Source organism: Caloenas nicobarica, chromosome 1 (assembly GCF_036013445.1).
Source record: "Caloenas nicobarica isolate bCalNic1 chromosome 1, bCalNic1.hap1, whole genome shotgun sequence".
Taxonomy (NCBI): domain Eukaryota; kingdom Metazoa; phylum Chordata; class Aves; order Columbiformes; family Columbidae; genus Caloenas; species Caloenas nicobarica.
Genome location: NC_088245.1, coordinates 108,520,187 through 108,650,001, shown reverse-complemented (window position 1 = coordinate 108,650,001; position 129,815 = coordinate 108,520,187). Strand labels below are relative to the sequence as shown.

Sequence of the window (129,815 nt, the reverse complement as noted above, 5' to 3'; positions counted from 1 at the left end):
AAAAAAAAGCTGTAAGAGGGCATGGAGAGAGAGGTTTGGTAATGGGCAGAACAAAGCACAAGGGAAAGCGAGGGCAGCGTTATCTCCTAAATGAAATTCACGCCTTGGATCCGGGATGCACACCGCTGCAGCCCTGTGCCCACGCAAGGCTTTATCCTGTCCAAATAAAAACATATTAAAATGAATTTTCGAGTAAACTGGATAATCCTCAAGCCTTGAGAAGCTCTGGAAAGGAAGAAAAGGGGGGTGGGCGATATAACGTGGGATCCTGACGATACGATCTTGCCTCACTTCAGGCTTTCCGATGCTCGTACCCTCCCGTTTGTGGCCGTTTATCACGGGCGTTTGTAACAACGTTTTTCCTCCCCGCGAGGTGAGAGGTTCACCCCCCACCTCCTCCGGGCGGAGGGGCGGGACCTCCTCCTTTTCCTCAAAATCCACCGCGAAGTCCTCGTAGTGCCCCCGCAGCTGCCGTTCCCGAAGCGGATGCTGGGCCCCACTCCCGGGACGGGGAGCGCGGGTAGAGCTGCGGCTGCAGGCGGGTTGCGGGCCCGGTGGCGACGGGCTGCGAGGGGAGCAAAGAGGCGTCCGCCGGCACGGTCGGCGTTGTAAAAAACCAGAACGACCGGATGCCGAGGCTCCAGCGGCCAGTTCAGATTCGTGCGCGTTTGGGAGAGCCCGGAGCGCCCCCCGGTGGCGCTGCCCGGCCCCTCGCGCACCACGCGCCTGCCGCGCCGGCCCAGCGCCGCCGCTCGCGCCCCACAGCCCTCTCGTGGAGCCCCTGATTGGCCGCCTCTGCCTGCCCGGCGCGGAGTCCTGCCCAATCGGCGCGGCGCCCGCCGATCACGACGCCCTCTGAGGTGTGTCCCCCAGACAACGCTCCGCCGCCGGGAGAGGGGCAGGCTCCCAGGAAGGCGCCAGGCGCATGCGCAGACCCGGCCCTGCCAGGAGGCGGCGAGTCCGCCCAGCCGCCAGGGGGCGCCCTGGCTCGGATCGGCGCCAGCGGCCGGAACGCACGAGTCAGGCGCTGCCCCGGCCCCGCCGTGCGAGGAGCCGCCGCCGATCCCGCCCGGAGCCGCTGCCCGCCTCCGCCTCGCGAGAGCCGCGTGAAGCCCCCACCGCCGCCCCTGCCCGCAGCCCCTCCGCGGCGGAGCGCCCGGCGCCATGCCCAAGAATAAAGGTGAGGCGGCCTCCCTTCCGCGGCGGCCCGTCTCTGCGCCCTGGCGACCAGGCCCGGCCCGGCCGCGCCGGGGAGGCCTGGGGACGCCCCCGCGCCGGCCGCTGCTTCTCACGTGGGAGCCGCCGTGGCCTGGTGCCCGCGGGCGGGGAGGGGAGGGGGCGGAGGAGCCCTTCCGGCAACCCCGCCGTGCCCGCGGGTCCCCGCGGCCGGTTCCCCCTCCCCGCTACCGGCCCTTCTCGGGCGTGGGTCCCAACCTGGCTCCGGTAGTACGCGGCCCAGCGACGTGTCGGAGGCCTCTGGGGCCTGGCCGGCCGGGACAGGGAGGCCCTGGCGGGGTTTGGCAGCGGCCGGTTGTGCGTGCCCCTCCGTGCGCTCGCTGGGCGCTGCTGCTGCTGCTCCCCTTTTTTCCCACCCTGCTGATTAAAGAAAAAGAACAAAACAAAAAAGTGAGAGAAAGGGAACAGCAGCTTTTTATCACGGGGCGGCGGGGGGGGAAGTAGGAGCTGGTCGTCTGCGGCTTCATGAAGAGCATCTAATCCCCACGTGTGTGCCTTTTAAAAAGGGCATTTTCACTTGGAGCGTAAGCTTCCCTCTGAGGATTTCCCCACTACCGTAACCCCTCCGGTTATTATTCTGCTCCTTGGTGGTTACGTGCATCAGGTTATCCTACCATTATTTATGAGGTATTTGGTAGCAGCCATCACAAAAACTGAAAATGGCAATCTTGTGCAAATCCTTGTTGAAGGGCACTGTCGCTCCAGAGCATCCAGGACATCTTAAATAGTGGAGGCTCTGATCTTTTAATTACGATGTTACTACTCAATTTTAAAAATAGAGCTAAAAATGTCCGATCAAAAAATGTAGATTTGGATAAGATATTCAAAACAGCCATTTAGAGAACAAGCACAGAAATCCCCATAAGTCTGATTATTTCATTCACTGTATTCCCAGATAGTAATACATGCTCTTTTTTTTACCCCCTTGTAATTTAGGCAAAGGAGGTAAAAACAGGCGACGAGGTAAGAACGAGAATGAATCAGAAAAAAGAGAACTGGTGTTCAAGGAAGATGGGCAAGGTGAGCTTTTAACTATAGCACAGTAATTACATTGTTTTCAGTCAGATATTGTAAGTGATGTACATTGGAAGTTTATACACAAAGAGAACAGCTGGATGTCTGAGAAATACAAAAGTTATTGTGTGAAAGGTATTCTTATTGGGGTTGTATTTGAATTCTAAATGACACATCGAGTGTAGGAGGAAGACATTAGGCAAAGGGAAATTTTAAATAGATTCACCACTTAAGAGTGAAGCTTGCCTCTCCTTGACGTTATTGTGATGCTGTGTGTAATACAGTATGTACATAAACACTGCCTAGAAATCCCCGGAGTTGCTCTGTGTGAGGGTCTGTAAGCAGCTGCCTTAGCTGATGTAGTTCAGTGTTGCCAGTATTTATTTGTTGTCTCTTGGATGCATGGTTCCGCTTTTTTTTTTATACCAACTATAACTTTTCTTGGGTCCTTTGATGAAGTCACTGGCCTGGCAGAACAGTACATCTCACTTCTACTTTTCCCTGATGGTTTGGTTGAACTGGCTTCTGGGTTGGGATGTCTAACAATTACTAAAACAAGAGCAATAGGTAAGGTCCATACTTGAAAGCTGTCAGGTAAGGTAAGCCACAGGAGTGTTCAGCTGGAGGGTGATGACTAGGATTCCCCTCTCCTCTGCATGTTAGCAACAATGATCTCACCTGCCTTTTGGCTTACCCTGTCTTGTGTGTCACATTCTTGTGATTGCTCACATACATACGAGTACTTGCCTAGTGACCAGTTAATCGGGTGCTTTGTTAGAAATACGGGAAAAGTACTGACTTAAATTACTGTAAAAGAATTGACCACTGAACTAATTTTTTAAGCTTCTTCTGATATTCTGTGGCAGTTATAAGCAAAAAAGTTGATTTTGATGCACCTATAAAACTTAAAATCCTTTTCAACTCCCAAGCAAAATATACTGAATCATAGAATCATTTAGGTTGGAAAGGACCTTTAAGATCATCAAGTCGAACCGTTAACCTCACACTGCCAAGTCCACCTCTAAACCCTGTCCCTGAGATCCTCATCTGTATGTCTTTTAGACATGTCCAGGGATGGCAACCCAACCACTTCCTTGGGCAGCCTGTTCCAATGCCTGACAACCCTTTTCGTGAAGAAATGTTTCCTGATATCCAATCTGAACCTTCCTTGGCACAACTTAAGGCCATTTCTTCTTGTCCTATCACTTGCTACCTGGAAGAAGAGACCAGCACCCTCCATGCTACAACCTCCTTTCAGGTAGTTGTAGAGAGCGATAAGGCCTCCCCTCGGCTTCTTTTTCTCCAGGTGAAACAGCCCCAGTTCCCTCAGCCGCTCCTCATCAGACTTGTGCTCCAGACCCCTCACCCCCTCGCCAGCTTCATTGCCCTTCTCTGAACGCTCTCCAGCACCTCAGTGTCTTTCCTGTAGTGAGGGGCCCAAAACTGAACATAGGATTTGAGGTGAGGCCTCACCAGTGCTGAGTACAGGGGGACGATCACTTCTCTAGTCCTGCTGGCCACACTACTGACACAAGCCAGAACGCTGTTAGCCTTTTTGGCCACATGGGCACACTGCTTGCTCTTGTTCAGCTGGCTGTCAGTCAACATCCCCAGGTCCTTTTCCACCAGGCAGCTTTCCAGCCACTCTTCCCTGAGCCTGTAGCGCTGCCTGGGGTTGTTGTGACCCAGGTGCAGGACCCGGCACTTGGCCTTGTTAAACCTCATACAACTGGCCTCAGACCATCGATCCAGCCTGTCCAGATCCCTCTGTGTGGCCTTCCTACCCTCTAGCAGGTCAACACTCTCACCCAGTTGTTATTGTTTGCAAACTTACTGAGGATGTACTCAATTCCCTTGTCCAGATCATTGATAAAGAGAGTAAACATAACTGACCCCAGTACTGAGCCCCAGGAAACACCACTTGTCACCAGCCACCACCTACTTTTAACTCCATTCACCACAACTCTTTGGGTCCGGCCACCCAGACAGTTTTTTACCCAGTGAAGAGTATGCCTGTGCAAGCCATGAGCAGCGATGGAACATTCTCAGTTAAAATTCTCATGTGGTTTGTTAAACCATCTAGCTTGTGCTAAGGAAAGATTTTAGAATATTGAAATGCAGCTCTGGCTAATTGGGAATGGTTTTTTTCCTGTTGAGTATAAGTGGTCAGATAATGTTATTACTACAAAGCTTGTAAGAACAATAATGTTATAATTCTTACGAACTTTATTTTTGTTAGTTAAATGCAAACTTTTAATTGTTTGTGAAGTACTTCAGTAGTATTTTCTGGAACCTGGTGAGGAAAGGAGATAAAATACAAGGTGAGAGACTTGAGAGTAGGTGTTGAAGAGAAGCTTCATAGTTTTCAGCTGAAGCCTGATACTTGCCTTTCAGACAGTTTCTGGAACACGAAGAGCATGTTGTTTCAGGAACAGCATTTGTTTCCACAGAGCCTCTGCAGAAGGGATTCAGAGTATCAATGAGGTGTACAGGATATTCTGCTTTCTCCTCTTCCCTCAGTGATAGCACAAGATTTTGTCCCTTAGGACAGGCGCCGTCATGCTGTCATAAACTTTCGAACTCTGACTTTCTAGCTCTAAAGATTATCTGTAGTAAGCATTTCGGATGGAACAAAAGCATGGATACAACCAAGGATGAGCAGTGCTTCAAAATGTTAATGTCAACAATAATATGAAAACTGTGATACATTCAGTGGCCTGTGTGGCCAACTTCTGTCAGCTGTTCCTGTTTGATAAAATGTTACAGCAAATTTGGGTTACAGTGGCAAAAGCTATTGGTTGTTTCATGAAGCTATATTTGTTTAGAAGTTTTGCTGTATGTTACCATCTCTTTCAGAATATGCCCAGGTGATCAAGATGTTAGGCAATGGAAGACTGGAGGCCTTATGTTTTGATGGCGTGAAGAGGTTATGTCATATTAGAGGGAAACTAAGAAAAAAGGTAATTCCAAAGCATTACAATAAAGAAGAGTGGCATTATGCGTGATATGTAATTGCAAACATTTATGTGTGTAGCTCATTACAAAACTTAATATTTATGCTGTATTTAGTATCCTAAACTTACTTTTTTGATAGTAAACTAGTTTGTTCTTCTGTTTGTATTGCTGGCACAAATACAGGCAGTCTCTGGCTTTTGAGAGAAGCTGGTGGTTGAAGGGCTGCCTTTGGATGTGTACGTTTCAGAGAAGACTTTTCTGCCTGCTTATGACATAATAATTTTTCATATTCTAGAAATTTATATGTATAGGAAATATTTAAAAACTCCGTAATTGTAGATGAGGAACTTGATGACTATTTGGAAAATCAGCATGTTATATCTGAGACTAGATCAGTACTTAGCTTGGCAGGAGAACTTCAAACAGGAAGATTGACTCCCAGCATTGGAAAACAGAGGTGTGAGAGAGTTGTCCAAAGCCATATTTTCATATGCTACTTCCCGAACTGAAAAGAATCATGGTTTGATACCCCACTTAGTTTGATCTGGGGAGAAACTGAATAATTATCGTCTTCTCGCTGGGTGACTTATCTGTGTGGTTCAGTAAGGGTGGTTTCAGAAGGTTTCTTTATAGCTTCCCGCAAGCACCTCAGATGCCATAATTTCATTGTCCACTTAAAGTTCCCAAAATACTTCCGTGCAAAGCTGACCTACAAAAGTTGTACCTTCAGGGAAGTCAGGTGTATGTGTTTGCCATCTTTGCATGGTGTTCCCTCTTGCCCTTGTCAAATGTTACAGCTTTCTATCCTCTGCTGGTGTATGGTACGGAGGAGATCCTCTCAGTCTGTTCCCAACAAAAACAGGCATTCACTGTGTTCATTCGGGATTGTTCCACCTCTGTTTTTGGAGACCAGTGAATGCTCATATCTTGGTATCAGTGTGAGCCCTGCTCGCTGCCTGCAATGCACTGCAATAAGCTGTTGAGGGTGATGGAAAATGTACATTGATAAATGCTAGGTGCTGCAGAATTAATTTCTTGCTACTGAAAGCATCACTTATCTATTCCTCATGTCTCAAAGAAAGGAAAGCTCAACTGAAATGTATTTTATCTCCAAAAAAATCAAGCTGATGTGGGATAGAACTATCATGTGCATTTAAATTAGCTTGTGCTGTTTTGCAGGCTTCTGGCTTTGGTTTGACTGATTAGTATAGTCAGTTACTAGAAACAACTCTATTCATTTTCTTGTGCTCTTCATTGTGCTTGTCCATCACCCACTTCATCAGATCTTTCTTTTGTTTTTGCCCTTGTGGAGCTCTGTTGACACAGTGGTGGCTTGATGCATTATTTCTGTTTTCTCAGAAGCTGTGAGTTCATAACCACCTTGTTGGCTAGAAGCTCTACAAAGAAGTTTAATTTAACTTAGTAATAGCTCTATAATGTGAAATAATTTATCTATGAGTATTTCTGACACTGGTTTTGCTGTTAAAATATGAAACTTGATATTTCCAGTTAAGTGGTTAGAAAATAAAAATGGGGGCTCTAGTGAAATGTTTTGTGTCCTTCTGCAAACCTAATTGTGCTGTTTGACTCTTGCGTTATACAACAAAAATTGAATTCCTGCAATATAACATGTATTTTCTCTTTCAGGTTTGGATAAATACATCTGATATTATATTGGTTGGCTTAAGAGACTACCAGGTAAAAATGCAGTGTAATTTGCCAATGAAGAATATCTTACAAACAGCTTTATTTAATGTTAAATTGCAGCAGGAATCATGAGGAAATTCCCATCTAACTTTGAATTTGTATTTAGTTATGCTAAATCATGACTTCCAGTTTCCTTGTATTACAGAAAGATTGTTGTAAGTAGATGACAAATCCTGGTTCAACTTGTTTTTCTAAATTGCACGCTGAGAGTTTGTGAGAGAAGGTGCTTATTGGCATAACACCTGACCTTTTTTTTCCAGGTGTAGCTGTTTGATGCTTGGATCCTGTGATATAAGGGAGACTGAGCCAAGCACCAAACATTTTTTGTGATAATGAGAATTTTTGGTAATGAGAATCTTGGAGCCTTGATTTTTAGCCTTTTACCTTAAGAGACCAGTTATCAGTGGCGAGTTTCTACTTGAATTTCCAAAAATGAAGTAGCACAATTTTACCTAATGTAAAGGTTAATGGAAAACAATTGTCAAATTATCATTAGGTAAATGCTTTTTCATGAATGTTAGTGTTGTGTCATCAGTTGTTTGAAGACCGATTCTGCTTCTGAAATGTACATTAGAATTGTAAAACATTTAAGATACTGTAATTTACTGTATATATGAAACTACTTCAAACTAGGAAGTTTCGACACTTTCTGACTAGCCACCAAACACCTCACTATGTATGTTCTCTGGAGAAAGATTCATTTCAAAGGCATGAAACTGAATTTCTGAAATTAATTGTAACAGGAGAGAATAAAGTTATCACCCAGAATAAATCGAGCTATTCTACAAATAAGCATTTTTTTACTTCACATTTAAAGGAACCAAAGGGGAAGGAAGAACATTATATTCTTCTGTAAATAACATAGGTGTTATTCTTCTGTAAATAGTATAGGTGCTGTTCTTCTATAAATAATGTAGGTGTTACTAGTCTGCTGAGGTTAATAGGGAGGTTTTTTTCTCCATAGATGACTAATAAATTCTTATTTAGGATAACAAGGCTGATGTTATTCTAAAGTACAATGCAGATGAAGCCAGAAGTCTGAAAGCATACGGGGAGCTTCCAGAACATGGTAAGAATCTTTTCACTTTGAATTGGAAGTTCATATTGGACAAGAATATTCAATCTATCTTGACTTGGTGTGAGTGCACTCCTTAACTTCTCAAAATTCCATTTTAGCTAAAATCAACGAAACAGACACATTTGGTCCTGGAGATGATGATGAAATCCAGTTTGATGATATTGGAGATGATGATGAAGACATTGATGACGTAAGTAGTAAACACAGATTCTGTCATGTGCTTGAAACTGTCATCTTTGGCAATAAGCTGCTTTTCCTTGGTTTAGAGCAAGTAAAATAATACACTGATGTTCAGAATAGCTCACCTTCTCAGGGACTGCTTCAGAAAGTGGTGTAGATGTATGCATGGCAGCTTCCTGTTCTCTCTTCTGTCCTGCAACCATTTTCTAGCAAATGTATGCTTAGGGTCATACTCTTGAAATACACGTGGAAAGCAGTCTTGTCAAAACCCTTAAGATGCCTAAAAAAAAAAAAATCAAAGTCAGTTGACCCCAAAGACCTGGAGTTATGTAGCAGCATCCGTTCAAACAATTGTGTGTGCACGCGCACGAGGAGTTGCAGTTACGCGAGTCAATGACCACGTATGTGGATGTGGCTGGGTATGTTCATACTGAAGTAGCTGAATGTAGCACTTAGTATTGCTCTCTGAAGTGCAAGCTCCTTACAACAAGCTTGTGATGGAAAGCGAAGTAAGTCATTTAGGAAGGTTTTGCAGACTGGTGGGATTTCCTTGTGTCCCTCGCTCAGTGAGCCAGAAAGACCTCTTGGTCAGCTCCCGTGCTGTGTGAGGCAGCTGTGGCCAGCTCGGTTGAGGCAGAGAGAGCCATAAACTGCTGATGCAAACTCCATCAGACACCAACTGGTGGAACAGGTCACAGGTTATGTAGGTGTCTTGGCAAACTGCGCGAACACGTGTGGGTTTCACCTCTCTGATTCCTCTGTAGTTTTAACAACATCACTATCTAATAATACCTACAGAAATAATTGAGAGATTTTTGGGTTTAAAAAACCAAAGACTTTAAGTCTCCATTTTTGTTTACATGAAAATCATAAAAAGCTGCACCTTAGTAGTTGACAAAGTAATCCTGAATTTACAGATTTTCACAATCAGTTGTGTTAGTACTTATCACTAAGCCATAGTAACTGACCATGCACACTCTTAAATTGTAGGAGTAAAATTGTTATAATTCCGATTATATAGTAAATTGCAGAAGTAGAGTCTGCTGTGAAATGTTTCCTAAGATGATGCACTTTCTTTTTCGGTTGAGAGATGACTGTGTGCAGGGTCAGCCCTCTGAGAGGATAAGTAGTAACTTACTGAGCCAGTGAGTTAACTTAATTGGATAGACTGTTCTAAGTATATTATTATGTTTTAATTCTTCATCTTTTTAGTTCTCTCTCTCTCCGAGTTAGTAATGTGACTAATTATCTTTAAATGCTCACATTATTTTGACTATTTTGAGGTTCTCAATGTATGATGCATTAGATCAAATATTTTTAAAATATCAATCATGATTAATTTTTATTTGGGCTTCTTAAAATTTCACTTTTGACTTGTCAGTGGTTGAGCTTACTGAAGTTTTAGCTTACTGAAGCTAGAAACACTTTCTAGTACTGCGTGCTCTTAATAGTGAAGCTATTGTTAAACGTCAAAGTGATAAGTAGCTGTAGGAATATTGAAATAATAAAATCTGCAAATTAATGGATCTTTGCGTGAGATAATGTATTTAAGTGCGTAGCTATGATTGTTTTTAAGCTTCTGTCAGCTATGCAATATTAATGTTATGCTTTAAGAAAGGAAAAGACATAAAGAGATAGAATGTGAATAACCTTTCTGAGGATCATCCTAGTCTGCCTAGAGTGAAGTTTGGCTTTCAGGGTCATAGTTAACGTGAGAGACTTGATGGAACCTTTCCTTTGTTGCCTGCGTCAAAAAAATGGTTAGAAAACCATTCATTTTTGCCACCAAATCAGCTTGGATAGTCACTGCTTAGGGAAGTTACCTTTAAACTTGGTTTTGTTTTCATTTTTGAGAAGCATGGGCTAATTTATGTCTGTAGTACTTATGCATAATTATATTGACACAGCTGCTCACCTGCATAACTATAGTATCGTAATGGTGGTGAGGACGTAAGAGGAGTCATCGTTCACATGTTAAGAAAACAGAATATGAGCTGAGGCAAAATCAGTACTGTACTGAGTTCAGGAAGTCTCCTGTTGAACCATAAAAGTAGCCTAAAGACAGAATTGCTTGATGAAAAATGCATGTGAATTAAATACATGGTGTGATGTTTGCTTTTCAGATCTAATTTGGAACAGAGGTTTACATTCCGACGTTTTTCCTCCAAGGATTGTTCTACATTGATATTTCGATTATTTTTTGGGTGAAGTCCCTTTCTTTTAAGAAGACTGAAAATTCTCGGTAAAGAGTGTAGTTTGTTACATCAAAAGGATTTATTTTCAATGTTTGTTTTAAAGTATTTATATTTCTTTAGAAATGGATGATGCTGGATTATCACAAAGGTTCAATGAAACGCCACAAGTATTTTGTCTCTTCACCAATTAGAGCTTTTACCTCTGGATGTAAGTGAGATACAGTGACATGGGCTGTAAAAGACTGCATTCCCGCTTCTGCTTTCATCACTACAATTCCAGTTAAACTTGTATTTTGAAATAAAAATTGTTTACCCTGTAATTATCATGGATTTTGATTAAACACAAATACCCAGTTGAGATTCGTATCAAATCATACTATGCAGTGTTTGTCCTTATACCCCTTGCCTTGACGTTAACTTTGAAAAGATTTTGATAATATAAAAGGAAGGCAGAAATCTGCATTTAAATTCATAATGCATGATGAATCTGCTTTTCACGTCTAGTAGCATGCTGCTATTTTTATACTGATTTTGATAATTAAAAACACTCATTATTTCAAAGATGTAAATTTGCCACAGCGGAGGGGTAGGGGAGAAGGAAAGCTAAAAAGTAAGCAGCATCTCAACTTTGCAGTTGTTGAAAACTGTCTTGTATGCAGAGTTCTTCTAAGTACAGTGGTCAAGCTGTAGTTGCAGAAGATGAACACTGGGTGGCACCCAACTTAACAGGGATATGATACTACGAAACGTTAATAGTTGGGTTTGTGCTGAAAAATACGTGAACTAGTTTTTCCCCGAAGCGAATGCTTAACTTTCTTGATATGTTAAACATGTAGAATATTTTTACATTATAGAAAAGGTTATGTTTAGAGTTTTATTTTCATCTTAAATTTTCCATACATTGCAAGGTACAACTTTAAAGGTTATGTGAACTTTGAATAACAATATAAATGAGAAAATTAATTTCTGTCAAATGTAGGAAAAGGATCTTTTCATCCAGAATAAATCACTGAAACAAACTAATGGAAAGATTCTTCTCCACCTTCAGACTGGAGGAGTCAATTAAGAAGCCGAATAAAGACTAACATCATCATGCAAATATTATTTTGTGGTAGCCTTAGTTTCTTTGTCTTCAATTATGTATTTAACAACTCTGAAAGCAGGTTAATGGAAAACTTCCTTTTGTGCCATAAAAATCTGATTCTTGACACTTGTATTCGTTATACAGTCTTTTTGCTATGATGTAAAGTGACTACCCCAATAGATAAAAACAAAATGGCTTTAAATATGGAGTGGCCTCATTGCTTTATATGATTTTTAAGGAGAAGTTTGGGGCTAGATTTGAACTTCCAGAGCTTTTGCAGGAACGTCTTCTCGTTTACTTTTTTCTTTCATTATAGTGTCTATTTTCCTTATGTGGATCTGGTATCTTATTCTAGGGATAAGGTTTTCTTAGTACTAAGTAATTTTGCCAAATGTTTCATGGGTTTTAAATATTTATTGTACAAACTTGCTAAATATTGGGAAAAGATGCTACCAACATAGCATTCTTACTCCACTGATCTTCAAGTATGTGAATTTACTGTCTTTATGTGCCTAAAAGGTTCAATTATATCAAGCAACATAAATGCTGTAATGTTTCAGGCTAAGGTTTATAAACCATTCCCAAGCTCATTGGTTTCCTCAACATATTAAGCAGACTATGAGCAGCTTGGAAAATGGTTAAAAGCTCTCAAAACTGATCTTGAGGTCCAAGTGCAGATGGTGTCTGTTCTTTCAGTTGTGCTAACAGAAAGGTTGGTGATCAAATTACAGTGAATGTTTACTGAGGATACAGGTATTAAAGAAATGATACTTGCCAAAACCAATCTTGTACATGCAGGAAAAATGTAAAGTGTATGGTCAGTGGTAAGGAGAAACACAAATTATTATAGTGCTGTTGTAAGGAACTTACTTCACTCTATCTAAGTTTTCCAGTGTAACAGAGACTTCAGCTGTGGGACAAAAATGAAACTGTTCCCGGCAGAATTGGTCATGGTTTGCCATGAGGTTCCTTCCAATCTTAATTGCTCCTAGGCTCACACCTGGCTCACCCTAAACTCTACAGAGATTTTAAGGAAATTTCCAGTTTAACTATTAATTTCTTTTTAATGCTCCAGCTCAACACCATGTGGTTCCTACTTACGTGCTAGGCTGCGTTGCCTTCCTTGAACACATTTCCTCATCTTGTTTCTCTGACCACAGTTAAAGCTCCTTTCATAGCCCAATCTAGACAGCTTGCACAAGTAACTCTCTTTTCAGTGTCTCCAGCTAAAGAACAGCCGTAGAACAGCAGCTGCCAGGTAGAGGCTTGCAAGATTGCTGACACTAAAGCAATGAAAGGTGTTGTTAATCTGAGAGAGTATTTTCTAGATAATTTTTAATAATTCTTGTTTGACTTTCAGAACTGCTGCTGACTTTTTATCTATAGTGTAAAATTGAAAGTAAAGATTCAAAAATTAATTTCCTGCAGCTAAAGTATAAACTTTGTGTTCTCTAAGATGTTTCTCACTTTGAGAGCTTCTCCGTGATTAAAACTTTGAAACATTATTTTTGTTCATTGTTTCAAATCTTCTTTGTCTCATCACTGTATAGTAGGGGCAGTTGTGCATTTGGTTGGACAGCCCTGATGTTTTTCCACCCTAGTCCTTCCCAGATACCTTCGGGACACAGTAATTGAAAAAAAAAAGTACATGGGGAAATAAAAAGAAAAAAACAACCACCACCTCTCCTTATGCAAGAGGAGGAAGAGCAAGTAAGCCGTCATTGTTGAGCTCCATGCCATTTATTTGTTACTGCTGGTAGGTTATATCATATGACTGTGTACTGTATGTGCTAGTGCCACATGTATGTGATAGATGCCATACATGTATATGGTACCATATATATGTTATATATACACACTTCAATTAGTATAGAGTATACAAGCTGGTAGAGATTAGGCTGACACAATAATTGCTCTGTAATCTGAATGATGTCTGTGAATGAAAATGAGCCGATGACTGAGTGGGGCGGGTCGCTGGGTTTGGTACTCAGCTGTGCTCCTGTCCAGGTTCTTCGTGATGAGCGGATGGGGCTCGTGGTCTTGGTTGTCAACCAATGCTGGGCTGCTGCTCCCCTAGGCCCTCTGGTAACAAGGTAAGTCCTGTTTTCAGGTATGTTGGGGTATTGACTGTTCCTGCTGTTGAGCGAGCTCCCGTCTAAGCCATAATTATTTGCTGTTATTGAACATTAATATCATGGGACTTGAATACCTGTATTATATGTAGAGGACTCAAGCCATGATTTTTGTCTGTGCAATCCTCCAGGCAGTTTGACCACTTCACAGAAGTGAGGACTTGAAAGTTAAAATCAATGCAGCCCTCTGAAAGATGTGTGGGAAGAGGGAGGTATTATTTGAAATCATCTTGGAGTAGTCTGAGTGCAGCTCTATTTGTCCCTGTAAACTTGAGGCCCGTTGCTGGCTTTTGTGAAGGTAGTTGTTGGCAGTGCTTTCTCATTTTGACACAAGACAATGAATTGTCAGCATGTTTTTTTCAGACTGTGTATGCCCTTCCCTTTGGAGAAGGAGGGAAAAGAGGTGAGCAAGGAGATTGCCTTTTTTAATCAGAGCAGGCATGAGTCAGAGTTCCTATTGATTAATTCGGGTTCTTTGTGCGATGTCTTGCCCATCAAATGTAATGCCAAAGATTAACTTTGTGATTATAAAATACAATCTCAACCAAATAGAGAGGTAAGCTGAAAATAATTACTACCTTCATGTAGTAATTCCATCTAGGAAGTAGGTACTAGCAGCAAGGTACCACTAGAAGCATCTAGAGACGTGTTTCTCCTTTCAAGTGCTTGTTTACTCCTGGACCACACTTGGGTTCCAGATGTTTTAATTACATCAATTATGTCTCTAGACTTTACATGCTTAGTGGGACAAAAATACTTTAAAAAAATATATAGATGAGACTCTGTTGTCCGTCCTATGAGTTAGCTTCTCTTCATGTTTTTTTCCAATGTGTTTGTAGGCAGAGAGGACACTTGCACAGCAGTTTTATTTATATCTAGGCTGTCAGCTCAAGAAAGGAAAGCTTAATCAGAAGCTGAGACTTGGTGATGGTTAAGGGGCCTATTACGGCATCACTTGCCAAACAGTAATGTTCTGGTTTGACTGAAAATGGGTTAATTTTCTTCGTGCAGTTAGAAACCTTTATTTTTCATAGCTAGCAAGCTCATTATTTGGACTTAGTTTGAGAACAGGCAGATAACACCCAGCACAGAGTTAATGTTTTTAATTGCTCTGGTCTGAGAGCCAAGGATGTTCTGAACGCTCTGCCCACAGGTGTGAGGCATCGAGGAAGGGGGGCATGGATGGGGCAGAGCTTGACTGACACCCAGACTGATCAATGAGAGTATTCCATCCCATTAGTGTCATGCTAATTATTTAAGGAGAGTTGGGAAGTTGCGGTTGGCTCTTCCAGTCTCTCTGGCTCTCTCTCTCCTCTTTGCTTTTTTTTGTCGGCGCCAGGGCAGTTTTGATCGGGACGTTTAGTCCGGCCTTTTGCCAATTTGCAGAGGCCTTTGGGCTTTTCTGCCTTTTTCCTCCATTTTCTCTCTCTGGAATCGGCTGTGTGACCAGGTGCTGTTTCCTGGAACTGGCTGCTCAGCGTGTTCGTGAGGAATTGCCTTGAATATCTTTTATTTCTATTTTATATATATGTTTACTAGTAGTGTATTAGTATTTTGTTATTTTATTAGGCTGTGTTTGTCTCAATCCAAGTTTCTCCCTTCCCTTTTGATTCTCTCCCCTATTGGAGGAGCAGGGGAGGGGGTGAGTGAGTGGCTATCATGGTTGTATTGCTAGCTGGGGTTAAACCATGACAAGTAAATTCTCTTTTGAAGTATTCATACTGTATTTGCTAGGCACTCATTCTTCCCTCCTGTACAAGTGGGTGGCTGCAGTCCAGTGCCTCCTGTTTGTGTCTCTAGGCTATAAGGGTGTAGGAGTCTCTTCTGTGGTCACTAGCATCTGTGTTAATCAGTCCTACTCTCCTTTATGGTTAAGTTAATGAATTTTATTCCCAGTTGAGGAAGATCATCAGCAAAATGCCCTTGCGTGTTTGGCCTCTGGAGGGAGCAGACAAGCAAAAAAACCGAACGACCTTGGCAGATTAGAGTGAGCAGATTGTCCCAGCTTCTCAGTAGAAGGAGTTTCTATTGCTGTGTTTCAGGGACTCTGAAGTTCCCAGTGTTGGCAATAATTCTTGCCAGGAATAGAAACACTTTAGTTTTGGGGGGTTTTTTAAAATATTTTTTTAAGTAGGTTGCCTTCTTCCTAAAGAACAAGCTGATTCCAGCATGTAAGTATGAGCTGAGGTGCAAGCCTGTCACTGGCAGCAACATGTGATGGACACTGCTGTTCCTATCTGTAGTAGATAGAGCTAAGAGCAGCAGATGTAGTGGGGGATCCCCGTGGGACACTCAGACCTGCATGGGTTATATCCCTTCCACCATCAGTGGTACCTGCTGTCAGGGAGGATTCCGCTTTTTGACAATCCTCAAGACAGTGGCAGGACTCTCTGCAGTTACCGTGTTTAGTCTCCATGCTCAGAGAGACAAGCCAAGTGCTGCGAAGTGCTTGAGGAAACTGCTTCTGACTGACGAGCTTTAAACCTCATTGTAGAAGACAGTGGTGGGGGCAGGGAGACATGCATTAAGAAGGTTTCTGAGAAGTATTTTACTCTTTCGCTGCCTGACCCAGTGGAAGGATCTCCCCTGCTCATGGCTGAAACTGGTCGTGTATATAGAAGCTACAGTGGTTAAGGCTGTAGTCCTGGAGATTCGCCGAGAAGCCCAGGGCCCTGAAAAGGTGTGGAAGACCTTGCCGCCTTCTGAAACTACAGACAGCAGCTAGATCCTAAGTTTTGCTGAGAATGGCAGAAGTAGCCAGTGCTAAGTAACTGTGTAGGGTGTGACGGAATAGATAGCGACGGATCTTCAGATTGGCGATGTAACCTCACAGTTCTCTGCTGCTAATTGACTGCAGCATAGGAGCCTGGATAGAAATGAAGAGGAAGGAGCCACACAGCGGTTGTTAGAGTGTGTAGGGATAGGTTTCCCCTGTGTTTGGGAAACAGCTTCTTAAGATCTGGAGAGGTAGTGTTTAGACTTTTGCAGCTGTCAGCCTAACAAGGAGGACTTGTAGTACCTTATTCTCAATGAACCTGTGGCTTATGAAATTTTTAATGGAACGTTTGGTTCTTCTCGCCTAAATGGCACTAGCCTCTTTGGAAGAGAAAAAGTATGGGTGCATCTCTTGATTTTAGTATTCATAAAGATGTGAGATGGTTCTGCCAGCCCTGTTGGCTGGAAACATCTTAAAAGATGCCCTAAGACCCATTGGTGTGGTTGTCCAGCCTTACTGTATTCCACTCGAGTGACTGGGTCAGAAGTAATGAGCACCCTGTATCCCACTGTGGTTGGCAGCTCGATCCCCTTGATAGCAGCTTATACCACTTGCAACCTAGTAGTGCATCTTTGGACCACTACTATTAACCAGAGTGTTGGCCAGTGAGTAGAAACCTCTTCCCAAAACAAGGCGCCAGTTTCACAAAGGTGTTGGCAACATGCAACAGGGTAAGGATTGTTTCAGTAAAAACGTGGGTATGCCCCCTATGAGTGGAATAAATACTGTCACTGATGTATTGTTACACTGCTACCAACTAAGGAAACAGTTGCTGAAAAGTGGAAAAAGCCGAGATTAGCCAGTATTCCTCTGTATTCAATTATGCTGTAATCGTCAACAGCCTCCTTCTCTTTCCCTCCCCTCCCCAGTTTGAATTGGTGCTATCCTGTTGCTAGCTGTACATTTTGTCTACAAAGGGAGGAAGAGTGATCTCAGGCTTCGTGAAAGGTTTTTAACTAAACTGCTGTGAAGTTACTGTTTAGGACTACAAAAGTCAAGATTAACTGAGGTATTTAGTATAGGATAATACAGAAAACAATGTATGGTAACTAAGAAACAGAAAAGAATATAGCCAGAACCTGAAATGCGGTATTATAGGCAGCCTAGGTTAGCCTAGCAGTAGTTATATAGGCAGATGTTAGAGGATCAGAAAGCATTGAAGATGTGTGTCTGATGTAGGGCATGGGGAAGCATTTAGATGAAACAGCTTGAGTGCCAAGCAGCCAATAACTTTATATTGAGAAGACAGCTTGACTGGGTTTGATTACTTGAATAGATTGGCATCTTCCAAATCAGTTAAAATAATAATGGGGGGAAGGCAGGAGACTATGGCACCTAATAGTTTCCTATGCCTTAATAATAATATTCTTTTTATTTTACCTCAACATACCAAGTGGATGAACTCGGTAGGAGCATCAGCTACTGCTTTTCTTAAGGACATGGTTACAGTAAATGACACCCAATGCTCCTTCCAATGACTAACTAAGCATATTTTACTTTTTCTCTCTTTCCTCAAGGGGAGCACATATATGTGTAATTAGAACTTAGACTTACAGAAATAAAGTTGTTTAGCTGAGCTTGTGGCTTATTCCTAAAACTTCAAAGGATCAGAGAATCTTTGGTAACTGTATACCACAGCTGAGTGTCTATATTTCAAAATAACTTAATGTGGGCATTATAATTAGAAAATGCTTTAGCAAGCCATATATTAATATTTTTCAGAAATATTTTAAAAATTGGTTTGTATGGCAACTACTTCAAAGAGCATACGTAACTCACTAACCATAATTCAGTTAAAGAGACATCTTACCTTGACACTTAATTCACTAAAGCCTACACCTAGTGTTCTGTTAGACTAAATTCTTTCTTCGAGTAACAGTCTGTTGCTTGTGATAAGAGATGGAGTGCCTAAGAGGAGTTGCTAGCACAGTAAGTAGATTCGAGATATACTGGGCATGGATCTTCCACTCCCGCCACTATATATCTTTTTTTCCAGTAAATTCTAACCTGTGGATTAAGAAATCCAGAGGTGGCAGACTAAGTAAATTCTGTTTCTTGTTCCACCTCCTGTCTCCACCACTCTCCTTCACGCTTCTCCGGTTAGTCCCTTTTTAATCTTAAGTAATAGGGTTCTAAGTGCACTTCCCATCTTGCAATATCTTGGAGTATTTCAGGTTGGGTACATCAACTGAGCACTTCATAAACATGTGAAAATATCCAGTCTGTCAGATTGAAAGGACCGTCTGGACCTTCTCTTCCTGCTTTTGAGATGGCCAAAAGCAGATGAAGAAGAATGTAGGAAACAGGTCATATACAACAAAATCTCTCTTATTGTATGATTTCCCACTTTCAGTGTGTACCAGCTTGAGGATTCCCCAGCTGGAGCTCACTGTGTCAGAATAAACTCTCCCTTCTGAGTTAGGGAAGTGGGTAGTGAGGATGACAGTCATTCAGAAAAAGTCAGGAAAGGGATTTTTGATTCTCCAAGTGACCAGGTTGCACAGGTCTGCTCTCGGGCTTTATCAGGAATCTGGATTGGGTGCTCAGCTCCCATCAGAAATACCTATTTTAGTGGCATTGCTTAAAGCAGCACAAGATTTGTTCTTTTTGGTCAAAAAGCAGTTTCCTCTTGGAGTCTGTTCCTCTGTTAGAATGCCCAGCTGTAAATCGCTGAGAGGTCTATATATGCCAGCAGAACATTTGAGTCATTTTACAACAGTAGATTACGAAGAGGAAAATATTTTCATTTCTCAGGAGTGAGAAAACTTCGAGGTCAACTCTTTTCATCACATACTAGGAAAGTGCTAGAACTTCGTCTGCAAGTCGAGTCTCTCTCCAGGCTGCTGTTGGACACTGGCCACCCCATCTGAAAGGACTTCAAACCTTTGTTCTCTCCATAGAGGTGTGATGATGTCTGCCTCGCTTGCTAGCAGCCTGCTGAGATTTGCCACGGAGCAGAACCACCTCCTGTGGTGGCAGGGCTGCGCAGGGCTCCTCTGAACCCTTTGGTGTTCTCAAGAACAGCTTCTGTCATGAGATGTGCAGAAATACTGCCTCAAGCTCTGTTCAAACTTCTGCTCAGTCTGCCATCGCAAAAGCATTTCAACTTGATGGTGCTGTGTGCTCCACTAGCCTCTATTTTTAGAGGTTTGCAAGACCATCCTTCATTCAGCTGCATGAGGCCAGGTAAAGGTGTAGGGGATTATGGCTCAGAGGCATCCACTCCACAACAAGCATTTGGAACAAAAAGTTAACTCATTTACCCCAAACTGGAAGCTATTTAAAATGTACATTATTTCTTTGTATTTGCCTTTGGATCCCTCAGAAAAACTTGGGTATGAGATGCATCCAGAAGATGGGGCACATTCTTCCCCTTTCGTAGGTTGCTTGTGCAGTGTGACAGAGGAAAGCACCACTAGATCTAAAAACGCTTCCAGCTCAAATAACCACATCTATGCGGGCCCGGTGAGAATATGCCTTTGGACAGTAGGTTTTGAACAACTTGGATCTCTGAGCCTTTCCTCAGCATCATGTGCTCCAGTCCCTTCAGCAGGCTTGTTAGACATCTGCTGGACTTGCTCGTGTTCTCACGCTGGGGAGCCCCAAAATGGTATTTCAGATGCAGTCTCAACATAACAGTGTTCTTCACTGCAGTCTGAAGCGTCTGGTGTATGATTTTTTTGGTCCACTACTGAACTGTTGGAGCCCTCAATCTGCATCACAAGGCTTGAATTTGACTCCAAGAATCTGAGAACTCCTGACTGACTTTCCTGTTAGACAAGGTAACTGACTGACTGTCTCAGCAGAGGAGTTGCATGAAGTGAAAAATACAACTGGGAAGCATTGCATAAAAAAATCTAGAGGTTCCCCTTCCCGTCCTCCGCCCCCTTTTTTTTTTTTTGTTCAGACTAGCTTTTATCTTAAGTGCAATCAGATGTGCCTGTATCTTTAGCAAAAGCTGCACCATGGACTACAGTACTGGTGACCGCCATAACCACAGATATATAGATCAGAAAACCTTTGAGGGGAAAAAAATAATTCTCGTATTTTATGGACTCCTTTTGAATTATTCTTGAATTTTTTTTTTCAACTGTGTGGTTTTTGAAGCTAGTTTTGTTAATAGCCATTGAACTTAGTTGGAAGAGTACGTGAGATTCAGACTGTCACTGCAGATTTCTGAACCGGATAAAGAATCTTTCATAAGATGACAGATATTATATGTGCTTATGTCTCAAGCTTAGATTGGAACTTTTGTTAAATTCAAGTTATTTTGTCTTCAGGCTATCGTCCTAATATTTCTTCCACTTTCAGCTGCCGAAGTTAAATCTATTAATTTTTTTTTTGTTTTCTGTCAGAACTATATGGTTGCCAAAAGCAACTGGCTGCATAGGATGGTTGTGGAAAGGTTTTTATCTATTATTTCACTGGTTTCAGTTTGCTAACTTAGAGCTGAGATTCAAAGGTCTCATTTATATTTACAGCATCCCAGCTGAGAAAAGTAAATGCTAGTCCAAAGAGTAGGACATACTTGTCATATCAGAGGGACCTTCAGAGATACACTTGTTTGAGCTGTGAGGTTCTGGCACTATTTTTCTGTTTATGTTTAAACAAAGTATTTTTCTTAAGTCCATAATCAGTTTGAGTGTTCATTCAGTAGGATTATTTCTCCATCTTTTTATTTAATTAGCTTGCAGCCTTTCTTCTAGGGAGGTGCCTCCTGAGGAAATAAACATGTGCAACCACTGGAATAATTTCATTGTTGTTGCTGCTGAGAGCCCGTCTAGTCAAGCCCCATTTTAAACTCCTTACCTGTATCTACTCAAAGGCCATAATTATTGGTCACTGCCTTGGCATCAGCAACCCCTGAAGTAACAGTTTTCCATCTGCAATTTTTAAGACAAAAGTGTCTAAGAGATACCACTATCTTCAGATCAGTCTTCAAAGCGTCAGAAGTTGAAAATCTCTTCCATGGCCAAGCAGCAACTGCCACAGACACACATATGGAAACAACAGTCACTGGTGGTTCAAACGGCACCAGCTTTTACTGTACTGCTGGATCAGGTACTGGATCTGCATGAGACAAGAAAAAAAGGCAGGTAAAGGAAGACTTCTGCTGCTTAGACCTCCACAACAGAAAAAGGGCGTCAGATAGTGTGTTTCAGTACATCCTCGGGTACTTCAGTTTTTCTCCCCAGATGCAGGACTTGGCATTTACCTTCCTTGAATTTCATAAAGATTCTGTTGACCCATTTCTCCAGCCTGTTGAGGTCCCTTTGAATGGCGGCACACCCAGCTGATGTATCATCTACTCCTCCCAGTTTCAGTCATCTGCAAACTTGCTGAGGGTGCACTCTGTCCCATCATCAGGGTCATTACTGAAGATGTTCAGGAGTATTAACTTCTGCGGCTTATCACTAGTGACTGGCCTCCAGCTTGACCTTGTTGCACTGATCACAACCCTCTGAGCCTGGCAGTTCAGTTAGTTTTCAATCTACCCCACTGTCAATTTATTGATTTCAGTGGGATGTTACAGGACATTGTTGAAAGCCTTGCTCAAGTCAAGACAGTGTCCACTGTTCTCCCTTTCTCCACCAAGCCACTCACATCATCTCATCCTAGGGGAGGCATGATGATCACTTTGTAAATCAATGCTGACTACTCTCCAACACCTTCTCATCTTCTCTGGAGACATTCAAAACCCGCCTGGACGCCTTCCTGTGTAACGTCACCTAGGTGTTCCTGCTCCGGCAGGGGGATTGGACTAGATGATCTTTCGAGGTCCCTTCCAATCCCTAACATTCTGTGATTCTGTGATTAATATCTTTGGAAATCACTTGCAATACTGCCTTCCCAGGGACTGAGGTGAGGCTGCCTGCCCCGTAGACCCTTGGATCCTCCTTTTTGCCCTTCTTGAAGAGAGCAGGAACTCTTTCCTTTTTTTCTGTCCCCAGGAATCTCCCCTGATCACCGTCACTTTTCAGGGATAATAGCAAGAGTGGCCTCACAATGACATCAGCTCCACGATCATGATGTTATGACTTGTACATAATTCAAACCCAGAGGAAGCAGCATGTTCCACAAACTGCTGGATTTGCAGGGAGAAAGAAAACTGTTCCTTAATTGCATGTGACGGTGATCTTCAATGTTTGAAATTAAGGTAAGTTAATGTTTGGTTAACATCAGATGTTTACTCAAGTTTTGAAATATACAACAACTACCTATAAATACATCTCTCTGAAACTTCTTTAAAGTTATGTTAATTTGCCTTTTTAGCACATGTATTTCAGATTTATTTGCTGAATTATATACATTATTATACACATATAAACACTATATATATATTGTAAACCAAAATATCTGATTTTTCAGCAGTTGCCTGTTGGGTTTATGCCATCAGGTGTCTTCTGCCTCTAGTTTCTCAAAGTATAGCTGCTCTGCTCCTCTCCTTTAGATACACCATGTCCTATCCTTTTTCCGTTGAAACCTGGATCCAAGGTCAAATCCATCATAAAAGTAAGAATTCAGAAGTGTAGAATATATGGATATATACCACCCTCTGAGGGTTGTTTGGTTTGATTTTTTTATAAGGAGAAAACAACCCAACAAAGGAGACAAGGAGATTAGTGTTCCTCTGAACATGGTAAAGCACATTTGATTAGTGGTGACGCCTGAAAATCATATTGACCATAAATGACCTTATTGTCATTTGCCTAAGATTATAAAAATTGTGTGGACTCTGATTAGCATGGCCACTTGCCTCTCACAAGCATCAAAAAACCCTCCACTCTTTAGATCCCAAGCAGGCAGGTCCATCCAATTCACCCCTTTTGAAAGCGTTCTCCCCTGTACCATCCAGCATTGCTAGAACAAAAGTCTGTGGCCAGCACAGAGGGTCAAAGAGGTAGGACCAGAATTCATTCATAGGTCTAGTTGCTTCAATTGCTTCTGCTTCAGAGGGTGCTCTATAAATCTGTTGTACTGAGGACAGAATCATAATTTTGAAGTTGTCTTTCTATTAAGTGTCAAACAGAATATTACCATTTCATCTGCTCCATCATGTCAAGTTATATTGAAAAACCTGGCAAATTTATATTTTGTTCAGAAGCAATTGTCTTTCTATGTGCAGCTTATTCCTAACTGATAAAGGCGTTGGCAGTCCACTGAGGAACATTATGATCTTCAATATTTCGTGATGGAGGGGAAAAAAAAATAATGCGATTCAGAAAGAGGCACCTTTTTTTCTGTATCAGGCATTGTGAGAAGCTGCTGGGCTGAGATGTTATGGAATTGATACAGTTCGCAGCAGAATATGTCTATTTATACCAAAGTGTTTCCCACAGAGTGAAGAAGTTGGATAATGCTTTGATATAATAACAGGAGGCCAGAGAAAGGCTAATTAGTAATTTAGGATCTCTTTCTTTCAGACATGGCAGAGGGAGCAACTGAGTCCAGATTTAGATTGTAATGTGGTGGAGGACAGAGCCAAGTAAGCCAGAAAGGTGAACGGGTGCCAGGACAAGGGAATGAGGGATGTGGAGTGGAAGTGTGCTTTTAATGCCATTCCTTAGCTAAAGTCTCTTGCTATAGTTCTAACTCCAAAAAGTGGGTTGATGTGAGGTGGTGTCTCAGTTGTGTAACTCACTAAAGTGTTTTCCATCTGTTGAATCTTCTCTCTTCAAACAGGCTAGGTGACAATCTTCTACCACCACTCATGAAACCAAACACGTTAATATATAGTTTATTTTAATAATAGAGCTTTAGTAATAAGCTGTTGTGAAAACCTGCGATCTCCTGCATGACTGTAAAAATGTTGGTTAGAAGGCACCTCTGGAAGCTATCTTTGAGTTGAACCAGTGCAGCACCAGACTACGTCACTCTCGGCTTTGCCTGAGTCTTGAAAAGCTCCAATGACAGGGATTCTTCCACCTCTCTGGATAACCTGTTCTAAGGCCCAGATACCTTCTTGTTGATTTTATTTTCTGATGCTTAATCCAAACCTCCCAAGCTGTAAACTGTGGCAGCTGTTCTTTGTTAGACAAGCTGGCAGTAGCACGAAGAGTTTGGCTCTGTTACTTTTGTAATAATAATTCAAATAGTTGTAGGCTAATGTTATGTCGCTTCTTAGCTTCCTTTTTACCAAACTAAGTCCAGCTCCTTCAGTCTCTCCTCAATAGCCTTCCACTGAACTCTTTCCAATTTCACCGTGTCCCTCTTGATCAGAGGTATCCAAAACTAAACACTATTTCAGGTATGGCCTCACCAGTACCGAGTAGACATTATCAGCAAATTGCCCCTTACATGCTGGCCACAATTCTAGTGTCATCCACTATGTGGCTTCTTTCAGAAGAACATGTTGCAGGTTCACATTCATGCTGTAACCCACAGAACTATGACCTGGCCAGCCACTTTCCAGCCCATACCTGTACATGGGGTTATTCCAGCTGCCCCAGGTGCAGAACGTCATACTTCTTATAAGCATCATGAGCTCTTCTGTCCAATCCTTAAGTTTTTCAGGGTCTTTCTGGGTTTGAACCAACAGCCACTTCTAATTTAGTGTTACCTGCAGATCTACTCAGAATGAGCTCTGTGTTGCAGCCAGGTTGTTAATTAAGGCTTTTGATTATGGGTGCCAGTATTGACCCCAGGGTGCTTTGCTGATTACCAGCCAAATACTGAGTTACTGACTGCTACCCTTACAGCCAGTTTTCAATTCATCCAAACAGTATGTTTTTCCCATCCATGCTTCTGCTGTTACCAGAGGGGAAGGATGGGGAAGCTGGTGTCAAAAGCCACATTCAAATTAAAGTATATTACACCTGCCACTCTGCAGGAGCCCACAGAGCCAGTCATTTTATCATAGCAGGCAATCAGGCAGGTCAAACGCGGTTTGCCTTCTTGGGCTGGCTACTATGGATTATGTGCTCCCTGATCTTCCCATTGACTGAGGTGAAGCTGACTGGCATACAGTTTCCCAAGTCCTCCTCCTTGCCTTTGTTGAAGATGAAGATCGATGGTGGCCTCACGCTCAGGCCCAGCAGCTCTTTCAGTAGCTTGGGATGATTCCTATCTGAATAAATCCAGCTTCTCTAACCTCTTGCTCTTCCATTGCTGGCTGCCCCATTCCTTCCTCAACTGTGCCTTTACAGGCAGGAGGCTGGGAGTTGGCTTTGACTGTGAAGACAGAGGCAGAAAAAAGGCACTGAGTTCACCAGCTTTTTCATTGACAACTGTTGTCATCAGGGGCCTCCACCAGCAGAAGCCCATTTTCCTTGAACTTGCTTTTCCAATTAGCATTCTCACAGAACCTGCCTTGTTCCAACCAGTGCCCATCGGCCATCTCAGCTCCAGCTGGACTTTGACCTTGTGATTTTGACACTAAGTACCTAACACTGCTTTTTTTTCTTTCTTTTTTTTTTCCTTTTCCTTTTTTTTTTTTTTTTTTAATGGTGTCAACAAAGTGGTAATGGTTTACTTAAGTAACTAGAATAATTTTATTTAGTTTGGCTAATCTAAACCACATAGGAGATGGGCTTTCTGACTCTTGCACACTTTTGCTCCAGCAGGTCAAGACTCATGAATGAACATGGATAAATTCCTCACCTGCAGAAACAATTGTCTGCTAGTAGGAAGACATGGAAAAGATGTCTGAAATTACAACCTTAGTTAAATATGGTTAATATAAATGTAAATAAAAATTGAATGGAATTATTCTGGTCCTTAAAGATTTAGACGAAAGATGCAACTAGACAGTGAAGAGCAGTAGATCTTCCTATAGGAAGACTTAGGGTTGGTCTGCCACTGGGAAACATTCCTGGAGGAGGATCATACACCAACTAGTTTAAGTTCTGGACTGAGATCAAGGCTAATTTGATTGATAAGAGCTTAAATTTAAAAGCAGGGAACAAAGCTGGGAAAGGCTCGTTTAATCGGCATGACGATAATGTAGTGAGAAAGAAATATCAGAGGGTCAGAGGAATGAATGTGCCAATACTGATAAGAGCATTTGCTGACTAGTACAGACTGGGAAAACACTGGCTAAAAAATAGCCTCTTGTGGTGGCCAGCATGAAATGATTACACTGGTACAACAAAACAGAGGATCCATAACAAACCAGTCAGGATGCATAGTACAGAGACCTGTGGAGGATTACCAGTTGTGGCTGGAATATCAGGATGGAAGTATAAGCATCATTTAGGAAAAGCAGATGAGAAGAATAAAGATGGTGAAATAGTTTTACATGCTAATGACTTCAGAGAAAGCAAAGGGGTGGTTTCTATAAGATGCATCATGTCTGAGTTAAAATCGTTTAGAGAAAGGTAGAAAAAATACCAAAGTATCAGAGAACCTGCAGTATCAAAGAGAGCCTGGGGGCTGGAGTTAGACAGGGATGTATATCACTCTCATGTCATTTGGAAAAGAAGTAACCCTAGTAACTCAATAAATATGGAAAAGTTTAAGTCCTCAGACTGGAAAAACCCACCTATTCCTAGTGGTGCTAGCAGATCACCACGCTGCAGTAACAAGATATGCAAGGGTGCTATGAAAACTTTCTATCATATGGCTAGCAAGAAATATGCAGTATCCTTAAACATTTTTTAACTACAAGTAAGCAATTTATTTTTAACTGTTTTGGAATGAAAGGAAATTCTGAAATGACATAATTCTCATTAAATAGAAATGCTGGTTTTAGCCATCTTATTTTTTTTCCAGCTAGTTGAGTTAGTTGCATAAGGTTGTATCTTCAAATTGAGCTTGAAGGCAGAGTAAATAACTTCACTCACAGCTATCACAAATTAATTTAAAACCAAACTTTGAACATTCCGATATTCTGTAGAAATAAAACAAAACAAAAAAAAAAAAAAAGAAAGAAAGAAAAGACATTACAACATAGATACTAGATGTAATTAGGCCTGATTTTCAATGAGCAGGGTAGGGAAGACTAAGTGGTCAAAAAGTTAGAATTCAGAAAATACACTAAATGACTGCAAAACCAACATTATGCATTTGGTACCATCCTTTACATTATTTCCACAGAATCTGTCATGTCTATTTTTATTAACGCACTAACAATTATCAGATATTTATATTTTGGTCTCTCTTATGTTGGCTACAAAGGTTTGTAGACATTTACAAATCTTATTCATTATGTTTGCTTAGTTATAACTCCTATGAAATTCAAATCTAGAGGAAGCAGCATGTTCCATGAATTGCTGGATTGGCAAAGAGGCAGAAAATTGATCCTTAATTGTGCATGGGAGCGATCTTTAACCTGTGAAATTAAGGTAAGTTAATGTTTGATTAACATCTGATGTTTGCTCAAGTTTTGAAATGTATGACAACTCAGTACATCTCTGTGAGACTTCTGTATAGTTGTTAATTTATATTTTAGCATATATAGTTAAGATTTCTTTGTGGAATGCTTATACATTATAAACTGAAATAACTGATTTTTCTGTTCAGAGGCAGGTTGTGTAATTTCTTGTAGCTGTGTTGAAGTCAGTGGAGCTCAGCCTGAGGATCTATTTCATTCTTGATGAACAAGTTTTGCCAATAGACCCTCCCCTTTCGTTGTTAGTATGTTCAGTATAATATCATATACCCATTGATTTGAGGCTCAACTCAACCATTTTTCAAACAATGCTTGCTTCAAAATTATTGATCCTATTTTAATAACCAGGAGACCTTTAGACTGTAAGCATCTACAGGCATAGCCTGATTTATCTTGCATTGAAGCAACCACAGAATCACTGCGACTGGCATTGCATTCTCTGTTTGAGTGTGCCAAGTCATGCACATGAATAAATATCACGGTCTGTGGAAGTTAAGGAAGAATGAAAATTGATTATGAAAGTAAATAAAATCCTCATCTTTTACAATGCTCTTTCTCTCTCTTTAGATAAAAGCAATCAGAACTCCACTTCTATTTTCCTATGCTGGGCAGGTATTAAGTATATTCTTGAGTTGCATCTGGCTCTGTTGTAGATTCCTAATAGGTAGGTATGAAAGCAGATCTAAACCATACTGACTTCTCCAATTATTATGTCTCTCCCTTATCTGATGGGTAGTGCTCAGAAAGTCTGAGGCACTGGACTTATCAGTCCTACGTGAAGGGGTGAGCACAGAGCGTGCAAATGGTCTCACTGCAAGTGTGAGGCAGAATCCGCTGTGCACATGCAGTATTACTCATAAATTCATGTAGTCTCAAGACCACCTGGCTTCTTGGACCTATCTAGTCTATATGTTCCAGAGGTTTTGTATCCCCATGGTAGTCATGACTTCCCTTCAAGGTGACTTAATTTCTTACCCATAGAATGCTAGTTTAACCAAAAAAAGTAAAAAACTAATTCTCTACTGACTGTTTGCCATTTGGTGCAGTATAATTATTATTCAATGATAACTAAACTTAATTAGTTTAATGCTATTTTAGGTATTCAATCAGAGTAGAAATATCTTAGGATTTCATATTCCAGGACCTTGAGAACAGCTCATTAGCAACCTGATGTAGATATGTTCCTGTCCATCTTTCTATCATATATGAATATAACATAATCTTCTCCTATGTGAATAGATGTTCTGCTGGGAAAGGAATGTCCCACTTCCTGGCAAAGTACGCTGGTGCAGCTAAACACAAATCCTACAAATAACTGCAAAACCTTCAGCCAAATATCAATCACTTCAGCAGGTGGTGAAGAGAAACGTAGAAACGTTTCTATAGCTGCAGGGCAGACATTCCTTCCTTCCTAAGCAAGACTTATCTTCTCCTGCCTCTCCCAGCAAATGCTAAGACTGTGTCACATCCTGTTAAAGCATGAAAAGCTAACAGTGCTTTTGCCTTTTCATTGCCTAATACTGCAGTAAAGAACCTTTCATTTAATCCCAGAGTCAAAAGCAATTCAAAACTCATCAAAATCTAACTTGTTCATATCCCTCAATGATACCTGTCCACAAATCTGCTAAGCAATTAATAACACAGCTCTTAAGATTCATGGCTCACAAGGTTCGGAATCTGGAGGAGAAGAGCACGCATTTGGTGGTAAGTAGGGAAGGCCTTATTTACGGGAGAACTAGAGAAATAATATATATCATCCTTTCAATGAAACATTAACGAAAAAATATTCAATTTAAATCAGATGTGAAATAGATTTGTGCTGCATTCCACTACTGTTTATCCTATTACCATGCTCAGTACAGCAGGGTGTGTAGGCAGGGCTATGTTTGTACATGACTTAAAATGCCTGTGCCATCAGTAAATAATGAAGGACAAGGTGATGAGAGAGTTCCTCTCTTTCTCTGTTTTCACTTATTTTTGTGAAGATTGACCCCATTAGTGTCAACCTGTTCCAAGTCAAACAGCTCTGGCTGAACTTCAAAAGACAACATAAATGTGATAGGCAAGTGAGAATACGCCCCTAGATCAAGGCATTCTAGGAGTATAAAAAATCACATATGGCATAGGATATTGGGGTGGATGACGTGTAGTTTAACCATGTAGGGGTTTTAAAATGTATTTTTTCATATGGAGGAGAACTAGTATACTTTTTGCATGCCAAATGACAAATACAAAAGCAATCCATTATGATTCATCCTAAAAATTATTTTAATGTTAGGCTGATATTATTCACTGCATGACACTTCTTAGCTATGTAAGTACACAAAAATAAAGCAGACAAATGTAGTTCAAGCTTTGCCAGACTGAGCTGCATATTGGTCCTGCTCTTCAATCAAGGGAACTTAGTTTAATTCCTGCAGCTATTCTGCCCGTGGCTTCTTAGACAGTGAGAGACAAACAGAAATAAACTCCATTTCAACAGGGCAAATTCAGCTATATTTTATAAAAACAGTCATGACTAAAGGTAGAATTCCTTTAGAAATACAACCATTACTTTTGATTCCAAAATTGTGGTTTTGAAACAGAGCACCGTTTTGCTGTTGATATCTAGCTTCAAGACTGACACCACCGACACATTTTATAGAAAGATTTCAAGTGACTGGGGAAAAAAATATTTTCTCAGTTGTCATACTGTGTCTCAGTTTATTGACTCAGCACCCATGAATTTTTTGTGTAAGACTGATCACTCATGAGGAAGATTTCTTATGCATCAATTAGTCCATGAGCATTTCTGTCATTTGCAAACCTCATTTCTCGATAACTCTCTGACTACAATTATGATTTATAATCTATTTTATGGGAATGCTTAAGGTGGTGAGTTAATACTTCAACGATCAGGAATAACTATAATTAGTTATACCCACCATCTATCTTTAATTTCTGACATATGTGCTAAAACACTCTTTTTAACTTCTGAGTTGTGTTCCATTTTTCTTGGAGGACATGAATTCACCTGCTGTAGAGGAGTACTTCAGATGAATTTGTATTGTCTGTAAAAATATCTTGGTGCGAGCACTCAGTTTCATTCAGAAGTTATGAGGCACTGGACTCACAGGAGTTTCAGAAAAGGCAAGATTATTTTGAAGTTAAAGCAGGCAAATGCCACTTGGGAGACCTGGATTTCTCATCTCTGACACGCAGCGTTTGCGTGACGCTGAGCCAGTGACTCTAACTGAAACATCATGGTCTGCCATTCTGTTTGCCTCACTTTGTTGGGTTCTTAAATTGTCAGCTATTGATTCAAAAAGGCAAAACAGAGCAGAAAGTGTGGACCATTGTAGATTTCTTACATTGTGGGTTTGGTCACTTTGCTCAGGGCTCACTCTTCTGTTTTTCCTCAGAAGTATTCCTAGGGATAAATGGCTTTGGTTGCATAGATACAACCACAAGCTATAAAAAAAACACCGATAAAAGAAGCCAAGATTTTGAAAAATAATTTACACTTTTGACAATTTTTATTTTAATATCTGTTAAGATAGCAAAATTAGCGGTCCCTCCAGCTTCTTTCTGCCTGCATCCTGAACTGACTTTAAGACTTCACCTCTCTGCAGATTTATCTCTGAGATTCTCCCAGACCTAGGCTGGCCCACTGTAGCTCCAGTATGAATATTTGCATAGACCTGTTTAAATACGGCACCTGTGAAAATGTGTGAGAGGAAAAAATTTCTTCCACAAAAGAAACATAAAGCGGTGTGGATTTCAACAGTGCACAACACACCATAAAGGAAAGAAAACCACTGTAAAATATAACAATCTGGAACAAATATTACCAGAGTTTCCTTCACAGAAGGACAAACTAGGCATCAGATGAAGAAAGCAGAATAATCAAAGTGTCTGCAACAAAACACCTTCCCAACCAGAGGGCTCAATGCGATGTGCCTTACAGAGATGGGAGAATTCCTGCATTGCCTTATAATTCATGCCAGTGAGCCGGAGATAAGAGGCTGGCCAGAGCCCAGCACACACACAGCATCTCTCTGCCCCTCTCCCTGCCCTCACAGGCAGCACTGTCGTAATTCATGCTTCTGGTCCTCAGAGTGAGGAGAAACTTCCCAGTCCCATTCCTCAGCTGTAGGGCTGTTGGGTTACATACTCCTTCCCCTGTCACTCAAAAGCGGAGCCTCACATTGCTCCTGGTGATGTGCCGTGTCCAGGATGGTTTCCTTTAGTGTGATGCAAAGGGACAGTAGAGCAAGGTGGGGGGGCAGAAAGTTAGAGAGGGACACGGTGACATCTCCAGCTCTGAGCATGCAGACACTGGAAAAGCCCCTTTAGCCGCTACGGTCAAGAAAATCATCCTGTTCTGTGAAGTATGAGCAAAATTAAGCAGTTCATAACTTCCTTTTTTAAAAGTTTAAGATTAAAACATACCCCAGAGTTCCTCTATCTGTCATGAAGAAGGATACACAGATACATCTGAAACTCATTCCTGACTCCTGGGTGTAAGTGCATACCAAAGTTTTGTAGATTGTAAGTAACCCACTATGTCTGGTGCTTAAAGATCCATAAAGTATTCAAAGTAAAACCTGGGCAAGAATGGTTATGGTCTTGGTTTTTAGATGCTGGTAGATTCACACTCATTTAAATCCAGTATTTCTTGCTTTAAAATAACCTGCTAACCTCTAGAACATAAAATAACAACTATGGACAACTCCCGATACCTTGCCTTCTGTTAGTTCTTCCCTGTGTGTGAAATATGATAATAGTACTACTTCAACTTAGAAGGCTGTTATGAAGTTAAATTTATTAATGCTTGAAGGAGTTACGAGAGTACCACAGAAAAGCCATCATGGAAATTAATTAACCTGCCTTCAAGGCAGGGTTTGAGGAATGTACAGTGAATATGACATGAAAGATTCCACTTTACATGATGAAAATTAAGAGAAACATTGAATAACTATATATTAATTAAACACATCCCTTGCATTGAATGAGGCAGGAGTCTTGCAGAAAAAACACTCTGCAAAGACAATTCAAAAACTGACTCATATCACATACTACATACAGTACTATAGGGGAGGCTTTTGTCTTTGGAGCTTTAATGTTTTCCGTATAGTTTCCTTAAGTTTTCTTTAAAATCTTTTTTTTCACTGCATGACTCCTAGTCTGAATATTGGTGAGCTTGTGAGCCAGCTATCAGAGGAAATTACACGTGTAGAAAACTACTTATATGTGACACTCTGCCTCCGGGCTTCACAGCTGCTTGAGAGCCAGCACTAGTAGCCTCATGTTCCCTGGGGCAGGTTCTCTGGTGGTCCCATCCGTCCTTCTCCACCCAACCACCGGCTCCAGCCCGAATGGAGGAAATTCATGACAGAGAGCCTCTTATCATCAGCTCTCCGGCATGAATTAGAGGGCAATTAAATATCTGCCCTTCCTGCAGATACCTTCATACCCCCTTCTCCATCTGCTGGCTATACTCTTACATATTTTCCTGTCCCTCCGTTTCCCCCACACCATTCCCTGCTCTCCTAATTCTCAGTTCTGGACACTCATCCTCTCTCGTTTCCTTTCCCTCAGCACTAAGCCCACGTAACTTGCACTGAGACCAGCTGTTCTTTCCCGTGTGTTCTACAGGAGAGTCTTCCTTTTGTTTTGTTGCCAAAGGAGCCCCTGGAAATCGGGGAACAGCCACAGTAAACAGGCAGGATTTTTCTTCTGTAACATGAGCAAAACTGTACAATTTCATGTTTAGACAAGCAGAATAATTTTGAGTGGAACTCCTTGACAGAAGTTTAGCCTGAGAAACAGCTGGCATGAAAACATCAATTGATGCTTTTAAAATTTGGCAGAATTAGAAACAACAAAAATGAAGTCTTTCACTGATAAGGCAACATTGGGAATGATTGTTACTATACGCATCAACAAAAACTAAATCTGTCTAGTTAAACTTTTATTGAGGTGTGTGAACCCAAACACAAAGACACTGCTTGAATGTATAGATGGAAGACAAATTGTTGACCAGTGCCCCAACAGAATAATTTGCACTTAATAAGAAATAGTGATTTACAGGGAGACACATCAGGAATACCCAAGTAAATGCTTTCCAGAAAAAAACTGAACAGAAAACACTTTCTTCCTCTACCCCCTTATGTTGACTGTGGTCTGTATTTTCAGCTAAAGAAGAATGTAACAGGAATGTAATTCCTAGGCAAGAAGAATAGAAGTACTAAGAATGGAAAGTGGGAGGATTAAATATGTCTTAAATTTCGATGTTGATAAACTGGCATTGAAGATGAGGCAATAAGGTGTTTGGTATTTCGCACCAGTCCTGTGTTGAGGCAGAGGAGCAGGAGCTGCCCGAGGCCACGCGCCCAGAGGCTACCGCGGTGTCCCTGCACGGTCAAGAAGCAGCAAAAATGGGAAAGTGGGAGCGAAACAAGTACGTAAGCTGCGTGTTAAACTCACGGGGGGATTTCAACTGCTAGTATATAAATGTTGGGGGCGGGGGGGGGGGAATGTTTCTTTATTTCTCCTCTTCCAAAACAGAGCACAGAACAGTAGTGCTGCCGCAGGGCCAGCCCAGGCTGAGGGGCCACCCGCAGCAGCTGCATGAGGGGGACACGCCTGTGCCCTTCTCGGTGCCATCAAGGAGGCAGCACATGGCTGCAAATGGCGCGTGCAACCTCCTGGATGGAAAAATCTGGAAAAAAACTGGGAAAAGCAGGCAGAAAGCTGGGGGGCACGCCGTTTGGCTCTCTGGCACAAGCCGATTAAACGTGCCCGCTCGCCGATGGCCTCGCCTAAGGGAGCGCTGACCCACGGCGCACGGTGACAGACGGGCAGTGCGGGGGGACCGGCCTCCCCTGCCGCCAGGCCCGGCCCGGCCCGGCCCGGCCCTCCCCTCCCCGTCCCGCCGGCCGAGTGCCGCGCTCGCCGGCGCCGCTGCTGCGGGGCAGCGGGGCTTCAGCGGGGGCCCGGGTGGAGCGACGCTCTACCGAGCGGCCACCGGCGGGATCCCCCTCCTCCCGCCCTCAGCGCAGCGGCGGCACCTGGCGGCGCGGCCGCCGCCCCCGCCCCGCGCAGGCGGCACCCCGCTGCCGTCGGCCGCCGTGCCCGGCCCCGTTCCCGCTCCTCCCCGCCCGCCGCGCCGTGTCAGGTGCCGCGGGGCAGGCAGTGCGCCTGTGCGGCGGCTGCTGGGCGCCGCGGAGCGGAGCGGAGCCCCGGTGGCGGCAGCAGGACGCGGCGGTGGCCACCGGCCGAGGAAGATGGCGGAGCCGGGGGCTGCGCGCAGCTACCCGCGGGCGACAGGTAGGGGATGAGTCTGCGGCCCCGCAAGGTGCCGGAGGACAGCGGGTCGCTCGCCTCCCTCAGCTGCTCCCGGCGCCGTCCCGTCCTTTCCCGCCCGGACCGGGGCGGCCGAAGCCCTAAGGGGCGGCAGGCGAGGGTCGCTCCCCTGCCTGCCCGGCAGGTGTTGGCCGGCGCGGCGCTGAGGGAGGAGGGTCTGGCCGCCATCTCGGGCCGGGCCCGCCGTGGGGCGCAGATGGGGGGCAGCCCCGACCCCGCGGAGGGGTGAGGCGGGTCATCCCCGGCGGGAGGTGCCGGCGCCGGGGGCAGCCGGCGGCTGGTGGCTCCCGGGGGGACGCGGAGCGGGTCTCGCCCGAGGCCCCCGGTGCCGCCTCTGGTGCGGGAGGTGTTTGCCATGAGGTGGCTTTTGTGTGGCGGGTCGGGCCGGCCCGGCAGCCGCGTGTGCCGCCGCGGTTTCCCCGACTGCCGGCGGTGCTGCCGGGGAGGGCGGCAGCTCGGCTTTGCCCCGAAGTGGAGAGCGATTAATAAACCTCATTTTCAGCGGTGCCCGGGCCTGCCTGTGCCGGTTGGCCAACACGGTCAGCAAACTGGTTGAGCTGGTATCGAGCGTGAACGCCTCACTCTGAGCCCTTATGTAGCCATGGCTCCTGTTAAGGTCCCTCCTGGTCGCTTGGCGAACATAACTTTTAATTTCCGAGGGCGAAGAGGGTGAGCGGCTGCTGCGGTGCATGGAGTTGCATGTGGCATGGGATCGAGTCCCTCAGCACCTGGAGATGTTGGGGCCAAGGCTGGTGGTCGTGACCTTAGCTCTCGGCCTCACGTGTAGGTGTTAGGGTGGGTCTGGCTGCTGTTTCTTCACGTGACCTCTCCTTGGTTCCACGTATGAGATGAGTGGTGATTAAGGAGTTAGGTAGCTGCTCATTATACTTTTACCTTAATTATCTGATATGCGGCTTTTGCTTTGTGGATGGCGAACTATCTAAACGCGGGGCGTAACAAGGGAATTAATTTGCCTCTTATCCTAAGCCACTGTAGTTTCTAAAAGTAGCTTTACAGTTGTTTTGGGAGATAAGGAAGTATTATCCCAAATTTATGGAGTGGGAAGATGAATCCGAGTCTTTGAGCTCTCTGAGGTAATGCTGTGTGGGGAGCCAAGGAAGGAGCTGGGAACACCTGTGCTTGCTGTTCCTCACCCTCCTCCCGTGCTCCGCAGTCACGGCTCCCGTGGTAAGCTCTTAGGGTTGAGCAGTCAAGCGCTTCTAGGTCTTGGGTCTCCATTTTTTCATGTTTCACATGGAAGAGAAGGGAGAAAAACAATTAATGCTCAGAATTTATGAGTTTTTTTCTTCTTCTCTAAAGCACAAGGAAATCTTCCCAATATTTACTTGCACTCTTCCTGGACTGTTTTATTCTTGTGTTTTTTCTACTTTATGCTTTCTAACTTCAGAGGCGAATGTTGCAAAAAAGCTTCAGTCATTAGGTAGACCAGGGCGTCATCTCTTTTTCACCCTGTTTAAGACTGAGAATCCATAGAAAAGGCAGCATGTTGTGTTAATTGAAGATGGTATCAAACGGGTCATGTGTTGTAGAGCACAGACAGATATAATCACTTTTGGTCAATATCAGCATTTGAACACTAATGCCCAAGCATAGCAGCATAGAGTGGTGTTGGCCAAATCTGTTATTTTGTTTGAATTGGCTTCTAAAAGATAATACACAATGTGGTGTAAAAGACTGTCTATGTGTTTGTGGTGTGTTTTGAAGACAGGAGTGTGGATGAGATTTGCATCTGTTGCAGCAGAGAATGAGACTTTGTTTTCCTTCTGGGACCCAACTTACCAATTTTGTAGCAAGCACAACAGCTACAAATCCAGATTGTTCACACAGATCTGGAACCGATGCTCTCTTGATTCACGTGTTCGTATGTGCATCTTGGTCCTGGAGTCCTCATCTTGTTCACAGCCGTAGGAAGATCTTACCTCCCTGTCCCAAAGTAAAATGCTCCTTCCCAGTGTGTTACCCCCAGGAGTGCTGCCTCAGCGATGGATAGTGGCTTCAGCCACTGTCCCGCTTCGTAAACTTTGCCAGAGAACTACAGCATCTGAGTTTTGGTCTCTAGGGTCCTCCAATGCTGAGGATGTTGCTAGGATGGCAGTGGAAGTGAGATGCCAGATTTAGCATGTCCGTCGCTTCAGACCCTCTGCCCAGATCAAGCTGTAACAAACAAGCCTGCAGTAGGGGAAGATACTTGCATCTCTTGACTACTATGAAAGAGAATATTGTTTAGTGGTTTATCATTCTGCAAAAAGGAGCAAAAATCTGTAGCACAAGCAAATAATATTTGCAAAGCTCAAGTTTTTTCTCTTTGCCCAAAATCAAAGGCATGTGGTAAACATTAGAGATGTTACAGCCTGAGAAGACATTGCAGGAGTCTTTTTTTCAGGGAGAACGTTAGGTGATCAAAATGTAGGCGTTATTGCTGCTGCCATCTGTAGTAATGATAATGACTAAGTAGCATTTGAAGAACAAGTTGCTCAGTATTGAATCTCTCATCTTCCCTTTTGCTGCCTGGTGAAATTTGCTTAATATATGTTCTGAGAGACTGAAATACTGAACGCCAAAGTTTTTAGAGCAAAATGTATTTTTTCTTCTTACGGAAAAGTTAGCCCTAAAAGGATTTAAGGAAAAATTATGTGTTGTGCCAACTTAGACTGTATATCACAAAAACAATTTGTGTGAAAGAAATTAATGTGTTTATTTGTTTAAAAAGACTCTGTGGGTTTTTCTTCTTGATAGCAGTGCTCTTCCAAACTGTATACTTTTTTTTGGTACTGTATTATTTTCTCACATATGGACATTCAAGTTTGTTCATTTCCAAGTTAATTCATGTGCTGCTTTTCATGTGATGTTACCATTTGCAAATATTTGATTTCGTTCAGAGCAGTTTAATACACTGCATACTCTCAAGGTTATTGTTTTATTATTTAAAATATTGTAACTTCTGACAGACTTTGCCTCTGTCCTTCCAAAAAAAAAGTCAAATCCCTTTCCAACTAAGTTTCATTAACTGCAGTGAAGAAAAATATCTTACCTTTGAATTTCAAGATTGTAGAAATAAAAAAGGTATATTGCTTGAAATGCACGTTAGGAAAGCGAAGCCTCAATAAACTTGACACTGTATAGTTGTCACCTTCATTTGCTTTGGCGGCTGGTGTATCTGTAGCAGTGGAAAGGCATCAGGGATGCTTTTTTAATATTAGCTAATTCTTTCTAGACATGCTAATTGAAGGAGCATATACATATTTAATGTAATGGAACTATATATCCTGCATGTTGATATTGTATGAAGATTTATGTAGTAAGGCTTTTTTTTGTCTCATGAATAAATAAAATACAATAATAACTTTCTTAGTTATTGGTCTTTTAATGTGTGCAGAGCAAAACCGACAGGGGAAGTGCTTTTAAAATCCTATTCATATCTGTCACTCAGAAATGCATTTTAAAGCTACAGAAATGTAAGAGCGAGGCTTTTAATTCTTCAGGTGATTTAAAACAAACAAACAAAAATCTTATTTCCTTCTTGCATGTTTCATCTCTGCCAGAAGGTCCCAGTATCAGTATTGCAGAGTAGCTTGTTTGGTTTTTCTCTGTTCCAGGCATCTCGACCACTCATCGTGAAATCTGTTTTTCACAACAGCTCTGACAGGGCATTGCAGTTTTCAACCCTTCATTTGCAACTGGCTCAAGCAGTTATTATCAGTTTAAATTATGTATCCACTTGTGTGTTGTGTTTGTTTTGGTGTGTGTGTGGGGTGTTTGTTTTTAAAGTATTTGTATGGAATTTTTATAAAAGAACTGGATCATACGAGGTGGGAAATACAACTGATCAGGAAGCTAATGCAAATTATGGGAATGCAAACTACATTGGGTAACAGCCAATTTGAGTTGTCCCTGTTGCCATCTGACCCCTTTAATTGCTTCTCACAGTTGTTCTCAGCCTTGTGACTTCAGGGTTTGTGAGGTCTGTGTATCTTCTAGGTCATGTTCAATGTAGTTACCTTTCCGGTGATGTGTGTCTGACAGGTTATACTCAGCTCTCAGTGTACAGTGACTCGGGTCAGTAAGTATGTTAAATACACTTGTGTTACACACCCAAATTTAACTTTCCTGTGACTCCTTCCTACTGGCTGAGGGGGAATATCTGGATAATGTGCTTAAGTAACGGAAGGAGTAGTAATGCTGTAACTCAGCCAAGGTTATTGCAGTAATTAAAAGCAAAGCTCTTGTCAGTACTGCAACAGATTATTTTTTTTTTTAACTTGCATGGTTTATGACATTTAGATCATTTCTGAGTTATTTTGTTGTAGTTGACTTGTGGTCGGTATTTCCATCACAGCTCAATACATCACCTGTGTATTTTTTTGTGGCTGGAATTAGTATATGTGTTAGTTTTCCCAATATATTTATGTTCATGCAGCTCACACAGTGAATCAGTGCTACTCAGGTCATTCAGTTGTCTGCCTATCAACTTGATGAAAAAAGTGACTTGAAATCTTGGCTAATCACACAGGTATTTTACAGTATAGTATTACCCTGGACTGACTTTAAATAGGATATTTAGAAATATCTTTCACTGTGTTTTATCTCCACAATGATGAACGATGATGATGTGTGGGGGTGTAAAGATAAGAGGTAAGTGGGATAGTGGAAATCTGTCTAACTAAATGGAAAAAAAAAATAGACTCAAGATTATTGTTAAATTATTTAAAATCTGTAACACATCTACCAGACTTTGTCATCCAAATAATACATGTTTTTTTCCCTTTTCTTCATTTGTATCATGGAACTGTCAAGATCCTAAAACTTTAGCACCTAACACCCTGGATGTGTGAATTTTGTAAGCATCTTGGTAAAGTACTTCTTGTTCCAGTTATAATAAATTGTAAGCAAACCGTTTCATATATTATAGAATTACTTCTGCTTTTGAATTGTCTTGTGTGTTCTGTGCATGTACATACATAATGCATCTACATTTCAGGCTTTCTGCAGATGTAATGAATTAATATATTTAACTTCATTTTCTTCCTGTAACTCTTAAACGAATTATCCACTTTACCTATCTAATGTCTATCTTCTCTGCGATATGAAGCCTTGTGAAGAATGTCCTTGTTTTCATTCATTGTATTACTTGCATATATCATTTTTGCTTACTGAATGCCAGATCAAACCATGTGGAAATGTTTTGCCCTAAATTCTGGGGCATCACTTTCTCTCTTGCATTTGAATATCTGGAGGTTTTTGCTGCTGCTTTCATGTGTTTGCATCTGTTTTCCTTTGATCAAGAGGAAGCTGATTGTTCTTGTGGTACTAAGGTGCTGCAGACAAATGTCTGCTCTGCTGAGATTGATAAAGCATTTCTGTGATCTTTGCATTAATGTCAGTTATGCAGCAGGTAGGCTCCTCTTTACTTTTTTAGCAGCTCTTCAGTGAGAATGCCCAAAGCAGTGATGACTAGTAGAAGTATTCCTGATGTTGGATGGGGTTTGCACAGTTGCCTTGTGGTAGCTGTTTGCTTAAAAGTCATTTTGCTTTAAACTGTTTGTTTCGCAGTGTGCCAAGGTTTGTTCTTTCACTGTGGTTTCATGTTGTTTTTCTTGGCATAAATAAAGGTGCCAGTAGCAAACATCTCTTATTAATGTTTCACTTTTGTTAAATGAATTCCTTTAGAATATGGAAAGTGCAACTTTTTGTGTTCCAGTGTTATGCATATGTGCTTTTATTGATTAGGATAATTCGAAAAACATAGTGTTGAGCTGAATTTCTTGTAGTGATTTAACAGAAGAGGTTGTTTCCTGTGCACTACATAGTATTTAGCTTTTTTTTGAACTTTCTTTTTTCCGTTACAAGAGTAAATACATGTTTGGTGCAGTCTTGAACGTACAAATCATTCTCCTGGTGTGCGAAAAATCTGGTAACTCCCCTTTTTCTGTACTTTGAAGTTTTTGAAGTCAGCCCCTTCATGGATAATTACATCTGTCATTTTGTAAAGTCATTCCTGTGTGCTTGCATTTGCCTTCCAAGAGGTCCAGTCCACTTAATACGTATTAACATGGTTTGATATAATGGATGTTGTAGGCTGGGGTGTATTTTGAGTTGGTCCTTTATGCTAGAGCGGGATGCCTGTTGCCCCCACATGCATATTAATGCATCTACTTGCACAAAAAGATAAATGGATTTTGTGCTCTGTAACCTTAACACCATCATGGATCCAACATTTAAAAAAAAAAACCAAAACATTTTGGAAGAGAGTGTACGAGGCTTCATAAATCTACTTCCCTTTGTTTGTTAAATAACTTCTCTTAGATTTTTTTTTGGTAGTGATTTTAATAAAATGAAGCTCTAGAATTTATCACTTCTACATGAGGTTTTGATAGGTTGAAAAAGGATGTGTTGAATAAAAATAGATGATACCATGTATCAGTTTGTGGATGCCACTGTAAAAGCATCTCAGAAAATCTACAAGAAAACAGTAGTAACGCTAGCATATCTGATGGTTTTGTCTGTTTTAATGCCAGATGCTGGAGGACGTATTGTGGGTTTATTTCAATTGGGTAAGATCCGGAGGTATGCCTTGCTTAGTTCCATCTGTAGGAATTATCGAATTACGTGTCTCGTGCCAAGCAGAAGCTAGCAGAGCTCTTCTTTATTTCAGCAAAACATTCGTGCAAATACTTCTAGTTTGCAATTAATTTTGGTTGTAGGTGTGATGGAATACTGAAATTCTTAATGTGGCTTTCATCAAAAAAAGAAAGGTAGAAATTTTCCTAAGGCAGTGTGGCATGCCTGGGTTTGCTCACTGCAACAGAAGTGCTCACAGGTTCTTCTCCTACCAGGCCAGGGAGAGAGAGCATCACTGCTTTTTCACCTAAGCAGTAAATCAGTGACTGTTTGAAAAACGCTACAGTCTGAACAAACTAGCCTTGATTATTTAGTTAGAATAAACTTAAAATATGTGATGATACTGTAAGTAAAATAAACATGCTTTTGAAAAATCTCCAGTCATATGAAACAAAAATATTTTCTCATGCTGCTAAGCTGGCCATGTGGCAAGTTGCATAAGAAAGGCCTCTCCTTTTGTCTCAGAAGGGAAAATAAGGCAATATGCAGTGTTTGTCCACACATTGTTATTGTGATTTTATGTACTTTAAGTACAGCTTTCTAATTTCCCTTCCTTCAGGAGGGTGGTATCAACTAACAATCTGTTTCAGCTGGACAGACAGACTGACTATGGAGAGGCAGGAGGAGATGCTGGCAATGGGGCGGCCTGATGGAGTGTGCTTGTTGCCTGCTGAAAAGAAACTCTTGCCACTGGCATTGGGTCCGTTTTGGGAAGAGCTTTCCTTCTCCTGTCGCTGGTGACTTGCTCTCCCCAGTCATTTTCATTCCCTCATTTGTGCTGAATGTGGCATGTGTGTGTCTGTGTCTGTACAGACCTACGCTGTGTCAGGGGAAAGAGACCTCAGGGAGAGGGCTGGACACATGCTGCTGGGGCTCTTAAAATGCTGATAAAAAGTAAGCCTATTACGGCTTCCAAAATACATGATGGATGGGCTGGTTCTCCTTTCCCTGTCCTAAAGGGAACAGGGACTAGGGCTTTACTTTTATCCTAAGTTTCTTGATTTTTAGTACTGTGCTTCAGCCACAGGGCATCTTTTCCTTGTATGCTTAATGGTCTATGAATAGATATAAGTATTTGCATTATGTTTCCTGGGTTTAGTAGTGCTAAGTGCTGTGGTTATAAGTAAACATGGCAATTTTCAGCAGTCATGGGAAGTGGTTTAATGGTGCAATGAAATAAGTGGGTGACCTTCCTTTGGCATAAATGGGTTTTTGATGAGGTTCTGGATGAGGATGCTGGATTGCAGGGTTGTGGTCCAGGATGTGTTACATGGCTCCTTGGGGCCAGGTTACGGCACTGAGTAAAAAAGTTAGAGTGATGCATAGGGGAGAGATTGTTTTGAGAAAGTATTCTGCAGACAGGTTGGAGTTTTGTGGCATTATCAAGTTACAGAACTGCAAGAAAATCTGAAACATAAGTAACTGCACAGACTATTTGAGACACAGAAAATGGGAAGAGTTTGTCTTTCATAGTACTTTTTATAATCTAAGGGTAATTTTGCATATTCCTCCCCTGCAGTATGTTTTCCCTGTTTCAAGTGGTTGTTTCCCCACCCCCCCGGTTTTGTAATCTGTGTTCTTATACCATTGTCACTGCCTGTATCCAATCTTCATTTAAGTCTCATACTGCCAAAGAGTGCCTTAAAAAGAATAGGTAGCCTGGTTTTGAATCTTAATATTTTAAGTCTGTGATGAAGTCACCCAAATGATGCATGAATGGAATTGAGAGTCACGTTACACAGTATGAGCGCATCCACTTTCAAGTCTAATTTGTGTCATTGGCTGGTCTGTTTGTAATTCTGGAGACAAACCGAATACTGTAAAGGAAGTCTTCATGCAACCAAGATTCCTTGTGATGAGTGGTCCCTAAAGCATAGTGACAAGCTCACAGGCCATGTAGCAACTCAAAAGGTGTTTAAAATAGCACAGTAACACTCTTGGAAGACCGCTGAATTTTCCGTTGATGTAAAACCCCTGCAATACATACATCATCTGTTGCCTACTTGCTGATAATGGTGCACCTGTGCTATTGATAAACTGACGTACTATTAAATTAACTCTTGAATTTTTATAAGATGGCTTTTTATTTTTCTCTCTAATGGTGTTTACTTCCTTCATTCCCATCTGCTCACCCCTGCCAACAAGGTCAAGGATGGCCACTTCAGTCAGAGCAACAGTATCTCCTTCGCTACTCTGTCTTCTCTGGTGCTCAGAAGAAGGCATTGAAGGCAGGGTGTAAGATCACAGCAAGCGTACAGTATGCTTCCACAAATTATAGTTCCAGAAGTTAGAGATGCATCCAGACGAACTGGATAGATCTTCCGTCAAGTATATATATGGATTCCCATGCTTTAGCCTGTTCCTCACTCTGGCTTCATAATTGCACTCAATGCAGTGATTAATTCTTGTGCTCCAGCAGGGCTCACCCTTCTCCATCCAGCTTTGGGAGCAGAGGGAGAGAAAAGCATGAGGCCAAGGAGGTGGCTGGACCCATCAGATGGCAGGAATTGACCTTTCACTAGCCTACTGCAGTGGGAGCCCCGAGGGCTAAAGCAGTTCTTAAATTTTTCCTGTGGCAGCTGCAAGGGAGGCAAGGAGACCAGTAAGAGGAAAAAGGTGGAAAAGAAAATGAATTCCATGCTATTCAACCTCTGCTTCAGGCGTTACTGTTCAGAAACGAAGAATCACCATATCAAAGAGCTCTTTGAAAATTAAAGGTCTCAAAAAAAACAAACAGGCCAAGGACATGTTTTCCTAGTCTTCACAGCAGCTATTGGTTAACACGTGTTGCAGTATGATATACTTCCTTAAGTTATAGACTCAGAGAAGTAAAGGGGCAAAAGTCCTCAGATGGTTTTCTAATGGCTATTTTGTACTGAAATGAATCCAGATATCTCTTGGTGATGCACACATCTTGAGAAACTCTGGTCAAAACTCCTATGGTATAAGGTAGTGCTTGGAAGATGTAATTTTTATATTGTGACCTTCAGTCTCAGTGGCCAAGAACTGCTGGAGCTGATTCTGAGAAGCAGCATTTCAAGCTTATTATATTGTACAGTGCTTCATAAAATTTGACAGCTGAAAAGTCCCAAGAAAGAAAACCAGTAAAGTAATATGGAATAGCTGTTCAGCAGCTAAAAGCTAGCTTTAACTCCAACTAGACTTGAATGCATTCATCACCCCCCTTTTTGTTTCTAGCTATATAATCTAGTCCATTGCTTCATCCTATGCTAGAATAAACAAAATTTCTTCTTCTTAAGTGTAATTCAGTAAAATGGTGGTTTCAGCATTGTCTGGCAGATGCTGAGTGCTATTTTAGGGAACAATGAAATAAATGTATATATTTATTTAGAGGTAGATCTTGAGCAACAACCATTGAGTATACTGTTTGGGGTCTTTGGTAATTGAATGTGATGTAGTTTACACAAACTTGTTAGGGCTGATGGTGTCAAGTTTGTAGAGAGAAAACCTCTTTCAGTGTGCATCAGCTAGCACTGCTTAAATAAGAGGGTGCATGATTTGACTCCTGGTTCTGGATTTACCCAAGCTCATTATGCTGAAATAATCTGCCCCTGAGTCTTCAATTGTTTCATCAGGCACAAGAATCTCTTCATCTTCTGGTGGTAGCTGACTTTCTCCTTTTACTTCAAAAATATTCGGTGCATCAGGAAAGAGGTACTAAAAGCAAAGACAAAAATATTTTTCTCTGACAGTTAGTCTTTTTGCCTATGGACAGAAACTACCAAAACATTTGCTTGCTTGTTTGGGAGAACATTTCAAATACCATTTGTGTTCTTATCTAAGAAGTTTGGATGCTGAATTTTCTGTGGATATTGTTTTTATTGGTAGCATTAATCCTTCCCAGTGAGGTAGAGAAGGTGGGTATAGTTGGCTGTTTGTGACAATATACCTGTAATTTTCTTTGTCCCATTGCCTGCTACCCAAGGTGAATCTGTTCCTCTTGTCGCTGTCAGTTCAGGCATAAAGGAAGGCCATCCAACCTTCTAAGATGCATGTAGACCTGCTCATCCTTTTCCCAGGCTTTCCTCTACACACACAGGAGGAGAAGGGACTTTTGCTGCAACTCTGACTCCTCCTCTTCCCTTCCAAAATATTTACTGGCTTCTATTACTTAAGCCAACTCAACCTACTCATCCCTCTCTTCTTTTCACTTGCTGTGGGTAGGCAGGTTTCTCAAGCCCTGACTTGATATCTTTTGATTTTTATCTATGTGTGAGACAAAATTCTGGAAGAGTGCAGGATTCCTGTGCAAGTGCTGACTTTCAACCTGGGTGCGTAGTGATACGACGTTCTGCATTCAGCAGAACTACTTCTTGCTGCCACTATCAAACAAAAGCCTTTTCTTGTATAGGTGTGTCCTGGACTTTGACCTGACCGCAGTTGGTCTGTGTCTAATCAGTCCTGGCAAGGAGCTCCATAGTCAGCTGCCTTCAGCTGCGAATGCTCTTTCCTCTACATCTGATAAATGTACCTCTCCAGTGAGGCCAGGTTTGTGGGCAGATATCCTCTTTTTATTAGACCAACCAATTATAGTCCAAACAAGCAAGCCTTCTTGCCCATCAGTCTGGAGAGGGAGCAACTGTGTCATGGTTCATGGCATATGGAAGTGAAGAGGAGAAAAAGAGAAGTGGGTGCAGAAGCCTTGAGGCTCCCTGGGCAGCAGCAGCGAGTTCCTGCTCTTACAGAGGCCCGGGATGGTGTGGCCCAGCCTTTTATGTTGGGCAAGGGGTACAGCGGCTATGATCTTCCTTTTGCTATAGGTGTACAGCAGTGTGGCAGCTGCTGCTCAGGGTGGTTCTGTTCAGCTCGGTACAGATTCTAGATAAGCACTAATTGAGGGAGAGAATAAAAGGTCAGATGTCTAATTTACTTCAAAAAGTATTCCAGTATGGTTCCTGGATTTGCAGGCTGAGTGTTGCTATTACATTCCAAGAAGTATTGACTAGATGAAGTTAAGACAAACCTCTCAGGATATAAAACAAAGTGTGGAATTACCAGCTGCTACTGTTCTAGTGTTACTGTTGATGGGGTTTAGTTTTTTTGTGCTTGTGTCCAAAACTACTGCAATTCTTGTTTACTTTCCCCTAGTGCAGCAAACCTGATTAGTAGGTTAATCAATTGAAGTTGTAATGATGGAATTCCAAATTAACTAAGGAAAGTAAAGCTGGTGGGGAAAAAAAAAAAAAGCTTTTTGACATATCTTTCTTGTCAGTATGTTTTGATCCAGGATGCATACTTTCCTGGTAATTAAAAGTAACTAAATCAAGAGAGAATCACTGACATGTAGCATCATGTGCAGTTTTTGGATTTCTTGTTGTAAATGCAGCTAGCATATTTTTAATGCACTTTCTTGCAGTATTGCTAAACATTTATCAATATCAAAATTCAGTAAGTGCATTTAAGTAGGCAAGGCTCTTGCTTTATGTACAACGGTTGATTTATTACTTAGATTTTTCGCTTGATTGCACTATATAGTGCATGAAGAGATAGATGACACTGCTGGTTAGCTTCATGAAAAACGTGATATGGTCTCCACTTTCCTTGCTTTGAGAGTTTCCTTTGTCAAGGAAGAATGTCAGATGCAAGCTTGCTGCCTTCCTGGAAGAAGTAAAAATGTCAGCCGTAACGCTGTTGGCAAGTGTTGGGTTTTTTGTTCTGAATGTGGTGGGATTTATGGCACGAGACTGTGGGCACATCTGGAGCTAAACTGCAGCCGGAAAGCGTGTTGCTGTGGCTCTTTTTGCCTGGGCTCTGCACATGGGGCCCTGCTGGTGAAGGCTTCTAGCATTTACTTAGCAGAAAGAGACTGAACAGTGTCGAGTGTATGGTATCACTAAAGCATTAGCAGCTTTCCTGTTTTTCTGCAAGACTTTTATGAAGGATTTTGGCTTAGGAGAGAGTTGAAGATATCCTGCTGCCACCTACAGCCTCATCAAATATCACACCTGTTCCAAGCACCCATGTGCTGTCCTTCAGTGTTCCAGCATGTAAGTTGCTAAGCTAGGTAGAGATATGCAGTAGTTACCCCAAAAACCCACACTTTTACTTAGTTGAGCTTTGCTTCTCATCAGGAGCCATAACTGGAGCCTGCTGTCAGAGCCTTGCACACCCAAGGGCAAATTTTTTTGGCACATTTGAAGGGAAGGGAATATATGAGGCCACGTACAATTGCCTAGTTTCAGATTTAAGAGCTTTCAAATAATTATAAAACTATTATTGATATTTAGCCTTGTTTTATTCCTGTTGACAAAAAGTTCACAGCACAACATCAATAAAGGGGGAAAAATCAAGGTCCTGTTTTGAGTGTTGTGTAAAATATCCTTAAAAGTTTTTTCCTGTTGGAAATGGTATATATTTTCTTCTCCTATGAAGATTGCCTGCTAAGTATAGAGAAGGATAAGCTCTTTTAACACCTTGTAGCATGAAAGCATGTGCTTTTTAAAATGGTTGACAGAACAGCAAATTGCAGACAGGAGTGAGGTTTTGTGTGTACAAAACAGACACCTGTAGGAGATGGAAAGTTTATCTAAGTGGATATGGTAACGTATTGAGAAAGGTGGAGATTTTCCTTCCTACTTTCATATCTTCTCTTTTAAAATACAACTAGCTGAAAGGTGTGGAGTAGTTTTGTTTGGCTGACAGGGTGAAGTAGTAGACATGGCATGTGCAGAGAAGAGGTTTGCAAAAACATTTTAAGCTGTGTCCTCATACATGTGCATGGAGGCAGGGGATAGACTACAGAGAGGTATGTGTTGGCAGGGATAATGCAAGTGTTTTGCTTTATTGTAGGAAGAGCTGGGGGTTATGGGTATGAAATGGTACAATTTTTTTGAGAAGCTTTAGAAGGAATGTAAAGCTGAAGGAGGTTGCCTCCTTCAGGGTCCTGAGTGCTTAGGAAAGGTGATAAGGGAAGAAACTTTAACCACAAAGGCACATCTGGGGCTTGATTTCAGGAAGGTGAGGAGGTGGTGGATCTGCAGGGTCAAAGCTGGGATCCTGAGCATTCATGTCTTGTGGATGGGCATTATGTTGGGGAGACAGTGTAAACAGCTGCGAGGCAGCGTGGGGTTAACTTCAGCTTGTTGCAATCACAGAAAGCTTTCAGTTTCAAAACCCCTTGTATTTGAAATATTTAGCGCAAAGTATTAGTGTTCTTTTTAAGCCTGTGTTAACACTACTGGAAGTCTTAAATGGTGACCAACATAAACCACAGTTGAGGTTGCATGCACAGCATTGACAGCTTTGATGTCAGTAGTAAGGAAGGAATCCATTCACTCTTCATTTTTCTGTAGCAGCTTTTAGGTTCTTCTGAAAACAGACAAACGATCTCTGCTTCAGATATACATGGGCAAGTTCTGGCAAATTATTCTGTGATTTTTCTGTGCTGCTGCTTGTTCTCTAAGAACAGTGTCAGGGGAAAATGGTAGGAAGCTCATACTGATGTTTTGTTGTGGGAGACCTACAAAAATTGCAATGCTTATTTACATGTAGCATGTTCTTTTGTGTAGCTGATGCTACCAAGACATGACTGTAGTTACGTATATGTTCCCAACAATAAACAATTGCTATTGTTTTCCTTAAGCCTTCTCCTGATGCATTGATTTTTTTTTTTTCTCCCAGCTTGAGTACTCTACTGTAAAAAATCATTATGAATCAAAGTCATTAACTCATGGCATTTGCTCTTTCTACTTAGCTTACTCAGTGAGGTTTGAGTTTTGCAAGGAAGATACATTTGCTGGTCAGTGACCATGACTTGGTCTCCTAGAAGGATATAGAGCTTTTCAAATAGGTTGAATTTAAAAAAAAAAAAAAAGAAAAAGAAAAAGAAAAAAAAATGATTGGGGGCAGAAGACGTAAGAAAGCAGGTGTGTTGGTTTTTTTTAGAGATGTTGACTTAAAAGCAAGAATGAAGGTCATTGTTTTAGTGTCAAAGCTCTGAAAAGTTATGTAGGAATAAACAAGCAGTGAATCCATTAACATTTTGTAGTGCATTATCTATCGTGCTTCTTGCAACAAGATTAAGAACATAGATATTTGTGTACTTACTTTTTTAAAGATACTGTGATACTATGGATGAAGCATGGAACTATAACCTGAGTTTCTCAAATTTTAATCTCACCTCTATGCTAATCTGCATCTATCCTATCTCCTTTCCTCAACTGTTGCAAAAACAGCTATTGGTATTAACATTTTTATAATGCTTTCAAAAGGCTGATACAATGTATTGACTAAGATTTGGAGAGATTAATACAATTCTGTCTTGCCTCAGAAGTTTATCTCCTCTGTGGTCAGGAGGATTGAATTTCTTTTATGAATAGCTATAGTTTGCATGGGAAGAATCTTGAGGAAGCTATTTTTGAGCGATACCTCTTAATTTACTTATGTCAAGTATAAAATGAAAGCCCCAGAGAAGATGGGGAGAAGAGGGCATTCCTGTTCCCTGTTTTTAACATCCATGTGTGACAAATGATGTGGCGTAAAATCCACTCTCAACTACAGTTTTAACAAGTTGTTTTGTTTTTAACAGATCTTGCTTCCTTCTGTTTAGTTTGATATGAAGACAGTGTGCAGGTGTTTATGTAGAGAAAATAATCCTGGAAGCACTTGGGCATGGACATACTTAACTCTGAGTAGTGCAGAATGTGGGAATTATCTTCCTATGAAATTGCTTTTTTCCTCCAGCTGTTTCTGCCATTCCTAATGACTTACTCATCAAAAGGTATAATTGCTGATAGTTCTTTTACAGAACGGGATTTTGCATTCCAGACACTTGGCTAAAATTAAGCAAAACCATGATTAATAAAGAATGACATACGTTAATTAAAGAATAAACAGACTCCGTATATATTCTTATTCTTTAAAGAAACATTATATTAGAGAAGAACTCATTGATTTTTTTCTCATGGTCCTGTTACATATTTATTTATAAATGTGGAAACGTAAGGGTTCTGCTTATTGATTTTTAACTTTAGTCAGATCTCTGCTTTTATGAAAGAATTTTTAAAAGGAGCATCTTGCTCTTGTTAGGTGATCCTCGAAAAACATCAATGTATGCGGTTGTATACCAGAACATCTACTGGATGTGTTGACTTAAAAACCTTTAGTGCTGCACAAAAAGAAAAATGTGGTTCAGTAAGGTTATTTCTTTCTTCTTACCATTTGTGATTTTTTGTTGTTGTTTTTTTTTGTCCTCTGGTAACAGATTCAATCTTTGCAGTTTTTGTGCACATGTATACATAAAAATTCTTTGGAAGTGTCACAGGAAGAAAATAGCATGCATCCCTTTGGTTCAGTGGAATTTATTGTCATGATGGGGAAAAAGGATAATGGGATTAAGATTAGATAAAGGTCGAGCATTTTATGTTAGCATTACTGCACTACTGTTGTTTCCTTGTGACCTTTTGCAAGCATTGCTCTTGCTGTGCTTTCATTAAAATATGAAAACTCCGAGTGCTCCTCGGGTTTCTTTTTTATCTCTGAGGTTAACGGAGCGCGAGGGCCATCTATTTCATGCTGCTCTGAGCATTCAGCTTCAGCAAATGCTGAACGTGAAAGTATATATTGGAAAGCTGGTACTATTACTGTGTTCATCTGCTGAAAATAGACTTTTTCCTGGGAAATGGTACCTGCTAATGAATGGTGTCACAGGTGAAGAAAGTGTTGCCAGGTATGGATTTGTCAGTGTCATATCAAGAACTCGGTTCTCTGTATATTTTAGGCATTCTGCTTCTTAAATGTTTCAGTTTTGACAAAATAGGTTTTCAGGCTATGTTTCATCTCTTCAGCAGTCCAAGGAGATAATGATGAAATTAAGTGCCTAATATTTTAGTTCCTTTGCTAAAATGCTGTAGCTGGTGTTTTTTCCATTCTTCTCAAAGCCATGCTATTCTGTTCTCTTTCCCTCAAGGTCTGCTCCTCTAACAGTGAAGGAATTCTGCCTTTGTTCAGGAGCCCAAAGGCTGATAATGAAGAATATAGTTATATGTAATGGAACTGAAAAATATGAGCTTTAGATAGTGTAATCTATTAGAAACTCTGATTTTACAGTGTTCTTTTCGAAGCCTTTGATCCTTAACTGGAAGTTCATCATTAAATGTCCCTTACCTGAAGGAATCTATGTTCTGCTGCCTAATGTTCTTCCTTTGTCATCAATAAAAATGTGGAGTTTGAGTTGTTGGTGTTTTTGTTTTTGTTGGTTGTTTTTTTTTTTTCCTCCTACCCCTAAATGTTTAAATGAAAACTGCCTGCATTGATATTACATCTGCAAGGTCATTTTTCAGTGGTTAGTAAGAAGGCAAATGAAGACAGGTCATATTTTGAAAATACCTCTAGAAAATTGTCCCATGCTCGGCATGCACCCTAATGCCTCCCTGGCAGGGGAGTGCACAAATTGCATTACTGTGCACAGTTAGGTGCTCTGCAGGAATTAATCTGACATCTGTCTGTGCTGGTTGTCTTGGGCTCTCCTTAAGTGGAGTTGAAGATTAGAGTAGCCTGGAGAAAAGACAGCTGAGAGGAGACCTTATCGCTCTCTGCAACTACCTGAAAGGAGGTTGTAGCATGGAGGGGGTTGGTCTCTTCTCCCAAGTAGCAAGTGATAGGACAAGAGGAAATGGCCTCAAGTTGTGCCAGGAGAGGTTCAAATTGGATATTAGGAAAAATCCCTTCACGGAAAGGGTTGTCAGGCATTGGAACAGGCTGCCCAGGGAAGTGGTGGAGTTGCCATCCCTGGAGGTGTTTAAAAGACGTGCAGATGAGACTCTTAGGGACATGGTTTAGTGCCAGAGTTAGGTTATGGTTGGACTTGATCTTAAAGGTCTCTTCCAACCAAATGATTCTATGAATAGGCACATCTAAATTCCTCTCTCAAGAGGAGGTGATGGGTCCTAGAAGTACCCCTCACTCTACAGAAAGTGAGTCAGGGAAGCCGAGCCCTGCTAGCTCAGAGATGGGTGTCTGTTTCCTTGGACAACTGAAGTTAGGATGAATCTCACTCTCTCTGGTTCACTGGAGATGCTGTAGCTGTCCTAACAGAATGCTCTGGATCTGAGAAGACAATTTGTGAGCCACTATCCACTCTTCATGAGATGCTGACAGCTGGAGCAGTCACTTTAATCCTACCTGGTCAGGCTTTCAGTGCTGGGGAGGTGCAGGAGGGCCAGTGCCAGCCCCTCCCGTACACTGGGTTGAACCTGCTGCCAGGTGCTGTTTACGAAACAGGTTTATCATGCATGTTGCAAAGGTTAAGTGCCAGTCTGCTCTGACATTTTCCTCTCCATAGGAGGGTAGTTCATGGAGCCTCCACTCAGCCATGGCCTTTCTTGGAAACCTTTTGCTAACTCACAAAGATGTAGTAAACAAGAATTTTCCAGTGGCAGCAGTTTGTTTTGAGCTGCTGTCCTCCTCAGTATGCTTATAGCTTTCCCTGGTGTGCGATGCGAGGTGCCTCACCTAGGAAAGGGAGAACTGCCAGGGATCTGTATGACTTGTATGGTGGACAGCATACGGCCAGGTGGCTGTTGGTTTGGCACCAGCGAGTTGATTGCTGGCAATCGCTTCATTTAAATCACTTCTTCATTTAAGAAGGCAGGCAAATTTCCCTTTTAACAGATGTATTGATATGTCCTGAAAAAAAACGCAGTGTGCAGTTGCTTCTTTGGTTCCGAAACAGAAGCTGGTTTTAATCATAAATAGTATTACTGCTCCATATATACTCTGCGTCACTGTAACCTTTGACCACTGTGGTTACAACACGTGCCACTTAAGCAAATAGTGTTTGTGGTGTTTTAGCTTCTGGCAATGTGGTAATTGGAAATGTGGAATAGTTGTTAGGATGAGAGTTGCCCATCCCTGTTTTAGAAAGGTCTGTGTAAGGTAAACATGTATACATGGATTCTTGTAGCCTGTCATTCAGCAGAGCTTTTGGGACTAGGTTTGGGGGGGAAAAAAAAAATCTAAAAATTACTAAGCTTCAGGCTTTTGATTTGAGCTTTGTTTTTAATATACAACTTGTTGAGCCATGTAGGGTATTTTTATTGCTAAATCTCAGGTAGTCATGAGAAGAGTTTGAAGAAAAGACAAATTTGTTGCTGGATTAATAGATGATACAGGTATATCTAATGAAGATCAAAACTTAACCTGCTATATTCTACGTAGCGGTCTTGGATATTTGGCATGTTTCCATTGCTCATTATGTGTTTATCAGTGAACGTAAGCTTATTTTCCATTTATAACTAGAGAGCCACATACTTAGCAGGCTGCGGAGTCCCCTGCTTTGGAGATGAAGCCATAACTGAATAAGTAAAGAACAGATTTCTCATTTTGGAAAAGAATCAAATAGAAGGGGGACATTGGGTAGAGTCCCAGATAGGAAGGAGCAGTTGGTGAAGGCTTTTTGATACCTAATTATTTTTTGTAATTGATATCAGGTCTGTAAAACCAGACCCCGTCAGTGCTGTGCAGGAAGCTCTCTGCCTGTAAGCGTTCTCCAGCCATACGGACCCTGCTTTGGCTTCCGTCAGGAATAACCATTCTTACCTCTTGTAAAACAGGGATTTCAGCTTCAGGAAGCCTCATCTAAGCACAGCGGTGCGGATGGGGGTTTAGATCTCATTGCACCCCTTTTGCCTTCTGCTTTCCTGGGGGCTGTAGAGTTTGCCTTACTGATGCTCCAAACGACTACTTGGATAAATGAAACGCCTTTTTCTGCAACATTTGCCAAATACAGATAGTATTTAGTCTTTGACCAGTTTTCCTGCCATGGCTGCTTTGTGTCATTTTTAATGCCTCATTACTGTTACAACTACTATCATTGTGGGACAGGGACTCATTTTTATTTCGTGCTTCTGATGCACAGTGCAACTCTGAGCCCAAAATTAGAGACTTTGTGCAGTTTTTTTCTACAATAGAAGAGAACATACCTTTTTTTTCCTTTATGGGTGAGTAAAAGATAATCTATCAAAACAGTACTTTCTTTGCACCCTTAAAACATGGTTACACAGCAGGGTAAAATAGGATATTGGAAACAGAAAGGGGGAAATACATCTCCAAATGAGAACATGGAAGAGAGCATAATCTCTGGAAAGTTAAATAATAACATTATAAGACGGATACTATTGAGGAGCAAACTGGTAAAGGCATAAAAAGGACAGTGAACACCCTGCCCCATCACACAGACCCTGCCAGACTTTGTGGCAGGTTGCAAAACAGTTCACGTGTGAAAGGAGCAGTCAAGAAACATAAGGCTGTGTCATTGAATATTAATTATTTTCATCGGTATTCTGCGTGGGGGAGCTTAAGGAGTGTTTCATGTCAAAGTCTTTCTTGCAGTGTAATGTAGTTTAATCTATTGCTTAAATTAGATTGAATGCCAGAGGAAATTAGCCTCAATACAAAGGCTTAAAAAATCTAGATAACTGTAGAGTGACAAAACAAAGTTTTCAAGCATAAAACTGCATAGACAAAATATTATATAGTGGGAAGACCTGATGTGCTTTTTGTAAGGAAATGTGTGTTGTAAACCAATTTGACTTCTTGCAAGAGGTCAGCAAATATGTGGGATGGAGTGACCCAGACGGATGAGTATGCCTGGGTTTTCTGAAAGATGTTTGTAGGAACCTTCACCAAAGACCTTAAACATCTCGAAAGCTCTTTACTGTCTGGAGAATTCATGATTGATCTGGAAAAATGTGTGAATACTGAGATGCAGTTTTCTGTTGATAAGGTGTTAAGAATAGTTGTGTAAGGAGTAGTCACTTACTAAAGTTTATTATTATAGAAAAACTAATACTGAGTGACTGAGCAGAAAATGGCAGATAAAATTCAGCATCCATTCGTGCAAGTGTATGTGGGGAGTAATGTCTGTGGGAGGCAAGTATAGACAATGAGACGTTTTGAATTATCTGGTAATATTGAGGAAGACAGTCTTGGAGGAGGGCCAGTTTGTGGAGGTTGGAGCTGTATGGTGTATCAAACACGAGGGTGACAGCTTCCCTGCAGAAAGTCCCTAAGGTGCCTGTCAGGGTGGGATTGGCCAGGACCCCCTGCACATGCTTCATCCCTGTGTCTTCACACAGTTTTTGCTGTTGTCTGTAAATGTGAACAGTCTTTTGTTTTGAATGGTATTAATGATCATTCAGAGTCTGGTTTCCACTGTGGAGGTTTTCTATGCAATATGCGCAAGTGAAACCTTTTTTTAAAAGTCAATATTTAAGGGTTTGTGGTAGAATTATTTCCTAAATATTATGTACAATTTCTTTTTAGACAGAAAATGTATTGCATTTCTTAGAATTATTGATGATAATTTCAACTAATTTTAAGAACTTCAACTCTATTGCGAATTTGGCATGTGTGAAAAGATTACCCATTCATAAATGCCTTTAGCCATTATTTGCACTATGAAGTCCCAAATCTCTTTAAAACATAACTTTCTGCAGAATATATGCAGCAAGGAAAATTTTGTCAAGCCTGCTGTCTTTGTAAAATCCACAGGTCTACTTTGTATTCTTGTGCTTTTTTTCTAGTACAGATAAATCATGCAATTTCATAAATATATAACCATAGTGTAGACTTGCAGAGATTTTTCAGTTTTCTGTTAAAACTAGCAATAAGTTTGAGAATGAAAAATTAATTATGTAGAGATTATCTTTTTCCTTATTCAGTATTTTCTGTTTTAATCAGATACAAACATAATCCTCCGTAGCAAAATAATTTCTTCCTTATTGGTTTATGTTCAAAGGACTTCTGAAATGGTCCTTAAAAATCCTAGAGTGGTTTAATCAAGACAATATTAACAACTTTCTTTTTTTTCCAGAAGCTAGGAAATTGATGTTGTAGATGATGACAATGTTCTTAATAGTTTCTCTCAAAACATCTACAATGATGCTGTTTCTAAAACATATGTTGTCTGATGCTTCTGAAGAGAAAAGCATGTAATTTGTCCTCTAGATTATCAGTTAACCTTGTATGTAGCCATGTAGTGGTATGAGCACAGCAAAACTCTGCTCCTAAGGGAAGTCAGAGTTCTTGGCACCTGGTTTTGCTCTAGAGGCTATTTATTCTTACTATGTTGGCTTTATAAATCAAATAAGGCAAATGGTGTTTCTGATGGGATTAAAATATGATTTTTACTGTAAATGGGCCAGTTCTTATCAAGTTTCAAGGTAAGTAGAGTTAGTGCATTGAAGACTTAACACCACCATATATTTTCATTTTCTATTCTTGATTTTTTTTTCCCCTCGCGTCTGTTTCCTTCATGTAAATTTGCATACATAGCCTAATATGCTTTTTCTATCCTGTCTCTAAATTATCACTTTCAGGAATGCAATCACAGTATTATATTTGTTTCTTTTTCATCTTCTTCAAAACATCCGCATCTTTATCTTCCATCTGTGCTGTTGTAGTATGTCCTGGTTCTCCAGAACTGATCTCTGCAAAGGAAAGCAATCCATGCATGTCATTTCCATGCTCGGCCCTATTAGTTTCAAGTTTAAATCAAGAGCATGCAGTGCTGAAAGTCTATTTGCTCTCTTAAAATTTTGAACTGTGTTTGTTGCAGTTTCTTAGTGAAATCTCATTCTTATGTGTCTATTAGACAGACATCTCACTTTTACTTCAAATATCCCTGTGATGTACAGAAGTTAGCTTCTAAATTTTCTGTCAGTTAGATGGCATGGGAAAACATGGGAAAACATGGGCTAAAACATGCTGACATCCCTGATTGCGTTTCTTGCTTGTTTTGTGAATTCAAGACAAGAAGAAAGGGGAATCCCTTCCCTGCTTTGCCACATCCCAGACAAGAGGACTTTTCACCCTCCTTATGGGGGATCCCATTTGTCTCACTAGGCAGCCCTGAGAAAGCCGCCTGCCTAGCCCTGCTTTCTTGGGCTGGGCTATCAGGCCTGTTTTGAATAACTCTAGTCTAGAGCTGTACAGTCTGCTCTGCCTGTTATAGTCCAGCTTATTTTATGATGCTGTAGGCTACTTCTTGAGCTTTTCTTGTTTGATCTACCAAAGAATTACTGTTAACAAGACACTTAAAAGTACAGCAATATCAAAGAACTGAAGTTTTGACCCTTAAGAAAAGTGGCACAGTGCTCTGAACACTGCTAGGGCTCTGGGATGTGCACATTAAGGGAATTCTCACTGTATTACTCTAAAAGATCGACTGTCTTTGTAAAGTATTCTGAACTAGCTCTTGAGTGATTGCAGAGAATAAAAACTGAATTTTAAGAGCATGTAGTTAAACCTTTGTAATGCCTTAACTTTGTCTTCTTACATACACTATTTGCTTCTCCTTTTCTTTTTATTTTTAAAAGCTTTTTTTGCCTCTGGAGACTATCAAAGTGGTGCTCGCTCTTCTCTAGGTTCCATATGCCAAAATATTTTGTTTGGTCTTGTTTTTTGTGTGTGTGCGCAGATGACAGGATGCTGCTTTATGTTTTATTATCATGCTGCCCAGTGTTCGCAAACATCACTAGCATCTTTACAAATAAGATAAACGTGTAAAATAAAATGCATCTCAGTTGCTCCAAATAAAAGCCCTTCCTCATGGCCTTTTAGAGCCATCTGAGCCCTTGATTTTGACTTACCCAGTGATGCTCTTAAGCAAGGTTATACATTTAGATTGGTAAAGCTGAAATACCACAACAGATGTTAATAGTTTGGAAGAAATGAGTTGTCATGCTCGGGCATAGTATTGTATTTACAATTCAAGCATTAAACGAAATCCTAAATCAAGCTTGTCAGGTTGTGTGGCTTAGGCGTGCAATTCCCTCATTTAGGCTGGTCAACACCCACCTCTTAGCTTGAAAGAGCCATGCGCTGTGGCCTCCCTCCCACAGTCAGGCAGAGCTGCCCGTTTCAGCTGCCACCCGCCAAACCCCTGTGTTGGACGTGCGGGTGGTGGTGTGGGCGAGGTGATGCATTAGGCTGTGGGGCTGGGTGTGCCACTCTGGGTGTCCCGTCCTGCCTTCAAAGCATTCTTCAAACCATTCCTGCGCTTTCCCTGCGCTCCTGCTCCTCCCTGCCTTGCCAGGCCAGCCTACAGGCCCGTTGGCAGGGCAGGCAGGGGAGGCGAGCCATCTGCTGCACCCAGCGCAGGCGTAAAATAGAAACCCCCAAATAGGATCTGCTGCTTGTGGGTTTCAGCTGTTTTGGTTAGGCGTACTCTGGAGTTCCCGGATTGTGTGTACCTACACAAACACACCATTTAGTAATTCTTTTCCCAAGGCCAAGTATTTCTACTTCAAGCTATTTTGGTACAGTGAGTAGGAATACAATTTTCTTGATAAGCCTTAAAAGTAACTAGTGAAAACCTAGTCTTTTTGAATACCACACTTGAGTGTGTGACAGACTTGCTGGGTGAGTAATCTACATCACATATCTGTAGAACACTCATCATCTTGGTACTGAAATACTAAATCACAGGGCTTTTAGTTTCATGGACTTCGTCCATAGGTACTATTATGTCCTGTTCTTCTGGGGTGCCGAGCAGTCGCGTTTATGCATACTGCCGATACACTATATTGAATAGGTACATTCTTCTAAGTGCATTTCACAGGCACGAGCATTGCTGCAGCGGTGTGGAGGTATTTCTAGCTGTCACAGGCATCAAGCCAGTTGTCTTTGTGACACAGCCTTGCAGGTGGATTTCTGCACCTGCACAGAGCCTTTCTGACTGGTAGAGGGAATCTAGCTGTATGTATCCACTGCAGGATTAAGGCATATAGCTATGCGATATATAGACTCCTCTCACTCCCAGAAGCAAATCTCACAGGGTCTAAAATGTAATGATTAGTAAGTCTTTTTTTTGTTATCGAAGTCTAAAAGCACAGCTGTGTTACTTCAGATTGCAACTATGTATAAAATCACATCATTATGTCTTGGTATGATAATGTCTTAATTTCTTTTAAATAAATTGACTCCCCAGGAAAAGCTGTTATACTGAGAGGGAGCTTCATTTGTCATTTACAAATAAATTAGTTCCATAACAGCTTGAATGCCTTATGTCGAGCTGCCTATTCCTGATGTCATGAATAATGGAAGAATTGGAGGACACTTCATGGTGTTTTGGGTTTTTTTAATTGCATAATTTGATCAACCTTCTAATAGTTTTTAATAATTATGAAGTCTGAGGCAAGCTCCTGTTGCCCAGATCAGTATCCCACACATTGTGAAACAAATACGTATGATCCACACTTCCTCAAGCGTGTTGGCTGAAGCATATATAGAAAATTAAAAGAGAGAGAGAGAAGGTATTTTTGTCTGGAAATTAGATTGTGAGCACCAGAAGGCAGTTATCAAAAATATACCATCTTGCTCAGCTGCCATAAGCTGGCCCAGTTTCTCTCCCCTGGCTTGGATCCTCATGAAATGAAAGCAATACAGTGACTTCTGGCCCTGCTATGGTTCTAAACAGATATGTAGCTGTGCTGATTATCACTGCTTAAACGTGCATGGATTTGATTCCCTTATCACCATAGGAAAATAATGCCCTGAGTATGTTAGGCCATTATTTTTGTTACTGAACTTGGAGCTGCTGCAGTGTAGAAGCAGTAGCATCCAAATAATCTGCTCTGCTATAATTATATAAAATAGATTAGAGCCTAGAGAGCCTAGTACTACTCACTGCAAAAGGGAATTTGTGCAGAAATTGGCTGCTTAGTGCTATGAAGACATTCCTTAGCACAGAGGCGATTTTCTTTTTAAAGAACTGTGTACAGGCTCACCCCAAATGAGTTACATTAAGGTAATCACAATATTCACTACGTAAAAAGAGTATATGTTTTGTGTACAGATGCCGAGGGGCATCCTTTTGTGTCTAAATGATGGCTGAAGGACTAGTGACTGTATGGGCTCTTTTGTGTGTGGGTGGTTTGGTTTTGGTGGTTTGCGTGTGTGTGGGTTTTTTTGTTTGGTTGGGTTTTTGTTTTGTTTGTTGTTTGGGCTTTTATTTTGGTTTTGTTTGTGTTTTGTTTTGTTTTTCTCCTTAGTTCTGGTCTGATCTTATTAATAAAGAGGGAGCAGATCTGCAAATTTGACTGTGTTCCTTCTTATCGCTTTCAGTGAGGTGGTGATGTAACGTGACGCTTTTAATTGGTTTGTAACTTGGGACTCTGCCACGTGTGTGTTAGCTCCCTTTGCTTGCTGAACTGGTAATAAGCTTCCGAAACAGTTCCACTCGCTCGATTGTCAGAGCCGACAAGAAGAGCCCGCGGCGCCCAGAGCCTTTCCGCAGGGACCCCGAGCCATTCCTCTCCCTGCTCCCATTTATCAGTGGGAAGTTTTTTTTACATCTTCACAAACCTTTGGTACTCAAGCAAGCTTGCTGCCCTCAGTTTCTGAGTGTTGCGTTGAAGTGGCTGTGGTACCCAAAGACTTGCTCTGGAACGTGGTTGTTTTGTCTGCATAGATAAATAACAGAAATAATAGATAATAGAAATTGTGGTTGTTTTGTCTGTGTAGCATGGCAAGATGTTGTTGTTTAAAATGTGGCAAATGAGTCTTTAAAGCAGACATGTGTCTGAGGACTTGGAAATGGTAGCTTTACAGAATTAAATGTCTTTGCAGACAAGTATGTGCGGGCTGGAAAAGGGAAGAAATGGGGTTCAGAGGGGGTTCAGAGACTGTCAAGCCAAAACAGCTGTAGCCAAGGATAAGAAAGCGAGTTGATTTTTTTCCAGTATTTCTTAGTTATAAACTTACTGGTTTCTTATTGTTCAACTATTTCTGAATGATGTCATATTTTCCATTTATCCTAGCAATTGTTATCAGTGATTTTTCTATTAAAATAAATACACTGAGCACTTCAGGAAGAAAGTACATAAAAAAAAATCTGTCATCTGCACCTTTCTACCTCTCATGGAAAACATAAAAACAGATGGAGTTTTCTGAGTGGTGCCACAAGTTAAGCCAACTTTGGTCATAACAAAAATGATGCCCTGTACATCATCTACATGCATCAGAAGCATGCATCTACATGCACTGTGGAAGGGCTTAATCACACACTTGGCTCCTTGAATCCTTTTAGATAAAAATGTATTGACATTGTTATAGTTTGGGTCAGGTCATTGCAAGGATATTCATGTATACCAAATACTTATTCAGATAATTTCTGTTTCATGTTAGGCGAGTGTCTGTGTAAGTTGAAGAACTAATCAGAAGTACTTAGTAAAAACTAACACTTGGACTTTGCTTTAAGGCAGTTTTGGTGTACTGAAATTGCTCTCAAATTTTTTTAACTTCATTTTTACACATTTCTTGAACCTTTAGCAGTCAAATATCAATGCCTATATATATCTAAGGTGTAAGGCAAGGCTTGCAGGAAACACTTCAAGTTAAATTCCGTTTGTACTTCCGGTTGCCACGTTCCCTTGTGCAAAACAATTTCAAGATATAGTATTATTTTCCTTTAATAGCTTTACCTATTACAGCTACATGAGAATTATTGAAGAGTAATCAACTTGCTATAGCAACTTCATGTTCTTTTAAGTATCCTCCTATATACATTTTAATTAAGATAGAAGTTGAAAGCTTAAAAATGGAAGGACATATGTATTTTAGAATCAAATAAAACTTGATTCTATGGAAGTGTGATATTGAAATATTGCTGTATGCTTTTTGTATAGGAAATGATTTTACCTAGAATTTTGGGGCATAAAATTCACCATGTGGTTTCTAAAAGCTGTATATGATTTAAGATCAGTTTGGGTTTTAATTTTGTAGCTGAATAGTAAACACTTAGTGAAGTTTGAATGACGGGGAAGAACATAGGGTGGTAATGTAGGGAAGACTAATAATGGTGCAGGAGAGAGATGTGTAGTTTAAAAAAAAAATCACAGGAAAGCAAATGGAAAACTGGAGTAATTTTTCAACTTATGGTAAGAAGAACAGGTTGCCACTGGAGGATTTATATCTCATCTCTAAATTTATGCTAATTTTATTGAATATTTTATTATTAAAATAGTACTGAAAGCTGTATATTGACATCTTAATACTGATTAGGAACTGGCATATAACTTTTTCAGGAAATATTTCTGGATTAACTTGGTTCAAAAAGAAAAATAGACCTGTTTTTCCAGTGAATTGAGTCCAAAACATATTTTTGATTGTTGTCAGAGGGCACCTAGATGAAGTTCTATAATATGTCAGCTTTGAAATATTTATATTTTGATAATATAAAATTCATTTGTTTGCGTTGATTCTCTTTTATTCTTCTGTTCTTTGTGTGCTCAGTGCTGCCCATTCAGGCAAACCCCAGTCCAGTGGGGAGAGCTGGTGTGGCATTGCTGTTTGGGAGGGTCATTCCTGGTCTGCCTTGCTTGTGGAGGTAGTGACAGTGGGTTTTCCGTTGATGTTTCCGATAACCTTGTAAATTGGTGAGCATCCTGGCTTAGAAATAGTATTAAGGGCAGGAAAGTTTAATAAGCCTGCCATGCAGTCTCCAGAGAATAAGCAAGCATGAGAGGTCTTTGAAAAGATAAGTGTTCACACCGCTACTATTTATCACTCTGCTTGTGAAAACTGGAACACGTATCTATATCTTGTTTTTCAATTTCTGTCCTCCCCCCTTCTACCATATAAATGTATGGGAGGAATAGATCTATTTAAACATGCATAAATGAAATCTTTTTCTAAATCTTACTGTTTACTCTTAATCCTGTGTATCAGTCTCAAATGTCTGAGACCAAAAAAGAAACGTAAGAGCTAATCCAGTCTTTGGCAGTTTATGTAATAGACAACACTTTCAGTTGAACTTTTTGCCAGCAAAAAAAGTAATTTGGAAATAACAATGTGCTCACTGTGTAAAGTGTGTATATTTTTGCCTGGAAAGACAATATTTACAGAGCACTACTCACTGATTTTCTGTAGAAGTTAGCTTTGTATAAATCATGTTAATTGACTCATTTTTTTTCATAGGATTGAAGATGGAAAGTGCTTAGAAAAAGCCTGCATCCACTTCCAGTGAGAGGAAGAAAGCTCAGTTGCCAATGTCACTGGCTGTAGGTGTCTTACTCAAAAGTGATTTTGAGAGTGGAACCGAACGGACTATATTCATACACTTTTAGTATTTCCAAGAGGGGGAAACAAAATCTCTTCAAATAGTGTTTAGGAGCATTGTCTTTGAGATTATCATGATGTCTACTTTAGAAGTTGTCAAAAACATCCTTGAGAGCTCCTCTTCAGCACAGAGAAAGGAATCCTGGCTTCGCTCTGGCTGCAGTGGCTCTTCTGAGCAAAACTTCTTATGAAGCCGTAGTTTACTTTTTATTTAAAAAAATACTGCAGAATGTTTTCTGAAAATAACTTTTAGCACTAGCTATGGTATTACAGCTAAAAAGAAGAATGATTTTATTTCCCTGCTGTTGTTTTTCTCAGCTGCATTATGCAGGATATTGTCTCCCATCTGTCTAGATCTACATGGTATTATTAACAATTTGTGTTTTGCAAAGTTTTGCAAAGCAGGCTGATTTCATCTTCATCTTAAATACTTAGTTTCAAACTGAAACTTTAGAAATTTCCTCCTGGGTCTGCCTTTATCAATTTCAAGACTTGCTGTAGTTGTGTTGCGTGTATGTACGGGATCTTCTTGTTTTGGGTTGTGTGGGGGTTTTTTGCTGTGTTGTGGTTTTGGTTTTTTTTTTTTCAAATGTGTGGACCTTCTTTAACTAGGCTTTGATAAACACATCACCTTGGACTTTTTGAGCTGGAGGTTTTAAGACGCAAGTAGCCCGGATATTTTAGCTGAACTGCCCTTATGGATTATATAGGGTAGGAGTCTGCCCTTCAGCAAGTGTGTGTTTGAGACACCCTTCCTCCTAAGACTTGCTTTTTAAGGCTGCAAAATAAAAATGCTTCTATTTCAGCACTCAAAACCTGGTGACTTGTTGACACTCCAGCCTTCAGTCTGGGGAAATGTTTGTGAGCAGTATGTCCAAAAACTTAGGAAAGAGAGGTTAACATGGGGAGGAGTGGTGGTGCTGGTGGAACTCAAAACATTGCTGTGTAGGTATCTGATGTTTTCTTTCCCCTGAAGCTGTCTTTAGCTGTTCACATCTCACTCATTATGCAGGAGCGGCTGCTGGTTTCTTGGGGTGTGCATTATAGAGCAGAACAGCTTTTCCTTCCCTTCCGTGAGCGGCTGGTGGCCCCTGTGCAGTCAGCACATGGATGATTTGCTGGCTTCTGGTTACTTGTGCAGCCATTTTAACCACGTCGTTTATTTATGAACATCTTTTATGTATAAAGTATTTGGCCCAGCATGATTGTAGGCTTGGGTACTGGCCACGTGTGGCGTACTTAAGATAGAAATAGAAGAACATAATAACACCAGTTTTGAACACTTTAATTTTTGTCAAAAGTACTTCACACCTTATAAGCCTCTATTAAAAAAAAAAAAAGGTAAATATCACTACAAAACATGTTTTGTTGTAATCTGATTCATGTAGAGGTTGGACTTGAGGAAACATCCGTGTTTAAAAATGTCTGAAACCTGGCATGCTATTAGCTATTGACATAGCTATCACTTTACTCACTTGTCATCTAGTGGACAGACTAGTAGGGTAACACCCTATTACTGGGTGTTGTTTTTGGTTTATGTGCTGAAAAGTCATCTTCTTTGATGTCAGTTAGTGATTCCTGGAAGCGGGAAGTGGAAAAGAGCGTGCAGGTTTTTATTGCAGTAAAGGGATGAGAAATGAAAAGGAGCCTGGGAGAATGACTGTGCTGACTGATCCTCTGCCTCTCCGGGCCCCCTCAGCTTGCGCCCTCCATATAGGGTGAAACAAAGGAGTAAATCAGAGTTTTGTGTGTTGGACATAGTGTGGTACGTTGTGTGCCCTCTGCCCTCAGCGCTGTCCTGCAGGGCTCGGGCAGGGCGGGCACAGCAGGTGCTGGTGGCTGGATCCAGTGATGGTCCCATGCTGGCAGGGTCATCACTTGGGTCCAGGAATCCCAGCTGGGAACAGCAGGAGATGGGCTGGAGATGTGGCTTCCTGAGACACAGCCCAGAGCCCAGCCCAGAGGTGGGTCGCAGCTGGCCTGCAACTTCAGTTGGGATCCATCCGTGTGTCCTTGGTCCCTTCTCTGCGCCAGTGGTACCTTCAAGGGGACAGTGTTCTGCGTAAAACCTCTTAATAAATGAGTTGACTGGTGAAACGGGAAGGACAGATTGTGCAAGGTAATTTCAGTGTTTATCCCAAACTCTTGTGCTGCCCAGTAGACATGTATGTGGATGATCAGGGTGCTTGGACCTTGGCCTCTGTGGGGACTGAAGTCTTTGAGCAATGTGTTTCGGTTTTTGTCTTGCTTGCAAATTCACTTGGTTTAACCTTTTCTGTTGTACTTTGTGCAGTTTCTAAACAGGATAGATTCTTAATTAAGGGTTTTCCAAGTCATGTTTAATACCTTTAGCAATTACTTATTGTTTGTAATTTGGTTTATTGCATAATTCGTAGATTATTTCAATCAGCCATATGGAACTTGACTTCTCCTGTAGCCCAGTCACTTTAGAGGTAGAACATAGCTGCTTCTCATAATCATAGCAATAGGACATGTCTATACACATCATAGATCCTAAGTAACTGTATTGCAAACCAAAAGAAAGGTGATGAAAAGACAGTCTAACTTGAATCTGCTAATTTCATTAAATTGGTAGATTGCTGGAAGAATGAAAAATTAATCCATCAATAACTTTATGGTATTTCTATAATTGTGTTGTGCAATTGTGTCAGTTTACGCCTGAAGTATAGCTGGTAATTTTTTTTAAAAAAAAAAAAACTTCGGTTTTGTAGGATCCAAAATAAGAATTATTTTAAATAATTGAAGATTTTCTTGGAATGAGGAAAGTTTAGTGTTTTGTCTCTGCTGTGTAGCTGTAATGTAAGTTCTTGCAGCCTGTGTGAGGTGGACAGTCTGGTTGTCTCAGTAGACACCCCAGTGAGAAATTAAGAGCAAAGATAAGGAATGAATTGTAAACAGACACTCAGCTATGGAATGACTGTATGGCAAGTTTTATTGGTAAAAAATTCATAATAACTGAAGCACTATATGAAACTAGATCTTTCTGTCTTACTGGTTTTGTGGCACGAAAAGATAATCAAGTGAGAAAGAACATAGTTAGAGATTTAGTGTTGACATTGGGATGAGGAAAGACTATGACACACAAGTTGTTATAAGAACTAAAACAGGATTATTCTGCTTTCTTTTCTGGTGCAAAGTGAATGCTAAGTTATAAGCTCTTGACTGTAAACACCTCTGTTCTGATGCCAAATAAAGCTATGTTTGTTTTATTTGCAGGATCAGTCAGGTTAAACTTCCTGCCAGTAAATTATTTTATTAAAACCACAATTGTGACACATCAGAAAAGGGAAGGAGGGAGGAACAATGAACAAGGGAAAATTAAAAAGTAAATTTTAAATAGAAAACACCACCTAACCCATATACAGGCTAATTGTAGAATTAAAAAGTCTAAACTCACATTAGAAAAAAAAATAAGCTAACTGGCCTTCATCTTCTAAAATACACGATTACCTTGTATAAGTAGATCATTTAATTGCAAAATCATCATTCAAGTGTTTTCAGAATCAATTAGAACGAAGCATTGCCTGCCAAGAATATGTGACCTTCAATTTCTCACATTCACCATGCATTTATCTCTATTGAAGAGCTTTCTTCTTATTGCAATGTACACATTGACACCAAGTGTTACTAAACAGTGTCACAGCATTAAACGAATCTGTATGCCAAAAAGCACATCTGGCTGCATGATTAGATTTGGTGCGTTCAGTGTGGCATCTCCCACAGGAGAAGATTGTGAGTGTGAATTTAGCCATCATCGTCAACCTTAGTACATTCACGCTACTGTTCTCTTGTGCAAATTATCTTCGTGTCCTTTTAGAGCTTGTTATGTTCTGTGCAAATAATTTCTTCAAGCTCATCTGTTGTCTTCCACTATTTAGCTGAACAGTGATGTTTTGATGAACTGCAAGCGCTCACAGTTTCTTGTTCTGCTTTTTATAAATAACCCAGAAGAAGTTACCACTGAAAGTTATTCTTCCATTGTTGTCGGTCACTTTATCTTAAGTTTATCTTAAGGGGCAGGCTGGCAGGGGTGATACTGTCATGGGAGTCTATTACAAGCCACCAGATCAGAGTGAGGATGTTGATGAGGCCTTCTACAGGCAGCTGAGCGCGGCCTCACAGTCACAGGCCCTGGTTGTTGTGGGGGATTTTAACTATGCTGATATTTGCTGGAAGGACCACTCAGCCAGCCAGCCTCAGTCCAGGAGGTTCCTCCAGTGCATTGATGATAACTTTCTGATGCAAATGGTGGAAGAGCCGACTAGGAGAGGTGCGCTGCTAGATCTCATCCTCACTAACAAGGAGAGTCTGGTTGAAGCAGTAAAGGTGGAGGGCTGCCTTGGTTGCAGCGACCATGAAATGGTGGAGTTCAGAATCTCATGTGGCGGGAGCAGAATAGCAAGCAGAATTGCAACCCTGGACTTCAGCAGGGCCAACTTTGGCCTGTTCAAACAATTGCTGGGGTAAATCCCATGGGCAAGGCTGCTTGAAGGTAAAGATCAGTGCATCCCGACGTGCAGGAAGTCAAGGAAGGGAGCCAGGAGACCTGCGTGGTTAAACAGGGAACTGCTGGGCAAACTCAAGTGGAAGAGGAGGGTTTACAAATCATGGAAGGAGGGGCTGGCCACTTGGGAAGAATATAAGGCTGTTGTCAGAGGATGTAGGGAGGCAACTAGGAAAGCTAAGGCCTCCTTAGAGTTAAACCTGGCGAGAGGGGTCAAGGACAACAGGAAGAGCCTCTTTAAATACATGGCAGATAAAACTAACACCAGAGGCAATGTAGGCCCACTGATGAATGGGGTGGGTGCCCTGGTAACAGAAGATACAGAGAAGGCAGAATTACTGAATGCCTTCTTTGTCTCTGTCTACTCTGCCGGAGGCTGTCCTGAGGAGCCCCGTACCCCTGAGGCCCCAGAGGAAGGCAGGACAATGGAGGAGTTTGCCTTAGTTGATGAGGACTGGGTTAGGGACCAGTTAAGCAATCTGGACATCCATAAATCCATGGGTCCAGATGGGATGCACCCGCGGGTGCTGAGGGAGCTGGCTGAAGTCATTGCTGGACCACTCTCCATCATCTTTGCCAAGTCTTGGGAAACGGGAGAGGTGCCTGAGGACTGGAGGAAAGCAATTGTCACTCCCGTCTTCAAAAAGGGCAAGAAGGAGGACCCAGGCAACTACAGACCGGTCAGCCTCACCTCCATCCCTGGGAAAGTGATGGAACACCTTCTCCTTGGTGCCATCTTAAGACATATCAAGGATAAGAGGGTCATCAGGGGCAGTCAACACGGCTTCACCAAGGGGAAGTCATGCTTGACCAACCTCATAGCCTTTTTTGAAGACATAACAAGGTGGATTGATGAAGGCAGAGCAGTGGATGTGGTCTACCTTGACTTCAGCAAAGCATTTGACACCGCCTCCCACAGCATCCTCACGGCTAAACTGAAGAAGTGTGGACTGGACAATCGGGTAGTGAGGTGGACTGGGAACTGGCTGAAGGAAAGAAGCCGGAGAGTCGTGGTCAATGGAGCGGAGTCTGGTTGGAGGCCTGTATCTAGTGGAGTGCCTCAACGGTCGGTAGTGGGACCAGTATTATTCAATATATTCATCAACGACTTGGATGAGGGAATAGAGTGCACTGTCAGCAAGTTTGCTGATGACACCAAACTGGGAGGAGTGGCTGACACGCCAGCAGGCTGTGCTGCCATCCAGTGAGACCTGGACAGGCTGGAGAGTTGGGCAGGGAAAAACTTAATGAAATATAATAAGGGAAAATGTAGAGTCTTGCATCTGGGCAGGAACAACCCCAGGTTCCAGTATAGGTTGGGGAATGACCTGTTAGAGAGCAGTGTAGGGGAAAGGGACCTGGGGTCCTGGTGGACAGCAGGATGACCATGAGCCAGCACTGTGCCCTTGCGGCCAAGAAGGCCAATGGCATCCTGGGGTGGATTAGAAGGGGGGTGGTTAGTAGGTCGAGAGAGGTTCTCCTTCCCCTCTACGCTGCCCTGGTGAGACCTCATCTGGAATACTGTGTCCAGTTCTGGGCCCCTCAGTTCAAGAAGGACAGGGAACTGCTGGAGAGAGTCCAGCGCAGGGCCACAAAGATGATTAAGGGAGTGGAGCATCTCCCATATGAGGAAAGGCTGAGGGAGCTGAGTCTCTTTAGCTTGGAGAAGAGGAGACTGAGGGGTGACCTCATTCATGTTTATAAATTTATAAAGGGTGGGTGTCACGAGGATGGAGCCAGGCTCTTCTCGGTGACAATCAACAGTAAGAAAAGGGGTAATGAGTTCAAGCTGGAACACAAGAGGTTCCACTTAAATTTGAGAAGAAACTTCTTCTCAGTGAGGGTGACAGAACACTGGAACAGGCTGCCCAGGGAGGTTGTGGAGTCTTCTTCTCTGGAGACATTCAAAACCCGCCTGGACGCCTTTCTGTGTAACCTCACCTAGGTGTTCCTGCTCTGGCAGGGGGATTGGACTAGATGATCTTTCGAGGTCCCTTCCAATCCCTAACATTCTGTGATTCTGTGATCTTGGCAGTTTAATGTCATGACACCGGATTAAGCTTCTTTTAAAGTGCTCATTTTAGATGTTGCCTCTGCCTTTCTTTAAGCCTATCAGTTTAAATGTCAGGCAGTTAATTAGATGTTCTGAAAATCAATGCAGTGTAACATCATATCATTGTTTCCTAAGATGTTTAACCTGTGTGTTCAAACGTGGGTTTTTTGGCTATTCTATGTCCTCTGATTTTTTTAGTTGCCTTTATTCTATATTCAGAAAATAACATGTAGAAGTGGTATAGTTTTTTTTCTCTGAGCTATTAGGTTATTAAAAAAATAGCATGCAGATTTCTGTGTTTGTTTTTAGCAACTTCGATAATTTATGATAAATTTTTCTTTAAGTTTTGAGTTTTCTTTTTTCCCAAGGCCATCCTGTTGTGACTATCTGCAGCCTTGAAGATAGAAAACCTTTAATGATGTAGAGTCGTCATACACTGAATATGCTGCATTTCTCCAGGGATGCAAACGAATAAGGACTTGGATACAGGTTTTAAGCTTCTGGCTACGATTCAAGAATTCAGTTGTCTGTATTTCTTGGGAAAAAAAAAAAAGGCATAGAGGATCATACCTATCTGTCCAACAGATATCACCAACAATTAGGTGTTGAAGCCATTGGTCAACTTCAACCAAATTTGACAGAAGTTACAGTCTAGGGGGTGCTATATTCCAGCAAAGATGGTAGAAATAGGTGATGTCACGGAATGCAGTAAGAGCTCACCCCATATTACATGCCATAAAATTCACCACTCTCAGGAAGGAGTTGATTATGAATGCCCTGACCTCCAAGAACACCTCTAGAGAAACTTGCAACTTGATGGACACAAGAAAATCTGGTGTTTGGGCACAGCCCTGTAGGAAATGAGTCTTTTTAGTGCCCTGTGGAGTTTTTTTTCCAAGTCACTTGTTTGAAGAATCTGAGTTACCAGAAAAATAAGATTCTGTGGGCCAGATTTCCAGCTCTACTCTTACATCTGAATGAATCGATATGCCAAAAAAATCCCATCTGGCTGTATGATTAGATCTGGTGTATTCAGTGTGGCATCTCCCACAGGAGAAGATTGTGAGTGTGAACAGAATGAGAACAGAAACTTGCTGTGCGAAGTGCTACAAATTCAGGTGCAAGAACTACTATGTTGCATTCCGGGAGCTGCATGCAGAGGCATAAGGACTAAAATAATAAACAAATTTTGCCTTTGAACCAAACAAGTAGCTTTTCTTATACTGTGATGGAAGACTTGTGCAAGCCTTTTAATGGAGTTTGTAATTTTGGACAAATGCAAGCCATATTTTTTCATTAAAACACTTTAATTTCTGCTGGTTTTGTATAATGTTTTTAAAGTGTCTGGATGTTGATATTGATAACTAACTTTAGCACTTAAGTGCCAGTGTTGGACTTCGTTCTGAATCAAGTCAGTCTTTTCCAGATGGCTGAAAGATCAGCAGAAATATTCCAAGAAACATCACTCTTTATTTGTATTTTCTTAAAAAATAATGGTTTGGGCCAGTGTCTCTGGTCTCTGAAGTAAAGTCAGATAACAGTCAAGAGAAAACACTGCTTGTACAATGTGAGTATATGTGCAAGTGTCCGTGTGTGTCTAAAGACTGTAAAATGATTGTGCCAAGGGCAATTCCAGCCGAGTCCCCATCGTCCTCTCCTGGTGCCTGCGGTGCCGCCCCACACGCTCCCTCCTGCATTGGGATTCCCCAGAGCTGGGGCAGAGGCAGCCGTGTCATGGCAGCAAAAATTATACATTATTGTCTTAAATACATCTCCCAATTCCTTTGTCTTTGGGCCATGAAGGCCACAAGAAGGTGGGGGATACCCGCGCAAACTGGAGTCTCCATCCCATGTAGCTTTGCTGCACATCGCTGCCAAAGTTTAGATGAACTTTGACAGAAAATCCTGAATACAGGATCCAACCTCTGTGTTAAGCAGTACTTACTGCAAAGCCTAGTGACCCACTGTGTTTTAATTCGCTTTTTTCTGTTGGTGTAAGCATGCTGTGAATCCTGGATTCAGTGTATGTGTTCATCTTTGTATATCATTTAAGCACTTTGCATACAGCTTAGTCACTTTGTATAGGCAGCTTCTGTTTTATCCTTTAGTTTTAGAGAATTTTTTTTGTTAATCTTTGTAAAAGCTCTGAGTTACCTTCTTAGCCTGAAAAAAGGAAAAAAAAAAAAACTAACACAACAAACCACACGCCCCCAAAAAAACCCTGCCTCCCCCAAACCAAACAAACAAAAACCACCCAAAAAAACCACCAAAAAACCAGACAAACCCACAAAAAACCCCTTCCTCTTTTTGAGCTTGAAAAAATCAGTGGATGCACAATCCACTCATCTCTCTTACGCAGAAAAGTTTTGGTTTGGTAAAATAGCTTATTCATTCCACAGGTTAAGAGCTCCATGTACAGTGTGATTTGTGTTCTGAATTTGCATAAACACATAAGATGACTTATAGCAGGAACTCAGTGAATAATCCTCTAAGAAATTACAGATTAAACAAATATTTATGTTTTGCAGTGGTAAAAAGGCAGACTTAATCTTTTTGACACTTTTTGAAGTACTGAAAATCCAATTAAATACCACTTAAGAACATAGGTTCCTATAACTCTTTCAAGGGGTACAGAAATGATCAGCATTATTTCGGTATCAGTCCATCTAGATACTGTCCCATGCCCTTGAAAAATCCTCTTCTGAGTACTGACTTAATTGATCTAATTCCATCCTGTCTGTTTCCACAAAAACGCAAAAGTTGTCAGAATGGGGCAGGGTTCAGGCAAGGTGGATGAGAGACCCAGTGTGTCTTAGTGTACCCGTGGATTCCTTCAACAGGCTGCACCAGCCCCATGGATAAATTAGATTTCCTGTGTCAGTGTTAAGACAATCTCTACTTTGGGCTATTTCCTGGGTATTTAGAAGCCTTGACTAATTCAGACACTTTAACATAGTTCAAGGGTAAGAGTTGAATGAGGTTCTTGCTTTTGGAGCCTTGTCCTTTGGGATTTGTTTGGTTTTGAACAGAGACAATTAACATTTTTCTGTGCACAGTGGCTGATGTTAAATAGTTGGATCAAGAAAAATCATTATAAATTATCATACAAAAATGCATTCGTTATGTACAAAAGGATGTATGCAAATAGAATATTTTTGTTCTTTTTGGTGCAGCAAGGTCTCAGCAGTGTCTTGCAGGTGGAACTCCATGCACCAAAACCTTCATGTTTGGTGTTCCTTGAGAGTCAGAAGCTCACAAAGCACAGGTAGAAAACTAGGCAGAAGTTGCAACAAGGGCATGTTAGGCTTTTGATGGAAGACCTAGAAGGATTAGATGCTCAGACAAGATCAAATAACTGCGTAAGTGACACAGGGAAAAAGTTCACATTCTGGATTTAAAAGGGCAAATACTCGGATTCCGCTACTAAATTATATTATTTATTAAGAATTGTATCTAGGAGCCAACTGGGGCATCCAAAGCAGAAGCTGTATGGAATACACTGTGGTAAACTGACCAGAAACATACTTAAAACTATATGTCCATACATAACATCATTAATATGAAGTACAGTGGCATAGTACACCTACTAAAATGCAACAAAAAAGGTTAAAGACAGACATCTAATTGTAAAAGCTTTTCTTCCCTATGAGGGTTTACTATGCACATTCCTAGAACAAATTGTTTTGGTTTTGGTAAGTGATAGCTGCTCTTCCTCTCCCATAAATAAATCCATGGGAAATGCTTTTACTGTGCTTCACACTAATAATAACATTTAAACTCCTGCTCCTAATCATAGTTAAGTCCGTAGAGGGTGAAGTTCACTTGATCATGTCTGCTCTGGATTAATCAGCTTTGCTTCCTTTTTGAAGCTTTTGTCAAATCACAGGGAAAAGGTGCTTTCTACATTTGGTATTTGGTGGCTGCTTCTGTGTAGAATAATACGCTGTTTCAGTGGTGCACTAGGTAGGGGCAGAGCGAAGTGGAGGTTATTTAAGTTAGTCATTGCTGAGTGCATGCCATGTCAGTAAGTCATCAATGCCTTTTTTTTTTTTTTTTTTTTTTTTAGAAAGATATATATATAGAAAATTGCAAATGGATTCTTCTTTTGTTAAATGCTCTATATTCACTTTGATCACCACAAAGAACAGAAACACCCTAAAGCCTTCTCCAAGTCTTCAGTCATCACTGACTTCATGATGGAGGGCAGAGTATAGTGAGAAATGAAGGCAGTGTTAAAAAGTTACTTGTACTGTCTAGGAAAACAATGTAGGCATATTGTTGAAATACATGGCATGCTGGCAACGCTTTGTGTGTCTGTAGGCGTTGTTAGAAGCCATGTATGTTTTCTTGATTCTCTAAATATACTTTTTCTACAACTTGGAGCAAATCCCAAAGCTCAGATATCTATATTGCAGTTTCTATTAAATTAGACTTGAAAGAAAAAAATTAGCGAAAGGACTCTGCAGAGCCATCCCTGTACATATCTGTGCAGTGGATTGTTTAAGGTCAGTAAGTGTAAGCAAGTGTACAAATTGCCACTTCTGAAATGCTCATTCACCAAGCCTCTGTCTCCCCAGTGTGATTCACTTATTTGTAGATAGTAACCTTGTTTTATCATTTCTTCAGTGATTATCCTTTTTTTTTTTTTTTTAAATGACAATTAAAAGAATATACTGACAAATCTGTGTCTTCATTTTTACTCAAGGCTCCAGAAGAACGCTTTCTGGCAGAAGTTGGTTTAGAAGTAAGTTGTAGTTTTGCCATGTCATGATTCTGTATGGGTACTTTGACACAGAGGTTAAGAGTTTGATTATAGGGCTTCTTTTTGTCTCTACCAGTTGGCCCATCTGTAAGCAGTTGCTTTCCTGTGCGAGGCCGCTGCCATCTGCGTTGCCCTCCAGCCCTGCAGGCAGAGAGGGACCTCACAGGCACGCATGGTGTACGGAGTCTGCGGGGCTTCCCCCGAAACGCTGTCGTGTGACCCCTGAAGTTACCTGAAATTAGAGGTTTGCAGCTGCTCAGTACCAGTGCTGTGAAAGTTCCTTTTTGGACAAAAGGAGCTCTGGCGGTAGAATGGTGGAATCACCATCCGTGGAGGTGTTTAAAAGGTGTATAGATGAGGCTCTTGGGGACATGGTTTAGTGCCAGAGTTAGGTTGTGCTTGGACTTGATATTCTTAATGGTCTCTTGCAACCAAAATTATTCTGTAATGGGCTTGAGCAGCGCACCTCAGTGCCATGAGCCGGGCAGCTTGACACACGCTCCAGGCTACTGCCATGGTGGGGGAATCATCCCAACTTTCCTCTTTGCTGTCAAGCAGATTTTTACCAAGGGGTGGCACGGTGGGCTGCAGGGTGGAGGCAGCATGACTGCTCACCGCTGAGGGCAGCATTGCTGGGGTGGCAAGGCCAGTGACAACGAAGAGCCTGAGCGTGGAGACAGGAGCTCTGCCCAGTACGCTCTTTGAGTTCTCACATCAGGTAAGCTGTCTGTTCTCTTCAGACAATCGTATTTACAAATGCAGACTCCTGCCCCGCTTTGTCTTAAATTCTAGTATCAGGTGTGGCTGCAAGGGTTTGAGTAAGTGTTCATTGTTGTCAGTGAAAAAAAAGGCACAGTAAAAGGAGAGGAATGGTGCACCTCAGGTGCAGGTCATCTCCTTGCCCACACGGGGGCTGTGCAAGACTGCAGTGGCTGTGAAGACATCCACAAAAGCTCTTGCCACCTGGATCTGGAAAAGCAGTTTTGTGCTTTCCCTTTACTTCTGATGTTTTCAGCTACCATTTGGGAGTGCAACATGGCAGTGAAAATTGTAAAACTATCAAAGCGTAAGATCACTATTCAGTGCCATACACCAGCAAAGCAAATTAACTTGAATAGGAAGTGGGTTTTAACATGCATTTGGGAATTATAAGCTAGCTGAAGGTTGGAGAAATGGATACTTAGAGTTTCCATCTCATTTACTGATGCTAAAAATATCCAAATCTCTTAGTGAAATGCTAGTTTTCACTGACCTCTGGCTATCTAAAACCTAATAATAAATATGTAACATCAGCATATGTTGATACATAAATGTGTATTGCAAGTCCAGAAACACTTTTAATGAGGAATTGAAGTGTGCTAGACTACAGTATAGACACAAAGCTATTGCTTCTAGTTCATTTTGGTGACAAATGTTTTTGGAAAGAAAATTAATTTATTTAATTTTGATGTGTATATTCCTAAAATGAGGTTGTTCCAGTTGAGTTCACTGAGATGAAGAAACAAATGTATGTGATCCCAAAACATTTCCCGTAGATAATTCAGGCAAAATAACGATGACTCGAGGCTTACTGTCCTACAGTGAGGCTTTTTCTTGCAAATGTCGTAAGGTGAAGTGAACTAGGTAAGCAGCATTTATAGAGACTGTTCTTCTAACAAACGTATCTTCCATTTATTACAATAGTATGTAAGTGATAGATGGGACCTCTTTTCAGACTTGGGTGGGGCATGCAAGGGCTTCCTGATCCTTACAAGGTATTTCCATCTTTTCTGTTTTAACAAAGTTGTTATGCTGAAGTCAGTGAAACTAGTCTGTGCAAGTTAGTAAATGCATAAATCCTAAATACATGTTGGGACAATCGCTAATTCAGCAGATATATGCAGTGAGCGAATGACAGGAAAAAATATTTCTGTAGTGGAAAAAAAAAAATTTCTTTCTTGTTTGTGTGTTGTTTTAGTATTTAATTTCCAGCTGCTGCCAGCTATTATTCCTTGATGAACCTACTTCTGTTTTAGTTTCAAAGTGCTAAGTGATTTAGAAGCAGTATTTGGTTTTGTTTATTCCTTTTTTTTTAATTCATTCCAGGATTCATAGTCTTTCAGAAAGTTGCTGGTTTGATTCCTGTACTCCCCTCCTTGCAGAGGATTTTAGGATTATTTACTTGCTCAGGGAGCAGGTTTGAAAAGGATGGCTTTTCTTTGGACACAGTGTGTATGTGTAGGAAGAATCCATTATCAAGATAGTGTCATGAATCCCTTTTGGGTTACGCTCTTCTCTTATTCCACTCCTCATTATAAATCTCGTGTAGTTAAGTATCTGAAGGGGGAAAGGGCTATGTTGTTATTTTTGGTTAATATTCTTGAGGGCTTTTTCTGATAATATAATTAAAGTTGTGACCAGGTCAATTTCAAAAGCCATAATTTTCCTACATCTTAAGTGCACCTGCAAATTTGATTTGTCTGTCTTTTACACTGAGAATTTCTACATTTACTAGAAAAAATATTTTTTTAAAGCAAGTTGTCAGGGAGGGAAAGCAATAAAACCTCCAAACCTCAACCCTACCAAAATCCTCTTAACCCCTGCAAAAAAACCCCTGAGGCACCCCAAAAGCCCTGATTTAGACTATTTCAAAGGATAAGTCTTAAAAATCATTCATAGCTGTGATTCTGATGTTGTGCGGTGTCTTTTTTTTAATAAAGAACGTCTGGAAATTGTCCATAAACTTAGATCGTACAGCAAATGTGTAACTTAAATCAGTTGTAATTAGGAAAATGGCTAGATATTTTGGTAACAACAACTACAAATCAATGAGAATCTTCAGGCCTTTTTTCTAATTCTTTGATCAAATTTCACAATTTTTCGTCAACTTTTTCCTCTTTTGTATAATTATCTTGATGCTAAATTCTGCTCCTGCTGATATTCTGCAAAAGATAAAGCTCTTGAGGCTCGCATGAGGGTAGGAGCGGCATCAATACCTGGTTGGGTCCCTACCTGCCAGGTTGCTTTGGAGCCAGCGGTAGAGCTGCGCCTGCTTTGATTCATAGAATCATGGAATCATTTTGGTTGGAAAAGACCCTTAAGATCATCGAGTCCAACCATTAACGCAGGAAACTTTCTGTTAAGTCTTTTACCTTTAGATTGGCAAATAACTTCTGAAAACTTGCCAAGCTCAAGAATTCTGTGTTACTACCAAGAAGCGTTTTGAATAGAATTTGCTTTAGCTTGAATATCAGGGAGCTGTTTCATTCATCCTTCAAATTATTTCTTTTTCTTTGTATGCATGCATGAGCTTCCCTCTGGTGGATGGCTACCAGAGCAGCAGCTATTTTGAAGCTAGTGTTAGAGCACTCAAGAACTGTTAGCTAAGGCTCTGCACATGTTTACAAGTATGAACATTTTATTTTACATTAAAACTTTATAGGAGGCTATTAACAGTGGTTGCCTGTTTGTCTTCTGGTGAGGAATAATCCCATTGCTGGACAAAAGATGTGTAAAAAGCAAAAGGAGACCTTTTTTCCTCCTTTCTCCCTCACCTATGTGAGTTAAGAGTCTTGGAAAGTGTTACCAGTGCAGAGAAAGCAAGGGAATGTGACACACTTCCTTGGAGTAAGATGGCGAGGCAGCTCTGTCTTTTATCCCTATTTACCATCTGTAAGTGTCTCTACACAGGCTTTGTTCAGTAGTGTATAAAATCTGACGTACATATCCACCGTTTGATAGTTAACTCCGCAGGTGCATGTTTGTGCGTGTGCTACAAAGATGAACTTTTCAGAGAAATGACAGTACTTCTAAAAGTCTTTGAGAATAGATTTTCATTTAAGCTTCATGTGAAGTTATCTGCAGTCATACAATAAACACAAAATGAAATGGAATTTGTGTGTTCATCAGCTTCTGCTATTAAAATTACTATTAATGAACAGTAAAAGTTCTCTTCATGCATAATACACATTCACCTATATAGAGACCTTTCTTTTTGAAGACAAAATTTTTCAATCGTAATAACGTTGAAAGGATTATCTGGGATCTGTATTGACAAAGGTAAGAACACAGAGGTTTTTAAAGTAACTGCTGAACTTAGAAATGCTATATTTAAACTTCTGTCTTCATAAACATGAGTGATGCAGGGTTCATTCTGAAAAAAAGTGAAGTAAAAATAAAACAACCTATGGTTTAGTTATGGCTCAATCTCTACCATTCACCTCCCTTTTTGTGCAATTTTTGTAATTACCTGCAGTAAGAAGCTGAAGGCATAGACTAGAAGGGGAGGAAGATCTACCTGCAGATTCCAGATGGGTCTGGGGTCTGATGTAGTTCGGAATACACAGCTATACATGTTTGCATGTGTCAAAACTGGGAGAAAGACACTGGCAAACTCTCGTTCAGCCTCCAGACTGCTTTCTGCCTGAGAGGTTATAGAAGCACAAGAATAAAATGACAGCGTAGAACACACATTGACATAGTGCTGCTGCTTTCTGTGTATTTGCCGTGTGGTAGGGACCTGTTCAGTTAATTATTAATCTAGTGTTATTAGTTATCCGGTGTTTTCATAAGTAAAAACATTCTGCTAATGTATCTTATCAGTACTCCGTGTGATCTTGAGAGGCATTTGCTGTGTCTGCCCGATGCTGGAGTCTCCATGGGTCACTGTTAGGGCTGCACACAGTGTTTATATGCAAAGCATCCCATGGAGCTGATGAGCTGTCATGGGCTCATGCAGAACTGAAAAGATCCACTTTTTACATTTTAGCAAGATTTTCCTCCCCATGCAGTAATTAAGGTATTTTTGTTGCTGTACGTGATCACCAAATGACCTGTATGTACTTTATGAATCATTGTAAAGTTATTTGGCCAGCATTTGGGGGCTGATTTTTCACCTTAAACTTAAGTAAACATACCAGCAAGACATATCTTGCTACTGTAATCTTTGTGTAAGTATGGTGTACAGCTGAACTTCTTGATTCAAAGGAATAATTTGAAAATCCGGGGTGGGGATCATGAACATGAAGCAGACACTTGGTGACACTTTTTGTCCCAGCTGTTTAAGCTGAGGGTGCAGGTCCCTGACAGCTTCCTTGGCCTGTGGGCCAGGCTGCTTCTCAGACAATTACCCTGGGGTGTTTGAAATGTCACGACGTTTGGCAGCTGAGTCTGCCTTTAATGATTTCATTTACTTAACATCTTTATAACAATAGATAGCCATCGTGGGATTCTAACTAGACATAATGGAAAATGTCCCTTTTTTCTAGTTATATTTGAAATCTGGCTTGGCCAACATAAAAATAAAATGAAGTAGCTGAAAGTGGAAGAATTCTGATTCTTTGTATTTAGATTTTTGAGTGCAATACAATAAACAGTGGGGTTTTTTTTCTTTTTTAGTTAAAGAAAACTTTTAAAAAGACAATTATCAAAAAGGAGGACAATCCACTAAATCTTACTGAACTGCAAAGCCCTTGTGTTGTTTGTGTGTTTACGTGAAAGGCTCTCAGTGATGCAGAAGAATTAAAATTTAGAAAAAGTGCATTTTGCTAATAGAAAGTGTTGTCCAGGTACAGTCACATGCAGTTTCATACCTTTTTTTTTCCCTGTCAGTATAGTCAGTAATTGAAAACTTAGAACGTAACACGTTTTCGTTCAGTACCCAGAGGGAAGCAGCGGCAGGTGGAAAAGATTGTTCTTTATTGTTTCAAAGAACAGTCTCAAGGGAGAGAGAAAGCAGGTTTTTAGGGAGCAAAACCTTGATTTTTATATACTGAGATTATATGATTTGGAACAACAGAGTTCGCCAGCAGAACAGTGGGTGTAAGTGCAGGGACATCTCATGCTGAGCTGCTGTGTAGACCACATCTCCACACCCCTGGCAAGGCCACCCTTTGGCCGAACTGCATCCAAATCAGGAATTCCACCAACACAGCAGTATCACTGTAGATGACACGTACTGTGGCAAAGGTCTAAAAATGTTGGATGGTATCATTTGGAATCGGTGAAAGTCTAAATGTGTCAAACATGGTCATGTAGGATGGCCAAAGTTCTAAGTATGTTGAAAACTGTTACGTAGAGCTGAGCTCAGATCCCCAGCTGACTTCTGTGTTGTGGTGCCTGCTATCAAGGGCTTTGTCTGCTATATATGAATACATTGTGAAACCAAATACCATGGGATGTTTTAGAGGACAGAAGTGTATGTGGGTTCAATAACAAAATAGGACCAAAAAAAAAAAAGGAAGCCCTACCTGCTGGCAGTTACTCGGGTGCAAATTTCAGGAGAGGAGGTGTCCAAACAGCTGGTTTGACCTTCTGAAATGTACTCTCTGCTGCCAGTAGCTGCATTGTCCTGCTCCCGTGCTTGTTTTCTCAATCAGAAACAGGATACGGATTTGAAAAGATGGAGCTTGCCTTGTGTCTCATCGGGACAGGACAACCTTCCTCTCTGCCTTGAGCAACCACCAAGAGGCTTATGCAAGTGGCACGTGGAGCGGAGCAGAGTGCGTGTGAACGTGTTCTGGCACATTTTGTCACTCTGTGTAGGTTTACCTTGCCCATCAAAAAAGGTTCAAGCAGCGATTCACGTGTTGGTTTTTACTCCTGTGAATATTTATTTCAAAGTAACATTATTGAAAGCATCCTGCAGCATTAGATAGTATATTAGCTAGTATATATCACTGCTGCTGTCTTTTTAACTGGTTTTAAGTTACGGTATTTTTCTGTAGAAATCCTTGTTGTAACAAAGTCGCAGAGGAGCAGCTGGCCCTCTTCAGTCAAAAAAATAAGGCGCAGTCTCAAGGAATTAGCCCAGCGGTTAAACATGTGCCTTTGAGAGAGAGGACCCTTTGGAAAAGGAGTTTTTGGGGACAACTGGGAGATGGATTAGAAGCAGCAGGGATTTGTGTGTGTGTGTTGTTCCTTACAGTAAAATCTTCAATATTGTTGCTTGGGCAGTTTCCTTATTATTCTGCAAGTCTAGGAATAAAAGGTTGTTAGAGAATTTTCTATCAGTGTCTCTTTGTAGTCGTTACTCTGGTTGGCAGAAGGCACAACCAGCCTGCATTTGCGTCCTGACTCTTAAACGTGTCGTTGGCTGCTGTATGCCTTTCTAACTTGAGGGATCAGGGGCTTAGCTGTAAATATGAGAAACGCTCAGGATAAAGCTGAGTATACAGAATATGAACCTGAGGTTGCTAATGACAGTGAAAGCTTTTTTTGCTGAGGTGTTTTCTTTTTCATGCAAACCTTGTTCTGCCCTCTGCAGGCAGTTTGTGTTAGGAAACAGAGAGGATGTTATGTTGTTTTCATGGTAGAGTTACTTGTGCTGGCTTGCTGTTTGCAGTCTGCTTTACCAAACAGAGTTTGAATTCCTGTTACCAAATTTCATGCCACAAGTAACTGCTATGCCTATTTAATGTATGAAGATGTGTAGTAAATACACTAATTTTAGCCTTAAAAATCATCCCAAGGTACACGTTATTACCCAGCAAGTAGTCCTTCAAATCTGTATTTACTTTCTGAAGGCAAGCAAATTTCTGATTTTTGGCAGGCATGCCGATTTGTGAAGCCAAGTACTTGCATTAAGAAATGCTAGTATTGAGGATGTCTGTGCTATTCTAGTGCTACCCTTGCTGCATGCGTGTGCATTTGATCCCTGTACTTACTAAATTGCGAACTGTTTTCCTCCACACAGTTTTTTTGCACACTGGTGTGTTACACATGTAATGAGCAGCAATCTCATGTATTTGTTGTTTCATCTGCGAGATAACCAAGTCTGGACTGCTGTTCTTCAAGACTTCAGATTATTGTTCTGTCTACTTTCCAGTTTCAGAAGGAACTGGAGCAAGAAGCACTAATCACTTGGTTCACCTCTTGAGGACATTCACCTTATGCACTAAATAAGCAAAGCAACCTAAAAGGAAAAAATGCATAATATATGTGTAAAAAGAAGCAAAGTAAGGATTGTACAGACTGCTTCAATTCTGATACATCCTCGTTTCTTAAGTGTCTGGCATTACAGCCTAGGTCTTCTTTTAATATTACCTGAGTGGGGTTGCGATCCAAATTCTTGAGAAAGCCAACCTGAAAAATTGTTCAGCAACTTTGGATAGCTGTGGCAGTTGTGAGCAAGTCCTGAGCTTTTAGATCCACTTCTGCCAGTTGCGTTCATGAAGCAATCAAAGTAGAGATAAGTTTGCTGTAATTTTATTGACAAGCATAATGGGATGTATTTTTGTCAGTGGGTTTCACAGATGGTTGCTGAAAGCAGGAGAGTGATGAGTCAGTGCAGGATTTTGTGAACGTAATCCATGGACATGGACTATCTTGCTGTCATTTTCCCCATCCCTACAGTTTATCCCCATCCTAGTTTCCATACTTCAGGTTCCACCTCTCCATCTGAGTTACATCCCTTGCAGCAGAAGACCTTAGCTCCTGCCTCTGCTTGCCTCTTTCCCTTTCTTCAGCGTCCACTTGCTCTCAAGCTCAGTCTTCCCTCTTTGGGCTCTTGATCCAGTCTTGATTTCACCTCCCGTGCTGCTTCTAGCCTAAATTGTAGGTTTCATGCTGTTTTGACTTTCAGATCACTGAAAAACTTTCCATTGGAGCTGTAATTTAACTGTGCTGTGACAACAGGATTTCCCTTCTTGGCTGCTTATTGCGGGCCCCTTCAAAGTAGTTGCAAACCTTGGCTGTGGTTGCTTTACTGAGCCACCTCCTCGTCTCTTCTCCCTGCTTGTCAACTCTGACAATAAATGGCAGCCAAGCAAACAAGTGGACTAGGATGGAAGTAGGATGAGTCTTCGCTAATAGATAGATATGTATTTGACCCACAAATTCTAGTTGTAATTAACCAGCTGGGAGGTATAATTGCAATTTTCCGGAGGCCTGGCTGCTATCAGGTAGTCTCTGTCAGTGTGTGCAGAGGAGGATTAGAGATAGTGTTTGAAGGTGCTGCTTGGGGAAAAAGCAAGCTGTTATTCTAATGGAGGACAGCTGGGACCTGCATTTTTCACCAGTCACCAGGGACCACCAAGGCTGTTTTTCAGCCTTCCTACAGAACAGTGCATTTTACAGAAAGGCACTTGCTATGCGACACCTTTGCTCGAACAGACAGGATGCCCTCGGAGAGCAGCCTGCAAATGTGACTTCTCAAGAAGACAGCGGGGTTACAATCTAAGTAACTTTTCCACTCATATTTATCTGATAAAATTAACAAATGCAGTTCTTAGAGGAAAAGGGAAGGGGACTTAATTATAATTCAGTGACTCAGTAGGGAGCCCAAATAATGATTGCAAAGGATGTAAACTGTGCTGTGAGACACTGTGCCTGTTTGCACTGCAGCACTGCCAAGACCCCAGGAGATCCTGAGAGCAAAGAGAAAAACAAAGGTGCTGGAGGCCCCATCAGCTGGGTTTAAAAGGATACCATCCTCTAGCTGGTCCATCAAGTCGCTGGCTGAAGCCTGCCCAGAGAGCACAGGCTGGTGGCCTTACCTGTGCTATTGCAGAAGGTCCGTGGAAGAGCCTGCCAGGGTCTGGCTGGCTGCTCCTTCCCGGGCATGCAGGCAGGTGACCCCGAGGCACCTCCCGTGTCATGGCTCTGCCTGCCTGCTTAAATTGCGCTTTTTGCTGGCTCACGCTGTACAAAACTGGGGTGTCTGGATCCAAGTACAAAACATCCCTAGGCAACCTCCTCCCAAGCAAGTAACCTGCATTTAGATACCAAGTCGAGGAGGAAACAAAGTGTTTCCTACCTGGAAAAGAGGGCAGGAGGGCTGCTGCCGCCCTGTCCTCATCCAGCGCTAATTGCTGGTTGCTGAGATGAGCTGGTGCTGGTGGTTTCCTGTGGGCAGGGGAGCTCTGGGGCTGTGTTAAGCCATAAATACAAAGGCTGGGACTCCATATAGCATTAAACTGTAAGAGCACTGCGTATGGCTTTTACTGCTTTCCTGAACTACCTTTGCCTTTTTTTTAGCCAAAAACTTCAAAAATGCGGTTATTAACAAAGATGAGTACGTGTTAATTGCATCCTTATGGTTTTTCCCAAGAAAACTTCAAGTTCTATAAAAAGCAGTGGCAGCATGCTTGTTTGCTCTGAGAAGAGGAGTCAGGCATTTACACTGAGGAGCTGTGCTTGGAGTCCGGCAGTAGGTAGGAGACTCTGCTCAAGATGGATCCGAATTCCAGCTTGTTATCCCGCCTGCATACAACTGCAAAATAATTTTTGTTGTTGGAGTTGTTAAATGCAGTAGTTATGACTTATTTTTGGTGGCTTTTTTTACTTCTTTTAGATACTTCTTTAGTTTTACTGACACCTTTTTTTTTTTTTTTTCCCCCCCTCCCTCTCCCTGATTTCAGCCATTGATGGATTTCTGAAAACAGATGAAAGACAAAGACTGGCAAAGGAGAGAAGAGAAGAAAGGGAGAAATACCTTGGTAAGATTGCAGGAGGTGTATGTATTATTTATGTATATGTGTTAATAAGCTTAAGTTACTAACACGACATTTCTTTCTGTTCTGAATTTTAAACGTTGTGGTTCAGTGTATTCCTAGTCTTTCGCTTATATTACTACTTCTAAATTAAATTATAAAAACCAAATTAATCGATGTAGTCTTTGATTTCCATTTGAGTATTTAAGATTCTGTAGTTAAAAGTTGACCTTCTTTGGTGTATGCAGTTTTGAATACAGATTTATGTGCAAGATATTGACTGTTAGGATTCCAATTTGTAAAAATACCAAATAAGCCTTGAGTAATACCCAAGGTGATATGAAGGATAATCTGGTGAAACAGCCTCAACTGTAGTCTATTAAATTTTAGCCATATTAAAAGATATTATGGAGTTGTTAAGTATGGCATAAAGCAGATACTTTCCCATAAGTTTTAAAATTATTAATCTTTCAAGAGAATGAAATAAATTGATTCATTTCCTGAATGACATAAGCATTGATTTTTAAGTTTTAAAAATAGTTGTTTTCAATCTACTAATACTTCCAAATACCTCCAGGGACATGTTGAGAAAATTTTGCAAGTTTGTATGTATATGTATATATATATATAAAAAAATAAAAAGAGAGAGAGAGTGTATGTGTATATTCATTTAATTTATATATATGCATATACATATATATGAATGAAATCAACTGTTCAATGTTGTGTTGGACTTTTTGTATATACATATATATATATATATATATATAAAAAAGATGTTGAACAGGTAATTTCCTTTTTCCTCAGTGTAATAACAAGAAATGCCAGCAGCACTGTTTCTTAAGGTTCCCTGACAATACCTATCAGAAGGAATTGTTAGTGTCTTATGCTTTTGTAAAACGTAAGTTAGGCATATATTTTGAGGAAATTACAACTAAAACAGTGTGGACACTTGTGAAAAGAATCATAGGGAAACACTGTTTTTCTTGCAATAAATAAATTGTTGACCACTTCTTGACAAAACCTGAGGCTTGAGACCAGACAGTTGACACTATTTAGTACTGTGAGTTTGGCGAGCAAGATTCTTTTTGGTAGTTCCTGTGAAAATCTGCTGGTGTTTAATCTCCCTAGAGGTTCTGTCTACATGAAGCATGCACCAGCTTACATCACTTCCAGGTCTTTTGTCTTGGTTATCCCTTCTTTGCTGGTTCCCAAGGAAGTGAGATGATGAGTAGATTGGAAAGGACTTGAATTACAAAGCAGAAGAGCAGATGAGAGGAAAACTGAAAGCTGGAGAATCTGGGAGAGGTTGCTCCAGGGCATTTGAAAGTTGTTGGTTCCAGTTCTTGTCTCCAGATGCCATACGTGCTTTTTGGAAACATACTTTTTTAGGGTTAAGACCATTTCTAGAATGGGAAACTCTGGGTTTTGGCTACAGCAGCTACTTGTCTTTGGCAAATTTATTTTGGAAGTTTAGAAAAAAGCAACAAGTTCCTCAGAAGAACCAACCTTTATGCAGCCAGCAGGTACTTTGCAGTAATATAGAATAACCTTCTCATCAAAGCCCAAACTCAGTAATCAGTGGTTTAGTATCTAAATTAAGGAACAACAATTGTATGTATGTCTGTGATGACAGAATGGTTTGCTTCTCTGTCCAGAATCAACCACAGGTTTCACCTACTTACTCAAAAGGTAATCTTAGCACAGTCCCTGGACACTTCACTTTATTTTTATTATTTATCAACTCCAGCATGCTGTTTTCACCTGCTCTAACTGACATGGGTAGTAGTCTTTAACAATTAGTGACTGGTCACTTGTCTTCCACTGTCTCTGAGGTAATTCTTTGTGTTGACAAGTCTGATTCTTCATGCTTACAAGTCCAGGCTCACCTGCAGCACTGACACCCCTCTCTTACTGCCCTGTTCTGCGGGGTGGAGGAAGAAACAAGTTCCCATAAAGCAAAAGGGGAAGACAACATCAACCATTTTAAAAAAAAAATAAGGTAGAAGGTCGTCTGTAAAGCAGGTTGGATGTGAGGAAGAAGTATCTTGGGAAGATCCAGTATTCGAGGAAAAGAAATGCAACTGTTGGAGAAGGATCTGGTGTTGGGGGTGACTCTGGCTTTAAACCCTGGGACTTGAGGATGGAGTGGGGCTAGAAGGGACTGAAGGTCACAGCTGTGGTTGAACCTGAGAGCAGGAGCTATGGGGAAAAGGCTGATCTGAGAAGAGGGACTTGAGATGACTGGGCAAGAGCATAGGACTGATGGGAAGATGCTGAGAGAGAGTTAAAAGAGCAAATATTTGCTGTCCAAGGAAGCAGGAACTGGAAAAGCAGACTGAAGGTGAATAGGTGAGCAGGATGAAGGACTAGCTCTTGTACAAACAATGTTAATTCTGGCCTTCCCTAACTTCCAAGTTCTTAGCCTGGCAACTGTGAGAAAATTCCTTCTTTGATATTGGCTGTACGTGTGTTTGTATGTGACTTTACAGGCTTGTGTGTATATAGGCATGCTTATTGAACTCCTCTTTCTTGCCTTTTTGTGGCATACACTTGCATGAAAAGAGGATTTTTTCCTCGTGATTTGTCACAGTGACTTCTGCTACTCGTTACCTTATGTAAACCTGAAGCAACAGTCCTTTGTGTAGTGTTGCAGTCTGAATTTCTGCAACAACAAGCTAATGTGTCATGAAGATTAAAACTCCAGTTGGAATAAACAACTGGGCAAACCCTCAATAATAGAAGTAAATTTTTTTTATGCAAAGAGGCAGAAGTGGATAACGATGTAGCACCAAATTATGAACAGAATAGTGTATTTTCAAAACGTAATAGAAAACTTAGCGTATGTTTGTGGGTTTTTTCATATATTTATTTTGAAGACAGCCCCATAATGAGAAGCAGGTTTAAAGAAATTCCAAGGGCTTTTGCTTCAGCATGTATAACTGATTCACTTTAAAACCTGAGGGAATATTTGTTATGTCTTAAAAAACAATTTGGCTTTATGCTACAGAGGGGTTTGAAACATAAATTAAAAAGAGCTGTTAACTATTTTCTATACTGTTTTTACATAGGTAAGGGGCACAGACTGTCACCTTGTGCACAAAGGTCTTACCAGTTTATTTATTGAGCAGATCACTTAGATTTGCTAATCATTCCAGCACTTCTGTGCACTATATTTTTGATCTGAGTGGATTCAAAACCTGTATACTTGTATTTGTTGTTTTACTCTATTGTTTCATGTTATCAAATCATTTTAAAGCAGGAAAAAAATTTGCAGAAAGTAAAATGCAACTTTTTCTCTGCCTAAGCTGCTAGGGAACAGCAGATACTGGAGAAGGAGAGAAGAGCAAAACTTCAATATGAAAAGCAAATTGAGGAGCGATGGAGAAGACTAGAGGAGCAGAGGCTGAGAGAGGAGCAGAAGAGAGCAGCTGTTGAAGAAAAACGGAGACAAAAGCTTAAAGAGGAGGAGGTAAAGTCCACTGGGAGATGTATGGCAGAGCAACTCTGTATGGTAGCATTAAACATAGCTGAATATTGACATGCATTAAACATTGATCTCTCTCTTTCCACCCCCCCACTCTGAGATGTGTGGGTATTTCTCTGGGAACTGGAAGCACACATCACCACAACTATAAATACACTACTCACTACTACTGCTGGTACATCAAAAACACTTTCCAAAGTTGTTGTGGTTTTTGTCTCTTGATTTTTGTCTGATCTCGCAGAATAGTCATCTACCTGTGCTAACATATCTGGGACTCTGTCAGATGATAAAGCACTAGCTTTCGAGAAGGTAGCTTTTAAAGATGAGCGTTTCCATAAAAGGGCAAGAATTTTCTTACTGTTTTGTTTACTGTCCATGAAACTGAAATAATGTTTATTAAAATGTTTTGATTTATTTTTCCTCAGTGACATAAAATCAGAAATTTATTACTTAAAGCAGTGAAGAATCTAGGCTGGTTTAAAATTCTAGCACAGAAAAGAATTTATCAAATATCTTTTGAAGCATCTTCATATTCTTCCTCTCTTCTCTCCCTGCTGAGATCATTTAGTTTTCTTTTTTGCTCTAGTGAGCCCAATTTCTGATGCAGATCTCTGAATGCAGTGTATATGTCTCTCTGCATGACATTCTGTAGAAAACACTAGCATCGCTACTGCAACTGATAAAGAATTAATGATTTTTGGAAAAGGGGGCAGTGGGTTTTTTTAAAAAAAAAAACGCAAAGAGAAGATATTTCCCTAGTTCCTAGATAAAAAGGCTCAGAAATCCACAATTATTAACCTTCCTTTTTTTTTTTTGCCCCCCATCTTTTGATCACGATGTCTTTGTAAAAGAGGTAAAACACTTCTGTATGGGATCAGAATAACATACTGCTGTCCATTGACATTTTTTTTTGTTTGAGTTTTCACTTTAACCTGAAGATTATATCCTGCCATTCCTTTTTAAATGGTAACATACTGATTGAGGCTTCTGTCATGTAGTTTTGTTCAAATATTGATAAGAAAAATGGCAAAAACAGAAACAAAGGGTAGGCAGTCCCTCTCCTTCTGTGTTAACATCATTGACCTGACGTCTTCCTTCCTGAGTATTTCTTGTTGTAATAACCTTTTGCAGCTAAACAAAATTGATCCTCTTTATGGGGGATTGTAAGGAAAAGTGATAAGTAAGTACAAAATCTTCCAAAACCTTGTCCTCAAAATTTGCACCAGAGGCAGGAGGTGTGAGAAGGGTGAGCAGCTGCCTGCTTTCATTGCTTTCATGGTTTGCCTGTGCTGGAGAAATCCGAACAGGGTTGGCAGACATAAGAGAGGCTGAGCCAGGTCAGACCCAAAGATCTGTTCAGTGGGGACCCATCTCCTCTCATGGCCTCCTGCACTTGCCCAAAGATGGACATGAGAAGAGGCTGAGCACACAGCGATGTTTCTCCCAAGCATCAGCAAGCCTGTTACAGCTCCCCAACACCCCATACATGTGATGGGAGACTTCTCTAATGGCGAGGGAAAGGCTTGCTGCCTCCGAGTGTTTGGTCGCAATACAAATACCACTCCTAGCTCTGTTCACTGAGCTGGTCCTTCAAGCTTAAACTGCCCAAAACCTTTTGGGAGCCAAGGCAGGCCCAGGCCTGGCTCATTTCACTTTCCTTTCCTCCCTCCTCCCAGGCTGAGGAACCTGAGGGAAGGTACGTGGGCAGGAGGACAGGAGAGGATGCTTGTTTGGGAATGGATTAGACCTGGTGGGAGGAAAAATACAGGAGCCTCTGAAAGAGGGGAGGGTGCACAGGGGAATAATTTGTAGAACAGGGGAGGATGAGGGAAGAAGGAAATTGGGAAAAGGAGACACCATCGCCTCCTGGCTTCCCTTCATGGTTACTTGTCATTCCCTCATTTCTTGAAATCCACTTGAATTCTTCTAAAGGATCTGCCACATCCCACCTCCCCAGCTCTTCTGATGAACTCCTCAAGCCCTATATGTGTCGTAGCAGTGGAGGTCTGAGTAAGGATGGTGATGAAGTTGCAGCTCCCTGGGCATTGCAGGTTACTCACTGCTCCTGAGACATTCCGGACATTTGAGGCCTTCTTTACTGGAAGAGCTTTGAACCTGCGTTTCCCACATGCGTGTTTGGGGTGAGGGGGTGCCCTGGCCAGTGAGTCAGTGTATTGCAGCATGTCCTCAGTGTGTCTCCTTTTAGCACTGGCTTACACTGGATGGGGACTGGAGCACTCATTTTACCTGCTCATCAGGTGTCTGAAGTGCCAAGTAGAGAGATTTTCTTCCTTGCTCTCTGCCTTATTGGTTGTCTTTTATATCTTCCTTAAGTTTTTTTTCTTTGCTTTTTACCACAGCAGAAGGCAGTGCATATTTGTGATAGGAACGGGTTATATAAATCTCTCTCTAGAAAATGTTGTTGTATCTGTAAGAGTTTTAGAGAGATTAATCGCTCCTAAACTGTGGGGCTTGTTGGCTTCCTACATCAGGGCATCCTCTGCTTGGCTGTTTTGCATGCAAAGGACTTCTCAAAGAGGAGGTGGCTAAAGTTCAGTTTATTTTGCTTACCTTTTCCCCTCTGCAGTGCCAGATAAGAGATGGTGATTGTGACGGTCTGGGAATGGAGGTGTTCTGGCAGAGTTCTCCGGGGCAGCTGGAGCTTGTTGCAGAGCACACAGGAGTTCCTCAGACAGGAACCAAATAAATTTGTCTGAATATCATCCCGTGTGCATTGACTGCACCTTTCTTATCTGTAGAGGTCTTCAGTAGCACCATCCTGCCCTCCATATTACCTTTAAAGCTGCCTTCTTCCTTTAGTAATAAGTGGTCCCTGAGCCTTGAGTAAAGACATGTGGTGTTGTTCAACAGGAGCTATTTAACACTTGCCTTTTACAGTAAGTAGCCAGTGGCTTTAGGACTTGATAAAAACAAAGCTAGTCCTCGTCCAGTTAAAATAATTTTTTCCCTTTCTCTATCTTGAACTTCCATGCAACTTGGAAGTAGCTTGCAAGTAAATGTCTAGCTGTGCACAGGGTATTGGCAAGTCTCTGTAGAAGCTATGTTCTTCTGTGCTTGTATTCCATGAGACAACAGGAGCATCACCTGTATGAGCCACGTCTAGGATACTACTGCGAATAAAAGCAATAACATCCATCTAGTCAAAGATCCATTTTTAATAAAACCATCAAATTTCTTTTAAAAGGAATTTGATAAAATTAGTACTGATCCTACCAATATATTAATGTTTAAATGAACCACTACTGGTAGACAGCATCAAATCTAATCCAGCACTCAGACTTGAAAGATGGATGTAACAACTGCTAAATGGAAAAGAATATCCTGCAGCACTGGAGAGATTGTTTTGGTGCACTATTTGTTAACATTTGTAAAAAGTATGCATTTAAACACAAGAGAGTGAAAAACTCTCAGGATGCTATAGTGTTAATTAATTCAGTACAATTCAAAGTTAATTACTTTTTCAGTCATGATATATGGAAGTAGTAACTGCTTTCCAAACACATTTTGGCAATTCTGACTGGAATTCAATTGCACGAGTAATACAAAAATTTTCCTCCAAACTGTTTGAGGCTGCTATGCAAGCAGTCTCTCAATTTTCTGTGTGATAGACATGAGCAAAATTTAGCCCTTGTTCCAACACTGACCATCCTCTGCTCCCCCTGCCGTTACCGGCTGCTGCAGCAACTCCCTGTGCACTGTAATGCAGAGCCTGCATTTGTCCAGTGTTCTTTGGTGCACACACCCTTAATAAGTGTTCCCTTTCTACACACCCATGATTGTAATTGTTTGAGAATATAAATGAATTCTATTCAGGAGGGTAGTTTATTTTTAAAATAGTGTATTGCTTTTTAATGTGTTCTTTAAACAGAAAATAACAGAGCTCTTCTGTTGCTATGTGGAAGAGCCACTCAAAAGATGAAGCCAACTGATAACGTCAGGGAACAGTGAGCTACTTACATACAGTGCTGATGAATATATAAAGTGAAGAGGAAGAGAGTTTTCGGGCTCTGTTAGGTGTTTGTATTATAGGTATAGTGTAGATTGTTTCAGAATTATTTGCACAAATTGTTTTACATCATAATACTTGTAAAATGAGTTTTTTGCTTGTTTTCACATCTGTGTCATGTTTAACATAGAGAAAAGGAAAGCACTTCAGTCAAATTACTTGTATTCTCATTATTGGCTTTTGGGTTTGTTTGGTTTTGGTTTGTGTTTTTTTAATTCAGGCAGTGCAAACATTCGTTCTGTTCCTTCGTCTGAGGAAAAACTGGATGAATAACTGGATTTTGGAAAGTAACATGCATATTTTAGATATTCGCGGTAGATGGCTCTCGTTTTATGGTTCTATTCATTCTTAATTTAACCTACACGCAAAACTTGTACATTACAGTTTTTCTGTGGAAGCTCACTCTATCTTTAGTGCAGAGATTATTTCTTCTGTCTGTAGCTGTTAAGACTTCCCAAATGAGGATCACATGGATAGTTGGATATGTTTTTGAGAAAGTCCTTAATCTGTAACATAGACTGAATGGTTTTGCATGTTGTTTGGTGATGCAGGAATGCTTCCTCTTGCTGTTTAGTTTTCATCACAGGCTAAATTATTAATGTATGAGTTGTTTACGCTATGCTTCCTTATGTCTTATTGTTTTCTTTGGCTTTTTAGTTTTGTGCTAACTTAAAATGGTTTTTAAATAGCCATCCTTTCTTTGTGGAAAAAGGCCTTCATATTGTTCTTTATCTAAGCGATATCTGCAGGGTTTCATGAGGTTTAATAATTATGTTCTATAGTGCTTTAATGAAAGACTCTTTGCCAATGAAATGGAATCATCCTCTCCACATCATGTAATTGAAGATTTCAACCTCAGATTGTAGGTAGCGTGGGCTTTCAAATTTGCGTGGAGAATCTTTTAATTTCTTTAATCTATTTTATCATGCTTTTTCTTCTTAAAACAGTGCTTTTGTAGTAGGTGGTATAAGGTGGTTTGCAAACTACAGAATATTGCTGGTCCTTGCTCCAGGCAGCATTAAAAAAAAAAAGGGGGGGGCAAACATAAATCACCCAGATAATTGAAAATTGACTTCTTTCGTCTTATCTTTTTTGATTAATGGCTAACAATATTCATTAGATGTGGAAGGAAAGGAAGATTCTGTATAAGTGTATGCTTCATTGAGGAAGAAATGAGAGAGTGATTTTCCTTTGTGAAGAGTGTGGGTAGCAAGGTATATTGGGGTAAGATGCATAGTAGAAGAAAGTAATAAAAAGAAGCAGACTTGCAAAGAAGAACTGGTAATGAAATAGGAGGCAAGGCTTGGAAAGAGTAAGTACAGAAAAAATACTCAAACAGAATTAAATTAATGTTGGGAGGTGGGAAGTTAAAAGCAAAAAGTGCAAACTTGAAATGCAAAGCCAGCACACACAGGTTTTAAATGTGAAAATTACATCAAGTAGCAAGAGAAGAAAGAAAGACTGTAGCAAACTAAATCAGAGGGCAGTGACTTTGGATTCCAGAGTCTGGAGCTTTCTTTTTTTGCCCAAAATATGGACAAGCAGCGGTAGGGTTTTTCTGTGCTGTTGCAGAAGAGGCTGCGCTTGAGCTTTGTGATGCTTTGTGCGTTTGCTCTGTAGGGAGAAAAAGGAGGAGGAAAGGCAGAGAGAGCATTTGCATGCCTGGCTGGACACCGATGGCACTGCCTAGACAGAAGGGGGAAAAAAAGCGGGGGGGAGGGCGGGGAAGCAGCTGCGGGATTTCAGTGGTCTTTGCATGATGTTACCTGATAGACTCTGAGCTAAAGATGTAGAAGGGAGACAAAAGTGAAGGGAGAGCTCAAAATGCATGACCAGATCATCTTCATGGAGATGGCAGCAGAAATTGTAGCAATAGGGTGGGTCACCTGGCCAAAAGGTAACAGGGACAGGACAGCTGGGAGTGATAGGAAGAATATGCAAGAATTGCCTTTTTTTCACTCTTTGTTTAGAGGGTAATATAATGGAATTCTTTGTGGTACAAGTGGTTTGTAATAAAATTAAGAGAGGAGTGCTTAAAGACAAATGGTAGTGGCTTGCTGTTGAAGATGATGGATAATTGGTAGCAGGGTTGGATGAGGTGGAAAAAATTAGGTTCAAAGTAAATTACTCGAAGTCGTGGAGGTAAAAGAGATTCTTCAAAGATGTGAAAGAGATAGAAGTATATTGCAGATAACCAGAAGACAATGAGAGGGCATCTGGCATTGTAGAAAGCCAGTCAACATAGGCAGAGCCCCATGAAGGTAACACAAAATTTACTGGTACGTGCATAGAAGTTCCAGGCATGGTGGTGAGTGGAGGTGCCTGATGTTAGGGTCTGATCTGCTGAAGGAGCTACCTGAGAGACAACAGGCTCAACATCAGTGCAGAGCCTGAAGGAGACCTGCTTGAACAGACACTGAACAAAGACTTGAACAAAGTCATGAATCAGTGAGAGAAAGTGATCTGGCCAAGAGATGCAGGAGAGGTTTTCCATGCAGTTGATCTGAGCTACCAAGAGATATTAGGCACAGACCAGAGGATTGGTAGAAATCGAAGGAGATATGATGTAATCCCAGAAACCTGCAGGATCAAGAGTTAGAAGTGGATGGAGTAGGAGTTTTATACTAGACCAAAAGGACATAGCAAAGGTAGTAAGTCATAGGACCCAAAATATTAATAGGCTCAAAGGCCTAAAAAATATTGGGGCAGAAAGAGTAGGCTCATCTTCCCAGTAGGGGTTGGCCTGCTGAAGTGTGAGGATGAGGAAGCTACCAGATGGGAATGAGGTACTGGGAGGAGGAAGAGAAGAGGGTGGTAGATGATGGAATGGTGGGTGGGGAAGAACCAGGTTTTGTCTGCTTGAAAGATGGAAAAGAAAAGGTGCAGAGGTCATTGCCACAGCAATAAACCACTGAGAAAGTAACAGAGGGAGGAGGTGGGAACAAAACTGAGTGGAGGTCTTTGAGTGAGATTTAGGAGGTGGTGGAGAGGGAACAAGACAACTATACGTAGCTGTAAGTGAAAGGCAGAGCAGGATTGGGGTGGGGAGGGGGGAAAGAAATCTCCTTGTTCTTCCTCATCTGAAAATCCTAACTCATCAAGCCATGGAGGAGAATGTGGGGGTGGAAGGAAAAAAGAAATAAATCTCAGAACAGCACAGTCTGGGCATACACTAAAAAAAACACACAGGGGAAAAAATCAGAAGCTCTTTGATGCCTGGACTGTAAAGAGCACAGTGGAAGAAAGGAGGGAGTTCTTGTAGAAATAAATAAATAAATAGGGCATCCTGCAAAGTAACCTACTTTGGGTTTGAAGTGATCATTTATCTGCGTGGCTAGGAGGAGCAACTGGCATTGCAGCAATTTAGCTGTGCTCAGAAAGGGACGGAAGGAAAACCTGAGGTCTGCATAGACAAGAAGGAGTTAATGCTTGTCGAGCATTATTCTTATACAAATTAAGTCCAGAGCACAGCAGCAACCGCACCAGCAGGAGCAGATGCTAGGCAGTGATGCAACCTGTGTTATTTACTTAGGCCTCTGTAGTGACCTCAGTGGCTTGCAGACAAAGGATACACATATCTGGAGGTAGGCTTGCATGCTGATACTTTCTTTATTCAGTCCTTTTTCTTTTATTGCAAACAAGCTCCTGTAATCATCTCGTGTGAAGCAACAGGGGAACTGTCTATTTTTAGCATGGTTTCAGAAGGAGGAAAAAAAAAAAGCCCTCAAACAACTGACTCAGATTTGGTTTGTGTTTTTGTACCAAAATAACCAGGAACGTTTAGAAGCCATGATGCGTCGGTCCCTTGAACGCAGCCAGCAGCTGGAGCAGAAGCAGAAGCGATGGTCGTGGGGAGGAGCACTGGCTGCAGGCTCAGGAGGGAGAGACGGTGAGTGAAACGGGCTGCCTGCATTGCAGATCTTGAAGTGCAAAATGCATGAGGTTGTGGAGATGGTAAGGATGATGCATTTTATAGTTAGCGTGGTACTGCCTTGGGGCGTGAATAAATGCTTTGTAATTGTCTGCCAGGCTTCTTCTCACTTATACCTTCTAGGGAGAAAGGGCACTCCTAACTTTAGGAATGCGGATCATTTTACTAGAGTAACCAGAATCTGTTTGAAGGATGCTAAGTGCTAAAATGAAAATTTATGCTCTCTCTCCCTTATTCTCTTCCTCCGCATTGTCTTCTTATGCACACAGTTAGCAAATTTAATATTCACCAAAGGACTGAGTGCTGTCTAAGCCTTGCAAAAGATGATCTGGTTTTGTTTGGTACTTCTAAAAACCTGATGGGAATTTCTAGATGACTATGCAGCATGTGCAGTTAAAATAGTTTGGTTTTTTCCCCCACATACTTTTTGTTGCTGGTCTTTTTGATTTGGCTTCAGAACAAATTATTTTTATTATATAATCAGTCATGTACTGCTTTTGTATTTCAAAAAGATGCATGTTTTGTGTTTTAAATCATGTAATTTATTTAAATTTGTCAGGTTTGAATAAACATGTTATGGGGAAAAATATCCATGTTTGGGTGACGGTGAAAGATGACAGTTACTCTCTTTTAAACAGTGTATAAATATACTTAACTCTAAAAGGGCAAACTCTGTTTAACATCATACTTTTGATGGTATGCCATCAAAAAAGCCAGGAAGTTAAATATATATGATAATAAAAGAAGTCTTCTGTACTTTGAGAAAGAAACCAGCTTGTCTTTGTGATGCAGTTTATGCTTAATTCCAGCTCCCCCAACATATTCAGTAATTTCTTTCACCTCTTTTTGCTCTGATTTCTCTGCTGTGTAGGTGAATCAGAAAATACCCCACCCCCTGTTCTAGGTTTAGCTGCCAACACCCTTCCTCCAGACCCTGTGACCTCTACCGCTCCTGCTGATTCCGTCAATGGTATTTCAGAGAATCACAGCACCATCGTGTCTCATTTATAACTGTTCTAATCACTGTAATCCATCCACTGATCTCGTCCTTCCTAACCACTGTTTTCTTATTATTTCAGTCTGGTACTCTACGGCATTACCCTTAGTGATGTGGACCAAATGTCTTTTTAATTTCCTTTTAATTTTGCCATGGTGGAGCAGTGCATGCCTCACATTCTAGCACTGTAGAGGCATTTCATGTTTTTTTCACTAACTGTAGGCTTCTACTGCTCAGATTCTCATCTCTGTTAATTCTGTGGGCACTCTGTGTTTGTGTGTGTATGTATGTGTAAATATAATTACACATATTTGACAGTTCTAATGGGCGTGTGCAGGTGCTGTTGAAAAAAATTTAGTTGCACAGTAAGAGAAAATGTGTTATGGAGAGCATATTTCATCAAAACGGTCCTCTTTTTCACCTCAAGGGCCTATTTCTGCAATATTTTAAGAACAAGCAAATTTAGTATAAATAGCCATGCTACGTTTTCAGCCTCTTGAAGTGGATTTTGGCCAAGATATTTGTAACAAACTCAAGTAGTTGACTTTATTTAGGCAATCATGTTTTGGGGTTTTTTTCTATTCTTCAGTTATCTTTATTATTCACATAAAAGGACAGTGAAGTAGATGAGGATTTCTAATTTTGATTGCAAATGTACTTGGCATTTTGAAAATGTAACTCAGCTTGTGCTTTTAAGAACTAGGTTCCTTCTCTCTCCCCAAAGAAGGGGCCGAGCTTGGATATTACTACTGCAGAATTCACAGTAAATGTTGTTCCGCCTACCATCTCGCAGAACTATTACTTTTGTGCAAACAGATTCAGATTTTTGTACTAATTGTTGCTCATGTACCAAGAGACTTGGATGCAGAACTGATGTTTTGCAGCATACCAGCAGTATTCCTACTTTTTTAAAGCAGCAAATGTAGAGAATTGTATTCTTTACTGTAGTAGATAGAGGCAAATCTTGCAGACCCCACTGAGGCAACATTTCAATGCATGTAATAGGGAATGCAGTAACTTAGGGGCTGCAGAATTAGGGCCATATATATGTCTACAGCTGAAATTATTTTTGGTATAAAAGGAATAAAATTCAAATATAAAGGACAAAGTATCCATGTTTTTAGCTACTGAGCATCACGCAGTGATCGTCATATAGTAATACATTGTGGTAATACTTGAATAATGTTTTTGTGTCATTCAGTTGAATAAATGCCAAGGTAGGAAATATTAATAGGTATTGTGCTCAAACAATATTTCAGAAGAAAAATGAAAGCACTTGGTAGTACCAAAAAGCTTTTTTTTTTTTTTTTAAATTTTCTCAACCACAAAAAATATAAAGCCAAATCACTGGTGCCAGATCAGTCATTGAAACAGTGAGTTCTCATTTTACAAACATGCAAATGTTGGTTATTTCATTTCTGTATTGGAATAATACCTGAGGTCTACTCCAGCTCTTCCAGACTGAAAGTAGAGAGGAGGGGGAATGGAGATGAGGAGCTCAGAGTTCTCATGTGCACAGTTCTTTTCCTTTAGGTAACTTTCTGCTTGTGCTGGTACTGAATAACTTGTATCAGAGTGGCTTCATTAATTCAGGCCTGATATATAATTATTTGCCTGTGGCAGTATAAAAGATAGGCTGTCGTAAAATGGGAATGTTAAATTCACAAGCAGAAAAGTCGCATCCCAAAGCACGTCTTATAAAATGCTGGTCCTCCAGCAGTCAGAAGGAGCTTATCTCATGCCTTGCTCAGTGCTGTGGCCAGTGACAAGGGCCATGAGTACAAATGCGAGGTTAATTTGGGGAGTTTATCAACAGTGTGATATGAATACAAATATATTCAATGCGTCTCTCTGCAGCATGTGACAAACTTTCAGCTTCTACAATGAATCTGCCAAAGCAAATGGAATCGCCCATCAGTAAGCGCCTCTCCTCCTCCACAGCGGCAATAACACATTCCCCCGACAGAGGCAAGTGAACATGCTGGCCTCCTACCAGCATATATTCTCCTTCTGCTTAAAGCACTTCTTGTCCGTATAGCTATGTAATTCACTTATGTCTATTATTCAAAAGAGCTCAAACATTTGAGGGTTTGTAAGTTAATATCATAAGATAGTCTTGCAGCCTGTCCCAAAGACTGTGCTGCCATGCTGGAGAACCTAGTCCAGCAACAAATGCTTTGGGGTTTTTCACTGGTTCTTTTTCAATTTTCAATCCTCCAGCAAACAGGGCTGTAAGTACATGCTGTGTCTGCGGCAATTTCCTCTAACTGTACAGCTTGTGATCTTCTAGCCAAATAATGAAAAACAAGCAAACCAAACATGTGGCTCAACAGTAGACATGGGATGTACTGTGGGCAGAAGTACATCCAATGAGCCACCTGGGAGACTTCAATCTGGTGACTAGAGTTGTAGAGCCCTTTAATTTGATTTGAAACTCTGATCCGTGAGAGGCTCAGCAAAAGATGATCGTCTTGCAGGATTAGTGGTTACTAAATGCTACAGAGAGGACTGAAGGGTTTATCCCACTGTGAACTCTTTAGATTTTTTGTTTGTTTGTTTTGTGTCTTTTTTTCCTCCTCTGCCTCTTTCTTCTTTCTTTTTTTTTTAACTAATGAGAAAAATATATTGACTGAAATAAGTGGTATTGAAGGCTTATTTCTCGAATGGAAAGAGAAGGTAAATTTGCTTTCATTTCTGAATTGCTTAATGAAATCTCATCAGTAGCTTTGAGGGTTTTATGATAGATGGCTATGTATATGTGCATGTTAATAGGAACATCTATAAATATCTGTCTTATGTAGTTGACGCTTATATTTGTGGAGTAGGAAGGAATGCAGGCATGTTGTATAAATAAGACTTATATAATGGGGTGAGACTGCATATTTTAAATGCAGTCCAAGTATGTTTGGCACTCTAGTGAGTAGCGGCACTGTTACACTAACGTTTCACCTTGTCTACTCGGGAAGAAGGCCAACCTTTTTCATGCTGAATCATGAAAGCAACCATTTTGCAGAATGCAACATGTGAGAGCAAAATGCAATATGGTCTTAACCTTACCATGTTTATTGTACAGGTGGGAAAATATTTTAAAGCGATGGAGAAACTAGAAACCTTTTTTCAGAGGGAATGAAAGTTTTCTGTAAATATTTTAAATCTCAAACACTTCAGGATTTTTTTCATTTCATTTAATCATTTCATGATTTTGTTTCAGTTATTTTAATGTAACATTGTTTTATTTCTTTGCATTTTAAATTTTATTTCATTTGCTCCCATCCTTCAGCTCACCGCATGCATCTCAGTCCAATGGAAAACTTTATTGTTTCTCGACTGCTGACACCCACACAGTCATCTTTAGCCAGAAGCAGAAGTACATTAATGCTTTCTGAGCAGTATGATAATCCAGGTAAAAAAATGTGAATTACTCACTTTGAAACTGTCAGGGTATGGTTTTGGTTGCATTTGAGTAGTTACTGAAAGGAATGCAGTAGTATGAACCGAATGACAATTTACATGATAGTAAAAAATCAACGATGAACTAAATTGTTCATGATGGTGTATTTCAAAGCTTGAAAAAACATATCACCCTGTCTGCCTTGTTCTCAATGTATTTTTAAAAAGAACATAGTTAAAAAAAGAATTAACGAAATCACTGAGACCTAAGCCAATGAAAAACTGAATATATTCGTTTAAGAAACAGTTTTCTAGACCAGTGTGTGACACCTCTCAGAAGCTTTATTTGATACATGAATGTCATCCCCTTTCATACCCAAATAGTATGTAGAACAAAAATCCCAGTGCACCATTTGAGCCTTAATTATTTTTACCAAGGTTCCAGTTCTTTGCTGTTAAATTACTTTTTGCCTTAAACTGTGTCACTGTGTGCGTATTTTATATATATGTATGTATATATAAAATAAGTACCTACAGAAAGAGAGACACTGATAGGAGGGTGGCAGTTCCAGAAATTATTGATCTTTAAGAAACTAAAAATTAGGGATGCTAGTTACTGTAAATGGCAGTATAATAAAATTCTTATTTTGCAAACGTCTACAAAACTAATGTTTCCAGTTCTGCTAATATTTAGGCAAGTGCCTGACTTCCACAGTAGTTCCTGCTTCAAAGCCTTATCTGGTCATAGTGTTTGCTGAAACAAGGACAGAAGTTTAACAGCCGTTTTTACTTTTATTAAAAACGAAAAAAAAATCCCCACTCCAAACCCCACAGCCAAGTGCCTGTCTGCAAAAGGAAACATTTTTTCCAGGGTAAAACTAGTTAGATGGTAAAAGACTGGTCATCTCTATGATGAGTATTTTCATACACTGTTGTTGAAATAGGCTTAGGTCCTACATCAGTGCTTTTAATACAAAGCTATTTAAAAATTAATTCTTTGTGGGTTACTTGTTTGTTGCAGTGCATAGGGACATTGACGTTGAATGTCTCTGAAATTACTTGACTTGTTTCTACATTAAAAGCAGAATCCGTTGGAAGCAGAAATGTTGTCATATAGTATCTGGCCCATGAGAAAATTCCCAGTTTACTTACTGCTCAGGGATCAACTACTGCTAAGACTGAAAAAAGCCAACTCAAAATTAGATCAGTATATTCTGCTTAAAATTTTGAGGTGAATTGCTGGGACCACCTACAGATGCTGTTTTCCGTGTTGTATTTGACATTGAAGAAATCAATACAGGCTTCCTTTGTCCTTCCCTACTTGTTTTGTTTGTAAACTCCCAGCTTTATCTCTCTCTTCATTGGAGGATCTTTAAAGTAGCACGCTGGCAAGTCTGACGACGATACAATTTGGCCTGCGAACTGCTGTTTTTTTCCTTGAGCTGGAACAGGAGCGATGGTTCAGGGAACAGCTCTCTGAACCAGCGGCCTCCTGTTATCAGCTCACGAGGCAATCGAGCTGTAGCACAGGGTGCGAACGGCGTCGCTGCCCAGAGTGGCTGTCGACGGTTTTGCCAGTAATTGCCACCAAAAGGTTTGAGGGAGATCTCCCCTCTGTAGAAGTAGCTTCCTGAACAGCGAAGAGGGTTCTTCCTTTTCAGGAGCTCATGCTGTGCCTCATGTCATTTCGTTTGGGTCAAAATTGCTCTGCTCCTGCATTTTCTGTAAGCTTAGAAATGAGAAGCCTCAATTTAAGACTCTTTCTCTAGGGCAATGCATTATTAATGTCACTCCAAGTCAAGATATTCAGGCAAACACTTGTTACTGGACACATATAATTTTTTTTTTTTTTTACAGTTGAACTGAAAATACGTAAGCAGCACTTAAGTTTCCAAATATTTTTCTTAATATTCAGTGAATTTTTGCCAGCTTGCTGGCAAGTCAGTCAAAGAATACACAGGTCCAGTTAAACCTAAAAGCATACAAAGAGGCTTCATTAAAAAGTCTATAGGACTACCACCAATTAAAAAAAAAATGGAAATGTGGATTCCTTTACATTTAAGCTTAATTACTGCTTTTCCAAAGTCAATATCCTTCTTGACTTCAGTTGAGTAAGACTGGATGCACACTGTCACATGGTTACAATTAGTGTCTGTCTTATTAATAAAGCATATGCTCTGTTGATTGTTCTACATGTACGTGAAAGCTTCATCTCAGAACGCAATATGAACAAAAGCAGGAGTAAAATAGCCCATTTAAAAAATGTTCTGTTCATATTGCAAATAAAGAAAAACTACCCAGAAAGAGTTGTAATGTATATGTTGCACTCAAACTGATGTCTGCCACAAATAACAATAACTGAAATACCTACAGCAGCACGTAGTTTCAATTTGGGTTCGTTTTTCTGTTTTGTTTTTAAATTAAGTATTATTTTGAAAAGCAATTAAGGTATTTAGGAGCCTTTCCCATGTTTAGTCTTTAAAAAAAAAAAGCAACACCTATGCTTCTGTCACCTTTCCTGTTTTGCTGTATTTGTTCAAAAGTCACCCAACTAGAATTGTTTGATTACTCTTTTTATCATATGCAAAGGAAGCTGGACCTTTCAGAACAGAAAAGAATCACAGTTATAGTCAAGTGATTCAAAAGGTATATGAGTAAGAGAGCGATATTTTAGAGATAATTAAAAAAAGAAATTCTATAAAATGTTATGTTCAGTTGAGGCATTTTTAGTAAACATGGGACCATGTTGAATGTTTTATGTAATGTGATGATCTTTTGAAACACCTTTTAAAAAAAGATGAAAACTTACTTTGAACATTATAACATAAAAGTATGCTGTTTTCTCCTCTCCTTTACTCCCTCTGTCTGTGCTCCCTTTTTGCTCTTGCTATTGTACTATAACTCTTTAGTATTCCATATCTGTCCTCGTGTAGCACCAGCTAGTCCTCTTAAATCTCCCTACAAGCCTTCCCCCACCCGAAGCACCGACAGAAAGAAGGCAACTTCACCCTCTGCTCCCGATGCCATGAAAGGGGCTGCTGCAGCTGAAGTTACTCAGGTGGGTTTGCAATGTTTTTGATTTCACTTCTGGGTAAACTGTTGTGGCTTCTGGTTGTTATCTTTCTGTTTACATTCCTAAAAGTGAATTGCTATCCCTGTTGTAAAAACTGTAAGAAAGGAAGCCTTGCATGCATCTGTTGCTTTCATGCTCCTGTTTAGCAGCATTTTAATATCTTTCTCGTCCTGGGAATTGGTGTTGAGCCCTGGTGTTTGGAACAGCAACACCTTTATTTTCTGGGAACTGAGATTTTTGGCACTGGTGTATGTTTTTGAACTTGCCTGTAACTTCTGGAAATGAGGATGACAAATAGGATCTCACTAATGAATATGACTATCCAGTCTTGCTGGTTAATTAGCAAGTTTCACATATTTTGGAAACTTGCCAAGTGTATTAACAATGCCTCTTTTATACCAATTGCTCAATTCTTTCTGTGGACATTTTCAATGCTGTTTGCTTAAAAGATGCATTATTGATCCACTGTAGTTTCCAGAAAAGCAAAGGCAAGTTGTTCACCTTCACTGAGTCTACACAATGTATGGCATGTTTAAAAAAAAATACGCTAGGGCTGTAAAATTCATATAAGCTCATGTGCCTTGTAATAGTTAATAGTAGGAGCATTCATGCCATATAAATTAGATGCAAGCTGAAGATTTGTGTAGTGTATTTCTTAGGTGTGATTCACAGTGTTACACCCAGCAGCATTGCTGCAAGATTATGGAATCGGTGAATGGATTGGGTTGGAAGAGACCTTCAAAGCTCATCTAATCCAACACCCCTGCAATGAGCAGGAACATCTGCAACTAGATCAGGTTGCTCAGAGCCCCGTCCAGCCTGGCCTGGAATGTCTCCAGGGATGGGGTATCTACCACCTCTCTGGGCAACCTGGGCCAGTGTTTCACCACCCTCCTTGTAAAAAAAATTGTAAAAATGTAAAAAAAACATTACCCCTTGTCCTGTCACTGTAGGCCCTACTAAAAGTCTGTTCTCATCTTTCTTAAAGGCCTTTTCAAGTACTGAAAGGCTAGAATAAGGTCTCCCCGGAGCCTTCTCTTCTCTAGGCTGAATAACCCCAACTCTCTCAGCCTGTCCTCACAGGAGAGCTGTTCCAGCCCTCTGATGATCTTTGTGGCCTCCTCTGGACTCACTCCAACAGGTCCATGTCCTTCTTACATTGAGGGCCCCAGAGCTGGACACAGTACTCCAGAGAAGGTCTCATCAGACCGGAATAGAGGGGGGCAGAATCACCTCCCTCGACCTGCTGGTCGCGTTTCTTTTGATGCAGCCCAAGATACAATTTGCCTTCTGGGCTGCAAGTGCATATTGCTGGGTCATGTCCAGCTTTTCATCCACCAGCACCCCCAAGTCCTTCTCCACAGGGCTGCTCTCAATCCCTTCATCCCCCAGCCTGTATTGATGTCAGGAGTTGCCCTGACTCAGGTGCGGGACCTTGCAGGTGGCCTGTTGAACCTCATGAGTTTCACATGGGCCCACTTTTTGAGCTTGTCCAGGTCCCTCTGGATGGCATCCCTTATGTCAGAAGTGTCAACCGCACCACTCAGGTGGTGTCATCCACAAACTTGCTGAGAGTGCCCTCGATCTCACTGTATTATTAAACAGTATTATTAAACAGTAAATATTAAATATGAAACAGTAAATGTTAGTGTTAAACGGTACAGATCCCATTATGGACCCCTGAGGGACATGACTTGTCACTGATCTCCATCTAGATATTGAGCCATTGACCACTATGCTCTGAATGTGACCATCCAACCAGTTGCTCATCCACTGAACAGTCCATCCATCAAATCCATGTCTCTCCAGTTTAGAAAGAAGGATGTTGTGGGGGACTGTGTTAGAGGCTTTACAGAAGTCCAGACAGGTGACATCCATAGTTCCTCCCTTGTCCACTGATGTAGTTACTCTATCACAGAAGGCCACTAGGTTGGTCAGGCAGAACTTAGCCATGGTGAAGTTGTGCTGGCTGTCTTGAATCACCTCCCTGTGCCTTAGCATAGCCTCTAGGAGGATCTGTTCTATGATCTTCCCAGGTACAGACGTGAAGCTGACAGTGTGACCTTTAGTGTGACCAGCAGGTCTCGACTCAGCCATGCTAGCCTCTTGCCTGCCTTTACCTGATTTCTTACTCCTGGGGATGAAGAGCTCTTATGCTCAATGGAAAAACCTCCTTAAAGATCTGCCAGCTCTGTTCTGCTCCATTGTCCCTGGGGGCAGTTTCCCAGGGCACCCCATTGACTGACTCCCTGAAGAGCTGGAAGTTGGCTTTCCTAAAGTTCAGGGTCCTGACTTTTTGCTTGTCCCGTACCCCTCAGGACTGTGAACTCCACAAGCACATGTTCACTGCAGCCCAGGTTGCCTCCAATCTTGATGTCACCGATTAGCTAACTTGTTGGTGACCAACAGGCCCTATACTGCATCTCCCCTGGGTAGGGCTGTCTGTTACCTGGCTTACGAAGTTATCCTCAAAGCACTCCAGGGGTCTCTTGGATTGCTAGCAGCTCACCATGCGACTTTCCCAGGAGATGTCAGGGTGGTTGAAGTCCCTCAGCAGGATGAGAGCCTGCGAGATGACTGGGTGCCCTGCCGACCATGCCTTAAGAGGCATTTCAGGAGCATATAGATGATTTTGAAAACTCCACCCAGTGCCACCACCCCTCCCAAGAACTCTTGGAGAGGCTCTGATGTGGTGCTATCTGAAACTTGCATACTATGTCCATGTAAGACATGATTGGGGTTTTTTTATGTCTATGTAAAATAAACTCTGCACCCCAGTTGTGAGCTGGTGTTTAAAAAAACTTCTGTCTTTATGTTACACCAATCTGTTTATATGCCATCTTGTTAATAAAACTATTGGATATATTTTTGATGTGTTAATTCTAATTACGGAAACTAAAATGAACTGTACTTCTAGACCGAGAAGATAAAGAAAGAGAAGCGACCTACAACACCTGGTTCATCATCTGGGGTGGGATCTCCTCTAAGAAGGTCTGATTCTCCTGCTGCCATGTCCAGAAGATCTGCATCACCTGCAACACCTAAGTATGTCTTTCTTATTAGTGGTCTAATACACTGTGAGCTTCTTGACATAGATTCTTGAGGAACTTCCTCTGAAGTGTTACATAAAATCTAGTTAATTTTAGTTATGCTTTACACATATACAGATGGAGAGAGACGTAGATGAACAGATATATGTAAAATTGTGTTAGTGGTGACTAGAGACACTTCTCTGCCTTTTCTCAGTCTTTTGAAATTATCACAGCACATTTCATTATTAATGTGAAATTTTATTTAACATTTATTTTTAAACATGCTTTTGTTTTATTTGTTTTTGAAAAAACTCTGCCTAATGTGAAGAAATGCACAGAACATGAATACCAGCTAGAAATTCCAGCATTTAAAACGTGCATTTCCTATTGCTGGCATGACCATCTGGTTCCATAAATATACTTAACTATGTGTCATCTAAACCATCAGTTTTGATTTTTGCTAATTTGCAGACCTCTCTGGGTTTGTTGCTTTCTGTTGTTGTTTGTTTGTTTTTCATGCAGAGTTGTGGACCTAAAGCATATCTGGGCTTACTAACAACTGAGTTGCTCAGTTGTCTTTTGCAGACGCTCAAAACTGTAGTCCATGTACCACAGCTTACAACTCATAAGTCTAAGCAAATGTGTCTTCAGCTTTCTTAGAACAGGATGTTAAGTCTGGCTCAAATGAGAAGTATGCTAAAGTAGTCACGGTCTACAGTAGCTGTCTTATTTTTTTGTTCAGTTGTTTGTTTCTTTGTTTTTCCCTAGACCTGTTTGTGGGTCCCACTTACATCTTTAAAGTTATCTTCTTCTGTCTGATTTTATTTATTTTTTTAATCTGAATCTGGACATATTCTGAACCAGTCTTGATGATCCCCTTTCTGACAGATTTCTTCCACTTCAAAAACTAGCTGGTGTTCCTTTTTTGTTTCAGGTCTGAGTGCATAGCCCTTTAACAAAGTGTGATTTTGTGTGTGAATTTGGTCTTAGACAAAATTTAATAAACAGTCTGATTCTGGGAATTCTTTCTGTTTTGGATATCCCCTTGCACATAACTGGGAAATTGCAATTCTTGGTTCACACTATAGGGCCACGAATTCTCAAAGTTTCAATATTAATTATGTAACACGGTCAGATTCTGAATTAGGCAGATTTTCTGAAGAAAGTCAGTACCATTTCATATCATTGCAGTCAGCTTTTTTTCCTTACAGTTTTGAGCAAGTCATTGTCTAGTGGCACTCCAAAAGTTCAAGCTATAGAAATGTATATTATTCTGTAAGTTGCTGAAATATCCTGTTCCAAATGCGTCTTTCAGTTCAGTCAGCCAGTGTAAAAGACACACCAAGAGACATATTTAGTTAAACAAAATGATTGGTGGGAAGTGGGTTGCTGAGCGTGAAGCACTTTTGATAGACAGACATTAAAAAGTTTGGTATAGCTCATCACAGAGACATCTGGGGCGGGGGGGGAAGCCTTTGTGAAATAAACAGATGTTTAGTGCTTCATGAAAAAAAAAAAAAAAAAAGCCCAGTCTTGATTTCTAGCAGTAATTCACTAGTTTCCATAAAAGGTTAGGCGGAGATGGAGACTTTTTTCCCAGAGGTGCAGATTAAGAGAACCTTCTTATAGTAATATGTTTTCATGCCTATAAGGAATATAAACTGCAGTTTTTAGAGAAAGAAGCAGATGCTGTAGGGAGGAATTAAGGAGCCTGCTGGTGGGTTTCTCTGTGATTGTGAGCCACAGTAGTTATCCTTTCTTTTTCTTTTTTCCTTTCTCTCTTCCTTGAGAGAATCTGATTCTGACCACTTCTAGAAATGTATTACTGAGCGTTTATTCTTAACGTGGCCCAATTAGAACACCCTCCTTGACCTTATGAAAGATACAGTAAATAGAGTTTAAATCCATGTTTATTACTGATTGCAGAAAGATGGTTCTGCTTCAGCACTCTCAAAACTTCCCCTTAGAAATTTAAAATAAAATTTTAAAAAGGCATCTTGATGACCATTTTGTATTATTATATAAAGATATGCATTTCTTCATACAACTCAAATATCAGATAACGATCTGGCTGGTCAGTGGATTTAAATTTAGGCAGTCAGGAGTTTGAAACATTCCTTTAGATTGTATAATCTCATCTTTTCATTTAAAATTAACTTTGGAACATACATATAATTTTAATGTGACTGAATATGTAGACAAATATTAATTCTCCTTGCAAACGTGACAATCTGCTACAAGCTTAATCTTTCTCCTTCCAGCACACTACATGGCCAAAAAACTACCCTGGAAGAAATAAGAATACGTATTGTACAGCATCAGTAGTTAGTGATCCTGCATAGCACCTTAACTTTGAAAGCTGTTGAGGAAAGAATTAAGTATGGCCAGTGATTTAGATAATAATTAGCTGTATGCTTTTTTCTTCTTAAAAGTATGTGACTTGACATTCAGGTTTTCCTTGGTATTGTCCTAGTTATTAGTTCTTCACACTTGTCATCTTGGTTTGTGAGTGGTAGTCACTTGTCTTCCTTATGTGTTATTTCATAATTTATTAAAGAGCTCTTTTCATCATGGTAAAGTAACTGAAACAGGCTCAAACAAGACAATAACATTTCAACCTAAATAAATACAGTGATTGATGGCAGGATAGATTTGCAGTAATTAAATAAAATACAGTGTTTGAAGGTGCAAATTTTACTGAGAAAGCAAAATGATGAGCCCAAAACATAATGTTCGGGACAAAATGAGTGAACAGATATGGACCTAAAAAGGAGAAAAGGGCAAAAAAAATGTTGGGCAATAATGAAAAGCAAGGAAGGAATTCAAAGCTTGAATATATTTGAGAAAGTAAATAAATCAAGAAGTGTCACACAAGAAAGAAACCCAAAACTATTGCTTTGAATCCAGTGTGGAACAGCTGACAGATTCAATTTAGTGGATTAGAGAGCCAGGATAATTGAGAAATTATCTTATTTTTACAATTGCTATTGGATACTGAATGTGTAAAGTGCTTCTATTCTTCTGATCTTTCACAAGATCAATAATACCAGGGTTTTTTTGTAAATTTCTTTTGATGTTTCATCTCCAAAGATCTATACATTAATCAATTTATTCTTGTGGTATCCCTTGGAGAATAGGTAAGTGTCCTATCTTATAGACTGGCAAAGCAATAAAGCCTGTGTCCTTCACGTGTCTTTGGGTAAACAGTCCCTTTGAGATCAGTGGGACCTGACTGAACCAGGGAAGTAGGATTTAGTTTTAAGTGTCTTCGATAAGCCATAATATTAAACCAGTGAATAAAAATGAAAAGCTCTGACAAGCCCCTGTGTTAATTATTTTGTCAAAGCATTACCTCATTTGAGAAGGGGAAAGGGAAAAGGGACTGCGGCGTTGCTGGTGGGCAATGGTTCTTGGTTCATTTCCAATTCCCAGCCCGTGTCACTCTCCTCTGCTCAGTTTTGAGGCTGAACCTGTAACTTGGTGTTGTTTTGGGTGACATCCCACTGCAGCCATTGGGACGCACTTAGATGTCAGAAATGCACATGCTCAATCAAATTACAGGATACTGGTGAAATATGAACAAAGTACAAAAAAACCCCAAACTTTAAAAAAGTTTTTAAAATGACCTATTAGAAATGTGTCTGCCTGTGGTTAATTCCTCATAGAAGTCACTTCTATATCCTGTGGTGACCTAGTTTTAGGTTTTATTTGATATGTGCTACATTTACCACTCTTTGTTTTGCCTTTGAAATATAAAAACAATTAGTAGAATGTTGGATCAAGACTATTTTGAGGGTTTTTTTCAGCAGCTAGCTAGAGAATGGGCCAATTCAAGTTTTTGAAAACATTTGTAATAATGCAGCTATCAAAATATTTTGTAGACCTATGCTGAGTTTGTCCTCTTTTAAGAAATGTGAAAGAGAAATGAATCTCTCTGGCTAGAAAAGATCAAAACTAAGAGTGAAAGACAACTGCTTTTGAGAAAATATCACAGAGAGCAGGGCAAAAATGTCAGAGCCCAGGAATAGTTTGCAGTCAGAGCAATCTCAGAAAGCAGGCTTGAGAACATGCAAGCAAGCCCTTGGTGTGGTTTCAGCAGAGCTTTTGTTGAAGTGATAAGGATATAGAAGAAAAAAAATAACACAGCTGCGGCATTGCTGCAGATTTCTGATTTACGGTCAGCCTTCTGAACTGCTGTAACCAACAGCCTGTCACGTACCTGGCTTTTCACAAAAGCATGCTGTTCTCTCCCTTGCTATTTATGGACAAAATTGGATGTGACCTCTGATCTGTGTGCTACATGTTCTTTATTATCTATGCTTAGCAAAAGTAAGCTCAGAACCCCTCTTGTGCTGTTCCTGAGACATTCTTCTGCAGTATGGGCTGTCCCTCTTTTAACTAAATAAAAGTCATTGTAAATTAAGGACTAGTGGATCCCCAGACCTGATGGATGTTCTTGTAGTGCCTGTAGGGATCGTGATGAGAATGGCTTCTTACAAGCTGCTTCCCCTATGTCAGGGCAGTTAGGTGAGAAAACTGAGGCCTCCTGGCAGGTGGAAGATGCTTCCTGTACTTTTATATACCCTTGTAAAACCTAGTGACCGAGATGAGCGAACTGTCAGACAACTAACATGCTACCACTTCTTGGATTTTGACGATTTGTCGTTTTAATTCCTCTGATCCTCATCAGGCACATTTCTGTGTTTCCACATTATTACCAGGGTTTCATTACATCCCTTTCCTTTTCTCCTAAGGCAAAAATAAAACATTTTTTAAACATAAGCAGACCTCTGTGCAAGTGTTTATACCTTTTCCCTTAATAATCCCTTTTTTCTGTCTTCATAATCAAGTTTGACCCTTTCTGGTGAAAAGTAGCATCTTTTAAATACTTTTAGGAATGTTTTTTCAAGTAACAGTTCTGCCTGTCTCTAGGAATGCTAAAGATGCTAAGTTGACAATATATTCTAAATACAAGAGGGAAAACAGTGTTCATTTAATACTTTCTACTGGCATCTCATAAATGATTTAAAATTTTGGAAAAAAGAATCCTGATGGGTTTTCTCAGCTTTTCACTCCTTGTACTACTACACTGTCGTCGTCCTTGCAATAATCAGTCTTTTATATGCTTCTCCTTTTTACTTGCTTTAAAAACAGCAAAGGCATACTTGTCTCTTGTTCTTCTGTAGGTCTAAAAGTTCAAAGATGCATTACTTAAATAATACATTCAGCACATGTTTCTTGTCCAACAGGTAAGTTGTACAGCCAGTCTGCTCTAATTCCTATGCAGTGCAAGGTACATAGCTCTCATGACTAGACTCCTTCTTACCATCCTCTTTAGTTTGATTAGAGAACAATTACTTCTGTGCTAATACTGAAAATGACTCAGCCTTAGTTATGTGATTGTTTTGCTCCTCCTGTCACAACAATTTAAATAAAAAGTATTGCAAGGAGTGTGTGGTAAAGTTGGAATTGTAAACCAGAGGCAGCAAGAAGGGACTATGCTTTGAAGAAGTGTCTGTTTAGCAAGAAGCATCCTCTGTGCTGCAGAGAAGCATAAGAAAAAGGTGGTTTGCTTTTTATTTATACATTGTATTTTTATCAAATGCAGTTGGAAATTACTGTAATGGTGAGGCACGTATGAGATGTACATGTGTAGGTCAGGCCTTGAAATCTCTGCCTATGTCTTTAGGAGGGCCTGGGAATTCATCTACATCCTAAAGAGAAAACTAAAGACAATACTGAAACCAGGTTGGCTCAAGACCAACCAATCTCATTGGCTTCTCCCATTGCTATTTTTCAGAAGAGCTGGAAACAGACTTGCCTGTGCACATCTCCCAAAGCCTGTTTCTGTCAGGGAGAAGCAGGAGCAGGCTGTCCTGCAAGGCAGGGTGAGCCAGGAGCCGTGGGTGGCAGCAGGGCAGACAAGGACAGAGGCCTCACCCACAGGACCCCACCCCACAGCAGACAAAAGAAGTGACCAGGCAGGTCTGGTGATGGTGACCAGGGTCAGCCAAGAGTCCGGTGATGTCCAGCAAAGGCCTTACTGAGGCAGGTCCAAGGACTAGGACAGAGAGCTCCTGGCCCAGCAGGCGGAGGGTACCTGACCCAAACTTCAAATTGAGTTGAGTGCTACTGTTCCACGAGCCTTAAGGGCTTTTGGAGTTTGTGAAGGCTCTTCAGTGAGAGTACGAAAATACAGGTGGTGCAATACCCTGCCATCTTTTCCTCCCCACAAACTGGGCAGCTCTGAATGAGCTCCCTCTGTTCTGGTGTCTGTCTCTTTCAAATGCAACATAATATGGTGGAAAAGAACCCTTTCTTCTCTTGAATTCATGAATTGGGAGGGGGGGTGTTGAAAGACATTTAATTTTTATTGTGTGCTCTGTAATGCAAATGTTGTTCCGATTATAATAGTCTGTGGCCACATAATACTATAGTTAGATCTATACAAAACTTGCCGCTCCAGTCCACTAATTTTCAGCCATTGTCCATGTTTTTCATGCTTATGGTCTGCCAGAATGACTGTATAGTCCAGAAAATATGTTACAGTATGTGAATCTCTATGTTGTGTAGATTAAATAAGTGATAATGGATAATACATTTATATAATAATTGCTTATCCATAATAAGGAAAGTTAAAACTACATATATGATGTTCAACTTAATGTAGGATTATTTATTCTAATGGTACTCACATAAAACATTATTTTAGGATTGTAATCTCTTTCATCCTACTTAGTCACACAGCCCAGCCTTTCTTAATATTACAAGTATTTAGTGTTAGTTACTGGTGTTACATAAATAATTAATGGTGTTTGTGTGTAGTTTTATATTTCCCGGTAATCTGTTCTCTTTAATGTGCGCCTGTTTTCAGTGAATATCAAGTATCTTTACCCTTCCACTTTTCCAGAACTGACTTCAAAGTTATCATTTCACCTAAAGTCTGCAACAGCCAAACAAGCGGTCGGCTGCATTGCTGCTGCGCGTTGCCATCACCACAAGTGCTGCTCTATAGCGTTTGCGTGGCAGGGGGGGCTACAGAGTTGATTTCTGTGAGAAGCTGCTAGAAGCTTCCTTCATGCCCAATAGAGCAGACAGCTTGAAGATGGACCCATCACTGGCCAAGGCCGAGCCCATCAGCGACAGTGGTAGCACCTCTGGGATAACATGGGTAAGAAGGTGAAAAGTTGCTGCGCAACAGCTACTGCAGCTGGGAGAAGGGAGTGAGAATATGTGAGAGAAACAACTCTGCAGACACTGAGGTCAGTGCAGAGGGAAGGCAGGAGGTGCCGGAGCAGAGATCCCCCTGCAGCCCGTGGTGCAGACAGTGGTGAGGCTGGCTGTTCTCCTGCAGCCCATGGAGGTCCATGGTGGAGCAGATCTCCACCTGCAGCCTGTGGAGGACCCCATGCTGAAGCAAGTGGATGCCTGAAAGAGGCTGTGGCCTCATGGGAAGCCTGCACTGGAGCAGGCTCCTGGCAGGACCCGTGACCCCGTGGAGAGAGGAGCCCACACTGGAGCAGGTTTGCTGTCAGGACTTGTGACCCTGTGGGGGACCCACGCTGGAGCAGTCTGTTCGACTGCACCCTGTGGAAGGGACCCATGCTGGAGCAGTTGGTGAAGAACTGCAGCCCATGGGATGGACTCACGTTGGAGAAGTTAATGGAGGACTGTCTCCTGTGGGAGGAACCCCGCACTGGAACAGGGAATGAACGTGTGGAGTCCTGCCCCGATGAAGAAGGAGCAGCAGAGACATGTGATGAACTGACCACAACCTGCATTCCCCATCCCCCTGCGCCATTCAGGGGGAGGATGTAGAGAAAATCAGGAGTAAAATTGAGCCTGAAAAGAAGGGAGGGTTGGGAGGAAGGTGTGTTTAAGATTTGATTTGTAATAAATTAATTTTTTCCCCAGTTAAGCCTGGTTTGCACATGATGGTAGTTGGTGAATGATCTCTCCCTGTCCTTAACTTGACCCACGAGCTTTTCCTTGTATTTTTCTCTCCCCTGTCCAGCTGAGGAAGAGGAGTGATAAAGCAGCTTTGGTGGGCACCTGGTGTCCAGCCAGGGTCAACCCACCACAGCAGCTGTGTAAAAGGTTACAGGGGCTGAGGTTTGAGCCTTGAGTCTGTTGTGTTGGTGTTAATTTTAAAGCACTAACTGAAACAGCAGAGCTGACTGTACAATGTTTGGTCAGTTCTGTCTCTTTGTAGTACCCAGCTTTACCTTCATATTATAGTAGTATTCGGTGCAATTTTGGAAAATCAGATACTATTAGAAAAAGACCATGTTTGACAAGGAGGTAGTCAGATGAAAGAAGCACACTGCAACTCATCATAATTTCTGCAGACAGAAAGCAGCCATAGCTTTGCTTTAAATGTTGAGAAGGACTCTTGAATACAGTAATGTTGACAAAATTGTTATGAAATGTCCATTGCTAAAATAATTGGTTTAAGTAGTCCATGATTTCATATCTCTTGCCTACAACTTGGACAGTATTATTAGTCTTTTTAAATGAGAATTTTCTGTAATCATTTGCAGTTGCCTGCCCATTCCCTGCATTTCAGGTTCTGATTACTTGCATCCAGGTGGTTTCTATGCAGTATTGTGTAAAACAGCTGATATTCCTATGTAGCCAGAGCCAAGAAAGAAGAACAATATATGTGAAGATGGAGTTTGATTCCAGGCTGTGGCCTGTTTTGACTCTTTTTTTTTGTTTGTTTTCCCTCATCCAGGACAGTTGCAAAGACTTACCCTCAGTCTCCTAAAAATGCCAAACAATATCCAGCTTCTCCTGTGAAGCATCGTGCCACTTCTAATCTCAATCAGGAAACTCCTAAAAAGAAAGCAGACAAGGAGAAAGAAAACATCAGTCATCAGAAGTCCCCGGGAGCTCGCACTGATGAGGCAGGCCAGGCAGCTTCCGAGAAGCATGTGCCTTCTGCAGGCAAGACTGAAAATAATGAAGGTGAGTCTTACTGGAAGAAGATATTGCAAGATATCATGAGTCCCTGAGGCTTTTAAACAGTGATGACCTGTTATTTTCATGAAGCTGCTCGGTCATAGGCTTATGAGAATGCATAAGGGTACATACTGGAACCAATAAATGTATAGTTTTTGGCAGGCTTACCCGTGTATGAAAAACATGTTAATGAGGATGGGAAAATGCTGAAATCCAGGGATGCCCTTACCTATCCCATATTCTATCTGCTGAAAATGCTGAGGTATGCTTTTGAAAAACAAAGGTGTTATAGCAGCACGAACCAGGCCATTTCAGTCTCTGTGCTAGTGTGGAAGTGCTGGACACTTTTTTTTGTTCCCTGCTTGACTTTCCACCCTTGGTTCTCTTCTCCCAGGGAAGATCACAGCAGGAACAACTGATGCAGAAGAAGCTTCAAAAATTCTAGCTGAAAAAAGACGACAGGCCCGCCTGCAAAAAGAACAAGAAGAAAGGGAGAGGCAGGAAAGAGAAGAACGGGAGAGGTATCTCTATTGATTTGTGAAAGTTATTAGCTAATAATTAAACCAATATCTTTGAAGATGCTTGAAAGTGTGGTAGTTTTAGTATCAAGGTGGGAGCTTACGTGTGTTAATTTCTTTAAACTCATACTTAGAATTCATTAGTGTCTTTTGCAGTCTTTATGACTAGTGAAGTTAGAAAATAATAATTTGTCCTCTTTAAGAAGGCTGAATAAACCATTACTCATCCAGATACTTCAGATATGTCCACACTGCAGTGTACTGGACACTGCAGTGTGGACATACCTGAACTATTTTACGTTGTAAAAAAATATATATTTGAGGCAGTTTTTAAATGGGCTAGTTCATGTAGAAGAAACAGTCTTGCAGTAGTACTGTATGCCTTAAATGGCAAGACTTGTGTCATTCAGCAGATTAAAGTGAAGTTAATCTCTGAGACAGCTCTGTTGCAGGTTGTCGAGGCCTTTAAGAGGGTGGGCACAATGAGGGTTGCTGTGTCTAAGCAGTGAAATTATGGCTCTGTTCTAAGAGCAAGTTTTTAGGTGGTTTTCCACATTGGATGCTGCTTGCAAATGTCAATAAATTATGCCCTTCCTTCAAGCCCATAATATTAAATCACTAATTCTGCATATCTAAATTCAGATTTGGCTGTTCTTATTGAAAATATGGCAGGAGGGTGCGGTGGAAATCACCAGCACCTGCCAGTTTGGCCCAATGGAGCTATTTCCTGAATCCCTGATATGCAAGATGAGAATGACCAGTTGTCAAAGCAGCTCTTGAATGTGGTCACAGGGGAGCATCATGTCCCTGGGTGGCCCAGGGAAACAACACAGGTGGAATTTAGACCCACTCTTTCTAGTATACGACTGTGTTTTGTGGACTTTGTTTGCAGCTACTCATCCAATCTGTTTGTCTTTAGCTGAAATGAAGGAAAAAAGTACTTGGTTGTTAACAGATACCAGCATTCTGGATGTGAAGTAGAGGGGAAGAAGAGTGTTTTTATTACTGAAACCTACTTTTATTACTGAAGCTGTAATTGAAGTTAGAATGGAAATGTTTTCTTTTTCTTTGATCACACCTGTTTTTTCAAGAGAAATTATAACTTCTATGAAATATTTTAGGAAGCGAAAATAAGATTGCAGTAAAAGTTTGGTAGCAACCTGAATTCTGAGCATGCGCTCAACCTCTTTGCCTGATCTTGGCTTTTTTTACAAAATTGTGCACTGATGCATATATTATCAGTTAGTGCTGATTGCATGCCATGCATTCCATAGCATTCATGCTAAAGGTGAAACGTTTTAAACATACTGTTATATTTTTTGCAGGCTTGAAAGAGAAGAACAAAAAAGAAAGGCAGAAGAAGAAAGACTTCGTCTAGAGGAGGAGGCTCGTAAGAAGGAGGAGGAAAGAAAACGTGAAGAAGCAGCAGCTAGAAAAAAGGCAGAAGAGGAAGCCAGGCGAAGAGCTGAGGAAGAACAAATGCTAAAAGAAAAGCAAGAAAAAGAGCTCCAAGCCAAACTTGAGAAACAGGTACCATCTCAAAACACAAATGTGAAACTTTATATACATATAAATAAATACTTCATAGCATCTGGTAATCTACCTGAAATAAATCATGTTGTTATCGTATTTTACAAATTTTAATTAGAGAGAAGAAGCTGAAATCAAAGCCCGTGAGGCAGCTGAACAACTTCGTCTTGAAAGGGAACAAATCATGCAGCAAATAGAGCAAGAAAGACTGGAGCGGAAGAAGGTAGATATTTGCGTCGCATTTAAGATAATTATTTCATTTCTTGCTTAAATACATAACCCAGACAGTACCCAATAGTATGTAGAAATAATAATCGGGGGGGATTACAGATTGATATTTATGCCTAACTTTAGTATTTGCTACTTGCATGTTAGGGGAGTGCAGACATCAAGATTTGTAACAAAGTGGAATTGCCGAAGGCGAGTGACCTTCTGCAAGGCACTGAACAAACACAGAATTAGCCTCTACCCACAGAGTTAAATGCCTGAGACAAGCAGGGAATGACAAACCAAGGCAAACATCGATTGCTGCCCAACCCAGGACATCACAGACTATTGAGGAACATGAGCGACTTTGTTTTAAAACTTACTCAACAGAAGCCCCATGTCTTTAATTGAGAAAGTTAATGTGATTAACAAACAGGTTTTCTCCCACCTGGCTTGTCTCTGGCTGTGTCATGCAGAGGCAGCAGGGCTGTCTGGCCACTGCCACACAAGGGAATGGCTGGAGCTGCATATCTTAGTAGCTTTATCTACAGCTCTGTGGCAGGAAAGAGAGAACAGCAGCAGAGCTGCAGAACCTCTGTCTGGTTATAAAAGGTCATCTTTCCATATATGTTGTTCCAGTATGTTATTTTTAACTATTTACCACTGAGCTGGAGGCATGTTGCAGATTAGAATATGAAACCAAAGTGTCTTTAAATCCGAAATAGTTTCTTTTCACAGTAGTGCAAAGACAAAGGGTTTGTTGAGAGGGTTTTTTTAAATTAACAAACAAGGAAAAAAAGTATTTTAGAGTATTGCCTTCCATATTTCCAGCAAGAATAACTTCATTTTATTTACTCTTCTATTCCAAAAAGCCTAACTATTTTTAAAGGAACTATATGGAAATAACTGGAAAAGCAACTAGATGAAAATAATAGCTCTTGGTTTTAAATAAACATCTTGTTCCAGTGCTGAGCACAACTCGTAACTGCAAACACCTGGTATTAAAATGGTTGTCTCTAAATTGCATCTACTGAGAAAGCCATGTTCTGTGAGATCTGATATGGGAAAGCCAGCTCCAGGGTGTTTTCTGTCTTTTGTTTTCTTCATTTTTCTTAGTCTCCGTTTTTCAAGACAGGCAGGGATGAGGTCATGATGGTAGATAGAAGGTTTTTCTTTCTGTCTTTTTTTCTCCTTTATCAGTTTCTTGTGTTAAATATTCTGTCTGCCTTCTCATCCTCCAATCTGATTTCTAGAGAATAGATGAAATAATGAAGAGAACAAGGAGGAGTGAAACACCAGAAATAAAGGTATGAAACAGTGTGTGGTTGCAGGGGGTGTTTTGTTTTGTTACCCATATGTGAAAATTAAATTCTAGAGTAGTTCCCGGTTAGTAGGTATACTTAAGTACCCTCTACACTCAAATTTTAGTTGCCTTTAAAACCGAGAATGACTGTTGCTGTGTCACAGTTATTGTGCCACTGCTACAGAGATGCAGCTTTATGCAACTTAACCTTCCTCCCTATCTAGTGAGGTGACGAGAGCCCGTTCCTGGATGCTAGAGCTGTAATGTTTGCTGCTGTGATATATCTTTACCTGCTTTATACCAGCCAGTGAATTAGTTACTGAGCTTTCCATATTAAGCCTGCCAGAAATGTAGGATTGAGAACAAGGCAGTTGTGTCCAGCTAGGAAGTGACAGAGAGTCAAGTTTCCACTTCTAAGTTTTCTGCTAAGGAAACTGTTTCTTCAGTTACTTTCAGAGAGTGTTTTCTTTTTGAAGTAAAATAAAATAAAATAAATCCTATGCCTAAACAAAAAGGAAAAAAAATCCTCTCTTGCTGTTGATGACCTTTGACCACCCCGTGGCCCTGGGCAGTGTCACAAGTTTCGAGTCCAATCAGTGCCATGAGGTTAACAGTCCTTTGTCTAATACGGTTGATTCGTTACTTCTTTACAGAAAGAAGAGCCAAAACTGGAGGTACCATCAACTTTGAATGTGGAAAAGCAACCAAAGGCCCTTGTTCTCAACCAGACAGGTAAAAATTGCCATATTTTTCTGACCTGTTTTCACAGTTAGTTCATTTCAGAGTTCTGTAATCTCAGAGCACTGTGTATTATCACAAGTTCTTTGCTTTCATCTCAAAAAGAACAGCTAAATTTGCATCAGCGACAAATGTTAGAAACTGGAGACTCAGCTTTATATTGCCATGTAAGCAGAATAAAGTTTCTCCTCCATTTAGTACCTGACATAGCATTTCTGTAAATGAGAAGTTCCAATCTGCCAATAGGTTTGGTTGCTGCAGTCTACCTTTGAATTTTGTAGACAGAAAACTTTTGCACACAACCAAACTTGCAAGCTTTTTATAACATTGCTCTAAATCTTACATTTAATTTGACTTGACAAAGCATATGTATTTAAAGAATGATTAAAGAAAATGTACATATCTGGCATTTATCTATATTTTGTTTACTTCCCAGGCTAAAGCTTTCAGTGCATGACATAAAAGATAATATATTCTCTTCCCATTTCCTCAGATTTAAAAGATGTAGCTTAACAAGCAATTTTAGAGTGGAAAAGAGGATTGACAGTATAGTATGATGAGTCACAGACGAAACTGAGTCCTACTGCATTGTCAGTCTTCCTTTCTATTCAATCTGTAATTTAAAAGCGTTTGTAATTTTTTTAAAAACTAATTAAATAAAGAAGTTGCTACTGTCGTAATTTCTGACCTCCTTTCATAGAGATCAATGGACTGGCAACCTGCCTGAAAAATAAAAGCTTAGAAAGTGCTGCCTCTGTAATCCCTTCCCAAGATGTAGTTGCTAATGGACTAAAGTCAGTTCCAGGACTTATTCAGCTGGAAGCCGTTGATGGCAAATCTAACAGCATGGAAGATTCAGCAGATGAGGTTCAGTCCATGGACGTGAGGTACAGACCATATCTGCCAATAGAAATCGTAGAAGTCATATATTAGACACACACAAGAGTTTTCTGTTTATTTGTTAATACTTTACTGCTTTACTTCTCACCTACCCCACAACAGGGCAGTCAGATGTCTCCTTACTCCACTCCTGTCAAGATGCAAACTGGTTGTTTCAGACATGAGGCAACAGGACCCCATGTCACTCTCACATATTTGGCAAGGGGAGGGGGGCTCTGAAATCTTTCTACAGTCTCTCCTTATGGATTCCATACAAGTTTGCCCAAACCTTTCAGATTGTTCTGTGAAAGTAGCTACTGTAGATATTGTCAGGTGTCACCTTTTTTTTTCATTTGTGTCAAGACTGCCTAGCTATGATACATTAGCTTTTCTCCCTCCATATAAACAGAATAAAGAACATCATTAACTTATAATTTTAAGTACTTAACTGGAAAAAAATGTATGGAAATTAGTAAATAACTGTGTGTATATTAAATACTGTTGGATTTTGATGGAAGGACCAGCAGGAAAGGAGGAAGTTGATAATTTAAGGCTGCTATGAGAAAGCTAGGTCTGAATCTCAAACATGGAATGTTTATACAGTGCTTCCTTAATCAGCGAGCCAACTTAACCTCTCACACTGTTTTAGTATTGACAGTAAATCCACATAAATATGTAAGAAATGCCCCACTGGGATAGACCAGATGTCCTTCTAGGACAACAGAAAGAGCTTCTTCAAATATATGGCAGATAAAACTAACACAAGAGGCAGTGTAGGCCCACTGATGAATGGGGTGGGTGCCCTGGTGACAGAAGATACAGAGAAGGCAGAATTACTGAATGCCTTCTTTGTCTCTGTCTACTCTGCCGGAGGCTGTCCTGAGGAGCCCCATACCCCTGAGGCCCCAGAGGAAGGCAGGGCAATGGAGGAGCTTGCCTTAGTTGATGAGGACTGGGTTAGGGAGCAGTTAAGCAATCTGGACATCCATAAATCCATGGGTCCAGATGGGATGCACCTGTGGGTGCTGAGGGAGCTGGCTGAAGTCATTGCTGGACCACTCTCCATCATCTTGGCCAAGTCTTGGGAAACGGGAGAGGTGCCTGAGGACTGGAGGAAAGCAAATGTCACTCCCGTCTTCAAAAAGGGCAAGAAGGAGGACCCGGGCAACTACAGACCGGTCAGCCTCACCTCCATCCCTGGGAAAGTGATGGAACACCTTCTCCTTGGTGCCATCTTAAGACATATCAAGGATAAGAGGGTCATCAGGGGCAGTCAACACGGCTTCACCAAGGGGAAGTCATGCTTGACCAACCTCATAGCCTTTTATGAAGACGTAACAAGATGGATTGACGATGGCAGAGCAGTGGATGTGGTCTACCTTGACTTCAGCAAAGCATTTGACACCGTCTCCCACAGCATCCTCACGGCAAAACTGAGGAAGTCTGGACTGGATGATCGGGTAGTGAGGTGGACTGCAAACTGGCTGAAGGAGAGAAGCCAGAGAGTCGTGGTCAATGAGGCGGAGTCTGGTTGGAGGCCTGTATCTAGGGGAGTGCCTCAAGGGTCAGTTCTGGGACCAATACTGTTCAATATATTCATCAATGACTTGGATGAGGGAATTGAGTGTACTATCAGCAAGTTTGCGGATGACACCAAGCTGGGAGGAGTGGCTGACACGCCAGAGGGCTGTGCTGCCATCCAGTGAGACCTGGACAGGCTAGAGAGTTGGGCAGGGAAAAACTTAATGAAATATAATAAGGGAAAATGTAGAGTCTTGCATCTGGGCAGGAACAACCCCAGGTTCCAGTATAGGTTGGAGAATGACCTATTAGAGAGCAGTGTAGGGGAAAGGGACCTGGGGGTCCTGGTGGACAGCAGGATGACCATGAGCCAGCACTGTGCCCTTGTGGCCAAGAAGTCCAATGGCATCCTGGGGTGGATTAGAAGGGGGGTGGTTAGTAGGTCGAGAGAGGTTCTCCTTCCCCTCTACTCTGCCCTGGTGAGACCTCATCTGGAATATTGTGTCCAGTTCTGGGCCCCTCAGTTCAAGAAGGACAGGGAACTGCTGGAGAGAGTCCAGCGCAGGGCCACAAAGATGATTAAGGGAGTGGAGCATCTCCCTTATGAGGAAAGGCTAAGGGAGCTGGGTCTCTTTAGCTTGGAGAAGAGGAGACTGAGGGGTGACCTCATCAATGTTTATAAATATATAAAGGGTGGGTGTCACGAGGATGGAGCCAGGCTCTTCTCGGTGACAACCAACAGTAAGACAAGGGGTAATGGGTTCAAGCTGGAACACAAGAGGTTCCACTTAAATTTGAGAAGAAACTTCTTCTCAGTGAGGGTGACGGAACACTGGAACAGGCTGCCCAGGGAGGTTGTGGATTCTCCTTCTCTGGAGACATTCAAAACCCGCTTGGACACCTTTCTGTGTAACCTCACCTAGGTGTTCCTGCCCTGGCAGGGGGATTGGACTAGATGATCTTTCGAGGTCCCTTCCAATCCCTAACATTCTGTGATTCTGTGATTCTAGCCCATTATTTGGTCTCGGAGAGTATCGGTAAGAAAAACTAGTAAGGGAGAGCACCTGAGCCCACCACTTGCTGCAGTCCAAGACCACACAGCAGTGTTACGTTAGGGATGTTAGAGGGTACAACTCTGCCTGGCCCTTGGAAATATCCACTGAGGGACCTGTGGCCCATGAGTTTATCCAACTCCTTTTTCAACCTGCTGATCTGTGTTAAACCCAGTCTCTTATCAGTGTCATTTGGCACCCTCTAGGTTTTGTGTTGCAGGATTTGATGCACAATAGTTTTGCCCTCAACTTATCCACCACCCCTTCATGAAATCCTTCCTCTCCAAACTGGAACGCACTAGCCTTACTAGTGTCAGCAAAGCATCAGCTGGTTGCAGCACTTCTTAAATTAAATTATAGGACTTTTATGTCTGAAGTGTATCATAAGGTCATAAGAAACAACTTTTTATTTAATTTGCAAAGTGTGAGTGCTTTAGGTAAATGTTTGCAGGGTCAGGACAATAATTTGCAAAATGCAATAAACATTTCAGTAAGGGAATGGTGCAGGGGCTGAAATAATGAGTTGGCAGTGAACTACCAGAAATGTGTTTTTAAGAGATGTGTTGACACCACACAGCTACCACAGACCTTAACCTTTAAGGAATATGGATTAGGTATGACCTTCCATCCTGAACAGGGCAACCTCTTTTTGTTTGGATTGGGACATATTCCAGGTAAAGGTTTGCTGCAGCTGGCCTTAAGATAAATAGTAGTTTTTGGACAGTCAAGAAGATTAATTTGGTTGTTGCTTAATGAAAAGTTATACACTTCTTATTTTGCATTTTTGGGTTTGTTTGTTTGTTTGTTTCTTATCTTTTATACAGCCCAGTTTCAAAAGAAGAACTTATCTCTATCCCTGAATATTCACCCATGAATGAACTCATGCCCGGTGTTTCTTTGGACCAAAATGGGACAAGTAATGCCAAGGCTCTTGAAGATCTCTTGGATTTCACAGGCCAAGCTACCTACTCCAAGATGTCCAGTGATACCATTAGCCTAGACGACTGTAACAAAAACCTGATTGAGGGATTTAACAGTCCAGGACAGGAAAATACACTTAATTCTATCTGTTGACAACCTTGCTTTTCAGCAGAACAGATAAAGGTACAGTGTTGTGATAAACATCTTAGATATGATAAATTGTTGTGATTACTTATGAGCTTCCCAGAAAAATATCAGAGTTGTAAACAGCGTATGTGGAGAAAGGCAGAAAACGGGTCCCCTAGACATTTAAATTTATCCTAATCCTTCATATTTGCAGCTCCGTGTAAATCGGCATCGTATGTGAACTGAGCATATAATAGAGACTGGAAGTATCTAGTAAATGGAAACATTTCCTTGGTTCATTCAGAATATAGTGATGAGAGTGGCTTTTGTTTCTTCATTAATGCAGTACCTTTCTTTTAAGTCTTTGGAGCCTATTTGCATGAAGGAAACAGTTGAAAGTGGGACAGCCTAGAAAATGGTAGTTTTTGTTGCTGCTTTTTCTTCACTGCTGCTGTAAATACTTGCAGCACAGTGTAGAATCAGTTATCCTAGAATGTCTGCAAACAATTTGAAAAAAGCATAATAGGCTTTAGTGACAGTTTCAAAGCACAAATGATTTTTTTGGAAGAGTGTATTCTAAATTACAAAACTGAGGTCATGTAAGTTGCATAGCTGACTTGATATTCTTCTCTCTCTCTTTTTGATTGACAGAGGTAGCAATTTGTGGAGGATATATATCCCTGTGATGCTACTGGCAGTAAAATATGAGCTTGTCACTTGAAAAAGCTTCTGCAGTCATTGAACACTGGATTTCAAATAATCAGAGCTGAATATAACTTTGTCTTCCCAGGGAATATGTTGAATAACTGGCTGCTTTTGGCAGAAGCCAGTGATCTAGAGCCTCAGTGGGTTTAGGGAAGACTGAGTGTGCATTAGAATTTGAGCTTTAGCTGCTAATAAAGCACTTATTTCTTCTTTTAATTTAAAATTCATCTCAACACTTCACTGTGATTTTTACCTGTGTGTGTTATTTTGAAATGTTTCTTCCTTAAACTTTATCATACACCTATTTAGACATCTTTTTCTTGTAAATAATGATGAGGTTTGCCCACAGTGCATTGAAATGAAATAACATTCTGTACTCTAGTTTTGTGCCTATCTTTTTTTGTCTTTAATAAGGAGTTACTGGCAACTTTTGTGCAGGTGTATAACTCAAAACTATAGCTGAAGAGTCTTGAAAAATACAGAGCTGCTGGAATCAGAAGAGCTTTCTTACTGCCTGTGGAGTGTGGGAGTTATCCCGTTAGGGTTACGTTGACACTTTTAGTCACTAGTGGCACTTACTGGTTAATATTAATTAGTCTGGGAGCGACTATCAATTATGCGTTTAAAACCATACTTGTGTAACACCTGTAAACAAAGTTGGCAAAATGCCTAGTATAATCCCTTAATATATATATCGTATAGCTGTAGTAGATCGGAGTGAGCGGTCGGGGGTGAGATAACACGTTAATCATGGAAGATGCAGACACTTGATTAATAATACCAGCAGGCTTTCTATCACGTGAAAGAGAAGTATTTGGGCTTCCTATAGGCTCAATGCAACAAGATCGTAGTCCTCAGCAAAACAACACACCAATGTCGCAGCAGAAATACGAAGGCCGAGGCACCCACGGGGAGCACTGGTGCCCCCCTTAACAGGCTGTGAGCATCTGTATGGAAAACCTCACATCAGGATGTGTAATGTCTAGACACGTTATGTGCCATACGGTGTTAACTTTACTTCTGTTGGTGAACTATGATAACTTTATGCTAAATCATGTGCTGCTTTGAGGACGCGTTTGTCCAGTTCCTTATAAGAAGAAACTATAAATACAACTCTCTTTGGAAACTTACACAAAAGAAGTGAAAACTTGGGGTGGGGGGTTGGCTTCTTTCTTTTTTCTGTTGTTTTTTTTTTTTCTTCTTTTTCACATTTAAAGGGAGTTCACAGCGTAGCTTGAGCTCAGTTGTAGCCCCGTTCTTGTGCTCTTTAAAGCCAGCAACGGGAAAGTAACTGATGACACTATGCGCAATGTATAAAGAAATCATACCTACAGCAATCCAGCTCTATTTATGTTAGTGTACTTCAGAAAAATACTTTCTTTTGACTGTGCAGTAAGCTGTAGCATGGTACTGTGTCTTCCAAAGTAGTCCTTCATCTATTTCCTAAATAATAAACAAACAAAACCAGCTTGTTTTGCTGTGCTACATTGTGTTTGACAAATGTCACATTATATTTTAGTATGGTGTCATTGTACAACCTGTAGATTTCTGTATTTGCATGACATGTATAGCATGTATAAAGGTGAAATACATTTTCATTTATGAATCTAACTTGCTTCTTAGCCTTTTTTTGCTCGCAGCAAAAATGTAACTAATTTAAAAATGCATGTATGTTAATTTGTTTCTGAGGTGTTTTCTGAAGGGGAGAGTGTAATACTGAATGAAGGAGTGGTTGTCAGAGCCTCAAATATTTCACCAGTGTTTCCTTTGCCATATACTAATTTGCTTTCTGAGGTCTTGCGAATATACAGAAGAAATGGAGACTGGTGGCAGAAGAGCCTTAAGGTGAGGGGCTTCCAAACTGGCAGCCATGGTAAACAAGCCAGTTTGCAGCCCCAGCTTCTGCTCTCTGGGATATCACTTGGCAAAGAAAACAAGGAAGAGAAAACATGGGAGCCATGGCTGGTAGACACTGGTCTGCTGAGTGTGCAAGGGGCCTGTAACATAAGTGCTGAACTTCTGCAGCTACATGCACGTACCACTGCTTAGAAAGTGGCCAGCCTGGAGCTGCTGTTAGTTCTCTAGTGAAACTCTACTGAAAATGTTCTACAATTTTAACTTAAAATAATCATAGCTTCAATCAAAAATTAAAAATGCGAGAATCTACTTTTATTATGAAGTATATCAATACTTTCAGTTATTCATGTGATTTGTCCACTCAATTATTTATGAAGGTTAAAGGAAGCACGATAAGGTTAAATCACTTCTGCTTTTTGCTTTTGATGATGTAACTTCACACCAATATTAGTGTTTGCTGCTGTGCTTCAAGTCAGTGCAATGAGCTTTACTTTTAATTTGTCAGTGGTCTTGAAACTGTGGTGAAGGATCACTACTGATTCACACAAGTCCTTGGTAGAGCTTTTCTGCTGTAAAGCATTTGAGAATTGAGCTGTGAGAAGCAGTAAGGAGAGAAAAAAAAAATAGTAGAGCGGTGATCCTTGAATGGATTTTTATAAATGGATGAATGGATTTTTTTTTTTTTCAGATTACTTTTATAAGTGACCTGCAAAACAGGATTGTACACATCAAGAAGAATCAGGCACTGCTACCGTCCTTTCCCAGATTTATTTTCAATAACTGGTATAACTGTTAGTAAGTTTCTAATACATAAATAAATAGCACCTGTGAGGTAATTGGGCATCACGCTATAGCTCTCTGATTATGTTTGGGACTTGCCGTGGTGTTGCCCTGGGAAATGACACCCAAAGCTTGTCTCAGGCGCCAGCCAAAGCCCTGAGCAGACCTTCAGGCTCCCCAGTGAGTTCATTTCAAAACAAAAAGGCATCAGTGAGGGGTGGATCTGGACCCTCAGGCTGCATTTTCATCTAGTGATGAAGGGGGTGAAATAATCCTCTCTCTTATAATTGTATAAATTATACGTGTGAGAAAGCAACAGAAATAGCACAGGCTGCTACTCCAGCTGGCGGGGTGGGAGTCTTCCCTCTGCCACCTCTCAAAGAGAGCAGCACCTCTCCCCACTTCCCACCCCACCGCAGTCCCAGGGACAGCTGGGGTGCCCCTGCTGCCACCCCACTTGTATTCCAGGCATGGGCAGTGTGGCACTGTACCTGCTGCTGCTGCACAAGCCCATGTGCCCGGGGTAGCGCAGTGGCCTTCAGCATCACTCACGGCCGGTCAGAGGAGCCCCGGGGTCCCAGGACACCTCTGGGGCTTCAGTGCTGCAGGGCAGACTGCAAACCCTGGTAGGAGAGGTTTAAACTGTGGTCCCTTCCCCATATTTACATGTACACAATTTAATACTCAGGAGCTGAAGGCTATTTACTCTGTGAGGTCTGCAGCTGCTTTGCTCCAAGCCACAGCTCATGTCCTGCACACAAAGGAATCCATGGGGATACACTGATCCTTCTCCTTCTTTAGTGACTGGCGGGACTTCTTCCTTACTCCTGCCCCCTCCCTCCCTCTGCAAGAACCATGGAGAGACTGAAAAACTGTCTTTGCTCTCTTTTTAGAACATTATTGTTCAAGCTCTTGGTTGCCTCCAGAAATAACACAGGGAGTGGTTGTCCACCTATGCTGCTTCCATGTATGCAAATACCTATAAATGTCAGTTACCTGACATTTAGGGGTATTAGTTTTCAGTATCAATATTAAATTCTGAAAAAATTATTACAGCTGGGCCACTATGCTAAAATCTGGAAAACATAATGTAGACTATGAGTGAATGCAATTTTCTCTGGATTTTCTTTTTAATCTTAAGAAAAACAAGCTTTACATTCATTCCATCTCTCCAGAATACATACACTTGAAATAGAAGCCTTAAAATATTCAGATGCGGTTTTGTTATTGCTGTTAGTAGCAATAATACCAGTTCCAAGCACCACAAGCCACAATGTTT

The 129,815-nt window shown here is 40.9% G+C and overlaps 2 protein-coding genes and 1 long non-coding RNA gene across 4 annotated transcripts; 2 read left to right on the top strand and 1 right to left on the bottom strand.

Annotated features, from left to right (window-relative positions):
* The first annotated feature begins 1,000 nt into the window (after positions 1 to 1,000).
* On the top strand, positions 1,001 to 11,581 carry EIF1AX (eukaryotic translation initiation factor 1A X-linked). The gene is made up of 7 exons (XM_065658508.1): positions 1,001 to 1,180; positions 2,173 to 2,256; positions 5,107 to 5,210; positions 6,853 to 6,903; positions 7,900 to 7,981; positions 8,089 to 8,180; positions 10,294 to 11,581. Exons 1-7 carry the CDS (start codon positions 1,165 to 1,167, stop codon positions 10,297 to 10,299), a joined length of 435 nt encoding a protein of 144 aa, XP_065514580.1. The 5' UTR covers positions 1,001 to 1,164; the 3' UTR covers positions 10,300 to 11,581.
* Positions 11,582 to 34,897: 23,316 nt separating this feature from the next.
* On the top strand, positions 34,898 to 127,510 carry MAP7D2 (MAP7 domain containing 2). Its single transcript, XM_065641134.1, has 17 exons — positions 34,898 to 34,997; positions 85,430 to 85,507; positions 88,810 to 88,973; positions 96,790 to 96,904; positions 99,801 to 99,911; positions 101,224 to 101,346; positions 104,243 to 104,391; positions 107,324 to 107,451; positions 116,173 to 116,405; positions 116,794 to 116,920; positions 118,243 to 118,447; positions 118,566 to 118,670; positions 119,908 to 119,961; positions 120,611 to 120,689; positions 121,396 to 121,582; positions 124,972 to 125,251; positions 125,846 to 127,510. Exons 1-16 carry the CDS (start codon positions 34,955 to 34,957, stop codon positions 125,219 to 125,221), a joined length of 2,151 nt encoding a protein of 716 aa, XP_065497206.1. The 5' UTR covers positions 34,898 to 34,954; the 3' UTR covers positions 125,222 to 125,251; positions 125,846 to 127,510.
* On the bottom strand, positions 115,131 to 119,215 carry LOC135992155 (uncharacterized). 2 transcript variants are annotated; one of them, XR_010606691.1, is made up of 4 exons: positions 119,038 to 119,215; positions 116,629 to 116,867; positions 116,192 to 116,273; positions 115,131 to 116,064 (listed from the first exon to the last, which is right to left on the bottom strand). It is a non-coding gene; the product is annotated as an uncharacterized LOC135992155 (long non-coding RNA). The 2 variants fall into 2 exon arrangements; XR_010606693.1 differs by having other exon boundaries at positions 119,103 to 119,215.
* Positions 127,511 to 129,815: the final 2,305 nt, after the last annotated feature.

Coding starts and splice junctions, on each gene's coding strand:
- EIF1AX (XM_065658508.1), top strand. Junction 6,904..7,899: donor TTGGCTTAAGAGACTACCAG/GTAAAAATGCAG, acceptor ATTCTTATTTAG/GATAACAAGGCTGATGTTAT. Junction 7,982..8,088: donor CGGGGAGCTTCCAGAACATG/GTAAGAATCTTT, acceptor ATTCCATTTTAG/CTAAAATCAACGAAACAGAC.
- MAP7D2 (XM_065641134.1), top strand. CDS start 34,955: ATGGCGGAGCCGGGGGCTGCGCGCAGCTACCCGCGGGCGACAG. Junction 96,905..99,800: donor AGGCTCAGGAGGGAGAGACG/GTGAGTGAAACG, acceptor GTCTCTCTGCAG/CATGTGACAAACTTTCAGCT. Junction 104,392..107,323: donor CTGCAGCTGAAGTTACTCAG/GTGGGTTTGCAA, acceptor CTGTACTTCTAG/ACCGAGAAGATAAAGAAAGA.